The sequence below is a fragment of the Rattus rattus genome, chromosome 2 (genome assembly GCF_011064425.1).
Source record: "Rattus rattus isolate New Zealand chromosome 2, Rrattus_CSIRO_v1, whole genome shotgun sequence".
In the NCBI taxonomy this organism is placed as follows: domain Eukaryota; kingdom Metazoa; phylum Chordata; class Mammalia; order Rodentia; family Muridae; genus Rattus; species Rattus rattus.
Window position 1 is genome coordinate 101,812,164 of NC_046155.1, and position 144,179 is coordinate 101,956,342.

Consider the following 144,179-nt stretch of genomic DNA (forward strand, 5'->3'; position numbering starts at 1 on the left):
TTCTCCCCCAACAATAACGTTCACTAGATGTTCAGTCTTGGCAGGACCAAGGGCTTCCCCTTCCACTGGTGCTCTTACTAGGCGATTCATTGCTAGCCATGAGGTTGGAGCCCAGGGTCAGTCCATGTATATATAGTCTTTGGGTAGTGGTTTAGTCCCCGGAAGCTCTGGTTGGTTGGCATTGTTGTTCATATGGGGTCTCGAGCCCCTTCAAGCTCTTTCAGTCCTTTCTCTGATTCCTTCAATGGGGGTCCTGTTCTCAGTTCAGTGATTTTCTGCTGGCATTCGCCTATGTATTTGCTGTATTCTGGCTGTGTCTCTCGGGAGAGATCTACATCTGTTTCCTGTCAGCCTGCACTTCTTTGCTTCATCCATCTTATCTAATTGGGTGGCTGTATATGTATGGGCCACATGTGGGGCAGGCTCTGAATGGGTGTTCCTTCTGCCTCTTTTCTAAACTTTGCCTCAGATGTCCTTCAACAGAGGAACAGATACAGAGAGTATGGTACATTTATACAGTGGAATACTACTCAGCTATTGCAAATAATGACTACATGAAATTCTGAGGCAAATGGATGGAACTAGAAAGTATCCTCTTGAGTGAGGTAACCCAGTCAGAAAACAACACACTTGGTATGCACTCTCTTGGATATTAGCCTAAAAGCCTGGAATTCCCAAAAAATAATTACAGACTATATGAAGCTCAAGAAAAAGAAAGACCATAATGTGGATGCTTAAGTCCTTCTTAAAAGGGTGAACAAAATACCTAAAGGAGGAAATACAGGGACAAAGAGTGGAGCAGGAACTAAAAGAAAGGTCATCCTGTGACTGTCCTACCTGGAGATCCATCCCATATGCAGCCACCAAATCCAGCCACTATTGCTGATGCCAACAAGTGCTTGCTGACAGGAATCTGATATTGATTTCTCCTGAAAGGCTCTGCCAGAGTTTTATAGATGAGGACACTTGTAGCTAACCATCCAACTGAGCATGGGGACCCCATTGGAGGAGTTAGAGAAAGGTCTGAAGGAGCTGAAGGGGTTTTCAACCCCATAGGAAGAAGAGCAATTTGAATTATTCAGAATCCCTCAGGACTAAACCACCAACAAAAGAGTATATACATGGAGGGACCCATGCCTCCAGCTGCATATGCAGCAGAGGATGGTAGTGTCTGGCATCAATAGGAGAAGCTCTTGGTCCTGTGAAGACTGGTTTCCCCAGCATAGGAGAATGTTAGTGTATTAAGTTGGGAATGATTGGGTGGGAGTATCTTCCTAGAAGTAGGGGGAGGAGGGGAAAGGGAATAACATTTGAAATGTAAATACAGAAATTATTCAATAATAAATAAAAATAGTCAACAAATGAAATATTTAAGACCAGTTAAAGATGTTGATAACTGATATTATATTTTGTTTTTTGTAATTTTTTCATTGCTTACATTAACATTAAATGTTATAAAAATAATAATAAAAAAGAATAGAGAGAATAAGAATACCTAGATTTTAAGGCTCATTACTGGTGTCTTATGCAATTTCCCTTAGGTGAAAGCATTTATTTTTCTTAATAAATCTATCTTCAATATCCAGGAATGGGTTGATGTCAAATCTCTTCTTCATAGAGTCGGACAACTTTTATTCTCATGGAGTTACTAGAATTAACACAATAGGTAATATACCCTCAATTTCTTTTTCTTTCTATAACCATCCAGGTTATGCTCAATTCTGGAAACAAAATATACGTTCCAAGTTTTCTTTACTCTACTCTCTGTTACAGTAAGATTTTGAGATGATTACATTAATACGTGACCTTTATTTACAGAACGATCTGTGTAGGCACAGAATAAAATAACCCAAATATTATGAGATTGAGCCCTTGTCATAAGGCATAAAAATGCAACTCTACATGAACTAAAGACTTAGAGTAAAATGAGAAACTAGAAACCATAAAGAATAAAATGTAGGACCCATTAAAATAGTTCTGACCCAGGTATTTCATGTCCTCTTGAATGCAGCATCCAGTGCTCTAAAATCTATATACCATTGTTCTCAAAGCAGTGTCTTCCATTTAAAATTTTTATAACTGTCCCATAATTCCTATAAGTAGGACTTTTGCCTAGCTAGAAGGATAGGATGAGCAATCCCTTTTGCAGTAGGTAGAGCCCTTGCCTACTTTTTTCTTGGTTTGATGAACATTAGTAGTAGACACTGGTTCAAAGAGAGCTAGATGGTGGTGTACATCATTTCACAGTTGGACTCCTTGACTGAATCCTAATTATAATGTATTAGTTTTATTTTTCTCTGAAGCAGATGGAGCTGGTAGCTTTTCCCACATTGCTTCTAGGTCCTGGTGAAGTGGGGTGGGTTCTAGTCCAGTAATGCTCTCTGGATCTGTAAGAAGAACCAGAGGCCTGGATCAACTGGAGCTGGAGGTGTGGATGCAAATTCTCCCACACTCCTTTTCTAAGAAACAAAGACACTTTGCAGAATGTGTTTTTAAAAGTTATCTAGTAACTACACATCCAATAGTACTGAGAGTTCCAAAAATCCACAGGCTTTCAGGACAGAGACAGAGCTACTCCAGAATCATTTCAGGAAGCATAATCTTACATTCCTGAGCAAGGAAAATCTTCCTAAAAATCAGGCATGAAGTAAGAACCAGAAGTAGTCACTCTGGGCATCCACGATAGAGCCTAACATGACTGATAGAAGCTTCTTTAAAAAGTCAATGAAATGATTCCTGATGACATTCTCATATACTCATAGATTGGTGCCCAGTTCAGTCATCATGAGATTCATCATTCAACAACGGATAGGAGCAGATTCAGAGCCACAGTCAAAAACTAGGAAGAGCAACAGGATCCCCAAAGAAGAGGAAGAGGAGGAATTCTAGGAGGCAGAGGAGTTGAGGACTCGACCAGAACATGAATGACTAAACAAGTAAACAGGACTTATAGGGATAGGGAGAGAGACAGAGAGACAGAGACACACAGAGAGAAACAGAGACAGACAGATTAAGAGACAGAGATGGAGAGAGACAGAGAAGCAGAGACAGAGCAAGAGCTGAGCTAATCTACTGCTAAGAAGTGCTTGCTACTTCTCCTCATGGTTCAACACTTTCACATATCTCTCTCACACACATGAGTCATTCTCACCCTATGTCCCTCCCTCATCCTCTCATGCTGAAGCCTCCCTTCTGAGATCCTCCTCCTCCTTTCATGTCTTCTCTTTGTGTGAACCTCAGAGCTTATTTAAGGCTTCGTGGGGTTTTTAACATCAGAAAGGTAGTTTTTCTTAGCATGAAAAGTTGAGGACATTTTATGTTAGAGTTTTGAGGATGGAAGGTAAAATGAGACTGGGAGGGAATGAAGATGAAACGTGAATAATTTAACAGTAATGGCAAATATAGAGAAGGAGCAAATGGGACTAGGTAAGGAGTATCAAGCAAGTAAATGATTGTATGCAAACATAGTATACACATAGAAGCAGAATGAGTGACTGAATCAGTGAGGGTGAGGGAAGTGAGAAGAGAGAGAGAGAGAGAGAGAGAGAGAGAGAGAGAGAGAGAGAGAGAGAGAGAGAGAATATTCTTGAACACAGGAAACACACAGGGAGAAAGACATACAAGCTCCTCGCTACTGGATTTCCTTGTCAGTAGGAAAACCTTTCTTCTTGCCCTCCCTCTTTCTTTCTCTCTTTCTATTTTCCCTTCCTTTCTCTCTCTCTCCTTTTCTTCACCCTTTCTCTTTCACAAAACTTTCCATTTAAGTGACAGGAAGTCCTTCTGATGTTCCAGACATCTGCAGATGATGACAGACAGAAAAACAGAGCTGGACCATTCAATCTTTCCTTCCAGATAATGGGTTCTGTGAAAATTACTACTAATTTTGGGTACAGCTAGCTTCGAATTCATTTTTTTCTGCATTGAGAGTTCTTTGTTTCCATTTCTCCATCTCAAGAACTAAAAGAGAGGGAAATATCCAAGACATGATCAATTCAGCTGCATGGTACTTCCTCCAAATTACCTGATTAAATGAACAAATTATAGAAACAAGGAAACACATAAAACATACTTGAAATAAATGAATACATATTTATTTTCCTACCCAAAGATTTCTTCCAAAGACGAAGAAAACCAATAGAAGAATGATTATTTTGTCTTTTTCTTATGTTCTCTAATCTACATTAGTGGGGGGAGATCCTCTCATGCACTCAAACTAAAAACAAGAAAGAAACAACGCCCCCAAAAGCAAAACAAACAAAAAAATTCAGGCAAATTTTCTCATGTATAAAGGGCTTTAAATTTTCATTTTTATAGTAAACAATATCGAAGAGGTAATATCTAACAGACAAATTATGTTATTAATGCAAAAATTCATAAATACAATATTTAAAGATGTTTTAGAGACAGAGTTTGCTGCAAGGGTAAGAACACACACTATGCAGAGTGAGGACCTGGAACTCATATGCCTAAGCCTGTACCATAGCCACCCTGAGTAGGTATGGCTATCATCTCTGAAGCCTCACCCTGCAGAGGCACACCCTCACATTGGCCAATCTGCTCAAGCAGGACAGAGTGATGAGGAGGATCTGCATATAAAGCAGAACAGAACCAGTAGCTTCTTATAATTGCTTCTGACATAGTTGTATTGACTCGCAACCTCAGGAACAGACACCATGGTGCACCTAACTGATGCTGAGAAGGCTACTGTTAGTGGCCTGTGGGGAAAGGTGAACCCTGATAATGTTGGCGCTGAGGCCCTTGGCAGGTTGGTATCCAGGTTACAAGGTAGCTCCTAAGTAGAAGTTTGGTGCTTGGAGACAGAGGTCTGCATTCCAGCCGGCACTCACTTTTATTGTCTCCTGGCTATGTTTCCCTTTGTAGGCTGATGGTTGTCTACCCTTGGACCCAGAGGTACTTTGATAGCTTTGGGGACCTGTCCTCTGCCTCTGCTATCATGGGTAACCCCAAGGTGAAGGCCCATGGCAAGAAGGTTATAGATGCCTTCAATGATGGCCTGAAACACTTGGACAACCTCAAGGGCACCTTTGCTCATCTGAGTGAACTGCACTGTGACAAGCTGCATGTGGATCCTGAGAACTTCAGGGTGAGTCTGATGGGCTCCCCCCTGGGTGTCCTTCCTGTGGCTTTCCTGCTCACCTTCCTATCAGAAGGAAAGAGGAAGCAACTCTAGGGAGCAGTTTTAATGACGGTGTGTGGATATGCCCTGTGGAGTGTTGACAGGAGTCCAGTTATTTTATCCTCTCCTCACAATCACTTCTCCCTCTCACTCTGTTCTTCTATGTTGTCATTTCCTCTTTCTTTGGTAAACTGTTAATTTTCAGTTGCAGTTTTAAAGTACATCTTTTATGTACTTTCTCTTTTGTTTCAAGTGTTTCCTGCTACTTTACTCTGAGGACGTAAAGATAAATGATTCACTCATTCCACAGCTGTAAGGAATAGTAGAACAATAATTGGCTTTCAGGCTTAGATGATAGGGAAGAATATATTTTGCATATAAATTTTGTCTGCTAGAAGAATTCTTATCAAAATTGACCAGGAGAACTCAGTAGTCATTCTGCCTATCTTTTAAGATTATAACTGCAAACTCCATTTGAAATGGGCCTGCAGTGTCTGATATTGTTGTTCTACTTCATGTTGAAACATCTTCCCTCTTCCCACAGCTCCTGGGCAATATGATTGTGATTGTGCTGGGCCACCACCTGGGCAAGGAATTCACCCCCTGTGCACAGACTGCCTTCCAGAAGGTGGTAGCTGGAGTGGCCAGTGCCCTGGCTCACAAGTACCACTAAACCTCTTTTCCTGCTCTTGTCTTTGTGCAATGGTCAATTGTTCCCAAGAGAGCATCTGTCAGTTGTCAAAATGACAAAGACCTTTGAAAATCTGTCCTACTAATAAAAGGCATTTACTTTCACTGCAATGGTGTGTTAAATTAATTGTGTCTCATAGAAGGGTTCATGCTTAGGTTTCAAGATACAAAGTAGTGAGGGTTCAGTTCTGACCTTGGGGAAATAAATGATTTGTGCTTCATGATATATGCTGGGACAGTAAGCTGTAAGGCACAGCTCCTAATGCTCCCCTCTGAACACCTAAGAGAAAATTCAAGACATGGTTTCATTTACACACTAGATTTTGGTTACATTTTATGTAAATTACTTGTTTTCTCTAGTTTTCCTCATAAATGTTTCTTGTCTTTTCTCTTACCTACCCAGCACCTCACAGATTTCTAGCCAATAATTCTTCTTGCCTAAAATTACCACTTTTCTCTAAAGTTTTCCCTCCATGTTTACCTACCTACATTATTTTTCCTGAATCTGTTACCTTAGACATCTCCAATAGCAATAGAGGTAGGCTTAAAGAGAGAATAGAAGTGCTCTGTTTGTTACAACATGCCTCCACAGTCAATATTCACTATGAGTTTTCAAATGGTGCTTTCTCTGGGACCTTCACACATCACACCATGTTCTGGCCTGAGTTAGGAGTTAAGAATGAGAGAAATATAAGAAATGGCACCCTTCACAATAGTCACAAATAATGTAAAATACATCAGTGTGACTCTAACCAAGCAAGCGAAAGATTTGTATGACAAGAACTTCAAATCTCCAGAGAACCAAATAATTCTATTGAAAATGGGGTACATTTGCAACTAAGGAATATTGAATGACTGAGAAGCACCTAAAGAAAATGTTCAGCATCCTTATTCATCAGGGAAATGCAAATAAAAATAGCCCTGAGATTCACTCTTACACCAGTCAGAATGGCTAAGTTCAGAAACTCAGGAGACAGCAGATGCTGGTGGTTTGCAAGCTGGTACAACTCTGGAAATAAGTCTGGAGGTTCTTTAGAAAATTGGACATAATGCTACCTGAGGACCTGACTATATCACTCCTGGGCACACACTCAAAAGATGATCCAACATGTGACAAGGACACATGTTCCACTATGTTCATAACAGCCTTATTTATATTAGGCAGAAGCTGGAAAAAACTCAGATGTCCTTCAACAGAGGAACAGATACAGAGAGTATGGTACATTTATACAGTGGAATACTACTCAGCTATTGCAAATAATGACTACATGAAATTCTGAGGCAAATGGATGGAACTAGAAAGTATCCTCTTGAGTGAGGTAACCCAGTCAGAAAACAACACACTTGGTATGCACTCTCTTGGATATTAGCCTAAAAGCCTGGAATTCCCAAAAAATAATTACAGACTATATGAAGCTCAAGAAAAAGAAAGACCATAATGTGGATGCTTAAGTCCTTCTTAAAAGGGTGAACAAATAGTGATAAAAACTGCATGGTATTGGTACAGAGACAGACAGATAGACCAATGGAACAGAATTGAAGACCCAGAAATGAACCCACACACCTATGGGCACTTGATTTTTTGACAAAGGAGCCAAAACCATCCAATGGAAAAAAATAGCATTTTCAGCAAATGGTGCTGGTTCAACTGGAGGTCAACATGTAGAAGAATGCAGATCGATCCATGCTTATCACCCTGTACAAAGCTTAAGTCCAAGTGGATCAAGGACCTCCACATCAAACCAGATACACTCAAACTAATAGAAGAAAAACTAGGGAAGCATTTGGAACACATGGGCACTGGAAAAAATCTCCTGAACAAAACACCCATGGCTTATGCTCTAAGATCAAGAATCGACAAATGGGATCTCATAAAACTGCAAAGCTTCTGTAAGGCAAAGGACACTGTGGTTAGGACAAAACGGCAACCAACAGATTGGGAAAAGATCTTTACCAATCCTACAACAGATAGAGGGCTTATATCCAAAATATACAAAGAACTGAAGAAGTTAGACAGCAGGGAGGCAAATAACCCTATTAAAAAATGGGGTTCAGAGCTAAACAGAGAATTCACAGCTGAGGAATGCCGAATGGCTGAGAAACACCTAAAGAAATGTTCAACATCGTTAGTCATAAGGGAAATGCAAATCAAAACAACCCTGAGATTTCACCTCACACCAGTGAGAATGGCTAAGATCAAAAACTCAGGTGACAGCAAATGCTGGCGAGGATGTGGAGAAAGAGGAACACTCCTCCATTGTTGGTGGGGTTGCAGACTGGTACAACCATTCTGGAAATCAGTCTGGAGGTTTCTCAGAAAATTGGACATTGAACTGCCTGAGGATCCAGCTATACCTCTCTTGGGCATATACCCAAAAGATGCCCCAACATATACAAAAGACACGTGCTCCACTATGTTCATCGCAGCCTTATTTATAATAGCCAGAAGCTGGAAAGAACCCAGATGCCCTTCAACAGAGGAATGGATACAGAAAATGTGGTACATCTACACAATGGAATATTACTCAGCTATCAAAACCAATGACTTTATGAAATTTGTAGGCAAATGGTTGGAACTGGAAACTATCATCCTGAGTGAGCTAACCCAATCACAGAAAGACATACATGGTATGTACTCATTGATAAGTGGCTATTAGCCCAAATGCTTGAATTACCCTAGATGCCTAGAACAAATGAAACTCAAGACGGATGATCAAAATGTGAATGCAGATCGCTCCTGAGAGACACAGCCAGAATACAGCAAATACAGAGGCGTATGCCAGCAGGAAACCACTGAACTGAGAACAGGACCCCTGTTGAAGGAATCAGAGAAAGAACTGGAAGAGCTTGAAGGAACTCGAGACCCCATATGTACAGCAATGCCAACCAACCAGAGCTTCCAGGGACTAAGCCACTATCCAAAGACTATACATGGACTGACCCTGGACTCTGACCTCGTAGGGTTGCAATGAATATCCTAGTAAGAGCACCAGTGGAAGGGGAAGCCCTGGGTCCTGCTAAGACTGAACCCCTAGTGAACTAGACTGTTGGGGAGAGGGCAGCAATGGGGGAGGGTTGGGAGGGGAACACCCATAAGGAAGGGGAGGGGGAGGGGGATGTTTGCCCGGAAACGGAAAAAGGGAATAACACTCAAAATGTATATAATAAATACTCAAGTTAATAATAATAAAAAAAAAAAAAAAAAAAAGGGTGAACAAAATACCTAAAGGAGGAAATACAGGGACAAAGAGTGGAGCAGGAACTAAAAGAAAGGTCATCCTGTGACTGTCCTACCTGGAGATCCATCCCATATGCAGCCACCAAATCCAGCCACTATTGCTGATGCCAACAAGTGCTTGCTGACAGGAATCTGATATTGATTTCTCCTGAAAGGCTCTGCCAGAGTTTTATAGATGAGGACACTTGTAGCTAACCATCCAACTGAGCATGGGGACCCCATTGGAGGAGTTAGAGAAAGGTCTGAAGGAGCTGAAGGGGTTTTCAACCCCATAGGAAGAACAACAATATCAATTATTCAGAATCCCTCAGGACTAAACCACCAACAGAACAGTATATACATGGAGGGACCCATGCCTCCAGCTGCATATGCAGCAGAGGATGGTATTGTCTGGCATCAATAGGAGAAGCTCTTGGTCCTGTGAAGACTGGTTTTTCTTAGCATGAAAAGTTGAGGACATTTTATGTTAGAGTTTTGAGGATGGAGGTAAAATGAGACTGGGAGGGCATGAAGATGAAACTTGAATAATTTAACAGTAATGACAAATATAGAGAAGGAGCAAATGGGACTAGGTAAGGACTATCAAGCAAGAAAATGATTGTATGCAAACATAGTATACACATAGAAGCAGAATGAGTGACTGAATCAGTGAGGGTGAGGGAAGTGAGGAGAGAGAGAGAGAGAGAGAGAGAGAGAGAGAGAGAGAGAGAGAGAGAGAATATTCTTGAACATAGGAAAAACACAAGGAGAAAGTCATTCAAGCTCCTTGCTACTGGATTTCCTTGTCAGTAGGAAAACCTTTCTTCTTTCCCTCCCTCTTTCTTTCTCTCCTTCTATTTTCCCTTCCTTTCTCTCTCTCTCCTTTTCTTCACCCTTTCTCTTTCACAAAACTTTCCATTTAAGTGACAGGAAGTCCTTCTGATGTTCCAGACATCTGCAGATGATGACAGACAGAAAAACAGAGCTGGACCATTCAATCTTTCCTTCCAGATAATGGGTTCTGTGAAAATTACTACTAATCTTTGGGTACAGCTAGCTTCGAATTCATTTTTTTCTGCATTGAGAGTTCTTTGTTTCCATTTCTCCATCTCAAGAACTAAAAGAGAGAGAAATATCCAAGACATGATCAATTCAGCTGCATGCTACTTCCTCCAAATTACCTGATTAAATGAACAAATTATAGAAACAAGGAAACACATAAAACATACTTGAAATAAATGAATACATATTTATTTTCCTACCCAAAGATTTCTTCCAAAGACGAAGAAAACCAATAGAAGAATGATTATTTTGTCTTTTTCTTATGTTCTCTAATCTACATTAGTGGGGGGAGATCCTCTCATGCACTCAAACTAAAAACAAGAAAGAAACAACGCCCCCAAAAGCAAAACAAACAAAAAAATTCAGGCAAATTTTCTCATGTACAAAGGGTTTTAAATTTTCATTTTTATAGTAAACAATATCGAAGAGGTAATATCTAAGAGACAAATTATGTTATTAATGCAAAAATTCATAAATACAATATTTAAAGATGTTTTAGAGACAGAGTTTGCTGCAAGGGTAAGAACACACACTATTCAGAGTGAGGACCTGGAACTCATGTGCCTAAGCCTGTACCATAGCCACCCTGAGTAGGTATGGCTATCATCTCTGAAGCCTCACCCTGCAGAGGCACACCCTCACATTGGCCAATCTGCTCACACAGGACAGAGTTATCAGGAGGCAGAATTTGGCATATAAAGCAGAACAGAACCAGTCGCTTCTTATAATTGCTTCTGACATAGTTGTGTTGACTCGCAACCTCAGGAACAGACACCATGGTGCACCTAACTGATGCTGAGAAGGCTACTGTTAGTGGCCTGTGGGGAAAGGTGAACCCTGATAATGTTGGCGCTGAGGCCCTTGGCAGGTTGGTATCCAGGTTACAAGGTAGCTCCTAAGTAGAAGTTTGGTGCTTGGAGACAGAGGTCTGCATTCCAGCTGGCACTCACTTTTATTGTCTCCTGGCTATGTTTCCCTTTGTAGGCTGATGGTTGTCTACCCTTGGACCCAGAGGTACTTTGATAGCTTTGGGGACCTGTCCTCTGCCTCTGCTATCATGGGTAACCCCAAGGTGAAGGCCCATGGCAAGAAGGTGATAGACGCCTTCAATGATGGCCTGAAACACTTGGACAACCTCAAGGGCACCTTTGCTCATCTGAGTGAACTGCACTGTGACAAGCTGCATGTGGATCCTGAGAACTTCAGGGTGAGTCTGATGGGCTCCCCCTGGGTGTTCTTCCGGTGGCTTTCCTGCTCACCTTCCTATCAGAAGGAAAGAGGAAATCACTCTAGGGAGCACTTTTGATGATGATGTGTGGGTGTGCCCTGTGGAGTGTTGACAGGAGTCCAGTTATTTTATCCTCTACTCACAATCACTTTTCCCTCTCACTCTGTTCTTCTATGTTGTCATTTCCTCTTTCTTTGGTAAACTGTTAATTTTCAGTTGCAGTTTTAAAGTACATCTTTTATGTACTTTCTCTTTTGTTTCAAGTGTTTCCTGCTACTTTACTCTGAGGACGTAAAGATAAATGATTCACTCATTCCACAGCTGTAAGGAATAGTAGAACAATAATTGGCTTTCAGGCTTAGATGATAGGGAAGAATATATTTTGCATATAAATTTTGTCTGCTAGAAGAATTCTTATCAAAATTGACCAGGAGAACTCAGTAGTCATTCTGCCTATCTTTTAAGATTATAACTGCAAACTCCATTTGAAATGGGCCTGCAGTGTCTGATATTGTTGTTCTACTTCATGTTGAAACATCTTCCCTCTTCCCACAGCTCCTGGGCAATATGATTGTGATTGTGCTGGGCCACCACCTGGGCAAGGAATTCACCCCCTGTGCACAGACTGCCTTCCAGAAGGTGGTAGCTGGAGTGGCCAGTGCCCTGGCTCATAAGTACCACTAAACCTCTTTTCCTGCTCTTGTCTTTGTGCAATGGTCAATTGTTCCCAAGAGAGCATCTGTCAGTTGTCAAAATGACAAAGACCTTTGAAAATCTGTCCTACTAATAAAAGGCATTTACTTTCACTGCAATGGTGTGTTAAATTAATTGTGTCTCATAGAAGGGTTCATGCTTAGGTTTCAAGATACAAAGTAGTGAGGGTTCAGTTCTGACCTTGGGGAAATAAATGATTTGTGCTTCATGATATATGCTGGGACAGTAAGCTGTAAGGCACAGCTCCTAATGCTCCCCTCTGAACACCTAAGAAAAATTCAAGACATGGTTTCATTTACACACTAGATTTTGGTTACATTTTATGTAAATTACTTGTTTTCTCTAGTTTTCCTCATAAATGTTTCTTGTCTTTTCTCTTACCTACCCAGCACCTCACAGATTTCTAGCCAATAATTCTTCTTGCCTAAAATTACCACTTTTCTCTAAAGTTTTCCCTCCATGTTTACCTACCTACATTATTTTTCCTGAATCTGTTACCTTAGACATCTCCAATAGCAATAGAGGTAGGCTTAAAGAGAGAATAGAAGTGCTCTGTTTGTTACAACATGCCTCCACAGTCAATATTCACTATGAGTTTTCAAATGGTGCTTTCTCTGGGACCTTCACACATCACACCATGTTCTGGCCTGAGTTAGGAGTTAAGAATGAGAGAAATATAAGAAATGGCACCCTTCACAATAGTCACAAATAATGTAAAATACATCAGTGTGACTCTAACCAAGCAAGCGAAAGATTTGTATGACAAGAACTTCAAATCTCCAGAGAACCAAATAATTCTATTGAAAATGGGGTACATTTGCAACTAAGGAATATTGAATGACTGAGAAGCACCTAAAGAAAATGTTCAGCATCCTTATTCATCAGGGAAATGCAAATAAAAATAGCCCTGAGATTCACTCTTACACCAGTCAGAATGGCTAAGTTCAGAAACTCAGGAGACAGCAGATGCTGGTGGTTTGCAAGCTGGTACAACTCTGGAAATAAGTCTGGAGGTTCTTTAGAAAATTGGACATAATGCTACCTGAGGACCTGACTATATCACTCCTGGGCACACACTCAAAAGATGCTCCAACATGTAACAAGGACACATGTTCCACTATGTTCATAACAGCCTTATTTATATTAGGCAGAAGCTGGAAAGAACTCAGATGTCCTTCAACAGAGGAACAGATACAGAAAGTATGGTACATTTATACAGTGGAATACTACTCAGCTATTGCAAATAATGACTACATGAAATTCTGAGGCAAATGGATGGAACTAGAAAGTATCCTCTTGAGTGAGGTAACCCAGTCAGAAAACAACACACTTGGTATGCACTCACTGATAAGTGGATATTAGCCTAAAAGCCTGGAATTCCCAAAAAATAATTTAAAACCTGGAATTCCCAAAAAATAATTTAAAAGCCTGGAATTCCCAAAAAATAATTACAGACTATATGAAGCCCAAGAAAAAGAAAGACCATAATGTGGATGCTTAAGTCCTTCTTAAAAGGGTGAACAAAATACCTAAAGGAGGAAATACAGGGACAAAGAGTGGAGCAGGAACTAAAAGAAAGGTCATCCTGTGACTGTCCTACCTGGAGATCCATCCCATATGCAGCCACCAAATCCAGCCACTATTGCTGATGCCAACAAGTGCTTGCTGACAGGAATCTGTTATTGATTTCTCCTGGAAGGCTCTGCCAGAGTTTTATAGATGAGGACACTTGTAGCTAACCATCCAACTGAGCATGGGGACCCCATTGGAGGAGTTAGAGAAAGGTCTGAAGGAGCTGAAGGGGTTTTCAACCCCATAGGAAGAACAACAATATCAATTATTCAGAATCCCTCGGGACTAAACCACCAACAAAAGAGTATATACATGGAGGGACCCATGCCTTCAGCTGCATATGCAGCAGAGGATGGTAGTGTCTGGCATCAATAGGAGAAGCTCTTGATCCTGTGAAGACTGGTTTCCCCAGCATAGGAGAATGTTAGTGTATTAAGTTGGGAATGATTGGGTGGGAGTATCTTCCTAGAAGTAGGGGGAGGAGGGGAAAGGGAATAACATTTGAAATGTAAATACAGAAATTATTCAATAATAAATAAAAATAGTCAACAAATGAAATATTTAAGACCAGTTAAAGATGTTGATAACTGATATTATATTTTGTTTTTTGTAATTTTTTCATTGCTTACATTAACATTAAATGTTATAAAAATAATAATAAAAAAGACTAGAGAGAATAAGAAAACCTAGTTTTTAAGGCTCATTACTGGTGTCTTATGCAATATCCCTTAGATGAAAGCACTTATTTTTCTTAATAAATATATCTTCAATATCCAGGAATGGGCTGATGTCAAATTTCTTGTTAATAGAGTCAGACAACTTTTATTCTCATGGAGTTACTAGAATTAACACAATAGGTAATATACCCTCAATTTCTTTTTCTTTCTATAACCATCCAGGTTATGCTCAATTCTGGAAACAAAATATACGTTCCAAGTTTTCTTTACTCTACTCTCTGTTACAGTAAGATTTTGAGATGATTACATTAATACGTGACCTTTATTTACAGAACGATCTGTATAGGCACAGAATAAAATAACCCAAATATTATGAGATTGAGCCCTTGTCATAAGGCATAAAAATGCAACTCTACATGAACTAAAGACTTAGAGTAAAATGAGAAACTAGAAACCATAAAGAATAAAATGTAGGACCCATTAAAATAGTTCTGAGCCCAGGTATTTCATGTCCCTCTTGAATGCAGCATCCAGTGCTCTAAAATCTATATACCATTGTTCTCAAAGCAGTGTCTTCCATTTAAACTTTTTATAACTGTCCCATAATTCCTATAAGTAGGACTTTTGCCTAGCTAGAAGGGTAGGATGAGCAATCCCCTTTGCAGTAGGTAGAGCCCTTGCCTACTTTTTTCTTGGTTTGATGAACATTAGTAGTAGACACTGGTTCAAAGAGAGCTAGATGGTGGTGTACATCATTTCACAGTTGGACTCCTTGACTGAATCCTAATTATAATGTATTAGTTTCATTTTTCTCTGAAGCAGATGGAGCTGGTAGCTTTTCCCACATTGCTTCTAGGTCCTGGTGAAGTGGGGGTGGGTTCTAGTCCAGTAATACTCTCTGGATCTGTAAGAAGAACCAGAGGCCTGGTTGAATGTTACCCTCTGGATCAACTGGAGCTGGAGGTGTGGATGCAAATTCTCCCACACTCCTTTTCTAAGAAACAAAGACACTTTGCAGAATGTGTTTTTAAAAGTTATCTAGTAACTACACATCCAGTAGTACTGAGAGTTCCAAAAATTCACAGGCTTTCAGGACAGAGATAGAGCTACTCCAGAATCATTTCAGGAAGCATAATCTTACATTCCTGAGCAAGGAAAATCTTCCTAAAAATCAGGCATGAAGTAAGAACCAGAGGTAGTCAGTCTGGTCATCCAGGATAGAGCCTAACATGACTGACAGAAGCTTCTTAAAAAAGTCAATGAAATGATTCCTGATGACATTCTCATATACTCATAGATTGGTGCCCAGTTCAGTCATCATGAGAGTCATCATCCAACAACGGATAGGAGCAGATACAGAGCCACAGTCAAACACTAGGAAGAGCAACAGGATCCCCAAAGAAGAGGAAGAGGAAGAATTCTAGGAGGCAGAGGAGTTGAGGACTCGACCAGAACATGAATGACTAAACAAGTAAACAGGACTCATAGGGATAGGAAGAGAGAGAGAGAGAAAAACAGAGAGAGAGAGAGAGACAGAGAGAGAGAGAGAGAGAGAGAGACAGAGAGAGAGAGACAGAGAGAGACAGAGAGACAGAGAGACAGAGAGAAACAGAGACAGACAGATAGAGAGACAGAGATGGAGAGAGACAGAGAAGCAGAGACAGAGCAAGAGCTGAGCTAACCTACTGCTAAGAAGTGCTTGCTACTTCTCTTCATGGTTCAACACTTTCACATATCTCTCTCACACACATGAGTCATTCTCACCCTATGTCCCTCCCTCATCCTCTCATGCTGAAGCCTCCCTTCTGAGGTCCTCCTCCTCCTTTCATGTCTTCTCTTTGTGTGAACCTCAGAGCTTATTTAAGGCTTTGTGGGGTTTTTAACATCAGAAATTTAGCTTTTCGTAGCATGAAAAGTTGAGGACATTTTATGTTAGAGTTTTGAGGATGGAAGTAAAATGAGACTGGAAGGGCATGAAGATGAAACTTGAATAATTTAAGAGTAATGGCAAATATATAGAGAGAGCCAATTGGACTAGGTAAGGACTATCAAGCAAGAAAATGACTCTATGCAAACATAGTATACACATGGAAGCAGAATGAGTGACTGAATCAGTGAGGGTGAGGGAAGTGAGAAGAGAGAGAGAGAGAGAGAGAGAGAGAGAGAGAGAGAGAGAGAGAGAGAGAATCTTGAACACAGGAAAAACACAGGGAGAAAGTCATTCAAGCTCCTTGCTACTGGATTTCCTTGTCAGTAGGAAAACCTTTCTTCTTTCCCTCCCTCTTTCTTTGTCTCTTTCTATTTTCCCTTCTTTTCTCTCTCTCTCCTTTTCTTCACCCTTTCTCTTTCACGAAACTTTCCATTTAAGTGACAGGGAGTCCTTCTGATATTCCAGACATCTGCAGATGATGACAGAGAAAAACAGAGCTGGACCATTCAATCTTTCCTTCTAGATAATGGGTTCTGTGAAAATTACTACTAATCTTTGGGTACAGCTAGCTTTGAATTCATTTTTTTCTGCATTGAGAGTTCTTTGTTTCCGTTTCTCCATCTCAAGGTCTAAAAGAGAGAGAAATATCCAAGGCATGATCAATTCAGCTGCATGCTACTTCCTCCAAATTACCTGACTAAATGAACAACTTATAGAAACAAGGAAACACATAAAACATACTTGAAGTAAATGAATACATATTTATTTTCCTACCCAAAGATTTCTTCCAAAGATGGAGAAAACCAATAGAAGAATGATTATTTTGTCTTTTTCTTATGTTCTCTAATCTACATTAGTGGGGGGAGATCCTCTCATGCACTCAAACTAAAAACAAGAAAGAAACAACCCCCCCCAAAAGCAAAACAAAGAAAAAAATTCAGGCAAATTTTCTCATGTATAAATGGCTTTAAATTTTCATTTTTATAGTAAACAATATCGAAGAGGTAATATCTAAGAGACAAATTATGTTATTAATGCAAAAATTCATTAATACAAAATTTAAAGATGTTTTAGGGACAGAGTTTGCTGCAAGGGTAAGAACACACACTATTCAGAGTGAGGAACTGGAACTCATATGCCTAAGCCTGTACCATAGCCACCCTGAGTAGGTATGGCTATCATCTCTGAAGCCTCACCCTGCAGAGGCACACCCTCACATTGGCCAATCTGCTCACACAGGACAGAGTGATCAGGAGGATCTGCATATAAAGCAGAACAGAACCAGTAGCTTCTTATAATTGCTTCTGATACTGTTGTGTTGACTCGCAACCTCAGGAACAGACACCATGGTGCACCTAACTGATGCTGAGAAGGCTACTGTTAGTGGCCTGTGGGGAAAGGTGAACCCTGATAATGTTGGCGCTGAGGCCCTTGGCAGGTTGGTATCCAGGTTACAAGGTAGCTCCTAAGTAGAAGTTTGGTGCTTGGAGACAGAGGTCGGCTTTCCAGCAGGCACTAACTTTTATTGTCTCCTGGCTATGTTTCCCTTTGTAGGCTGATGGTTGTCTACCCTTGGACCCAGAGGTACTTTGATAGCTTTGGGGACCTGTCCTCTGCCTCTGCTATCATGGGTAACCCCAAGGTGAAGGCCCATGGCAAGAAGGTGATAGACGCCTTCAATGATGGCCTGAAACACTTGGACAACCTCAAGGGCACCTTTGCTCATCTGAGTGAACTGCACTGTGACAAGCTGCATGTGGATCCTGAGAACTTCAGGGTGAGTCTGATGGGCTCCCCCTGGGTGTTCTTCCTGTGGCTTTCCTGCTTACCTTCCTATCAGAAGGAAAGAGGAAATCACTCTAGGGAGCACTTTTGATGATGATGTGTGGGTGTGCCCTGTGGAGTGTTGACAGGAGTCCAGTTATTTTATCCTCTACTCACAATCACTTTTCCCTCTCACTCTGTTCTTCTATGTTGTCATTTCCTCTTTCTTTGGTAAACTGTTAATTTTCAGTTGCAGTTTTAAAGTACATCTTTTATGTACTTTCTCTTTTGTTTCAAGTGTTTCCTGCTACTTTACTCTGAGGACGTAAAGATAAATGATTCACTCATTCCACAGCTGTAAGGAATAGTAGAACAATAATTGGCTTTCAGGCTTAGATGGTAGGGAAGAATATATTTTGCATATAAATTTTGTCTGCTAGAAGAATTCTTATCAAAATTGACCAGGAGAACTCAGTAGTCATTCTGCCTATCTTTTAAGATTATAACTGCAAACTCCATTTGAAATGGGCCTGCAGTGTCTGATATTGTTGTTCTACTTCATGTTGAAACATCTTCCCTCTTCCCACAGCTCCTGGGCAATATGATTGTGATTGTGCTGGGCCACCACCTGGGCAAGGAATTCACCCCCTGTGCACAGACTGCCTTCCAGAAGGTGGTGGCTGGAGTGGCCAGTGCCCTGGCTCACAAGTACCACTAAGCCTCCTTTCTTGCTGTTGTCTATGCACAAAGGTTATGTGTCCCCCAGAGAACAACTGTCAACTGTGGGGGAAATGACGAAGGCCTTTGGGCATCTAGCTTCTGTCTAATAAATGATATTTACTTTCATCGCAATGGTGTGTTTTAATTACTTGTGTTTCTTGGAAGGATTAATGTGAAGCATTTATGATATAAAGCAGTTGGGACATGCTAGAGGGAGGGTGAAAGTCACGTCATTCTATTTCAATTAAAACTATTCAAGAACAAAATACCAAAGAAGTGAGAGTTCCAAAACAAGGTATTCAGTTGGACTTCGTGCTAATTGACTTCTGGTGCTTTGTGATAAGTGGTGAGACAGTAAGTGGCTACTCTGTGGACAACCTTCCCTGACACCCATTTCTTACCACTCAGAAAAGAAGTCAAATAAGGGTTTAATTTACAGCATAGATTTCCACTATGTTTTATAGTTTTTATATTGTTCTAATTTTTCTCACAGATGTCCCTATTTATTTCTCCCAGTACCTCAGAGACTTCAGTCTAATTTCTCCTGGCTCAAGTGTCTATTACTCTTAAAGCATATCTTCCTTGCTTGCTTTTCTATGAACATTTTTTCCTAACCTCTTTTATCTTAGAAAACCCCACTGTGTTACAAAGATATGCTTGAAGAGGAAACTCAGGAGCTCTTGAGCCCTTGTCCCCAGCCTCTCCCATCAATAATGATAATGAATCTTCACATACTCACAGCTTGCACTGGAAGGCAGGAGGCTTTAATAGGGGATAAACTCAGGGCTAGGGAGAATATGAGAAGAAACATTTTGTTCTTTGATAGTCTTTGCTGACTTAGGAAGTTTTCACTGGTTCACTGCAAACAGAAGTCCAATTTCCCTACTATGTCTGTGTTGAATATCCCCAAAGTGGATGGAAATTGGTCTCTCTCTGAACTGGTTTCTGGTGGTTTCTTTTTCTTTTCCTTTTTGTTTTTCTGGAGCTGGGGACCGAACCCAGAGCCTTGCGCTTGCTAGGCAAGCGCTCTACCACTGAGCCAAATCCCCAACCCCTGGTGGTTTCTTTTTTCTCCCAGTTTTGTAATTGTTTGTACTGCTCTTGGCAATACTTCATCTTTGCAGTTCCCCACTCTGTAAGCATTTAGTGCATGCTAAATTCTGGAGAGAGAATATGAGTTTCAAGTGTCCCTTATCCTGGACTACAAGGCAATGTTGTTAAAGTAATACATATGATACATGATGAATAATTAGAGACCAGTTATGAGATTACAAGATAAAGCCATCACAGCAAAATTAAATCGATCTGTTGCCTTAAACTCAAAAAAATGAAGCAAAGCTTTAAGATATAAAAGTGCAAAATAGCTAGACTAAAATGAAGGACACAGTTTATTAAGATTGGCTGTGAGCCAGGTTTGTAGTGCTTGCCTGTGATGCCAGCACTCAAGAACCCAAGGCACAACCATAATGGCAGCCTAGGATACATAGTGAGGGGTTTGTTTTAATAGACAACAGCAAAAGCCAGCTTTTTAAAAGAAAGATCTATCACCAAAAGCACAGACAAGGAGGACAAAAATGAACAAGTAAAATGGGGAATAATAAACTTTCTGCATGGGGGCTTGCAGCCCCATAAGAACAACAATACCAACCAATCAGAGCTTCCAGGGATTAAACCACTGCCTAAAGACTATACATGGACTGACCCATGGCTCCAGCTGCATATGTAGCAGAGGATGGCTTTGTTGGGCACCAATGGAAGGAGAAACCCTTGGTCCTGCCAAGGCTGGACCCACTCCCCCTCCCCATGTAGGGAATGTCAGGGCAGGGAGGAGGAAAGGGGGAACACCCTCACAGAAGAAGGGGGAGCAGGAGAGGACAGGGGGCTTGTGGACAGAAAAAACATTTGGAATGTAAATTAAAATCCAATAAAAAATCTTTAAGAAAAGGGAAAAAAGGAAAAAATTAAGGTTTCTGCATAGCATAGAGATAATCAAGAAAAGGATAGTTAATTTAAAATGAGAAAGTATTTAAAATGTGTGAGTATTTGTGAACTAATATTCAACAATGGATTTCTATGAAAAGTACATAAGGAACCCATGCAACCCACTGAGCTCTCAACCCACTTTGTCAGGGTTCAGAAGATCACCAACAGATACACCAGTAACAGAACATGAGATACAAAAAGGAGTGAAAAAGACATTCTTTAAAAGAAGTGACACAAATCCCTAACACGTTTATGAAAAGACACTCAATATTGTGGGAATGCAAATCGAAAAGCACCAAGAGAGATCACTGTATTCTTTTAGAATAGTTGCAATAACTATGATGAGACATTTTTGTTTGTTTCTGTTTTTTTGTGAGTTTTACTGGAAGTCACTTACATTGGTACAGACTATTACAATCTATTCAACTGTACGAAAACTGACCTGCTAAAGTATAATGTCTGTAGTAGAGAACTAAGTGCCTTTAATGGAAGCCCTCCCCCCCATTAAGAAGTGACCCTAAATACAAACGGGCAAACAAACTCTGCATGCTCTTTCTCATGTGGCAGAACATTTCTCTCACATCAGTTCAATGAAGGCTGGCACCAGCTAAACACTGGGTTAAAAAAATGCAAAGAGTTGTTCTACCAGGGTGGGTGGATACCAAGGGTGGCCTCCACCATCCAAGAAAAGAAGGGAAGGGGGAATGGGGGGAAGGGCTGTGTGAGGGGAGGACTGGGAGGGGTAATTGGGATACAAAGTGAATAAATAAATGAATTAATGGAAATAAAGGCATTCCTACTAGAGAGTCAAACTGCATGGGAACCTCCTGCAAAAGCCAGACTCAGTTTTTCTGGAGGCAGTGTCTTCTTGTTCCATATGGAACTGAAGATTTTCACAACCTTCCACTAACTGACACAAGTGGACTTTCTAACCCTCCAAGGAAATGGAATAAACAACCTCCACACAGCAGCTGAGCTCTCAACCCATTTTGTCAGGGTTCAGAAGACCACCCCACAGATACAAACTGGTAAGAGATGCTCAAGTCATTTAAAAGTTGTGCCTATAGACTCTCCTATTGTGTAATGTATTACCTTTGGTTTCTGTCAATTGATTTTTTTTAGTGCTTGGGTTGATTTAATCAGAAACTGCCCATACCAGTTTTGGAAATTGAACTTTTATTTAGCACCTAGAAATAGACATAGTTCCCTTACTTTGTGTATTGTTAGGAAAGTGAAAAGCATGCACACTAGGAGGAAAATAACAACAACAACCACACAAAACAACAACAACAACAACAACCATCACACAAAACAACTGCACCATTATGATTTTTACTGCACCAAGAATGTAACTGAGAGCAAGTTTCTTCCCCCCTCCCCCCACCTCTCTCCCCCTCTCCCTCTTCACCTCCTTCACAGTTATATATACTTCAAAACCCAAGAATGTAGGCAAGATGTATTTTTTAATTGAAGTAGCAACTTCACACCAAACAGCTAGTCTTCCTTATCAGCAAAAACCAGTCCTCAATGTGGTGATGTGTTGATATGAAAACACTACTCACTGCTACGTCTTCCTGACAGAATTTGTTGATTCAGTATCCTGAAGTGCTAGGGAGACTAAAGAGGAAAAACCTAAAACAGAAATACATAGAATGAGGGTTGGGGATCAGAAATGTTGGTAGCTCAGGGGATTGAAAGACTGGGTCACAAATAGAAATTAAATGTAAGACACATAATTTCACGATCCAAGGGCATTCCTTTTAGGCAAACTTTTATGTAAAACATTTTAAACCAAGGAGGAGTTTCTTATGGGGGGAAAACTGTATTTGGAATTGAACTTCAATTTCTCTTGGAATAACTCATGTTGTTTTTAGTATACAAATTTGTCATCTTTATGATTGACTTTATTTTTTGTGGTTTCATAAATAATGGGAAATTATTTAAAGAATAAAACAAAACTCAACTCGAGAGTTGATTTTGGTGGCAGCTACTCAGAAAGCTCAGATGGTCACAGTTAAATAGATGTATTATTCATGCATACTTTACCATGTTGCTATACATTATAAAATATAAAATAATATATTTAAAATATATTAAAATAGAAATAATATTAAACAGAAAATACTTTATATTTTAGTTAAGATTAGCAAATTCTTTATACATATCTTACAAAATATGCAGTGAACAAAGTAGTGGAGAAACTATGAGGGACTAAAGAGAACATGTATAAAATGAGTAGGCATAAAACCCATGTGCACTGATAGCAAGGTCTCTAAGTGTGTGGTTAACTGCGCTGTCTGGTATCAGCATATTTGGAACCTTTCAGTCCCCAGTTCTTGGGAAAACCTTATCTTATCTATGTTTTCAGCTATGCCAAAACCCTAGTTGACCTAACCACATTTAGAAGCAGACTTGCTTCATGAATCTTTGAAGAAATGGGGGATCAGTGGAACCCTTCTGCCCCCTATCGGTATGCAACAGGATCATTAGCGAAATTATCTTGAAAAGGTGGTGATACAGTGTATCCCGGTTAGCTTTAATTGACATCCTGAAGCAGCCTAGAATCAACCTAGAAGAAACTCTCAACTGAGGAATCACTAGATGAGATTGGCCTGTGGACAGAGCTCTGGAAGGTTGCCTTGATGGTTAACTGATGAAGAAAAGCCCTGCCCACCGAAGGCCCCCCTTGAAGCAGGTGGTCCTGGGCTTTATAAGAAAGCTAGGTAATTGTGCTAGAGAGGTGCCTGGGGTTCAGTTCCCAACATCCACATTAGCCATCTAATAGTAGCGCATAATGACCTTTACCTCCAAGTTCAGGGGATCCTGATAACTCTAGCCTTCATATAACCTATATTCACATACAGACACATACTTTACAAAAACAAAAAATTATCATCTTAATATCTTAAATAACTAATTATTAATTAAATAATGAGACATTAAAATAATAAATACCTCACTCTAAAGCCAAAAGAGATTCCTATGCCATCCTTTTGCATTTTTGGACCCCTCTGATCCTGAATAATTCTATCATGTAACCTAGGGAACCCTAGAATGAAAGACAAAGAGCCTTGAGATTTAAAGGAACATGTGATGAAAAAGAAATCATTCTAGTGGCTTCAAACATTCATTCAACACCTCTGCCCTAGGTATTTAGAGCGTTATTACAGTAGGTGTCTCTAGGGAACAGGGTATGATTGTGCTAGTACAAATCTCTGATATACAATGAAAACAGAAACATGGGTTAATTTAGTGCCTGGCAATGCTAATCAAAATAAATGTTTTTCAGACTGTGGAGGAGGATGAAAGTTTTCAAGAGAAGAATCAGTGCTGGGCATTCCTTCTACGGCAGGATACAAGTCAATGAATGCTCTTGGGTGAGAAGTCAAGGGCCCAAGAGATATCTAAAAAGAGGTATAAATAAATGCTCCAGATTTGCTGGTTAGGCTCTGGGAATCTCCTTGCTTTTGCTTTTTCTCCTGTTAAATATCTTCAGATTTCAAACAGAAACAAGTAAGTACACAGCTGTGCTCCAAGGAAGCTTGCAGCAGATGACAGGATAAACTTAAGTCATGTTTTCTGCAGTTCTGACCCATAGAGTACAACACTTAACTCTAGTCAAGTTGTTCTGCAATAGTGGTGTAGTTCTATTTTGCGTGGTTTAGTGAGCAGTCACAACTATTCCCTATTTGTATTGTATTTACATAGTAGCTTTTCATTTTTATCAGGATTTGAATATAGGCACAATAAATTTCTGGTGGTTTTCAATAAGACTCATTTAAAAATTTTAGTGAAGACAAATCTTATGTATTCAAGAACAAATGCATGAACATGTTCATAAAAGATACCAAACATTATATCAGGTACCAGTCCTGAGGCATATTAAAAAGCTGAGACTTGGAGATGTAAACTCTGAAAGTGATGAAGGTCTTTTACTGATAGAAACAGCAGTCTAATTTAAAGTAATGCCTCCGTCACTGGCTATTATAAAAACTACTGATGATTTTAGACTATAGATTGTTATAGACAGGGTAAGACAATGTATCTTGGTTTTGGGAGTATGTTATAAACAAATTCAATTTCATTTTAAGCCTAGAAAGTTAAATTTGTTTAAATTAACAATTATTTTTGTATTAATGCTGGTAATTTTACGAGTGCCCTAATGTCATTTGTTGTTGCAATAAATAGAAATTTATGTGATTTATGTAGCTATTATCCTGAGATGCTAACATGAGAATGGACTTACAATGGTGATACATTTTTAGGTGGTTTATCAGCAAGAGAACTAAAACTCAAGTAACAGTCTGTGCACACAGTGGAGTACATCTTAGCTGATGGTGTTCAATTGTGTGCAGTTTCAGCTAGACTATACAATCAATATAGTCATAGTGCATGTCACAAGGAGCACAGACCAACACTTTAAGTAATGACAGATCTTAATCCCACAGTGAAAGACAAATAAAATAAAACATTAGTGGTGGCTTAAGCTCATCACCAACAAGGAAAATCTCAAGGGTCTGTTTGCCTCCTTATTTCTTTACACTATGTTTCTTTTGTTCAGGGAGGTTGTTCTACTTCCGAGCTAAGTTCCATTCACTAGTTGGTTTATGTGATGGGAGCAGATTCATAAATGTCCATTATTTTTTAGAGAGCTTCATGTCAACTTCTGCTAAAGTCCTATAGGCAGATACTGCCTTATATATTTAAGTATAGTTAAATAAGCAGTGCCTAATATTTCAATCAGATAAAGGGGGCAATTTTGCACATAGTAACAAATAAAAGGTGGCGACAATACAGCACCTTGTTGCAGTTAGGATGCTCAATTGTAGTGAATAGGACCCAATTTTAGTGGAATCAAGGTACAAAGGGCATCTGCTCCTCTGTTAGCTGATGTTTTGGTTAAGCACACACAGATGTGTTTTTTGTAACTTATTTACCCAGCTATATCATTATATTTAGTTTTGACTATCTATATCATTGTATGTGGCTGCATCTATATCATTATACTTAGCATCCTCCCTCTCCTTCCTATCCCCTGCTTCCCCCGCATCCCATGTGGTCCGGCCCTTTTCTCTTACCAAAAGTTTCCACATATATTCATGTCATAGATATCCCACAACCTTTGCTGCTAACCATCTCTGCTATCTTTATATCACTTCTTCCTCTCATAATACTAACTCTATTTTGATGACCTACATATACATTTATGTGCTGTACTTGCTAATAGAAAGGCATATTGTCTAATTTCCAATAGTTACATAAGTTGACTCTAGTAAAAAATAATTGACTACATAGTAGGTTTGTCCATTTCAGAGCCCAGTAAAATCTGGTATTTCAAACCTTTAAGATCTTTAATCTAAAGATTTCATATCTTTAAAATCTCATACAGATTTTTGAGAGTTGAGTAGTAGGAAGACAGGGATACATTTACTTCATTTTTGTGATCTTAATGGCTAATACAATTAGCACCAATTCATTGCTCACTCAACATAGAAGAGGACACGTTATACTATAATGCTTTAAATCTTATCAAACTTTACTTTGTCAGTAACAAATCTCAATTTTGTATCTACTTTCTTCAGCTATATGATGAGGGATTGACTTGATGGTATGCATATTTTGTGTCTAGTTTTATTTTGGTATATAATGGTGGAGGATGACTAAGATTACAGCTAAGATCTTTTTTCTGCTTGAGTTTTTGATTCAATGAGTTCTATGGATAAAGATTCAAAGCTTATGGGTCCTTTCTTTTTTGTTCATGTGACTAATAGTGTGGATGTTATAGGTTGATACAGAAACCTAGTAAGTCATAATAAGAATTTTTATAAGCTTATATATGTAAGGTGATAAAGTACATAGTAAGTATTTATCAATTGATAACCACTTCTTTCAGGATGCAATCATTAATTGCTTGATTAGTGGTGTGCATGTTTAGGTTAGTTAATTCTCCTTAATGCTTCCATACAGATGCAAATATTGGGGAAGAATATGGTGAGATCTCATCCAGCCTCGGCTGTACTCCAATTTTTAACCCTGTAGTGCATGTTAAAAAGCCAGGGCTTGTGTATACAATGAAGGTGGTCTCTTTCTTTCACAATCACACCAATCCACAGGACGTGTGGTATGTTCTGATTGGAATCCCAGGACTGGAAGATCTACACACCTGGATAGCAATCCCCATCTGTTCTATGTACATTGTGGCTGTCATCGGCAATGCCCTCCTGATCTTCCTGATAATGACTGAACGTAGTCTCCATGAGCCCATGTATTTTTTTCTCTCCATGCTGGCATTAGCAGACCTTCTGCTCTCCACAGCTACAGCCCCCAAGATGCTGGCCATCTTCTGGTTCCATTCCAGGGGTATTTCCTTTGGTAGTTGTGTGACCCAAATGTTCTTCATACATTTTATCTTTGTGGCAGAATCTGCTATTCTTCTGGCCATGGCATTTGACCGCTATGTGGCCATCTGTTACCCACTGAGATACACCACCATCCTTACTTCTTCAGTCATTGGCAAGATTGGTACTGCAGCTGTGGCCAGAAGCTTTCTCATCTGTGGTCCATTCATCTTCCTTGTATATCGACTTCTCTATTGTGGGAGATACATAATTCCCCATTCATACTGTGAGCACATGGGCATTGCCAGATTGGCATGTGACAATATCACTGTCAACATCATATATGGGCTCACTATGGCCCTCCTGTCTACAGGACTGGATATAGTACTCATTATTATTTCCTACACCATGATCCTTCACACTGTTTTTCAAATCCCTTCTTGGGCTGCCAGATATAAGGCCCTGAACACATGTGGCTCCCACATCTGTGTTATTCTTTTGTTCTACACACCTGCATTCTTTTCCTTCTTTGCCCATCGCTTTGGAGGCAAAACCATTCCTCGCCACATCCACATCCTAGTGGCCAACCTCTATGTGGTGGTGCCCCCAATGCTTAATCCCATCATTTATGGGGTAAAGACCAAGCATATCCAAGATCGAGTGGTTTTCCTTTTCTCCTCAGTGAGTACATGCTAACATGAACACAGATTAAAGATAGCATATTCCCAAATAAAACTCCTTTTAAATGTCAGCTCTGTGAGAAATAGTAATGAATGAAATTTAGAGTGCTTCACTTTCAAAACAATAATATCCAGGCAAATTATCACTATATATTATCTAATACATCCAGAGAGTGTGGGAAAATATCTTAGGGACTTCCTATTAGTGTGGACTTCAAATTATTTTATATTTATATATAGATAACTATGAAAAATTTCTTATACAATTTCTTATGTAAAGAAAGTAAAACAGAAATCCATTGAATATCTTAAAACTAATTTTATTAATTCTCTGAGAATTATTACACTGTATTTTGATCATGTTTCACAGGATCTCACTTTCTGCCCATCAGCAGATATATGAGGCAATAGAATGAAGCCTTTATATTATAGTTATTTTTATAAATGTAATTCTTATGCCAAATTAGTAACTCTAAAATCATTTATTTTAAGATTCCCTGATTTTTTATGAGTTCTAGTTTTTTTCTTTTGAGACAAGGTTTCATGGAGATCTGCCTGCTCTTTGTAACTAATGTTACTGCCTGCAATTGTAACTATATATACTTTTGAGATAATTGTAACTATCTATCTATCTATCTATCTATCTATCTATCTATCTATCTATCTATCTATCTACAGATATATAATTAAAATTATTTAAAGTCACTTTTAAAGTATAAACTTATACAATAATGGATTAAACAGTTTGTTAATAATAAGTTAAACATATTTACTAAGATAAAGCTAGTTCTCAATATCACCCAAGGTTTCTAAAAGCTCTAACTTTCCACATATGTGTTGGGACTTTAGTTCAAAGATATTGGAGAGCATCCTGGTGTCAACAGACCTTCTGTAAGAATAGATGACTGGGAAATCCCATGCCCAATAGTTAAAAGTAAAATTCAGACGAAGTTTCATTGGAATATTAACAAACAAGCTTCCACTGAAATGATTTCATCAGACAAAACACATGTGTGTGAACATGTTAAATAAAAATCAAACTTGCAAAACTCCTTCCCATTTCTGTTGAAAACCGAAAGAATTAAAGAAAATGTAAAAAAAACTGTCCTGATGTATATAAAAAACAGACAATTCAGTAAATTTAGAAGTTGGAAGTGAGCTTCATAACTTTGTAGCCTCACCATATTTTGTTACTATTCCATTTATATGTGTGTGTACATTTTTTGTCCATATGTATGCACAAGAATTTTCATATATCTATACGAGACTCACATATGTCAAATGCTTTAAAAAGTTGATACTGAACCTTTATGTATTATTTGCCTCATAAGAAGGAAGAACACAAATAGCTCTAATCATAAAGCAATGTACTATGGGCCATTCTGCTGACGAATCTGAATGCCTCTTCCTGCAATGGCCATCACTTGCCAAAAGCTCCTCTCCTATCTGTATCCTATCAGACTCTTCACAGACTTATCTAATTCAACTTTTATTTTGCTGGGAAACTTTTCCTAATTGCCCAATATATGTATATATATATATATATATATATATATATATATATATATATATAATCATAAAAGGGTGAAGAATTTCGTGCAGCAGTGTATCTCTGATTTGTTAACAATGGGTATTAAATGAATTTATGTGTGAACATTAATCTATCTCTACATCCTATGTATAAATACTGCTTTATCACAGAGTGCTGTTCTCCTAATACATCTTTTCATTTTTATTGTATTTTGTTGAGGATATGGCTACATCTATATCCACAGTTGAGGCATAACTTTATTTTCTTGCAGTGTCTTTGTCTCTTTTGTCCTCAAAAATCAATTTGTTACATATATTTTCTACTTTTATCTTGTAAAGAGCTTGAGAAAAATTGGTATTTAAGAGTTTGATATAACACAGCATTGAAGTCAAGCCATCTAATCTCGACTTACTTTTTCTTTCTTTCTCCTCTTATTTTGTGTTGTTTTGCATGCTTGTTGAGACAAGATCTCATTCTATGATTCATGTGTTCCAGAAAGTCACGGCAATCTTCAACTCCAAGTGAATCACTATACCCAGTTCTTAACTATCTGTCCGTCTGTCTGTTTGGTGGGAGACTTTATATCTTTATGATACTGACTCAATATTTCTTTTTCTTGTTTGCTTGGATTTTATATTTCATTATTTAGCTTTGATAATTCAGGTTAAATCTGTCAAGGAAGCTATCCATTCATTTTTCTTCAAGTGGTTGATGTATAATTTTATTGTTATTATTATCCTTTATTTTTGTAGTAGCAATTGCAATAGCTTTTCAAAAGCCTAGGGGGTAAGGCAGCCCCCACACATAATATTGATTAACACTTTTGAAGACTGAAGACTGTAGTGTAATTGTGGTCTTAAGTGAAATTAAATAATTATTAATAAAATAATAATAATAAATATACATTTGATTTCAGGTAAATGTATTTGTCCGTGTAAACAATATCATTTGACAGAAAGCATGGGAGATGAGTTTCATCTGATAATATAAAAATCTTATATAACAGCGGCTTCTTATAGTAAACTAAAATTATGAAAATGTTTAATGCTAAATAACAATAAAATGTGTGCTTAAAATAAATGAAGTAATATTTTTCATTCTATTACAGTGTCAATTCTTTTAAAAATGTATAAAGTGTAATAAAAATTAAAACATTAAAATTATTTCTTTTATTTTAATGCATGTGTGAATATGTATGCACAAGCACATTTCTGGAGGTTATGAGGTAACTTGTGAGGATTCATTATCATTTTCTCCCATGGGTTCCAGAGACAGAAATAACTCATCAGACCTGGCAGCAACCATCTTTGTAGCTGAGCCATCTCTTTGGCCTTTAATTAAAACATTTTTGAAGTTTAAATTCAAAACAGTGGTCATCAGATGGCTTGTCATAAACTTGTTATATAATTAATCCACACTACCTACTGACATTGGAGTTTATGAGAATGCCATTGTCATACCTCCAAGAATATAAGGTTGCAATGTAGAGTCATATTTTCCTAGAGGAAGACATTTTAGAACAAGCGACTATTTACACCCATAAATACTTGAAGAGAAAGAAAGAAAGAAAGAAAGAAGTATGTGCACTACCCATTTACACAATGTTTCAACATGACTTATTTTATTTTTTAAAAATAAGAAATTTGGAAACTTTCTGCTGAACCCCTGAGTGTTAGATTGTTCTATATTTAGAATGAACGTCTCTCTCTTTTTGTGGAAGCATGCTGGGAACCTTGCAAGAGGAATGGCAAACAGCTTTAAAACCCCTAGAATTCAGCCCAAGGGTTAGCCCAACTACGATGGGTGTGCCTCAGAGAGGCAGAACACAGAGAACTTCAAGCTGAGGACTTCATGCTGTTAGGGAGTATTGCTCTGTTTGCTGCTTTCCCACTCACATCTTTCATAGTCTATGAGTTGTATGAAACTTCTAAGTGGGCTTCAAGGCCATCTCTGGGGAGTATCACTATTTACAGTAGTTGTGCTTGATCTTTTTCAAGCATCGCTGCTGGAACAGATTAATAATTTATCCACCATCCTAGGAAATAATTTAGAGATATACATTGTTAGCAATGACAACCAGCCTTAGAAAGAATTTGGAGAAGTAGATTGCTAGTAAAGTTAGGTTAAGATGGTTTTTCTAATTGATTTGTTGTAGAAAATCTTAGAGAACAATTTGAAGTTCAGAGAAGCACACTCATAATAACTAAATTAGGGATTTTTAAAGTCAGGGTACAAGAACAATGGAAGCCCAACTAGCATTGGCTGATGTGATTCTCACTGAAGTTGGGCTGGTGATCGAGGTGATGATTAATTTCTTGTATTCATTTTTGTATGAGGGTTCTTGGGAATAATTTAGTTTTTTTTCACTTGTGCATAAGATGTTTATTCATGTGAGGGCATTGGAGAACATTTTTTTCTTATACATACTTATCGTAGTCATGCAGTATAAGAAAAATAGTCACATTGTAAGTTCTATATTGCATAAAAGATTTTGCTGAGTTATGCAAGCTGTTGTGGTTGTAGTGGTTGGGGCTTTGCTCCATCCATCCCCAAAATATGTGAATGAATGTGTATGCGTATATGTACAGTTGTTGTAGCTTACTGAAGCTTCCTTAATCCACCCAGTGTGTGTGTGTGTGTGTGTGTGTGTGTGTGTGTGTGTGTGTGTGTGTGTGTGTGTGATATTTCCCCCTTTTTTGTTGGCCCCCAGGGAATTTCTTTTGCTGATCCCAGTGTACCAAGTGTTATTTCCTCAGAGAAAAATCTGCTGATGGGTCAATTGCCTATTCTATGCCCTGCCTCAGTTTACCCTGGATATTGAAGCTGGTCTTTGACAGAAACAAATTAGAAATTGTAACATAGTAAAGAATAAGTAGCAAATTGATGCTAGAGTAAAAATATGGGAAGACAAATATGTAGGCAAACATATCTGCAAACCTCACACATGAAGTACGTATATGGGAAGATAAATATGTAGCTGAACAGTGTCTCCAGACGTCACACATGAACTAGAAACATCTTCGTAACTCTGAAGTAAAGTGAAGTGATCCTGCCTTTTCAAGTGCATCAAGCATGAGCTAAGATTAGGGTGGGGAATGCTGACTCATTACTTGAAGCAGAGAAAGAAAATCTGCATCCAAAACTCTAGCAGTTGACAGCACAGAGGTGGCACATGGTCTGTGTCTATAAAGACCGACACTTTGGGATAGCTTGTGATAAAGGACCCTGGACAGAACGTCATCTGACATTACCGTGAGTCAGTCAAGTTGAAGGTGAAGGAACTAATGCATTCTTCTTTGTTGGTGACCTTTTCGTAAATTGTGAATTTTCCCAGAGGTCAACCTTGTTCCCAAATCAATTAAACTAAGTGTAAATCAGTATAATTATTTCCTATTGTGGTAAAAGTATGTCAGATTCCTGACCTCTCATCTCTTATCCACAAATAAATGCACGTGGAGTGGCTTTCCTTCTTTCTACTTTCCCTAAATTTACTAAGGTCTGAACATTATGTCAATTTCCTCACAGCTATAGACTGGACATTCTAGAAATGTTTTTGACAAAAATGTTCAAGGAAAAATATCTGACATTCTGACATAAGGTTTTAAAAAGATTTTATGATATTTCTTGTTCAATGATTTATTAATTTATAAATTTATAATATGATCAATGATTTAAGCATTGCTTCATTTCTTTTAAATACAGAAACTTTCTTTTTATTTTCATGGTTAAGTGATAGTCTTTTTAAAAATAGGACATCAAATGATTCTTAGGAGACAGATCACACTGCTTTTTGGAAGAAGAGAAGGAAGGAAAGGACGAGAGAGAGACAGACAGGCAGGAGGAAAGGGAAAGGGAGGACAGGCAGAGAGAGAGAGAGAGAGAGGGAGAGAGCAGAGAGAGAGAGAGAGAGAGAGAGAGATATTTTGAGTCCAAGTGCAGTAATTTGCTTAGAGTTCGGCATGGCAGGAATTAGACATGTCTGTACAATTGAATCCTTTGGAAATGATACCGAGTTTGTAAAATGTTGGGAGTATGAGACAGGAGCAAAACAAAGATTAATGTGAGAAATGGGTAATTATGGATACAGGATTTTTGTTTTTAAAAAGAGACAAATACTTTTGTCAGTAGAAGGAAGTGCCTGCATTTATAGAGCGTTAGATTTTATAAAGGAAAGTTATGCATCTAATAAAACATCATGTTCATCAGTACTGTTTTGTATTTAGGCTATTGGGAAAGATAAATGAAGATTAAAACAAAATGTACTAGTTTTCATAGTCTTTCGTAAAGATCTGGGAATCCTTCAGTCCATGTTTGTAACTCCTCCACTCCTCCTACCCCCCTCCTCCTCTTCCTCTCCCCTCCTTTTCCTCCTCCTCCTCTTCCTCTCCCCTCCTCCTTCTCCTCCTCTTCCTCCTCACACTCAGTTATAGGTCTAGGCAGAGACTTGTGGGAATGAAGTATCCTTTCTAAGTATTCCCCCAGGTTATGAACCATCCCAACAAGGTTTTGGGAGTAATTCCTGGCTTATGAAGGTACTGCTTCCAGAAGTCATCTGTACATTAGAATGAATGAGAGCTGAATTTATTTTCATGGTTAAGTGATAGTCCTTTTAAAAATAGAAATACTCGATTCTACTCTTGAATGTTACAGATATGTCTCTGATTAAGCCATACTTTTCTATGATTCCTCCTTTTTTATTTAGTCAATTGAGACAATTCTATAAATAATATGAAACACTCGTTTACTTATAGTTTCAGAGGGCTACCCCATGATCACCATGCTGGGAAGCATGGTGAGAGCATGGCAACACTTGTGATGCTGGTGTAGTAAATGAGGGCTACACATGAGAAATCTGGGCCTCACATGGGCTTTTGAAACCTCAAAGCCCACCCACTTCCCCCTTGGCAAACTTTTTCCAACAAGGCCACACATACTCCAACAAAGCCATAACTCCTAATTCTTCTAATGCTTCTCAAAGAGTGCCATTCCTTGATGACTAATAAGCATTTATATATAGAAACCTGTGGAGGCCATTTTTCCTTTTTTATTGGATATTTTATTTATTTACATTTCAAATGTTATCCCCTTTCCTGATTTCCCCTCTGGAAAACCCCTATCCCATCTTCCCTCCTCCTGCTTCTATGAGAGTGTTCCCAACCCACTCGCCCACTCCTGCCACCCTGCCCTGGCATTTCCCTACACTGGGGCATCAAGTCTCCACAGGAATAAAGGTCTCTCCTTCCATTGATGTCTGACAAGGTCATCCTCTGATACATATGCAGGTAGAGCCATGGGTCTGTCCATGTGTACTCTTTGGTCTGTGGTGTAGTCCCTGGAAGCTCTGGGGTGTCCAGTTTGTTGATATTGTTGTTCTTTCCATGGGGTTGCAAACCCCTTCAGCTCCTTCATTCTTTTCTCTAAATCCTCCATTGGGGTGCCCGTGCTTTTGGGAGACATTCCTATTAGGCTCCTGTCAGCAAGCACTTCTTGGCATTTGCAATAGTGTTTGGGGTGTCTGTATATGGGATGGATCCCCAGGTGGGGCAGTCTCTGGATGGCCTTTCCTTCAGTCTCTGCTCCATATGTTGTCTCCGTATTTCCTCCCTTGAGTATTTTGTTCCCCCTTATAAGAAAGAATGAAGCATCCTCACTTTGGTCTCCCTTCTTGAGCTTCATGTGGTCTGTGAATTGTATCTTGGGTGTTCCAAGTTTTGGGGCTAATATCCACTTATCGGTGAGCACATACCATGTGTGCTCTTTTGTGACTAGGTTACCTCACTCAGGATATTTTCTAATTTCATCCATTTGCCTAAGAATTTCAAGAAGTCATTGCTTTTAATAGCAGAGTAGTACTTCATCGTGTAAATGTACCACATTTTTCTGTATCCATTCCTCTGTTGAAGGACTAGTCTTCAGGGAAATGCAAATCAAAACAACCCTGAGATTCCACTTCACACCACTCAGTATGGTTAAGATCAAAAACAGCTGACAGCAGATATTGGCAAGAATGTGGAGAAAGAGGAACATTCCTCCACTGCTGGTGGGATTGCAAGATGGTAAAACCGCTCTGGAAATCAGTCTGGCATTTCCTTAGAAAATTGGACACAGTCCTGCCTGAGGACCCAGCTATACCACTCCTGGGCATATACCCAAAAGATGCTCCGATATATAACAAGGACACATGCTCTACTATGTTCATAGCAGTCTTATTTATAATAGCCAGAAGCTGAAAAGAACCCAGATGTCCTTCAACAGAGGAATGGAGGACATTCTTACTCAGACTCCAAGAGTGTTTCTCAATTGATATAATTTTATTGGAGGAGGCACATATCATATGGTCAAAAATTCTGTAAATGTAAATGAGTTCTTTTGAAGAAAGAAAAACTTGGTGAAATAAAGAAATTTGCTGGACTTTCACTGTTATGATCTCTAAAGAGCTGAGGGTCAGTAGTGTACTTTTGGCATAAGCAGGAAAAGGGAATCTTATTCACTTTATCTCTTGAAACCAAATGTTTGTGATTCTTTTTTAACACAAAAGATATGAAAACACATTTTTAAGCATACAGTTTATTTTGAACTATGTGTAAATACCTACACATTGAACATGTGTATATTATTTATAAAAATGCCTCAAAAATCTTGTTTCTTAGCAATTTAAAATCACAACAGCAAAAAATAAAATCAAAACATACTATTCTTATCTTTAGTCATCTTGAACTTATTGGACCTGCCAAATGAAAATTGTCTTTTGACATACATCTTCCCAATTTCTCTGTCTACCCAGCCTCTAGTAATCAATAATTTACTCTTGGCTTTAAAAATTCTACTTTTAAAGTCTTTTTGAATGCTCACACCATTCTTACTGTTAAGCAAATACCAGCTATGACATTCGTTCTGCATGTATTAATATTAGAGGTGCTCTGAAAGATTGATAAACGTGTCTAGTAGCAGTGAAAATATTTGAAGAGAGTGATAAAAGCTAGATTAAATACAGAAGGGCTTCCAGTCATCCATGTTCAGTGGAAGAGTTTCAGATGCTGAAAGTTGATAGAAAGTCTCAAGTACACTCACTCTCTAAAGGGATCCTCATTTCTGGATCTGAAAAAAAAATTGCTATTGCTTGCACCAGAGTCACATTTAGAAGTGTCCTGTTTCTTTCTCAGTGTAGTTGGCACTGGCTCATTTGTCCTCAAGCTCTTTCTCATATCTCCCCCTAGAGTGTGGACAAGCTTTACTTGCAAATCTCTCTCCACAACACATTTAGCAAAGACAAGCAGAAATTCTGCTGGCTTTGGGGCAGGTGAATATATAATTCAGTCCTTTGTAATTTAGGAAGGCGAAGGACCGCCATAAGGGACATAAGTCTTCCATCTCTGAAAACTGTTCAACATTGCTAAAGAGGACTCATTACATTTAAAGTCAAAGAAGTGGGATATACTCAAGGAGCTTTTATTTTCATGTTAAAGTTGTTATTTTAAAAATAAGTGCCTGTTCTTGTCATCAAGGGACTTCATCTTGTCATGCGCTTTCAAAGTAAAGTTGATTTTAGTTCTGTGATCCAAAGGGATAAAGAAGTTGAAAACAAATAATCTGATAATCAACACCTGTAAGTAAATTAACTACATAATTTATAAAAAAAATTCTGTTTTTCACTGTTGGAAATAAACCCATGGTTTCACAAATGATAGGCAACTCTCCTTCACCAAGCAACCTGGAGCCTCGCTCTGCTTCTTTCTTCACTTTTGTTGTAGAGTGGCCTTATGCACCAGGGACTAGAAAAACTCAATTCCACAGAGACACACTATCATATAAAACCACCGTCCATCACCGATTGAATTATCACAAAGATCCTACACTGTGAGCGCTGTGTGTCTCATCACATGGCTCCAGGTAAGTCTAGGAGCTAAGGTTCTGTATCATGGTGGGAAAATAGAAGAAGAAAAGCAGACTAGTAGCTTACCAATTTCCCTGTCTTCAGTATCCATCTCATTTATAACTTTATTCCTATTCACTAATAAACTAATTCATTCTATAAAATGTCTAAATCTACCTTGGAGTTTAACATGGTAAGTTTTCCACTATCCCTCTGTTTTGAGGAATTTAGAGAATTTAGAAAATCTCATAAATAATAGAAGTGTAATAGTCAAACCTATTATGAATTTTTCTCATACCATGTGAATGTGTTTGTTCTTCTTTGAACTTGATTAGCCATTAATTATTGAAAGTTTTCAGAGGATTGGCAGGATGTGTAAAATAAATGATTGGGTTTAGGAAACACCAAATTTTTAAAAGATGAATTTGAATGCAACTCTAGGGAGGCTTTTAATAGAGACCATGTGAGATGCCAGCAGTTGAGCTATAGACCTGAAAGATGTTCCAGAGAAAGCAAAACCAACTGTAGCCTTCTTTTGAGAGGACTGAGACTCCTTCTACTCCAATGTATTGTCTGCATCTAGTATAAATTCAGGTGAGATCACATAATATCCTCATCCTGTTAATTGCTCTTGGAAGTCCATAATGATGCATAAAAATACAAACAGATAATAAGCAAAAAGTATTGGGGGAGCAGTGTTTTTGGAGCAGAGAAAAGCCACCAAGCAATTTTGTCTTAACTAATTCAAAATGATTAAATAATGATAAATTTAGAACTTGCTGGCTAATTTTTAAACCCACTGGGAAAGTAAGACAAAATTAAGAGGAGCTGAGATAATAAAAAGAGGGTGGTATACTACTAACATACTTATACTATGTTTTGCTAATTAATTAATTTCTCTTATATTTAATGCATCCAGTCTTAGCATGGAGTAGAAGTGGAAGCAGCAATATTGTTACATGTTTCTACTAAGCTCACCATGATCAAGTTCAATGGCTCAGTCTTCATGCCTTCTGTACTAACATTAGTGGGGATCCCTGGCCTGGAGTCAGTGCAGTGCTGGATTGGGATTCCATTCTGTGTCATGTACATCATTGCTATGATTGGGAACGCTCTAATTTTAGTTATAATCAAAAGCGAAAAGAGCCTCCACATACCCATGTATATTTTCTTGGCCATTTTGGCAGTCACAGACATTGCCCTTAGCACGTGCATTCTTCCCAAAATGTTGGGCATCTTTTGGTTTCACATGCCACAAATTTTCTTTGATGCTTGCCTGCTGCAGATGGAACTCATCCACTCATTCCAGGCCACAGAATCAGGCATCCTCCTGGCCATGGCTCTGGATCGCTATGTGGCCATCTGCAACCCCCTGAGACATGCTACTATCTTCTCTCCACAACTCACAACTTGCCTTGGAGCTGGTGCATTACTCAGGGCTTTCATTCTTGTATCCCCATCCATAATACTCATCAAATGTCGCCTTAAATACTACAGAACTACCAATATCTCCCACTCTTACTGTGAACACATGGCTATTGTGAAATTGGCAGCTCAGGATATCAGAATCAACAAGATATGTGGCCTCCTTGTTGCCTTTGCTATCTTAGGGTTTGACATAGTCTTCATTACCTTCTCCTATGTGCGAATCTTCATCACCGTCTTCCAGCTGCCCCAGAAGGAGGCTCGATTGAAAGCCTTCAATACCTGCATTGCTCACATCTGTGTCTTCCTACAGTTCTACCTTCTGGCCTTCTTCTCTTTCTTCACACATAGGTTTGGGGCTCACATACCCTCCTATGTGCACATCCTCTTGTCAGATCTTTATCTGTTAGTGCCACCTTTTCTGAATCCCATTGTCTATGGTGTTAAAACTAAACAAATCCGTGACCAAGCCTTGAAAATGCTTTTCTCCAAGAAATACTAGTTACTCCCTCTGTTGAAAAGTTGCGTGATTTCTAATGAACAACTTTAATTACTTAAACTATTTATCTTTCTCAAGTAAGAATATATACTGTAGCATGTGAATTCCAGATATTGAATTTATAGAGGTCTGTATTAAATATAATACAATCTTTTAAAATAATATACAGTGGGATAATTTACTGACTTTGTGATTGAAATTTATTATGTGTCTTGTATTTTGAGACAATAATATAATTGCATCATTTTCCCCTTCATTTTCTCATTTTGAGCCCCCTTATATACTAACCCTTCTTGTTCACTTTCACATTCATAGCCTCTTTTCAAGTTTGAGTCTGTCCATTTAAATTCTCCTATTCTGGGAACATGTTGACTCTCTAACGGTAAACTGTGGTCACTGCACTTGCTTCGTGCAAACCACAAAGACAATCAATGTTTTACCCTTGAGTTTCCAATCCCCCAAGCACCTGCAGTTTGTGCTTTGCTCCATTTCCTAATGGTGTGGCCAATCTGTAGTGAGATCAGTTTAGGCTCCTGTATCTTTTTATGTATTTTATGTGAATGTTTATCAATGCTAAGATAATGCACAACCAATGTCGCATGCACACTTATTCATTTATATCCCTTAACTATAAAAGATACCATAATATTTGTATAGGAATAATGAGAAAAAAGATATTGAATTAAAGTGTCCTTAAAAACACTTCCATAAAAACAAAACCAAAATAGACTTATGTAAGGAATACTCTTGGAACCAGAAACATTAGTAAATTTTAATGAAATTTTAGTTTTAATATATTTCAGTGAAGTTTAGAGAAGAAAGAACAATTAAATATAGAGACTGTACTTAAAATTGCCTAATGATAGCATCTGATGACTGTGTGCTCCCTGTTCTTCTGTTTGAGAAGCATAGGGTTGCTCAGACACTGTTTAGAACACGTGAAATTTGTTTCTTGGCATTAGTCAGAGGTATTTCACTGAGAAGTATCAAATCAAATGATAATTAAACACTGAAATCATTAATATAGAGATGACTTTACTTCATTATTTTTATGGTAAAAGAAAAATGCAGACTTAAAAAAAATAGGAAACCAGGGTGGAGAGGAAGGCCAACACAGATAAAATATATACAAAAAGCCAGCTGGAAGGCTGCTGTTCCACCATCCAACAAAATAAAATAATTGGAGGATAAGGGAACAACTGGGAGCAAGCAGTGGTTTGAAGAGAAAGAATATGATCAAAATATACTGTATAAATTTCTCGAAAATAAATAGAATATTAAAATCACTGTATTTAATAATAGAATACCTTTTAAATAGAAGTAGTAAGAGTATATTCAAGATTAAGAGAGTAAACTGCTAAGACGTGGGGAAAGGGTAGTAAGAAGAAAATGTGCGGGTTATTGAAAACTAAGGACGTATGAGAAAAGACTTATGGAAAAACGCTTAATGACTAAGCTAACATTAGCTGGACTTTGACTATTTTGTGGGTTCTTTTTTCCCTTCTCCACTCCTTTTACACCCTTTGTCCCCCTAACACTAGGAGAAAAGAAAGGATAGAAAGGCAAGAGTGAAGTCATTAAACAACTAACTAGGGGCAGTGAGATCCTTGGTGCAAGTTTTACCTTCACCACCAGGGTATCTAATTTCTTCTTGTTTCTTTTTTGAGCACAAGTACTCAACAAACTGTGACCAAGCTCAAACAACATCAACCAGCCAACAACCCACAACCCACCCTATCTCCTGGAGCCTTAGAATCTATCTACCCTCTGAAAAGTCCCCAGAAGTCCAAACATCAAACAATGGCAGAAACTACCACAGCCCTGCTAGAGCATGAGGCAAATCTTTGAAGTAGTCCCATATCCCATACCTGGAATTAAAATGAAAACATAATCTTACAATATTTTTGTGTTTTTCAAAAAAACCTAAGTTCCAAAAATGTCACTACATTTCCCCCTTCTGTTTTAAGCCATTAATTGTGTTGTATGTAGTGAGAAATTATAAACAGAGGCTTTTTTTTTCATGAAATAAGTGCTTTTTGAATCAGTGGCCAAGGTTTTCAGACTTCTGTTCAATTCTAATCTTTTTCTATTTTGATGGTAAACACAGGTTTTCATTTCATTTGGAAATATAAACAAATCCTTTTCTCCAACATAAAACTTTTGTTGGCTTCCATTCTGATTAATTTCTACAGTTTTTTCTATAACCTAGTGTTTCTATGTTGCTGAATGTTGAGGTTTTTAGGTCTGCATATTACTCCTTGGCTGAAATGACTCATAATTTTTGCTGAGAGGCCTGAGTCAGCCCACCAGGGCTGTTTCCCAACAGTAAGAAGTTACCTCGAATTATCTCTTTTGGACCTATACTCATTGGTCCAATGATGATGCTTGCTACATTTCCTGTACACACTGGGAAGCTTAGGCCTTCTGTCTGGTTTACATTTAGAAAAATCATTGCACTTTGAGATGCCTTGTGCTTTTTTTGTTTGTTTCTTTGTTTTGGTTTTGGTTTTTGGTTTGTTTTAGTTTCGAAACAAAAATTCTAACTATGCAAATGTCCGAACACAATTTCAAAAGTAACATGGAATTGAAATTTATTGCACCAAAACCTAAATGTTGTAGTACCTACCTGCTGACAAAATATGTCCATTGGTTCAGTAGTTACATAACTATGCTAGTGTATATAATGGCTTATGATTGAATCTGAGACCTCTCCATGGGAAAGAATTTTATGTTGGTACTTTAATCAAAGCCCATGACTGAAGAGGGCATAGGTCCATAGAACCTGCTATTATATTGTTATGTGGTCATTGAATCAAAGTGTCTTCTAAATATTTGTATTTCGACTCACAGACCTAGGCTATTCTGTCTTAGCCAGAGCTTTGTAAGGCCAGGGGCAGCAATTGGTTGACAGATGAACATTTGGGAAAAGTGATGAGAATGGGAGACTAAAGAGATATCAACCTAAACCAGGCAACTGTATCATCTCCACAACATCCATGCATCAAGGCTCAGGGTAGAACAGGGCAGAGGATGAAGAAGGAATATAAAGAGCTGGAGAATGGTTAGGTGTCCTATGAAATGTTTCCACCTAGACATGACATGACTATATCCTTACACTCAAGAACTCACAACAGTCATAGTTTCTTATAAAAGACCTGGCAAAAACTTATTCAGCCAAAATTCTTGCATTATAAAGCAGATGATCTCCAGCTCCCAGCTTGATGGGGGTTGGGGAGCAATCATTCTTCTTGAGGATTTGACCACTGGTAGGTTTCGCATGAGCCACTGGTGTCACCCCCACACCCAAACCCATACTCATACACTATAGACATTACCTGGACTTAGTTGGTGATCAAAAGGGGGAGCACGAATTTGAGAGTGGAACTTTTCAGGAGAAAATGGTGAATAGGGAAGTTGGAGGAAGTGAGTTTGAAGGAGTTCATTGTATATATTCCCGAAGTTCTCAAAATAAGAAAAATTTAAAACAAAAACATATTCTCCATTCCTGAGGTCCAACATGAATCTAGCACAATTGACTATGTGTTATTCTCCAATCACAAGGTCTCCGCAGACCACCAGAGACCACCAGGAGTCTAACTCATATGCAAAAGTAAAGCCTTTATTCAAGCTTAAGTTTGGACTCTGCAACTTCTCCTGCACAGTTGGTGTGGATGGTGCTGACCTGGTAACGGCATTTTTCATGGTGGCAGGGTGAGGGACTTTCCAACTTAGCAGATACATGATTGATTGACCTTTCTTTGGCACACTTCTACTGGTTAGTAATGATTTCAACTTGGTATGAACAATGGTTGTTCGCTTAATCAATTTACTTTAGACATTAGGTAACTTTCTCCGTAAGAACTGATTGATTATTGTTAGGAGTGGAGTGCATATCTGACCAAGGGAAATGTGACTGTTACCAGGGTGACATGGCTCCTGGAACAAGTTGGTGTTTTTCCAGTAGCTAAGTTCATTCAGGGGGCAAGTTGATCATAAAATGGAGTCTGAAAGCAAAATGGAGTTTGTAAAGTTAAACTGGGCTCTTTGCTATGAGCAGGGCATCTGGATCTGTCTTCACATTGTTTCTTTCTCATTGCCTACATTATTAATTTCCCTGTCATGATGTACCTTCAGACATCATGTTTAAATTTTCTTCAATAAAGAATAAATGCAAAATATTAAGCACACAGATATTAAACATTGTAGATGGGGAAGTCATCTGAATTCCATATTTTGGATAAATAAATCTTCAAATAAATAATTAATGAATTGAAGAATTTCTCTTTATCTTTCTGTCTCTCTCTTACACACACACATACGCACACACACACATACACACACACACACAGAGAGAGAGAGAGAGAGAGAGAGAGAGAGAGAGAGATGAGACAATATTATTCAATAGAAAGGTGCAGACTTTAATTAAACAAAGAATTTTTGAATGCTGAAAAATACCCAAACATGTTATAAAAATAAGATTTCTTGGTGCTAGAGGAATGGATCAGATATTAAGAGTTTGCTGCACAAACATGAAAACTTGGGATTGTTCTAAAGCATCTATTTACATGCTCGGTTGGCACAGTGTTCTGTCTACAGTTTTAGCCTTGAAAGAAAGGTATGGAAAATCCCCAATTCAAGCTAAAGAGCAAAACTAGACATATCCCTGAGTTAGTGGTTTGATTGAGAAGGAAAGCTTTAATATGAACAAAATAGAAGAATAATAGATGATGATGACTGAAATCAATTTCACACTTCGACATGCAATGCACCTATGTGTATACAGATTCACAAAATTTTTCACACAAGAAAATGGATACACATATATGTAAAGCACATACATTAGTAATAGAAAAATAATAAAATAAAATTTAGTACCTATGAACTATATTAATTATACTTATATATTTATATATAAATATAATATGCATAAATATATAATTATATGCCATTATATTATAATGATAATGAACTATAAAAATAACATGTTGATGTCATTAAAAAAGACATCATAGAAAGATGCATAGAAATTAATAACTTATAATTTAGATTGATTATGCATTGCAGAATCATATATACCATTATTTGACACACACATACTATCAATGAATACTCAATTAGAAATCAACACCTTAAAAGAAATAACAATTGCCAATATAGAACTTCCTATATAAATACTTAAAAGTTAATGAACAAGTAGTACAGAAGATATTGTTGAATAAGACAGCAAAACCAATAGAAAGTAAAAACCACCATTATTCATGGGTGAGCTTAATTCAAAGTAGTAGTTATAAAAATGTAACAAGTACATAAATCAACTTTGACTAAATTCAGTTAATAATATAATAAACTGGAAGGCAAAACTTTCTTCTGAATGTATCAGCAAAAGTATATAGCATGTATCTTTGTCTTTATGAAATTATGGATTCATTATCCTCTGCAAATGAAGGATGACAAAAATAAAATTAAAATGAATATAAGATTAAGAACTGTGTGTTGTAAATGAATTTTGACAGTAGAAGTCTGTTGGCTATCCAGCCATTTATGGGTATATTTAATTAAGGACAATTAAGGAGTAGTAGTTTAACAAATATTTTTTCTGTATGAGATAGATTAGACAAAGATGAACTAGTAAACAGACCAGACAGTTCAGAGAAAATTACACTGAGATAGTCCTCTTACCTTACCTATGTATAGGAAGCTGCAGTTCAGTCTGTGACTCAAAAGATAAGAAATACAGCCACTGTTGTATGTACATTAATTTTTATTTCAGATATGGAATTCATAAACAGGAGAGGTTATTAAACTAAGTTATTCTAAAAGAAATAATCATTAGTGAGTAGCTAACAAATGAAAACGTTACTGACTACTCACAGTCACACAGCTCTGCACTTAGTATCATGGTGTCTCATTTCCTCCAATGGTAAGCTTCACTGAAATATTTAATAAAGTTCTTTCTTGTGCTTTTTTAAAAATGGTCTATGGTGTCCGTCATCAGATTAAATGAAATAACTTCATTTAAATGAAAAATATGTATGACTTATATATACATATGTATGTATATTCTATTTTAGGTAAGTATAAAATAATAATTTCCTATTCCCTTTTCAAACATTCTTAGTGTTACTTATTCCTGTTGTATTTATTTTCTTCTGTATTAAGCCCTCTTCCAACTCTTGTTAAGTGCCTCCATCTTCCTATTTCTTTTTCACAGCATGTGTATTCTATTATCCCTGTTTCTAAAGTACCATTCCACTCATGCCCCTTTTCAGTTTCCCAGTTTTTACAGTTACTCCAGGATATAGACTCATATAATGATTTAGAATGAGGATCCACAAACAAGAGAGAAGATGTAGCATTATGGGAGGGTGTCTGAGTTACCTCATTCATTATATTTTCTGGTTTCACTGATTTACATACAAATGTCATGATTTTATTTTTCCTTACAGATAAGTAGAACTACATTGTATACGTATATCATACTCATTATCCAGTCATCAGTTAGAGACCATTTATATTGTTGCCATTTTCTTGCTGTCATCGATAGAGCATCAATAAACATAACCACACAGATGTGTGTGGTGTAGGAGGTCAAGTCCTTTGGGCACCTGCCAAAGAGTTGGCCAATATAACTGGTTCACATAAAAGATCTACTTGAAGCATTTTGGAAAATCTTTACACAGGTTCCTGTAATGGTTCCACCAGTTTACAATCATTCCAGCAGCCAGTGGGGATTCCTTTTTACAGCATCATCACCACCATTTGTTGTTATTTATTTTCTTGCGGATAATTATTCTGACAGGTAAAATGGTATCTCAAAGTGGTTTTAATTTGCATTTTCATAATTGCTAAGAATGCTGAATACCTTAAAAGATATTATTCACTTGTATTTCTTCTTTTGAGAATTCTTAGTTTAAATTCATAGGCCATTTTAAAATGGGTTTCTTGTTTTCTTGATGCTTTCCTTTTTGAGTTCTTTACATATTTGTAGATGTTACTCATTCATCAGACGAAAAGCTGGATAAGACACTCTTCCACCCTGTGAGTTTCCTTTTCATTCAATTGACCATTTGCTTTCTTTTTTTGTACAGAAGCTTTTGAGCTTAATGAGGTCATTTTCAGCTGTTGCCCCTCCTTCCTGAATAGAAGGAATCATTTTAAGACAGTTTTTTCTATACCTGCATCTTATGTGATCCTTTCTATGGTTTCTTCTAGTAGTTACCATATTTGTTCCTCATTGAGGTCTTTGGTTCATTTGAACTTGACTTTTTTCCCCACAAGTACCAACAATTTTATTTTTTCTAGTCTTTTTAGACAATCTAAGACAAAAATTCTCAATGCAAGAAAAAGATTATCTCATAGTCATAAGTTACATATTCTCCAAAAACAATCACCACATTGACATATTCTTCAAGAACAGATTAAAATCATTACACAAAACGATATTACAACAGGATGATTGATTATGTCTTTTTCTTTTTAAACTTATTCCTAACTAAACATTTTCCATTTATCTTTCTCTCCATAAGTTCATTTTAATGCCAAAGCAATAACTCTTTTTGTCAATGATTAACAATGTTTAAGCAGCTCAAGTCTGTAGTAGAATGTTGTTGCCTATGTTTATCTGACAACAATTTGTATGTACTAAGAAATATCATCATCTATTTTGTGTCTTATTTTTGAAATCTTGTTGATCTAAACTGGCTAAAGACCTATTCTCTCTTCTTATACTCATAATAGAATTATTTATGCTTTATTCATAACTTGTCTTTTCATGGTGCACATAGAAACGTGTGACCACATCTTGAGACCACAAGATCAAGCAACTCAGAACCAATATAAAATGAATCTTTTCTTTGATCATTAACTTGTTCTAAACCTATTTTTTTCTCTTCCAAGTACAATTTCAGCTTGAAACACATAAAACCTCACTGTACTCTAGTCCTAACTTATGTATCCCTCAGTATTCAACAACGGAGAGGATATATTCTACTCAGTTCCAACATTGTTATATTTTCTGGCAAAACAACTATCTCCTTAAACTTTCTATCTACTACTCTAACTTCCTAAAACTATTTAAATCAAATCATGAATTCTGTAAAATCATGTTCAGTACCATAATCCTAGCTAACTTCTTTGGTTGAAGAGGCCATGGAACCTAAAAAGAACCTACTGTTTGTCTCTTTCACATGCCAGCATAATTTCTTGCTGAATGATAAATACTTATCATACCTACAGAGAAGTGTAGCTCTCATCCTTCATGAAAAATGTTTCTTTTTGCAAGAGGTAGAGACCATTACAGAAAACCACACTGGTCAAACTCTAGAGAAATAACTTTAGGTCACCCATCCCTAGTCTACAATACAACCCCTACCCTTAAAGCCTGGAGAATATCATAGACAAGGGTATAGAAATCTTAAAAGAGGAGAGACACATCATTTACTGTGAGATTATGACATTTATATATGAAAGGAAAATTACATCCATGAAATCTCATGTATGGTTGTCTAAAGAAGACCCAAACAGTGACAACATCAGTTGACCTGAAAATACTGATAAAGATATCACTATCTACCACACTTGACTCCTATAAAAGGGAGAATCAGTCTTTCTCAGGGACAAGGTCCTTAATTGATTGTCTAGTACCGCATTGTTAACCATACAACAGATACATACAAGAAATACTAACATAGTAGTTAAATGTAAGTGCTATTCTATTTTTTAAATTTATTTAAATTTATTTTTTTTACTTAATTCACTTTACATTTTGCTTACTGACCCCCTCCTGATCACTCCCTCCCACAATCCTTCTCCCATACCCCCCTTCCCCTATCCTCTGTGTGGGTGGGGCTCTCCTACAGTAAGTGCTATTCTTGCTAAAGCTGCAAGTTTAGTTCCAGCCCACTTTGGGTGGCATACAAGCAATTGTATCTCTAATTCCAGGTGATCCAACACCAACACCTGGCCTAGGAGGTCTCTGTACTCTGTCAGTGTCCGACCTCCACACATGATCAGAGTTTTCAATTGGAAGCAGGGATATCTGGAAGGTGTATAATAAATATATGCAGACTATTGTTTGGGTACAAACTGACAGGCAATTTTCAAGACTTAAAGTTGCTCTCTTCTCCTCTCTTCTCTCTTCTCTCTTCTCTCTTCTCTCTCTCTCTCTCTCTGTCTGTCTCTCTCTCTCTCTCTCTCTCTCTCTCTCTCTCTCTCTCTCTCTCTCTCTCTCTCTCTCTCTCTCCTCCCAGTTTGAGGCTGCACATACTCTACATTCTCTTGCACACTCTCAAATTCCAGCTAAAAATTTTCTTAATTCTCTATCAGCTGTGTTGACACCAATTAGTAGGAGTTCATGAAAGTGTTTTTATTTGCATTTCTATGTGATTATTTTGGGGTAAGAAGTGTATTTGATTTTGCCATCTTGGGACCCTGTCTTCTCACTAACCTTAATCACTAGAGTTCTTTTGTTTCTAACTTCCAAAGGCACAGCAGAGTTAGATAAAGAAAATAACTTGATCTAGACTCGTTTTTAGGCAACTAATTGCCTAAGTACTCAGCAATGCTCTTTCCTACTTTCTATTTTACTTTTTAAAATTTATTTTAATTTTACAGCCCAGTCATTGCCTTCCTCCCAGTCTGCCCTCCAATAGTTCCTCAGCCCATTCTCTCTCCACTCTGTCTCCAAGAGGATGTTCTTCTCACAACACTTGCCCAAGTCTCCGCACTCCTTGGGGTTACAAGCCTCTCAAGGGTTAGGAACCCCTTCTCCTCCTACTGAGGCCAAACTAGGCAGTCCTTTGCTGGTCCAGGCAGGGGCTTCAGATCAGCTAGTGTATTCTGTCTGATTGGTAGCTCAGAGTCTGATGGATCTCAGGGGTTTGGGTTCATTGAGATTGCTGGCCTTAATATGGGGTCTCCCTCTTCCTCAGCTTCTTCCAGCCTTTCTTAATTCAACTACAGGGGTCTCTGACTTCAGCCCAATAGTTGGGTGTAAGTATCTACATATGTCAGCTGTTTGTGGGGCCTCTAAGAGGAGAGACATGCTAGCTCCTGTCTGTAAGCCCATTATAGCCTCAGTAATAATGTCAGGCCTTGGAGCTTCCCCTTGAGATAGATCCCAAGTTGGGCCTGTCACTGGACTACCTTTCCCTCAGTCTCTTCTCTCTATTTTTGTCCCTGCAGTTCTTTCAGACAGGAACAATTCTGGGTCAGAGTTTTTGACTGTGGGATGGCAACCCCATCTCTCCACTTGAAGCCCTGTCTTTCTACTGGAGGTAGACTCTAGTGGAGTTCCCTTTCCTCATTGCTGGAAATTTCATGTGAAGTCCCTCCTTTTGGGTCCTGAGAGTCTCTCACCTCCCAGGTCTCTGATACTTTCTTATGGGTCCTTCCACCTCTCACCACCCCCAAGATTGTATATTTGCATTCGTTCTGATGACCCTCAGGGCTTCTCTCCTGTCTCTTCTCCCATGCCTGATCATGTTCCTCTTTTCTCTCCCCCTCCCCTTTCCCACCCAGGTCCCCCCTCCCTCTGCCTCCAGTGATTGTTTTCTTCTCCCTCCCAAGTGGGATTTAATCTCCTTCACTTGGGCCCTTCTTGTTAACCTTCTTGAGTTCTGTGTATTGTATCATAGATATTCTGTACAATTTTGTCTAATACCCACTTATTAGTGAGTACATAACTGCATGTCCTTTTGGGTCTGAGTTACCTCACTCAGTATGATATTTTCTAGTTCCATTCATTTCCTGCAAAACTCATAATGTCCTCATTTTTAATAGCTAAGTAGTATTCCATTGTGTAAGTGGGCCACATTTTCTATATCCATTCTTTTGTTGTGGTACATCTGACTTGTTTCTAGCTTCTGGCTATCACAGATAAGGCTGTTATGAGCATAGTGACTTCACAAATAATACACAGGTCTCCCCCACGGAGCCACCTGCCAGCTGTGCTATACTCTCTTTGCACTCTTCAGATTCTGCAGGGATTAAGAAATTCATTTCCACAGAGACACATTATGGTATAAAACACTAGTCTTCCCAGGCTGAATTACCACAAACATCCTATCCCTGAGTTCTGTGTCCATCTCATTACATGGCTGCAGGTAAGTCTATGGGCTTAGGATTTTGTACTGCCAGTTGGAGGAGCAGGGTTGTATCACAGAAACATGCATTTAATACCCTGGGATGGTAGTGGATCAAATGCAGTTGATCATTCCAGCTTTAGAAATATTTTCAGTCATAGGATTCTGTGTGCCTTGGAATCTTTCAGAAACTGTTTATAAAGCATGAGATAACAAAATTAAAGCAGTATTTTGCCAACCAGAGGAGCCTGAGAGAGCACAACTATGTGGATAAAAGAGCTTTATCATGTTTAGACCTGAGAAGAATTGTGAGAAGTTACAGGGTCACCAGGAGCACTACTTCTGCAAATATCTGCTATTTACTGATGCAGCAATGTGTTTTAAAATCATTACTAAGTATATTTGTGACCTTTGTTCAATGTGTTTGTGGATACTATTGATATTTTGCCTGCTTTGCAAATGAATAATTTATTAACTAGATCCAGAATTTGAAGAATAATTTAGATGGTCTGGTCCAGCTACAGATTTTAAGCAGTTCACTCTTTGCCTTACGGGAAATGTCTGTGATGGGAATGTGGATTTACAATGTTTGTGAGGAATAAAGAGGACATAATTTGAAGCTAATTATAAAGGGTAGTCACGTGACTTGAGTGTGGTCTTGCAATGAGGAAGATTGCACCAGAAAATAACAAAGGTTTACTGAGGTTGGCAGATATTGCATGGTGAATATCAAAGGGGTAGGTTTAGGGCAAAGAGATCCTTGAGGTAGTATGGAATGAAAATTAAGCTTCATAGGAGTTTGAATTTTGATTCTTAAATTTTTATAACCTTGGGCACTGGAAAAATACAGATTTAAGACAGGAGCTCTAAGGAACACTGTGTTTTAGTATATTTCTACAATAAAGAGCCAAATTGTACTGCGTATACAGGTTCAGGTGTATCAATGTGTATCATTCAAAGAAAGGCTTTTCTTTCTTCTTTTTAAATGTGTGTAATTTGTCACCACACAGTTATTTTCTAGATTGCCCCTTTTCACCTTGTCCCGTTACTCTTAACCAGAGACCATCTCTTCTCTTCATCTTTCTGTTTCCCCTGCAGTATTCTGCAGCTCTCACTGACTTGTTTCCCATCTATCATCCAATCCTTTTGCATTATTCCATCACATCCTCTGTGCAGTAAACAACTGTCAAGTGTTATTTCCATTGGTACCACATTGTAGCTATGTATATTGGCCCACCTCTAGGCTAGCACTTGACAGGGACAGGAGGGTTAATACAATTTCTAATTAGTCTTATTTACATAGCAAGTTTAGACCAAACATAGCTATAAAGCTAGAAACTGTGACTTGCCCCTCACTCTCCTCACCCTCACATTTCAGAGGAAATTGGTACTAATACCACAATCTGAATAAAGAAAGCAATTTAAAACATACACCATCTATGCAGAGTAATAATATTTAAAATATCTTTATTGAGTTGTATATGATATTGTATGAATTCCAAACAACAAACCTAACATTGATCTTTTTAAAGATAGAATAAATGAACTCTTTTTTTCAAACATTTCAAAGAATATTTGGATTTTATGGAGAATGCCTGTTAATAAAATGTATTAGTAGTATATACAATTACAACTTAAGTGTATTGACACTGCCTTCTACAGTTTAAAATATTGAATAAAGAAAACATTCTGCGTAAGAAGATTCAGAAGGAAGAGTCTCTGTGAGAGTTAGATAAGCATGAAAGAAAGGGATGCAGTCTGTTTTCTTTCGGATGATCTGAGAAGGAGGCCACCTTTCTTTATAACGTAAGAAAAGAGCAACAGCTAACATATTTGCAGAATGGAAGGTAGAGTGCATTTACCTGATGTGTCTTCTTATTGATTTGCTGTATTAGTCCATCCTCATAGCATTTAATACTTAAAACCATCTCAGGAAACAAGTGTGTGAATTACTGAAAAGGAAATAAACATCCTTTCTAAATCATTTAATACATTACATCTTGTAAAGTGGAAGTATTTCTTGCAGATATTATAAATACAGGATTGAAGTAACCGTGAGGTAAGACACCCACACCACTGGGTACATGGCAGATAAAGGCCTTCTGCACAGAATTATGTCTTTAAGCCGACATAGTGTCCTAAGTGAGAATTATTAAAGTAAAGGAGGAGAATAAGGGCCAGAAAACTAGTATGAAAATTGTTGGGGGGAGGGCGGCAATGGGGGGAGGATGGGGAGGGGAACACCCATAAAGAAGGGGAGGGGGAGGGATTAGGGGGATGTTTGCTCGGAAACCGGGAAAGGGAATAACACTCGAAATGTAAATAAGAAATATTCAAGTTGTCTCCCAGGAAAGAATGGAAAGGCAAAAAAACCTCACTCCATAGAAATATTTTCCCCTGTAGACAAAGGATATATTAAAACTTTAGAAATTCCTCTACATAGAGCTTTTAGTATTAGTCAAACACCTAGGCAAAAATGTATGGTAGCCTTAGGTAGGTGAATTAGTGACTGAAAAACAAGATGGATAGCAGAGATTGCAGGTGGGGATTTGTTAAATATAAATGATGGGCAAATGCAGAAGACAAAAGATGAGTACCACCTGTGGCCAAAATAGAAAAGACAGATGAGAACACCAATGGCTCATGCTCTAAGATTAACAATCTACAAATGGGACCTCAAAATTACAAAGTTTCTATAAGGCAAAGGACACTGTCAATAGGACAGTGGAAACATCATCCAACAGACTGGGAAAAGATCTTCACCAATCCTACATCCAATAGAGAACTAATATTCAAAATAGACAAAAAACTCAAGAAGTTAGACTCCAGAGAATCAAATAACCCTATTAAAAATGAGGTACAAAGCTAAACAAAGAATTCTCAATTGAGGAATATCAAATGGCTGAGAATCACCTAAAGAAATGTTTAACACCTGTAGTCATCAGGGAAATGCAAATCAAAACAACCATGAGATTCCACCTCACAATAATCAGAATGGTTAAGATCAAAAACTCAGGTGCCAGCAGATGATGGTGAGGAGGTGGAAAAGAGGAACACTCCTCCAGTGTTGGTGGTTTGTAAGTTGGTACAACCACTGTGGAAATCAGTCTGACTGTTCCTCAGAAAATTGGACCTAATACTACCAGAGGACACAGCTATACCACTCCTGGGCATATACCCAAAAGAAGCTCCAACATATAATAAGGACACATGCTCCACTATGTTCATAGTAGCCAGAAGCTGGAAAGAGTGGATACAGAAAATATGGTACAATTACACAATGGAGTACTATTCAGCTATTAAAAACAATGACTTCATGAAATTCATAGGCAAATGGATGGAACTAGAAAATATCATCCTGAGTGAGGTAACCCAGTCACAAAAGAACACACATGGTATGGACGTACTGGTAAGTGGATATTAGCCCAAAAGCTCGGAATACTCAGGATACAATTTACATACCATATGAGGCTCAAGAAGAAGAAAGACTAAAGTGCAAATGCTTCAGTCCTTCTTAGAAGGGGGAACAAAATACAGGAAGAAGTAAGAAGACAAAATGTAGAGCAAAGACTGTAGGAAAGGATCCAGAGACTGCCCAACCTGGGGATCCATCCCATATACAGTCACTAAACCCAGACACTTTTGCAGATGCCAAGAAGTGCTTGCTGACAGGACCCTGATCTAGCTGTCTCCTGAGAGGCTCTGACAGATCCTGACAAATACAGAAGTGGAGGCTCCAAACCACCCATTGGACTGAGAATGGAGTCCCCAATGGAAGAATTAGAGAAAGGACTGAAGGAGCTAAAGGGGTTTGCAACCCCAGAGGAAGAACAACAATATCAACCACACAGACACCCCAGAGCTCACAGGGAACAAACCACCAAACAAAGAGTTGACATATGGGGGGACCCACGGCTTCAGCCACATATATAGCAAAGGATAGCCTTATCAGGCATCAGTGGGAGGCGAGACCCTTGGTCCTGTGATAATTTGATGCCCCAGTGTAGAGGAATGGCAGGATGGGGAGGCAGGAGGGAGTGGGTGGGTGGTCAAGCATCCTCATAGAAGCAGGGGAGAGAGGATGGGATAGAGGGTTTCAGAAGGGGAAATGGGAAAGGGGGATTACATTTGAAATGTAAATTTAAAAAATAAAAAATATAATAAAATAACTTCCCACTCTGGTGGATTATTCATGTCCAGATATTGATAAGTTCAAGATCTTATACTATCTTCATTCTGTGAATTCCAATTGCAGAAACACAAGAGCACATAGAGGACCAGTATCAAGCAAAATGCTTTTTTGATCAAAGACTTTTGGTTCTGGAGCAGAATTAAGATATCTACTGAACTTAACTTTCAGAGATGATCTAGGTAAGGAAAAAGTGTTATTAATATTTAATTCCCTTTGGGGAAAAGAATGGTTGGGGGTGAAGAAAAGATGATATGCTCCTAAGCTACATAGAGTTTATTTTGCTAATGAATTAATTTCTCTTATATTTAATGCATCTAGTTTTAGTATGGAACTGAATTTGAAGCAGCAATATCGCTACAACTTTCTACTGGCAGGTTCACCATGATCAAGTTCAATGGCTCAGTCTTCATGCCTTCTGTACTGACATTAGTGGGGATCCCTGGCCTGGAGTCAGTACAGTGCTGGATTGGGATTCCATTCTGTGTCATGTACATCATTGCTATGATTGGGAACGCTCTAATTTTAGTTATAATCAAAAGTGAAAAGAGCCTCCACATACCCATGTATATTTTCTTGGCCATTTTGGCAGTCACGGATATTGTCCTTAGCACGTGCATTCTTCCCAAAATGTTGGGCATCTTTTGGTTTCACATGCCACAGATATCCTTTGATGCTTGCCTGCTGCAGATGGAACTCATCCACTCATTCCAGGCCACAGAATCAGGCATCCTCCTGGCCATGGCTCTGGATCGCTATGTGGCCATCTGCAACCCCCTGAGACATGCTACTATTTTCTCTCCACAACTCATGACTTGCCTTGGAGCTGGTGTCCTACTCAGGTCTCTCATTCTCACATTCCCAATGATATTGCTCATCAAATGTCGCCTTGAATACTACAGAACTACCGTTATTTCCCACTCTTACTGTGAACACATGGCTATTGTGAAATTGGCAGCTCAAGATATCAGAATCAACAAGATATGTGGCCTCCTTGTTGCCTTTGCTATCTTGGGGCTTGACATAGTCTTCATTACCTTCTCCTATGTGCGAATCTTCATCACCGTCTTCCAGCTGCCCCAGAAGGAGGCTCGATTGAAAGCCTTCAATACCTGCATTGCTCATATCTGTGTCTTCCTACAGTTCTACCTTCTGGGTTTCTTCTCTTTCTTCACACACAGATTTGGGGCTCACATACCCTCCTATGTGCATATCCTCCTGTCAGATCTTTACCTACTAGTGCCACCTTTTCTGAATCCCATTGTTTATGGTGTTAAAACTAAACAAATCCGTGACCAAGTCTTTAAAATGCTTTTCTCCAAGAAACCTCTGTGAACATTAGTGACTCCTTATGCTTCAGTGTTGTGTTGTTTCTAATTAGAACTTGAATAAGTTAAACTCTAAGTCTTCTACAGATAGGAAAGTGTGTGCAAGCATGTGAATTTCACATACTGTAAATTTAAGGAAGTATGAGTTAAATAGAACAGCCTTGTTTATCTCTGTTTAATTTCAAATGTTTAATGCACTTTTCTGGTTGAAACTATGCATATAGTCCTGTGTGTTCTTTCCTCATACTATGTAATCATATTTAAAAACAGGATTCAAAGTTAGCATTTTCTTCAGGTAAATTTCAGAGTAAGTGCTATAAATCACCATTCTGAAACTTCTTACCCAACAAAGACTCATAACTTTGGGTATGTTTTCCTTTTTGGTATTTCCTTTTAAATTGTAGATTGCAATGGCTAATCAATTATAAGTACTTTCTATGAGTAACAATGTAGTGATAATATATAATAAAGAATTGATAAAAAGTTATTCAGTGAAATTCAAAATCTACTAAAGATACCAAGAAACACGAATAAAGAAATTCCAAAAATGAATAATTAGCATATTCTCAAATGAACTTTTAGAAAACTGAAGCAATGATATAATCGTATATATTTATTAAACCCTCATATGTAATTATTGCAATGTACATTTGACTTTTACTTGTTCTTCACTAAAATTTAGAGGTTAAAGAGTAATAGAATATTGAGTTAAAAGTGCTGTATTTAAAAATTGCCTACTGCCAGCATCATCAGAAATTTGTCCTACCCACCTTTGTGTCACAAATTTTAGAACACACTGCCTGGATCTTATTAGAATACAAATAAATTTGCATGTATGATGTTAATATAATATGCAAATCAACAATACACAAATATCTATGCATTCAGGAGTTTATTCTACTGCTATTAAGACAATGGAAGCACTCAGATCTGAAAGGATAATTCTATTATTCTGAGATTTATAAGATCTACACTGGCTATGAGCAAGGACTCTGCACTTATCTTTACAGTGTTCACATCCTCTTTATATCTTCATGTAAAAGTAACTTTTATTCTCCTGATGTAATTGTTGTCTCTGAGGGTTACTACTGAATACGCTCACCCTTCCTAGTTGTTTTTCAGTTCTGGCTGGCTGATTCAACTGAGCTGTTCAGGCTCAAATGCCTCTCTAAACTGACTGATTTAATCTGACTTCTTTCAGCTTCTCATTGAGTTGCTCTGCTTGGCCTCAAACTAATTCTGGAAATTTGATTTAATCGTCTAGCACCTGTTTATTCTCTACCTTCGACTTCCTTTGCTGACCTGCAATGAACTGTGTGAATTCACAAATGAACTAAACTCTGCTGCACTGCACTCACTACACGGAGTCCCAAGTCACTGCCTCTCTCTCACTGTGCTATTCTTCAAAAGCTTTTCACTCCTGTGCTGTTCTTGTGAGACTATCTCTGATGATCTTGTGAGACTTGTGAGACTATCTCTGACTGATGCTGTCAAATCTTTCTCTGACTTGTCATTTTCTTTACTCTTACATTAGACATCACTCTCAAATATGGCTGCTTCCTTCTATAAACTAATTTTACATTAAAGGCTTGTTCTAAAATGTGTCTGTATTCCAAAAAGAGGGGTTAAAGACATGTGGCATGTCTATATTCTGGCCAGATCACACAGACCTAGGTCCTTGGCTATGATCCCTAGTCAGAGCAACCATGTATCTGGATTAAAATTCCTTAAAATTTCTCTATGTCATCAATTTATTATTTTGATGTATCTATGGATATCATGTCTAAATTTTATTCAACAAAAGAACAAATCTTAGAATTAATTAGTTGATTATAAGCACACACTAAAAGGAGGATTGTGGAATGGGAAGTCTCATGGATTTCTTAATTTGGAGAAACAAGTGTTTTAATAGATAGGAGAGAAAGACAGAGAAAGCTACAGAAAAAGACAGAGACAGAAAGACATATGCAATCACACAGAGATTGTTAGACACAAACAGACATATATGGAGGAAATCATTCAATAGGTAGATTAAACATCAATTTTTGAGAATTTTTCTTTTTTAAAATTTAATTTATTTTTTTTATTTATTCACTTTATATACCACTCACAGTTCACATCTTGTTCCTCCCATAATCCTTCCCTCATCTCCCCTTCCCTTCTTCTCTGTGTAGGTGGGGCTCCCCCTGAGCATTCCCCCTTCCCTAGCAGTTCAAGTCTTGATGAGGCTAGGTGCTTTCTCTCTCACTGAGGCCAGATAAGGCAGCCCAGCTAGAAGAACATACCCCAACTACAGGCAACAGCACAGCTGCTACATATGTGTGGGGAAGCCTAGGTCCAGTGTGTGTATGTTCTTTGTTTGGTGGTTCAGACTCTGGGAGCCCCAAGAGTCTAGGGTAGTTTAGTTGATCTTCCTGTGGAGTTCTAATCTCCTTCTGGTCCTGTAATTCTTCCTCCTATTCTCACATAAGAGTTCCCAAGCTTATTCACTGTTTGGTTGTGTGTATCTGTACCTGTCTGTTAGTGGCTGGGTGAAACCTCTCGGAGGACAACATGCCTTGTCTACAAACATAAGAAAGAATCATTAATAGAGTTAGGGGTTGGTGCTTGCCCATGGGATGGATTCGGGATCAGGTGTGGGGAAGGACAGGAGGAATGGCTAGATGATCATGAAAATGAAGGATTTTTCACAGAAACAAATAGAAACAAATTATTAAGAGATTTTAAAATAAAATTTCATAGGTCGGAAGAAATGACTCAATAGTTTAGCCTTTGCTATTCAAGTCCAGAATTCAGATTTCCAGAAACCCATATAAAATGCCAAGTGGTCATGACAGACTGCGTGTAATTTTCACTTGAGGAAGATGACAACAGGACTTCCCAGAACATGTTGGCTAAGAAAGATAAGCCACTTAGGCAAGCTCTGGTTGTGGTGGACCTATCCTGTTTCAGTGAGTAAGATGGCAGAGGAACTAAAAGTGATTTTTGTTCTCAAAGTCAGGCCTTCATCTTGCATATGCACATGTGCATATGATGCACATCAGCTCATTTAAGATCTTGTAAATGCACACTCATGCATCCACCATACACATGAAATATGAAAAAATAGTAAACATGAAATCTATTTATTATGTAATAACTTAAGCAGTGATAAAGTCAGAAAACAGTGTTTTAGTTTTGATAGACAATGCAAAAAAGGTGTTAAATAAGATAATAGAAGTGACTATTTTAATCCTGAATTGGAGACATGTTTGTGACAGGTACTTCAGAGCAATTAAGCAATATGAAATTCACTTAAAACAAATACAATGAAGGCAGAAATTCCATTAGAGTTATAAATTAACAAATATATAGTATAGATTATGTATTCCTAAATACAGAACCAAAATCTAATAAGACATGAATTAAGTAACTTAAAATTTAGGTAGTAGATATAAAAATGTACTACAACTGAATTACACAAATGTACACAAACTGAATTAGACTAGCATTTGTTGTTAACATAAGCAAATGAAAAGGGAAAAACATAGCCTAATTGTTCCAGGAAAAAGTTAATGTCATTTCTCTTTATGATATTATGGATTCACTAATTATAATCCAAAGAATAATAAACAATAAAAACATTATAGTACACACCAAAAACAATTTTTAGTTGTATTTTGATAGTCAGGATCAAGCCCTTTGTGGGTATAATTCAGCACAATTGCAGGGGGTAGTTTAGTAAGAATTTCCTGTGTATAAAGTGGGTTTGGCAAAGGAAAATTATTAAGGGAGCAAACAGTTCAGAGGGCATAGTCCTCTTACATGACTTGTGTGAGTTTAGTCTTTGATGATGGTGATCTGAAACAGGCAAGGAGTAATACAGTCTTTCATCATTATTTCATATATATAATTCACAATAGGGAAGCGGTCAGAAAGCCCACTAGCTAGAGAAATGAGCCACTCCTGACTCCCCAGAGTTCCTGTAAGGCTCCAGTTATTACCATGCATGTCTCCTTTTCCCCATGGAAAACCTCACTGAAACATTTACTATAATTGCCTGCATTTTTTCTTTTCCTCTTTATCTACAGTACGTGCAAAGTGTTAGCTCTACATTGCTCTTTTGATTGCTTAACATTTTGTGCAAATTGCATCACATAATATATAATTTATATAGTGGACAAAAGTGGATTTTCCCCAGGTTGTTTATTGTGAATCTCTTCTAATTTTCTCTCTTGAATAAGATACATAGCACAATTTGCTTACTATCCTATGTTGATGTGCTCTAAAAGTAGTGAATTTCATATGATCAATGCTTCTACACATGTATTCATGTACTCAGAATATTGATGTCCATGTATAAGAATCAAATTATTAATTCATGGGACACTAAAATTCTTCAACATTGGTAGATGTTTTAAGAATTTGATATGCACTTCTATCAACTAAAATCATCAGCAAGACACAAAGTGCTTCCATTGGTTGATACCTTTACTAATGCTTGAAGGCACAAATTGTTATTTTGATCATGTGGTTCATAAATAGTGTGGGAACTCTGCTATCTTATTCATCATTTCAATGAAATCAGAAATACTTGATTCTATGTATATATTCTAATTGGCTAGTATTTTTTGCAATTAAAGACTATTCTTCACTGGTCACTTAGTCATCTGTACGAGTTTCTACTAACATGTATATTAAATGTGATCCTTTCTTATGTTGTACATATTGTGGATGTATTCAGCTTTTCAGAAATATGCTGGTGCATGTTATAACAACAAATACCTTTATTTTGAAAGACCCAGTATTATCTAACTCTAAATAGAGCCTCACATTTTCATACCTATCCAAAATTGCCTAATGTGTATTTATTAATATATTTCCCATGAGTATTGTTTTTTCCTATACCCATTGAGAATTAGAGCAGGAAAGTGAGCATAGATAAGTCTGTATGTCTTCTAGTTGTATGTAGAACCAGAAAAATATGATACTTCATGGATTCAAGAGTTTCAGCTTCCAACAAACAAACACTACACCATCTTGGGTGACAGACAGCCCATAATTCTTGGCCCAAGGTAGTCAGAATTTACCTGGTCTACATCATATACATTGCCTTGTTGCTCCCCTTTCTAGTGCCCACTCTACTTCTCCCCTAAACACAAACATTACAATACAGAGAAAACATTGTGTATTTTATTTTGTGAAGGGGCTATCAAGTCATTGCATATCTAGGGCTGATTCTTTCCTAGTGGGCATAGAATCTGTGGCCTATGAACAAGAATTCAGGTTATGTCTTTTTAAAAATTTATTTATTTTCTTTCTTTAATCCCATTTTATAATCCAGACCTCATCCCCCTCCAGGTCAGGCTCCCTGACTGCTCCCCATTCCATACCCTCCTCCCACCCTGTCTCTAAGAGGATGTCCTCATATCTCCACCCCCTGAACCCCCATCAGGCCTCTGCACTCCTTGAGGCCTCAAGCATTTTTTGGTGCATTTTCTCTCACTGAGGCCAGACCAGGCAGTCCTCTGCTATATATGTGTCAGGGCCTCATGTGTATGCTGCCATGTGTACTCTTTGGAAGGTGGTTTAGTCCTTGGGAGTTTCAGGGAGGGTCTGGTAGGTTGATATTGTTTTCCTTCCTATGGGGTACAAACCCCTTCAGCTCTGTCAGTCCTTCCCCCAACTCCTCCATTGGGGTCCCTGTTCTCTGTCTGATAGCTGCAAGCATCTACATCTAACTTGAACATGGTAAATAAACTATTAACATATGGAGTGTGAAAAGCAAAATACTTTCAAGCGATAGCCATTAATACGAGGTGTAAAATACAAAGAGATGTAAAGTTGGAGATAAAAAATTAAAAATGTGTGGGGAAACTGAAGACAAGTCAAGATTTTACTGAATTTTCAAAAATGTATTTTGAGTTTCTTTGCTAAATTGCTATTATTTCAAAACACCTTGTTATCATCTAAAAGTATTATTATTTTCAGTCTTCATGATTAATCAAAAAATAAATCCATAAAAGATGTAATAAAATATTATCAAAAGCACCATAAACACACTATTAGAATAAAACTTTAAACCAGAAAAATAAAGATTGAATTAAAATTCCTAGTTAAAAGATACAGTAATGAAATAGATTTAAAAGAAGAAAGCCACATACTGATTATGAGAAACAATTTTATTCCGAAGGGCACGTATATATTGAACATGACTAAGATGAAGTAAGATATTCCCAGAAAATGGGATCTAGCACAAAGCAGAAATAACTACATATTTATGAGAAAAATAATGTGTAAATAAAAAGCAGTAAAAAGAGACAAGAATTTCACTATATAATGATAAGGAGATTATACAGAAGGCTAAATTTAAATGTGTATACACTCAATATCATAGCACAATATATATATAATGAACATTAAGAGACCTAAAGTGACTGACAAAATACAAAGTAGTAGTTAATAGAAGACATCAATACCTTCCTTTTGAAATAATAATATCATAATATCAGAATGATGTCAGTCAGTTAAGCACTCAACAACAAAATGGAGTTAACACTTCACTTTGGACCAGTGGTACCCGATAGGCATGTGAAAGACTATATTCAGCAACTTCAGAACACATATTCTTAACAGCAATATGAAAAAGATTCTGCAGGATGGATCATGTGGTAGATTCAAAACAAGTCATAGCGTATTTTTAAAAATATTAAATTATGTCAAGCAGCATGTCTGATTAGAATTCCATAAAACCCCAAATTAAGAACAAGGATAAAACACTCAGAACTATACAGAGATGCAAAACAAATGAGTGACCACACAAACAAGGAATATGTATGTATATATCTATATCTATATCTATCTATAATATATACATATATTTAAATGGCAATGGATAAAGTACATAACCAATACATTCTTATGGAACTACATCACACACAATTCTAAGAGGCTAAGAGAGAAGATTATAAAATCAATGGTCACATTAAAATAAACAAAATTCTATTAAAGAGCCAACATATTATCTATCTTAAGAAGCTAGATTAGAAGGACTAACCAAACTCCAAATTAATAGAAGGTAAAAAAACTGCATATTGTTTATTTTAAATCAAATAGAGAATAGAAAGTAAAAGTATCAGGTATTGCCCAATTGAAGTATTTGATGTAAGGATCAGAGCAAGTTGTGTGTGTGTGCATGTGTGTGTGCGCGTGTGAATGTGTGTGTGTATGTCTCTGTGTATACACACATATTTTTATGTACATATAATATGTGCATATTTATATACACATATATTTGTATACAAATTTTTATATGTATTTGATAGTCTGGACAGAGAGGATAAATAACTGTTATTTTTTTTTTGTAATAGAGTCATAAATGAGTTATTCATTGAGCAAGTGTGTTATATATTGTTAGAATAAAACACAATCTATTTTCTTGGGTAGAAATATATATTTATATATATTTATATACATTTGCCTGCTTATCAGACATATACACAAACACACATATATATGTAGATCTATCATATATCTATTTAGCTATCTATCTAGCCATCTATTTTTAGATGAAAACTTAATTGCAATTGCTTGTCTTGATGGATGTTAGCAACAGTAAGACTATACAAGAGGTCTGAAAGACTCCATGTGGAGAAGGTTACATAATAGATCCATTCCCTTTTTTGGAGGGAAATGAAGACACCATGAGCTAAAGTGTGGAGTGGATGGCATCTCAGGACATTAAGTACTTCAAAATTAGTTTTTCTGTGCTCTCTTTGTTTTCCATCATTGACCTTCTCAGGCCAAACCCTAGAGATCAACATATTCCATTATGGTCAGTTATACAGTGATGAATTTCAGAGCTGAATCAATCCTGCTGTTCACATGTGTATGCCCTTTTATTCGGTGTGGTCTAGTTACTATCCTACTATACTACTGTAAGTAGACACTACTATATTCAACCACCTAGCGGGACATTCAAAGCTGAGCTTATGGGCTGAGATTACCAGACAATTTGGCAGAGATAGGATAAAGAACTGTTATTTCTTTTTTGTAATATTCATGGATGAGTTATTCATTGAGTGAATGTATTGTGTAATGTTAGATTAAATAGACTCCATCTATTTTCTTGGTTGGAGATAAGTGGAATATTAAGAAAAGTGGTACTTTGAAAAATCAGATTTCAGGCATGAAATTGGGTTTATTGCTAAATGATTTTGAAGAAGGAATTCCAAATAACTGAATCATATTATACCTGTTATCACATAGAACTTAATTTAGGAAGCTTTAGCTCTCAGATATAGGCTCTGTGCTTTTCCACAACCTAGACCACATCTAAAACGTTTCACTGTTCTCATGTTCTTGGGGTAAACCCATATCTCATTACAGGTTGCATCACATCAGCTTTTCCAGACACAGAGACAACACATATTAAAAAATCTCGAGAGAATTCATTATCCATTACACTTAAATTGTAACATCCTGCCACAATCCTGATCTGGTTGGTAGTGGTACAAAAAATTGAAATGTAGGCACTGATAGGGTTACAGCCTCTCTCCTGCATGTATGCTGAATCCTCTGTAAGGACTACAGGGGGCCTTATTAATTCATTCTGCTTTCTTTCAGAGGTAGAATGGTCCTTCACAGGGAGAAGAACTCTTCTACAAAGTATGTGAGGTTGGGAGACCTATAAATGGGAGGATACAAGAAAACACAGAAAGGGTGCTGAAAAACAGAAGGGAGGAGGGAAGGTGTCAGAAAGGAAGAGTGCCAAGAGGAAATATTAGATAATTTTAGTGATTTATTCTCTCTCTCTCTCTCTCTCTCTCTCTCTCTCTCTCTCTCTCTCTCTCTCTCTCCCCCTCTGTGTGTGTGTGTGTGTGTGTATGTACTATGCAAAGTGATTAATTTCATCAAGGAATCTTCATACTTATGAATCATTAAACTTTTCTGTCATTCACTTTCCTTCTCAGTGGCTTTCCTCCAGTCAGTATCCAAGCTCATTCACATTCTTCCTCAGTTAATACCAACATCTACTGTCATATTGTTGTACTCTGCTGTTTTTTAAGGTTCCCTCTTCTCTCACCCTCAAGATCAGAGGGTCTTTAATGGGCTTGCATTTGGGAAGCTGAGTAGAAGGAAGGCCTTGATGGCAGCAGATATTTTACTTTGATGTTAACTAACAATGAAATAAAGATGATGAAGTAGAAATGAAGAATGGACTGAGGAGTAAGTATATATAAGCACTGAAGTCTTTTTAAAATTATTGCTCTTCTCACTGGCTGTCCTCTCCCTTTACTCCCTGACACAGATCTTGACCTTGTCAAGGCCTCCCACATTAGAGAATAGCCGTGGAATTGGATTGTGCTCTAACAATCAGCCCAATGGCAACCTCAAACTCCAGCACAATTGTGTCCTCTACATTCTACCTCACAGGCATCCCTGGCTATGAGGAATTTCACCACTGGATTTCCATTCCATTTTGCTTTCTTTACCTTATCGGAATAACAGGCAACTGTATGATTCTGCACATTGTGCGCACAGATGCCAGGCTCCACGAGCCCATGTATTACTTCCTCGCTATGCTTTCACTCACTGACATGGCCATGTCCCTGCCCACGATGATTTCACTTTTTAGGGTCTTGTGGTCTATTTCCCGAGAGATCCAGTTTAATATTTGTGTGGTCCAAATGTTTCTGATTCATACTTTTTCCTTCACCGAATCCTCTGTGCTCTTAGCCATGGCCCTTGACCGTTATGTGGCTATCTGCCATCCCCTGCGATATGCTACCATTCTCACGCCGAAACTTATCGCCAAGATTGGAACTGCTGCTCTGCTCAGAAGTTCTATTTTGATAATTCCACTTGTGGCCCGTCTCGCCTTCTTTCCCTTCTGTGGCTCCCATGTCCTTTCTCATTCCTATTGTTTGCATCAGGACATGATCCGCCTGGCTTGTGCTGACATCAGATTTAATGTTATATATGGACTAGTACTCATCACATTGCTGTGGGGCATGGACTCCCTGGGCATTTTTGTATCTTACGTTTTAATCCTTCACTCAGTGTTAAAAATTGCATCCCGTGAGGGTAGACTTAAGGCCCTCAACACATGTGCATCCCATATTTGTGCTGTGCTCATTCTATATGTGCCCATGATAGGATTATCTATTGTTCATCGTTTTGCCAAACATTCCTCTCCCCTCATTCACATCTTCATGGCTCATATCTACTTATTGGTGCCACCAGTGCTCAACCCAATCATCTATAGTGTGAAGACCAAACAGATCCGACAAGGAATCCTCCATTTGATTTGTTCTCCCAAAATCAACTCTATTACAATGTAAGCAAGTCATCAAGACAAGACAGGCATCAGCACTTGCGATGTGAATCATGGTAAGTTGTTTGTTCCAGCTATATTGCATATAGAGATGTCAACAAAAGCAGAAACAAGTCAACAAATCATCACAACAAGGTTCTGGAGGAACATGCTCTGTCTACTGTGTTTGGAAAGCCTGTTTCTACATATGCTTCATAAATCTCCCTCAGTTATGAATATCTTAGAGGGCAAGTGTGCTGGTAACCAGTGCCAATTATCCTCTCCCACTTCCATGCTCAAACTTTGTTCCAGATGATTTATCTATGAACATCATGACTTGATATTCCTTTGCCTCTTGATACAATATCTTCTACAATTATTATGTATGTAAATATGTCTATAATGAATTGTTATCTAGAATGAGCATCACAGTAGCTTAGAGTAGGCATTAATCAATACTCATGGAATTAATATATATATATATATATATATATATATATATATATATATGTCTCTTCCCTATCTGACTTTCAGTTTCTTAAGGAATATACAGGGCAGCCTCAAATTTTCATCATTTAACCTTTGTTTTCTTTCTTTCTTTCTTCTTTCTTTCTTTTTTCTTTTCTTCTTCTTCTTTCTTTTTTTTTTTTTTTTTTTTTGTTGTTTGAGACCAAGCCTAGGTCCTGGTACATGCAAAGAAACACTATTAACAGTAACCTAAATTGCTACCCAGTAAGTTCAATTTTAAAGAAAGCCGAGAGTGATTTTTGACAATTTTCAAGTTGTCATGTGACTATGTGAAGTGAATATTGTAGTCCATTGAATTAAATATGTCTTAATAATAATTTAGAGTAACTATTAAAACATATGTAAGCTCTTACAAGGTTTTCTTAAAACAGGAAACAGATAGCATGGGTCTTTAAATATTCATCTAGACCTCTCTGCAATGTTCAAAGCCATTACTTTTTATAATTTTGAAGTTGTTTAGTCTGTGTTGATGTATAGATTAGGATAATAGCACTTTCAAAGTTTATTTGGGATTTCTTAGGTCATTACCCTAACAAAAAAGAGGCATGCAAGCAAGCAAACAAGACAGAAAGGTAAGTTAAAACTCAAGTCCTATGAATCAGAATTCATAATGTGACAATGTATTTTCATATACATTTTCTAGCTATTAAATAGGAATCGTTGCAATTGGACTATGCTTGTTAACGAGGACTTAAAGTTACTGTATGTAAAATATTGTGAAATAAATTAGTACTTGAAAAAATACTCGTTTGTATATTCATTTTATTATCTATAGTTGTCAAGTAGCCACATTTTATATAATAAAATCTACTTTAATAATTTAAAACTAAAATCTTCAAATTTAAGCACCTGATGTTACCCTGAAATACCCAAAAATTTTGTTTTCACCTTAATTTTGGTGTGTTTGCATCTGTTTACCCATTTGTTCTTATCTTAGTCTTGCTTACTAGCCCATCCTAAAAATATTGATCTTGACAGTTGGAATATAAAATGAAGCAAGAGATACAAATTTCAAAATGTAATGATTCACTTTGTAATCTGATACATCTTTAAAATCAAATTGACTTCATGAAGACATTTTTAAAATTCTATTTAGTTTTATTTGATGTGTATGAATGCTTGCTTGCCTGCATGAATATACATCACACAAGAGGCTTGTGCCCACTGAGGCCAAAAGAGGATATAGATTTCTCTGGAACTGTATTTACAGATAGTCATGAGCCACCATCTGCAGTCAGGGAATCAAACCTTGGTCCTCTGCAGAAAAGTTAGCATTCTTAACTGCCGTGCTTTCTCTCCAGCTCCTTAAAGAATATTATTTACAATGAATATGAGCATTATATATGGGATCAATAATATTTTATAATAGTCATGACAAAAGTAATGCCTTCAAAGGCAAATTTTATTTTTAAATTGTGTATGTTGAACAGGTAGAATAGAGGGAGAAGAAGCAATATATGACCGTACACATTGAAATTACTTCATGTAGTATGCTATAAGGCCAAAGTAACAATAAATACAAACATTAAAATACTCTGAGCTTCATAACCTTGGTGAAATTATTTTCTTTCATGGACATCAGAACTAAATGTTGCTGACCCTGTATAAAATCTGGGATATCCTGTAAATTTTAGGATGTATATTTCTACCAAATTTATCTGTTAGCATCCATATAACATTGTATATAGTTTTAGTCTTTAATTTATACTCCACTACCATTGAGCAGCATGGTACTCTCTCTAGAGAGTGAGCATGCATTGTGAAATGGAAGCAGATTAGTTCAATTTTCATACCAGCATTGGGGAATCTATAGGGCCACATGCATGCTTTTATATCCAGATGTTTGCACATAACTGCAACTGTTTTTTTATCTCCATGTGTTTAGACATGGAATCTCTGTGTCTTCCAAAGAGCAGTAACACAACTACCCATCAGTTTAACTAACTGTGGAGCTACCATGACCACCAACTTTTCTACCGAGGACTTGGTGTTCCAAAGCCACAGTTCTTGTATATTTCAACCATTCCTAGGCCAATGACTTTGTGTCAACACTATAGCAATCCTTTAAAGATTTATGTGGAATACAATTTATTTTAGTTACTATGCATTATGTATGACAACATAGTTGAAAGACAAATGAGAAGAACATTTGTAGATAAATATCACAACTATGTGCTTTAAAAGTATTTAGTGTTCATCAGATTTAAGAAACTAATTTAATAAAGTTGTTCATTAATCCTCTGTGGTAGAGCTCCATATCTGTATTTAGCACTATAGGATTTATTAAAATTATGGAGACTCTTAGCACTAGCTAAAAGCCGGTATTTGAAAACTATCACTTACAATAGTAGCAAACCCTGTCTAGGTGCTTACTTCCTGCTATATGCCCCACAAAACATTTTGTAGCAAGAAACTCTGTAGGTGTTTGAAAAAAGTATTTTTTGAGGTTTCCTCATTTTTTTTATTATCTTTAATCTTTCCTCACAGTCCAGTTAATATGAACCTTTTGTTCTGACCTCCAACAGTTCCTTATCTCATTCCTCCCTGCCCCGCAGCACCTTCCCACTGTCTCCAAGATGTCCTCATAACCCCATTCATTCTGCTGACCCTTGAAACTTCACAGCTGATCCCCCCAATAACTGATCATGTTCCCTTTTGCTCCTTCCCCTTCCCCTCCCCTTTCCACTCAGTTCCCTCCCTACCTCTGCCCTCTGGTTTCTTCTCCTTCCTAAGTGGAATGGAAGTAATGGACGTATCCTCACTTGGGCCCTTTGGCTTGTTAACCTTCTCGAGTTCTGTGGATTTAGTCCTGAGTATTCTGTACTTTTGGAGCTAATACACTTTTACTGAGTACATACTATGTTTCTTCTTTAAAGTTTGAGTTACCTCACTCAGGATATTTCCTAATTCAATCCATTTGCCTGCAAAATTCATGATGTCCTTGTTCTTAACAGCTGAATAGTATTCCGTTGTGTAAATGAACTACATTTTCTGTATCCATTCTTCTGTCGTGGGACATCTGGGTTGATTCCAGCTTCTGGCTATCACAAATAAGGCTGCTGTGAACATAATGGTGCATGCGCTCTTGTGGCATGGTGAGGCATATTTTCGAATATTTGCCCAGGAATTGTATAGCTGGGTCTATAGGTAGATCTGTTTCCAACTTTCAGAGGAACCTCCAGATTGATTTCCAGAGTGGTTGTACCAGTTTGTAATCCCATCGGCAATGGAGGAGTGCTCCTCTTTCTCCATGTCCTCACCAACATGTGCTGTCACCTGAGTTTTTGACCTTGGCTATTCTGATTGGAGTAAGGTGGAGTCTTAGGGTCTTCTTGATTTGCATTTCCCTAATCACTACGGAGTTCCAACACTTCTTTAAGTGCTTCTCAGATCTTCGCCATTCCTCTGTTGTGAATTCTCAGTTTAATTCTATACCCCAGTTTTGATTGGGTTGTTTGTTCGTTAGTTTGTTTGTTTTGGTGGTTAGCTTCCTGAGTTCTTTATATATTTTGGATATTTGCCCTCAATCAGATGTGGAGTTAGTGAGGATTTTTTTTCCAAATCTTTCCATTTTCTGAGGTCTTCTATTTTTTCTTCTGAGACTTGAAGTTCTTGTCATACAGGTCTTTCACTTGCTTAGTTAGAGTTACCCCAAGATATTTTATATTTGTGACTATTGTGAATCGTGTTATTTCCCTATTTTTGTTCTCAGCCTGTTTATCATTTGTATAATGGAAGGCTACTGATTTATTTGAGCTCATTTTCTATCCAGCCACTTTGCTGAAGTTGTTTAACAGCTATAGAAATTCTCTCATTGAATTTTGCTTATGTATAATATCATATCATCTGCTAAGAGTGATTCCTTGAGTTCTTTGTCAATTTGTATCTCCTTGATCTCCTTTTGTTGTCTCTTGCTCTAGCTAGAACTCTCAGTACTATATTGAATAGATAAGGGGGGGGTAAAGCCTTGTCATGTCCCTGAAGTTTTTAAATGTAAAATGTTGTTCTCTGCTATTTTGTTTTTTAAATTTAATTAAATAATTATCATTACATCTCAACCACATTTTCTCTCCCTCTGTTTCTTCCAGTCTTTCCCTCTGCCTTCCCTCCCCCCATGTACTTCTTCTCCCTTTCTCTTCAGAAAAGGGCAGGCCTCCCACAGCATATCAAGTTGCAGTAAGACTAGGCACACCCTCTTATTGAGGCAGCACAGTAGGAGGAAAGGGTCCCAAAGGCACACAACAGAGTCAGAGAAGACTCCTGCTCTGACTGTTAGGAGTCCTACTTGAAGACCAAGAGACACAACATAACATATGTGCAGAAGGCCTAGGTAAAACTCATACTCTGTTATTCTAATGTTGGTGAATTTTTATTCATTACATTTGGTAGCCATCGATAAAAGCAAATCTTGAAGCAATGATTTCAGTTCCCTTAGGTATTTGTACATGCAGGTTTACATGCGCATGCACATGTGCGTGCATGCACACGCAGACGCACACGCATACACACACACACACACACACAGACACAGACAGACACAGAGACACGGACAAACAGAGAGACACATACACACACAGACACAGAGACACACACACACACACACACACACACACACACACACACACAGACACAGATACAGACACAGACACAGACACACACACACACAGACACAGATACAGACACAGACACACACACAGACACACACACACACAGAGACACAGACACAGACACAGACACACAGACACACAGACACACACACACACACACACACACACACACACACCATAATTTTAAAAGTCCCTAAAAATAAAAAATAAAAAAAGCAAGAGATAAGTATGAAACAATGACCAGAGTGCAAACCTCAAAGTTTGGTGGCACACATCAACTGCAAGGCTCCAGTTCTGTAGCCCCTCCGAACAGTGACAGTCTCGGAGTAATCTCTCAGACAAGGCAGCGGGTGACATATTGCATCCAAATCATAATATACTTATAAAGGCAAAATTAAACAAAAAGTTTATAATTTATAGGATTAAAGAAACATGAATGAATCTGAATTGTCATAAAAACAATTTTTTTTTTTTTTTTTTTTTTTTTTTCTTTTTTTTTTTTTTTTTTGTATTTTTTTATTAACTTGAGTATTTCTTATGTACATTTGGCAAACATCCCCTTCCTCCCCCCTTCCTTATGGGTGTTCCCCTCCCACCCTCCCCCCATTGCCGCCTCCCCCGACAGTCCTAGTTCACTGGGGTTCAGTCTTAACAGGACCAGGGCTTCTCCTTCCACTGGTGCTCTTACTAGGATATTCATTGCTACCTATGAGGTCAGAGTCCAGGGTCAGTCCATGTATAGTCTTTAGGTAGTGGCTTGGTCCTGGAAGCTCTGGTTTGCTTGGCATTGTTGTACATATGGGTCTCAAGCCCCTTCAAACTCTTCAGTTCATTCTCTGATTCCTTCAGCAGGGGTCCCGTTCTCAGTTCAGTGGTTTGCTGCTGGCATTCGCCTCTGTATTTGCTGTATTCTGGCTGTGTCTCTCAGGTTCGATCTACATCCGGCTCCTGTCGGTCTGCACTTCTTTGCTTCATCCATCTTGTCTAATTGGGTGGCTCTATATGTATGGGCCACATGTGGGGCAGGCTCTGAATGGGTGTTCCTTCAGTCTCTGTTTTAATCTTTGCCTCTCTCTTCCCTGCCAAGGGTATTCTTGTTCCCCTTTTAAAGAAGGGAAACCTTCATTTTGATCATCCGTCTTGAGTTTCATTTGTTCTAGGCCACTAGGGTAATTCAAGCATTTGGGCTAATAGCCACTTATCAGTGAGTGCATACCATGTATGTCTTTCTGTGATTGGGTTAGCTCACTCAGAATGATATTTTCCAGTTCCAACCATTTGCCTACGAATTTCATAAAGTCGTTGTTTTTGATAGCTGAGTAATATTCCATTGTGTAGATGTACCACATTTTCTGTATCCATTCCTCTGTTGAAGGGCATCTGGGTTCTTTCCACCTTCTGGCTATTATAAATAAGGCTGCGATGAACATAGTGGAGCACGTGTCTTTTTTATATGTTGGGGCATCTTTTGGGTATATGCCCAAGAGAGGTATAGCTGGATCCTCAGGCAGTTCAATGTCCAATTTTCTGAGAAACCTCCAGACTGATTTCCAGAATGGTTGTACCAGTCTGCAATCCCACCAACAATGGAGGAGTGTTCCTCTTTCTCCACATCCTCGCCAGCATTTGCTGTCACCTGAGTTTTTGATCTTAGCCATTCTCACTGGTGTGAGGTGAAATCTCAGGGTTGTTTTGATTTGCATTTCCCTGATGACTAAAGATGTTGAACATTTCTTTGGGTGTTTCTCAGCCATTCGGCATTCCTCAGCTGTAATTCTTTGTTTAGCTCTGAACCCCATTTTTTTAATAGGTTATTTGTCTCCCCTCTTGGTCTAACTTTTGAGTTCTTTGTATATTTTGGATATAAGGCCTCTATCTGTTGTGGGATTGGTAAAGATCTTTTCCCAATCTGTTGGTTTTGCCGTTTGTCCTGACCACAGTGTCCTTTGCCTTACAGAAGCTTTGTAGTTTTTATGAGATCCCATTTGTCGATTCTTGATCTTAGAGCATAAGCCATTGGTGTTTTGTTCAGGAAATTTTTTCCAGTGCCCATGTGTTCCAGATGCTTCCTAGTTTTTCTTCTATTAGTTTGAGTGTGTCTGGTTTGATGTGGAGGTCCTTGATCCACTTGGACTTAAGCTTTGTACAGGGTGATAAGCATGGATCGATCTGCATTCTTCTACATGTTGACCTCCAGTTGAACCAGCACCATTTGCTGAAAATGCTATCTTTTTTCCATTGGATGGATTTGGCTCCTTTGTCAAAAATCAAGTGCCCATAGGTGTGTGGGTTCATTTCTGGGTCTTCAATTCTGTTCCATTGGTCTATCTGTCTGTCTCTGTACCAATACCATGCAGTTTTTATCACTATTGCTCTGTAATACTGCTTGAGTTCAGGGATAGTGATTCCCCCCACTAGTCCTTTTATTGTTGAGGATAGTTTTAGCTATCCTGGGTTTTTGTTATTACAGATGAATTTGCAAATTGTTCTGTCTAACTCTTTGAAGAATTGGATTGGTATTTTGATTGGGATTGCATTGAATCTGTAGATCGCTTTTGGCAGAATGGCCATTTTTACTATATTAATCCTGCCAATCCATGAGCATGGGAGATCTTTCCATCTTCTGAGGTCTTCTTCAATTTCTTTCTTCAGAGTCTTGAAGTTCTTATTGTACAGATCTTTTTCTTGCTTGGTTAAAGTCACACCGAGGTACTTTATATTATTTGGGTCTATTATGAAGGGTGTCGTTTCCTAATTTCTTTCTCGGCTTGTTTCTCTTTTGTGTAGAGGAAGGCTACTGATTTATTTGAGTTAATTTTATACCCAGCCACTTTGCTGAAGTTGTTTATCAGCTTTAGTAGTTCTCTGGTGGAACTTTTGGGATCACTTAAATATACTATCATATCATCTGCAAATAGTGATATTTTGACTTCTTCTTTTCCGATCTGTATCCCCTTGACCTCCTTTTTGTTGTCTGATTGCTCTGGCTAGAACTTCCAAGAACTATATTGAATAAGTGGGAGAGAGTGGGCAGCCTTGTCTAGTCCCTGATTTTAGTGGGATTGCTTCAAGTTTCTCTCCATTTAGTTTTAATGTTAGCCACTGGTTTGCTGTATATGGCTTTTACTATGTTTAGGTATGGGCCTTGGATTCCTATTCTTTCCAGGACTTTTATCATGAAGGGGTGTTGAATTTGTCAAATGCTTTCTCAGCATCTAATGAAATGATCATGTGGTTTTGTTCTTTCAGTTTGTTTATATAATGGATCACGTTGATGGTTTTCCGTATATTAAACCATCCTGCATGCCTGGGATGAACCTACTTGATCATGGTGGATGATTGTTTGATGTGCTCTTGGATTCGGTTTGCCAGAATTTTGTTGAGTATTTTTTTGTCGATGTTCATAAGGGAAATTGGTCTGAAGTTCTCTTTCTTTGTTGGGTCTTTTGTGTGGTTTAGGTATAAGAAATTGTGGCTTCATAGAAGGAGTTCGGTAGTGCTCCATCTGTTTCAATTTTGTGGAATAGTTTGGATAATATTGGTATGAGGTCTTCTATGAAGGTCTGATAGAATTCTGCACTAAACCCGTCTGGACCTGGGCTCTTTTTGGTTGGGAGAACTTTAATGACTGCTTCTATTTCCTTAGGAGTTATGGGGTTGTTTAACTGGTTTATCTGTTCCTGATTTAACTTCGGTACCTGGTATCTGTCTAGGAAATTGTCCATTTCCTGCAGATTTTCAAGTTTTGTTGAGTATAGGCTTTTATAGTAAGATCTGATGATATTTTTAATTTCCTCTGAATCTGTAGTTATGTCTCCCTTTTCATTTCTGATTTTGTTAATTTGGACACACTCTCTGTGTCCTCTCGTTAATCTGGCTAAGGGTTTATCTATCTTGTTGATTTTCTCAAAGAACCAACTTTTGGTTCTGTTGATTCTTTCTATGGTCCTTTTTGTTTCTACTTGGTTGATTTCAGCTCTGAGTTTGATTATTTCCTGCCTTCTACTCCTCCTGGGTGTATTTGCTTCTTTTTGTTCTAGAGCTTTTAGGTGTGCTGTCAAGCTGCTGACATATGCTCTTTCCTGTTTCTTTCTGCAGGCACTCAGCGCTATGAGTTTTCCTCTTAGCACAGCTTTCGCCGTGTCCCATAAGTTTGGGTATGTTGTTTTCATTTCATTAAATTCTAAAAAGTTTTTAATTTCTTTCTTTATTTCTTCCTTGACCAGGTTATCATTGAGTAGAGCATTGTTCAATTTCCACGTATATGTGGGCATTCTTCCCTTATTGTTATTGAAGACCAGCTTTAAGCCGTGGTGGTCCGATAGCACGCATGGGATTATTTCTATCTTTCTGTACCTGTTGAGGCCCGTTTTTTGACCAATTATATGGTCAATTTTGGAGAAAGTACCATGAGGAGCTGAGAAGAAGGTATATCCTTTTGCATTAGGGTAGAACGTTCTATAAATATCCGTTAAGTCCATTTGGCTCATGACTTCTCTTAGTCTGTCTACGTCTCTGTTTAATTTCTGTTTCCATGATCTGTCCATTGATGAGAGGGGTGTTGAAGTCTCCTACTATTATTGTGTGAGGTGCAATGTGTGTTTTTGAGCTTTAGTAAGGTTTCTTTTACGTATGTAGGTGCCCTTGTATTTGGGGCATAGATATTTAGGATTGAGAGTTCATCTTGGTGGATTTTTCCTTTGATAAATATAAAGTGTCCTTCCTTATCTTTTTTGATGACTTTTAGTTGAAAATTGACTTTATTTGATATTAGAATGGCTACTCCAGCTTGCTTCTTCCGACCATTTGCCTGGAAAGTTGTTTTCCAGCCTTTCACTCTGAGGTAGTGTCTGTCTTTGTCTCTGAGGTGTGTTTCCTGTAGGCAGCAGAATGTAGGGTCCTCGTTGCGTATCCAGTTTGTTAATCTATGTCTTTTTATTGGGGAGTTGAGGCCATTGATGTTGAGAGATATTAAGGAATAGTGATTATTGCTTCCTGTTATATTCATACGTGGATGTGTTATGTTTGTGTGCTTTTCTTCTCTTTGTTTTGTTGCCAAAACGATTAGTTTCTTGCCTCTTCTTGGGTATAGCTTGCCTCCTTATGTTGGGCTTTACCATTTATTATCCTTTGTAGTGCTGGATTTGTAGAAAGATATTGTAAATTTGGTTTTGTCATGGAATATCTTGGTTTCTCCATCTATGTTAATTGAGAGTTTTAGGATACAGTAGCCTGGGCTGGCATTTGTGTTCTCTTAGGGTCTGTATGACATCAGTCCAGGATCTTCTGGCCTTCATAGTTTCTGGCGAAAAGTCTGGTGTGATTCTGATAGGTCTGCCTTTATATGTTACTTGACCTTTTCCTTACTGCTTTTAATATTCTTTCCTTATTTTGTGCGTTTGGTGTTTTGACTATTATGTGACGGGATGTGTTTCTTTTCTGGTCCAATCTATTTGGAATTCTGTAGGCTTCTTGTATGCCTATGGGTATCTCTTTTTTTAGGTTAGGGAAGTTTTTTTCTATGATTTTGTTGAAGATATTTACTGGTCCTTTGAGCTGGGAGTCTTCACTCTCTTCTATACCTATTATCCTTAGGTTTGATCTTCTCATTGAGTCCTGGAGTTTCTGTATGTTTTGGACCAGTAGCTTATAAAAACAATTTTTTAAAATAAAAACTATAATGAATAAACAAAACAATTAGCATGATATTGTGATGATTATGGTATAAAATGGATATAGAAAATTCACACACCAAATCTTTAATCTCCACTTTTATGATGTTTACTCATGTATTTGAGTGTATGCCACACGTATGCAGTGCTTTTACAGGCCAGAAGAGGGTATTGGATTCCTTAGTTCTGGAGTTATAGATGGTCGTGAGCCTCTCTATGTGAATGCTGGGAATCAAATATCAAGTATTCTGGAATAGCAGTAAGAGCTCTTAACTTTTTGAGAATTTTCCAGGCTTCAGATTATATTTAGTAAAAATGAATGCATAAAGAGTGAAGAAATAAACTAAAAGTTGAGGTTTGGGGGCTTGAATTTAAAGACTGCAGAGGTATCTGGTACATAAAGCAATTATTGAGTCTCATTATAGATTTATTCAGATTATTGTTCAGCCTCATTGACTGAACAACCTCTTAAACCTATGGTCTCTAAATAAAAAGGACATAAACATCCCCATTCCCCCCATCAGAGTTCTGAGGAGATTACAAAGTTATTATAGCTATGCCTAAAGATGGCCTCTACCTATGTCACCTCTGTCCCAGGTATCCATTTCTTTGGTCCCAGAACACGCAAGAGAAAGAGCAGCTGAAAAGGCCAACAAAAGAGCCAACATATATAACCATATTCATGGCATAGTCAACACTTCTACATCTTGTGACAACCTAGGATAATCACCATCTTTTTCCTTCTAAACTGAAACTGCTGGCTTGGTTCCTCTACTTGATGTATGTACCTTTTCTTCCCAAGACTTTCTATTCTGTTCCACTTAACTCAGTCTCACCATATCTGTCTTTCATTAGTTGCTTACAGGTAGTATAAGAATGAAAGTAAACTATGAATAGAATTAAAATTTTATTTTTATTATTTAATCCTGTTTTATAGTCCAGACTGCACCTACCTCCTGGTCTACCTCCCGACTACTCCCCATCCCATAAGTCACCACCCCTCCAAGAGGGTGTTCCCACTCCCAACCCCTACACTACCAGGCCTCCCTACACCCTAGGGCTTCAAGTCTCTTGGGAGTTAGGTGCATCTTCTCTTACAGTCCTCTGCTGTCTGTATCAAGGGCCTCATATGCTGGTGTATGCTACCTGGTTGGGAACTCAGTGTCTGAGGGCTCAGGGATCGAGGTCAGCTGAGAATGCTAGTCTTCTCATGGGGCCGCCCTTCTCCTTAGCTTCTTCCAGCCTTTTTCCAGTTCAATCACATGGGTATCCAGCTTCTGTCCATCGGTTGGGTGCTACTATCTCCCTCTGACTCTTTCCGATGTGTGTTAGGCTTCTCATAGGGCAGCCATGGTAGACTCCTGTCTGCAAGCACACTACAGCATCAGTAATAGTGTCAGGACCTGGGGCCTCCTTTTGAGCTGGATCCCAATTTCGGTCTGTCATTGGACCTTCTTTCTTTCATACTTTTCTCTATTAATGTCACTGCAGTTCCTTCAGACGGGAACAATTCTGGATCAGAGTTTTAACTGTGGGAAGAATGTCCTTTCCCTCCACTGGAGGTGGAATTTACAAGTTCCCCCTCCCCACTGTAGAGTACTCCATCCAATGTACCTCCCTTTGAATACTGGTAATTTCTCACCTCCCAGGTCTCCAGGACATTCTAGAAGGTCCCCCCACCTCCTACCTCCCTAGGTTGCCTGTTTCCATTCTTTTTGCTGGCCATCAGGGATTCAGTAGTCTTTGCCCCAATACCTGAGTATTTTCCCTCTTCTCCTCCCTGTCCTCTCTCCCACACAGTTCCTTTTCTCCCTCTGTTTCCCGTGACTGTTTCTTCTCCCTCCCAGGTAGGATTGAGACATCCCCACTTGGGTCATTCAGGCTTGTTAACCTTGAGTTTTGTGAATTGTGTCCTGGGTATTCTGCACTTTTATCGCTAAAATCCACTTATTAGTGAGTACATATCATGTATGGCCTTCTGGGTGTGAATTATATCACTAAGGATGATATTTTCTGATTCCATCAATTTGCTTGCAAAACTCATGGTATATTCCTTCTTAATAGCTAAATAGTATTCCATTGCGTAAATGAACCACATTTTCTATATCCAGTCTTCCTTTGTGGGACATCTGGGTTGTTTCCAGCTTCTGGCTACCACAAATAAGGCAGCTATGAACATAGTCAAGCATGTGCCCTTGTGGTATGGTGTGTCATCTTTTGGATATATGCCTGATTTCTATAGCTGGGTCTTCAAGTAGATCCATTTCCAATTTTCTGAGGAACCTCCAGATTGATTTCCAGAGTGGCCATACCAGTTTGCAATGCCACTGGCAATGGAGAAGTGTTCCTCTTTCTCTACATCCTTGCCAACTTGGGCTGTTACCTGAATTTTTGATCTTAGCCATTCTGAATGGTATAAGGTAGAATCTCAGAGTTGTTTTAATTTGCATTTCCCTAATCACTAAGTAGTTTGAACAATTGTTTAAGTGCTTCTCAGCCCTTTGAGATTCCACTATTGTGAATTCTCAGTTTAATTTTATACCCCATTTTTTAAAAAACAAAACAAAACAAAACTGGGTTATTTGGTTTTTTGGAAGTTAGCTTCTGTATGATAGACCTCTGCTGGATGTAGGGTTAGTGGAGATTTTCTCCCAATCCATTGGTTGCCAACATGTCCTATTGAATATCCCCTTTGCCTTACAGAAGCTTTCCAGTTTTGTGAGGTCCCATTTAACACTTCTTGATCTCAAAGCGTGAGCCATTGGAGTTCTGTTTAGGAAATGTCCCCGCTGTGCCAATGAGTTCCAGGCCCTTTAATACTTCCTCTTCTATTAGAGTCAGTGTATCTGGCTTTATGTTGAGATCCTTGATCCACTTGGAATTGAGCTTTGGGCAAGGTGACAAATATGGATCTATTTTCATTCTGCTACATACAGACAGTCAAGCCAGCACCATTTATTGAAAATTTGCTCTTTTTTCCATTGTATATTTTTGACTTCTTTGTCAAAGATCAAGTGTTTGTAAGTGTGTAGTTTTATTTCTCTGTCTTCAATTCTATTCCATTGATCAACCTGTCTGTCTCTGTGTCAATATCATGCAGTTTTTATCACTATTGTTCTGTAGTAGAACTTGAGGTCAGGGATGGTGGATCCCCTAGGAATTCTTTCATTGTTAAGAATTGTTTACACTATTCTGGGGATTTTGTTTTTCCAGATATATTTGAGAATTGCTCTTTCCATATTTTTGAAGAATTGTGTTGGGATTTTGATGTGGATTGTGTTGAATCTGTAGATTGCTTTTTTGTATTATGATAATTCTATCCATGCACAAACATGGGAGATCTCTTGATTTACCGAGGTCTTTTTCAATTTCTTTCTTGAGAGACTTGAAGTTCTTATCATACAGATATTTCATTTGTTTGGTTAGAGTTTCCTCAAGTTATTTTATATTATATATTTATATTATCAATTGTTGTGAAGGGTAATGCTTCTCTAATTTCTTTCTCAGCCCATTTACCTTTTGTATAAATGAAGGCTACTGATTTATTTGAGTTAATTTTATATCCAGCCACCTTGCTAAAGTTGTTTATCAGCTGTAGAAGTCCTCTGACAGAATTTTAAGCTGCTTATGTATACTATCATTTATACTTTAACTTCTTTGTCAATTCATATCCCTTTGATCTCCTTTTGTTGTCTTATTACTTTGGTGAGAACTTATGAGTACTATATTGAATAGATATGGGGAAAGTGAACATCCTTGTCTTGTCCCTGATTTTATTGGGGTTGCTTCAAGTATCTCTCCATTTACTTTGATATTGGTTATTGGTTTGCTATGTATTGCTTTTATTATGTTTAGGTATTGGCTTTTATTTCCTGCTCTCTCCAATACTTTTAAAATGGAGGGGTGTTGTTTATTGTCTAATGATTTTTCAGCATTTATTGATCATGTAATTTTTTCCTTTGAGTTTGTTTATATAGTGGATTACGTTAATGGATTTTTCAAATGTTGAACCAACCTTGAATCCCTGGAATAAAGCTTACTTGGTTGTAGTGAATGATAGTTTTGATGTGTTCTTGGATTCTGTTTGCCAAAAATTGAGTATTTTTGTATTAATATTCATGTATATAATTGGCCTGAAGCTTTCTTTCCTTTTTTCTTTTCTGTTGTGTCCTTGTGTGATTTAGGTATGAAAGTAATCGTGGCTTCATAGAATGAATTAGGTAGTGTTCCTTAGGTTCCGTTTCTCTTTTATGGAATAGTTTGAGGAATATTGGTATTAGGTCTTTTTTGAAGGCCTGGTAGAATTCTGCACTAAAGCTATCTGGCCTTGGGCTGTTTTTGATTGGGAGTGGGGGTTTAATGACTTCTATTTCCTTAAGGGTTATGGGCTGGTTTAGAAAGTTTACCTTCTCTTGATTTAATTTTGGTACATGGCATCTGTCCAAAAAACCATTTATATCATCTAGATTTTTCCAGTTTTGTTGATTTAGGCTTCTGTAGTAGCATCTAATAATTTTTTTAATTTCCTCTGTTACTGTTTTATTATTTATCTTTTCCAAACTAATACTTTGTGTATCAATATTAGAGATATGAACTTCAATGAGTCAGTAGCCCTTCCTCATTTACAACTTCCAAGGCGTGATATTATAGATATTATCATGAATAAACTTTATGATCTTCCCTAAACCAAATCTTCCTTAAAAATTCATATCTCAATAATATAACATAAGTAAAAAAATAAGTGAGTTACAAGAAACCGAGATGAATAAAGGGTGTAAATACCAGATTATAGTTTACTAAATAATTAAAGTGCAGTTTAAAATTTAAAATGATACATTTTCCTATAGTGTAGCTTTAAATGTATCCACTTTTAGTAAAAATTATGTCTATATTATGTATATGATGGTTTTACCTGCCAGTATATAGACATGCTGCATTCATGCCAGAGGCCCAAAGAAACCTGAAGGAGTGCCATATCTCTGAAACTAGAGACACTGATGGCTGTGAGTCTCCATGTGGGTGCTGTGAACTGAACCCAGGACCGCTGCCAGCCATTGCTGTTAGGTGTTGAGCATCTCTCCAGATCCTGAATGTATAAAACTGAAAGAAGCAGCCACAGTCCTAGAGTAATCTCATCCCTGTGTCTGGGGGAAGTGGCACAAAACTCTAAGTCCAATTTTAGGGAATGATGTTCATTAATTATCTATAAGCTTTGTGGACTTCACAGGGTTAACATGGTGGTGCAGAGGGACATTGTGCTTTTCCATGTTTTCTTCTGTTCATTCTGGTTTCTTTGATCTTTTGTCTCTAAAGACCATCAGTTCTCCAAATCCAAGGAGCCTCCTGGGAAGTGGACTACTATATTACAAAGCAACTATAGCCATCAACCTGACTCAGAGTCTGCACTGTATGTTGAAACAGTTCTTTGTAAATAATCTCTGCATCATAGATATTAAAGCAGTGTTCAAGATGAAGAAAAGTCAAATAGAAAAGAAAGAACTACATATATATGAATGGTAGTACAGTGTTTAATAATTTGACTTGGCAGAGAAGTAGAGTATTACTTAATATATTATTATTAACAGAAGGACCTTCTTAATTTGTCACAAGACTCTTTCAGTTCATTAATTTATGATAGAAATGATTTGGAAAAACATATTCCAAGAAGATTATTGAATGGTGTTTAGACAATAACTGGATGAATGAGTCATTTATAGAGAAGCAGAACCTTTAAATAGAAGGTAAAATGTCCAAGAAATTATTATCCAAGTATATAGGATGCAGAGAATCCTAGGAATTTATTGTGACTTTGTTAGATTTCTGTAAATCTTTTTGGTGTATAAATCTTAGGAATGAGACTGAAAGCAGATTAAATCAAAAGGTAAGAGCCAACCAAAAAATTGGAGGGATACATGGTTCCAGATTCATATTTAGCAGATAATGACCTTAACTGGTATCAGTGGGAGGGGAGGCCCTTAGTCCTGTGGAGGTTTGATGCCCCAGTGCAGGAGGATGCTAGAGCAATAAGGTGGGGGTGGGTGAGTTGGTGGAGAAGCATCCTCATAGAGGCAAAGGGAAAGGTTATGAGGGAGATGGGATGGGGTAGTGAAGGGATAACTGAGGAGGGGGATATTATTTGAAATGTAAATGAATAAAATGATTTTTTGAAAAAAAATTCTAGCAGAAATAGAGTTAGCAGTTGCTGAGGGGAAACTGGCGTCAAGTAAAGCCAGAGATAAGTTTCTGAGTAGCTTGTTTTCCCACAGAAGAAAATGTAATGTGGTGTTAGGAATGTGAGATTTATGGAACTCAGTAAGGGTTATGCATGTTTTTATAATAATTAAGGTAAAATTTATATTAGTTTAAAAATATACTTTTGTCTTTTAATTGACTCTTAAAGAAGGAGTTCCAGGTAAGGAATTTGATTCAGTGACTGAGAAAGTACAAATGTGGGTGCTGGGAACTTGGTATGAAAGTAATTCTTGTGTTCGTGTTCTAAGAAAGAGAGAAAGTGTGTATATTTGGATGAGTGCACAGTGGGTGGAATAGGGTAAAGGGAAACTCACCAAAATATATCGTAAAAAAAGTTTATTTTCAATAAAATAAAGATTGTAGAAGATGGGAAGTAGTTGAATAATTGTGTGAGCAGAAATTTAGAGGTGAGTGCAGTTCATGTACCACCCTTTCTACTGCTACTGCTGCTGCTGCTGCTGCTGCTGCTGCTGCTGCTGCTGCTGCTGCTGCTGCTGCTGCTGCTGCTGCTGCTGCTGGTGATGGTGATGGTGGTGGTGATGGTGATGGTGATGGTGATGGTGATGGTGATGGTGATCCTCCCACAGTAAATGACTGTCTCCAGATTCCATTGGAAGGGAGCTTGGGTGACAAAGATGATCTTCTTAGGACATTGATGGTCAAAGCAGACCATAACTAGGTCTGCAAAGACACTTATCCCTGTGGAAATCACTTTTATTTTTTTAAATAGATTGCGCATATTGTCTTCATGCAGGTAAAGTTATCAGAAAGAAAATACCTTTTTAATTGCAACAACATGTATTTGCCAAAGATAAATATACTTATTTACATTTTAGCAATGTTTCCTTTCTATGTTGTATGGCTATATTTCTAGGTGAGCTAATCTTCTTCTCACCATCACAAAACACCATGCATCAGCTTATGTTCCTTGAGTTACCATTAACTTCATGTGTGTTTGATTCTTTCAGGGACAAAGTGCAGAGTTGATAACAACTCACTCAAAGGACTAGGTCATACACAGGCTTACAAATTAGAAATTGTTTAGTAAAAGATGTAGTAAAACATATTATAACTTGCTAAAGACTGCTATAGACATGTTTTTGCATTAACTTTTTCTATTTATGTATTGTTGTAAGCTTCATCTGCTGTGTGGTAGTGTAAAAAACTATGTTTTCTTATTATGATGAAAATATTTTCTAAGGTTTTTGATGTATTTGATAAGTCCCTGATAATTTTTCAACTCCTCCCCCAAAATCCTCAAAAAATAATTTGTATTGGTCCTGGGGAGCAAATGATTAAGCACACATACAGACATAAATACTTCCCATTGAAAATATTTGAAAAGATGTGTTAAGAAGACTTCTAGTTAATATTGCAGTTTGACTGGTAGGTGGAAATTAGAACCCAAGAATGACAGACAACTATGCTAGACACTTCAGAATATAGTCAGGAAAAGAGTCCTAAACAGTTAGTACTGTTCCAGAAAGTAACACTGAATTGCTGAGTCTTTGTTCCCCACTCTCACTACAAAAGTTGCATTCCAGAGCTAGAGGAAGGGCCTGTACCTAGCAAGGAAGATGATTATATTATTTTTGGCTAACTTATGTGCTTATAAACAATAATTCGAGACTATCTCACTGCACAAAAATAATTAATTGTTATATTATTTTTATATTTTCTTTTATAAATAATTTTATATTTTTATAGTAACTTGTCCATCAGGAAATCCTCCCATGGAGTTAATACTGTTAAGGAAAAATTTTATCAGGTTACAATTTGAAACCAAGATCTTCTTGTGCTCCAATCCTAGATCTCTTATGATAAACTTCTGAGTCATCAAAATGAATGCAAGACTAGGTCGATATCTGACCTTCAAGAAATAAGCACTAGTTAGAAGGCTCAGTGGGGAAAGGTGCCTACTCTTTATATTACATCTCATTACAAAAGAAATGTGGTGACTTAATGCCAACTAATAAGTGATCTGTCTTCCTGTCTTCATCTTCTTTTTAAAAATTGAGTATTTTATATATTTACATTTCCCCTTTCCTTGTTTCTCCTCTGAAACTCCCCCATCCCATCTCTCCTCCCCCTGCTTCTATAAGGGTGTTCCCCAGCCACCCAACTACTTCCACCTCCCCACCCTAGAATTCCCCTACACTGGGGCATTGAGCCTTCATAGGACCAAGGGCTTCTCCTATTGATGCCAGACAATGTCAGACTCCATTACATCTTCTAAAAAAAATAGTACTGAAATAACCAATCAAACTCTTTTTTTGTTTTTCTTCATCCTTTCTTGGCATAGGATGAGCCTCCTCTGTTGATGAGATATTCATTCTCTTTATACCATGAAGCATCACCAGCCCTGAAGTGGAAGATGAAATAAAGAAGATCCTTTAAATCTTCACAGTGGTCACTTTTGACCTAAAATACATCTAAACTTACCTCTGATGGGTTACGAAGCACTTATTTCTATAATTGAATTCTTACATCTGATGGGTTACGAAGCACTTGTTTCTGTAATTGGATTTTTTTTAATTCTAATTAGACCTTTTTGAGTTTCAACAACTGAGCTAGGTTTCCTAAGGATAAAAGTCTCCTACAATAAGTGACTTCTTGAAATGTTTGCCAATTGTTGGTGTGTATACATTCTATGTTTATGCTTATAACTCTTCTATTAACTGTCAATGTAACAGCAAATGGAATATTCGTAATAAGATTAAATTACATGGCAATATCAGGAAACGAAATAAGTAAATACAACATTTTCCTTTGTGAACGCAGATCCTGTGCCTCCGAATGTAGATCCTGTGCCACTAAAGGTTGAACTTTTTTCCTGAGGGTTTACAAAGGTTTTGAGAACAGTGTGAGTTTCATAGTGAGTTATATAAAGTGATTATGATAGATTGCCCAAGGAAGGCATTTATAATTAACCTAGCACTCATATTTTCTGCCTGTTGGGCATTTTCCTGGTTACTACATTATTAAGCTTGCACTTACAACATCCCTCGTTCTTCTTTTTTTTAAACATCCCTAATTTAACATGGCAGGCAATGCTTCACATCAAATTGCATCTTTCTTCCTGGTCGGTATTCCTGGTCTGGAAAACTTTCACTGTTGGATTGGCATCCCTGTTTGTCTCCTGTTTGTCCTGACACTGCTGGGGAACAGCATAGTCATTGCTACTGTCAAGCTGGAGTCAAGTCTCCACCAGCCTATGTATTTCTTCCTTTGCATCCTGGCAATGAATGACATGTGTCTTACCTGTTCTACAGCTCTGAAGATGCTCAACATCTTCTGGTTTGATGCACATTGGATTGATTTCGATGCCTGTCTAACACAAATGTTTTTTATACACACATTGTGTATCATGGAGTCAGCCATCCTAGTTGCCATGGCATTCGATCGCTTTGTGGCCATCTGCATTCCACTGCGTTATGCATCAATCCTGACAACACCCATGGTGATTAAAATCGGTCTAGTTGGCCTAAGCAGAGCTATTCTTTTGATTATGCCATGTCCGCTTCTCGTTAAAAGGCTGCTGTACTATACTAAATATGTCATCCATCATGCGTATTGTGAGCACATGGCTGTGGTGAAAATGGCTAGTGGTAACACTCAGGTGAACAGAATATATGGAATCTTGGTGGCCCTTTCAGTGACAGTATTTGACCTTGGACTTATAGCCACATCCTACATAAAAATTCTCCAGGCAGTATTTCAGCTCTCTTCCCAGAGTGCCCGCTCTAAAGCCTTGGGCACTTGTGTTGCCCATATGTGCACCATTCTTGCCTTCTACACACCTGCATTGTTCAGTTTCTTAACTCATCGCTTTGGCAAGAATGTGCCTCCAAGTATCCATATAATTTTTGCAATCCTTTACCTGCTAGTGTCCCCCACAGTCAATCCCTTGGTGTATGGTGTTAAGACCAAACAGATTCGTGACCGAGTGGTAAGTCTTTTCTTTTTTTCTCAAAAACAAAAATTTTGAATACTAAAACATTTTTGATGCAACTTTTGTTGGAGGAATGTTGTTTTCATAGTAGTGGTGAACTAGTCTTATTTGCCACTTTCCCCTCAAAATGCTATTTAGTAGAAGATATATTACACATGTATCATATTTCTGTGTTTATCTTCGATATTTAATTTTATCAAAATCACTGATAAAATTATTTGATATTTCATTGGTAATTTTCAAATTTCACTGTTCTGGTTTCCTTTGAGACAGGGTCTTGCTATGTAGACATGAGTGTCATTTGACTTGCAGAGATCCAATTGCCTCTGCTTCCCAAGTTTTGGGACCCAAGGTGTGAGATAGTATGCCTAGCTACATTTTTCCATTGCTATCTATCTTCTTGTCTATATTGCTATGTCTATAAATATAGATGAATGATCAGCATATTTTAAAGTAAAATAAACATGGTGATGATGATTTTATTGTAGTAAATCTGTAAAATACTATCAATAACTTTATGAAAGTATAAAAAAACCTAAAATTCAGCAACCTTCTCCGTTCATCAAAGAAATGAAGTTACATGGGAAGTTGCTGCTCCAAAATATAGGGATGATCCTATGGATTTCATTTTGTATCTCCTGATACTTCCCTTTTGAACTTTATGTTATTAACTTGTAGTTTATCTGTTTAAAGTTACTTTTGCTAAGTGATTTTTAGTTCTTTCTTTACAATTAACATACTATTTGTTTTATTAATTCTTAGCATCATTCTCTTAATGTACAATTCATTAATTTCTATTATGTTTTTATTTTCATTAATCTATTTATTCACGGATTGTACCCTCCTCCCTTCTATCTTCCTAGTCCCACACTCCTACCTGCTTTCCTGTTTCCCTCTTCCCTTCTCAGAGTACCAACCCAGACTGTCACATAAAGTCATAAAGTTGCATCAGGGCTAAGCACATCCTCTCCTACTGAAGCTAGGCAAGGCAACCAGTTACAGAAAGGGGCTCCAAAGGCAGGCAACAGAGTACCTGAGATGGCTCCTTCTCCAATTGTTAGGGTACCCACACGAAGATCGAACTGGATATCTGCGACATATATGTAGAATGCTTAGGTCCAGATCATGTATACTCTTTGGTTAGTCGGTCAGTCTCTATGAGCCCCCATGGGTTCAAGTTTGTTGGCTCTGTAGGTCTTTTTGTCGTGTCCTTTAACCTTCCTGTTTTCTTAATTTGTCTGTTGACTCTTCCACAAGACTACTTGAACTCTGCCTAATGTTTGGCTGTGGGTCTCTGCATTTGTTTTCGTCAACTCCTAGATAAATCCTGTCAGAGGACAGTTATGATAGTCTCCATCTACAGGCATAGCAGAATATCATTAATAGTGTCAGGGGTCGGCTCTCTCCCATGGGATGGGTCTCAAGTTGGGCCAGTGATTGGTTGGCCATTTCCTCAAAGTCTGCCCCATTGTTATCCATGCACATCTTATTGGCAGGACATATTTTCGGTTGAAGGTTTTCTGGGTAGGTTGGTGTCCCTCTCCTAATGGAAGTCCTGCCTTTCTATCTAGGAGGAGGTCACTTCAGACTTCATAGCACCTGCTGCTAAGAGTTTCACTAGGGTCACATCCATATCCTCTCAGGAGCCTCTGCCATGCCAGGTCTCCAGCTGGTCCCAGATATTCTTCCCCACGTTTCCCTTCTCTCTCCCTGTTATTAGTCTTCTCATCCCAACCCCCTTTCACCTCGTCATCTCCTCTCCCATCTAGTACCCTCTTTCCATCCACTTCCAAGGTCTACTTAATTTTCCCTTCTAAGTTCAATTTAAACATCCTCCCTTGAGTCATCCTCATAACTTAGCTTCTTGATCTGTGTATTGTATTGTCGCGTGCCCAACGTCTCGCCAGCAAGAACGACGCGCAGACACCAGGATCCTTCTGCAGCAAAGCGTTTATTGCATCTTGAAGAGGAGAGAGCGAGCCCCAGAATGGCGCTGCTTATATACACCCTAATGTGGCGTGTCCACACCTGATTGGTTGCTTACCCATGATCTCATAGGCACGCCCCGGAGTGGGCAAAGACCTGGCACGAAGGCACTCTTGCACATGCGCACACAGTTAACTTCCTGAAAGGAAGTCAGCTGGCGCAGCGAAGGCTGACGCCATCTTGTAATGGCGGAGGCTATCCTGGCCTTCCACGTGGGGTGCAGTGGAAGCCAGGGCCATCTAGCGGTGGCGAATGTTATTGCGGCCCTCTACATTGTATCACGGTCATTTGTACTTTATGGCTAATTTTCACTTAAAGTAGGTACATACCCTCTGTGTCTTTCTGGCTCTAGGTACCTTACTCAGGATGATATCTTTTCAGTTCCCTTGATTTACCTACAAAATTATGTCTTTGTTTTTAGAGGTATAGTATTTGATTCTTTAATTTACCCCATTTTTTATCCATTATTTTCTTTTTTTTAATTTTTTTTTTATTAACTTGAGTGTTTCTTATTTACATTTCGAGTGTTATTCCCTTTCCTGGTTTCCGGGCCAACATCCCCCTAGCCTTTCCCCCTCCCCTTCTTTATGGGTGTTCCCCTCCCCATCCTCCCCCCATTGCCGCCCTCCCCCCAACAATCACGTTCACTGGGGGTTCAGTCTTGGCAGGACCAAGGGCTTCCCCTTCCACTAGTGATCTTAGTAGAATATTCATTGCTACCTATGAGGTCAGAGTCCAGGGTCAGTCCATGTATAGTCTTTAGGTAGTGGCTTAGTCCCTGGAAGCTCTGGTTGTTTGGCATTGTTGTTCATAAGGGGTCTCGAGCCCCTTCAAGCTCTTCCAGTTCTTTGATTCCTTCAACGGGGGTCCTGTTCTCAGTTCAGTGGTTTGCTGCTGGCATTTGCCTCTGTATTTGCTGTATTCTGGTTGTGTCTCTCAGGAGCAATCTACATCCGGCTCCTGTCGGCCTGCACTTCTTTGCTTCATCCATCTTGTCTAATTGGGTGGCTGTGTATGTATGGGCCACATGTGGGGCAGGCTCTGAATGGGTGTTCCTTCTGTGTCTGTTTTAATCTTTGCCTCTCTCTTCCCTGCCAAGGGTATTCTTGTTCCCCTTTTAAAGAAGGAATGAAGCATTCACATTTTGATCATCCGTCTTGAGTTTCATGTGTTTTATGCATCTAGGGTAATTCAAGCATTTGGGCTAATAGCCACTTATCAATGAGTGCATACCATGTGTGTTGCATTCTGTGATTGGGTTACCTCACTCAGGATGATATTTTCCAGTTCCAACCATTTGCCTATGAATTTCATAAAGTCGTTGTTTTTGATAGCTGAGTAATATTCCATTGTGTAGATGTACCACATTTTCTGTATCCATTCCTCTGTTGAAGGGCATCTGGGTTCTTTCCATCTTCTGGCTATTATAAATAAGGCTGCTATGAACATAGTGGAGCACGTGTCTTTTTTATATGTTGGGGCATCTTTTGAGTATATGCCCAAGAGAGGTATTGCTGTTATCCATTATTTTCAATTGAGGGATAGCTGAGTTGTTTCCAGTTTCTGGCTATTGCAAATAAAGCTGCTATGGAGATAGTTGAGCAAGTGTCCTTGTGGTACAGTGGAACATCATTTGGGTATATGTTCAGGAGTGGTATACATGAGTCTTGAGGTAGAACTATTCCTAATTTTCTGAGAAAGCACCACATTAATTTCCAAAGTAGTTGTACAAGTTTTTACTCCAAGCAGCAATGAAGGAGCATTCCCCTTCCTCCACATCCTTGCCTGCATGTGCTGTCACTTGAAATTTTGGTCTTGTCCATTCTGACAGATATTAAGACAGAATCTCAGAGCCATTTATTTTGCATTTCCCTGATGACTAAGGACTTGAACATTTCTTTTTTTTTTCATTTTCTTTCATCTTTATTAACTTGAGTATTTCTTATTTACGTTTCAACTGTTATTCACCTTCCTGGTTTCTGGGCCAAGATCCTCCAACCTCTCCCCCTCCCCTTCTCTATGGGTGTTCCCCTCCCCATCCTTCCCCCATTACCGCCCTCCCCCAACAATCATGTTCACTGGGGGTCCAGTCTTGGCAGGACCAAGGACTTCCCCTTCCACTGGTGCTCTTACTAGGCTATTCATTGCTACCTATGAGGTTGGATCCCAGGGTTAGTCCATGTATAGTCTAAGACTTTCTCTTGATATCGTCATAGGGTAAACACAGCCAAAGCCTGTTCTGACTTCTGTGTGGCAAAACAAAGTTCCTCTCAGTCTGCTGCAGACTTTCTCTGGAACTACTTTAGGGGATTCCCTGACCCCTAACCTGGGGCATTTTGACCACAGGGGCAGGAACTGACTGCTGTGCGGATAGTACTAAGGATATCATTAATAAGAGACCAATAACTTAAGGCAGCAACTGGAATTTTTTCAGGGCCAAAAGTCTTAGAATCATCTTTAAAACAATCACTAACTCTGCACTATCTTTTTGTGTCAATTGTTCCCTCCTGGGGGATTGATGGACAAATATTTCCTACAAAATCTAAGAATTTCCCTAAACCATTTTTCTTAACCCTATTCCTCATGTCTTGAACGACTCCTTTGTGTCCTATCACAAAAGGTGACTGTAGAATGCTTGTCCCATCACTCACCACTGAGATCTGCATCGAATGGGAGAAACTCACCAAGTGGCTGAACCAAGGACACAAAGAGAAGATTTTGATTGTAGATATGAGGGATTGGACAGCCAGAAGCATCTGGAAAGTACAGATATGGCCAGCAGAATAGACCAGGCTGTAAGAGGAGAAGAAGAGGAGGGAAGGGCAGGAGCAGAAGAGAAGGAGGGAGGTAAAAAAGAGAAAAGAGAGTCCGTGGTTGGAATAACTGGATTATATAGGGAAGATCAGCGGGGGGAAGGGAGTGAAGCTCAGGAGCTACAGAAGTCTGAAGTAGGGTCCTGAAAGAGATGTACTGAGAAGAGCCAGGATGCTCTGAGGGTACTTGCAATGCTGGGAGGTGCTGGAAGAAACAACCAGTCAGGCAGCATCCCCTTTGATATGTTAATAGGTCTCTCAGTTAGCCATTTGTCCTGGATTCCTTCAGGACCCAACATCATAAGATACATGAATTCCAGCCTGATTTCCATACTCTAGTCTTTCTGTTTTTTTTTTTTTCAACTCTCAAGTGGATATGCAGAGAATTCTATTTTTTTAAATATTCATTTCATCATCATCAGAGGTTGGTTTTTATTTATGCATCCCACCCAAAAAAATCATTTTTATCTTTTTTAAATTTCTTATTTCTGTGATTACCAACTAAGAACACTGAAGCAAACACGAGAGACCGTAAGACATTACTTATTAAGTGACACTTATATGGAAAAAAGGGTTTGACACTAAGTTACAATATTTTAGATACTTGGAGATCTATTCAAATTACAAACCTGCACACAGATATTATTATAACATAGTTTGACTGCAGTATGGAAGACAATGGATGTTGAAGAACAAAGCAAAGCTCAAAAGGAAACATCTTGGGAGAAATGACAACAATAATAATAATACAGGTGGCTGAAGATAGGACCTAGTGGTTAAGAGCACTGGCTGCTCTTGTAGAGGCCTTGTGCTCAAATTGCTGCACAGGTATCGTGGCTATCAGCAGTTTGTAAATTTGGTTTCAGAAGCTCTGACTTTTGCTTCTGATTTCTGTGGCCACCAGGTATGCATCTTCCAACACACACACACACACACACAAAGAAAGAAAAAAACACAATGACTTCATGAAATTCTTAGACAAATGGATGGAACTAGAAAATATCATTATTGAGTGTGGTAACCTAGTCACAAAAGAACTCACATGGTATGCACTCACTGATAAGTGGATGTTAGTCCAAAAGCGCAGAATACCCAAGAAACAATTTACAGACCACATGAAGCTCAAGAAGAAGAAAGACCAAAGTGTGGATGATTCAGTTCTTCTTAGAAGGGAGAACAAAATACAGGAGGAAGTAAGAAAATAAAGTGTGGAGGAGAGACTGAAGGAAAGACCATCGAGAGGCTGCACCACCTTGGGATCCATCCCATATAGTCATGGAATCCAGACATTATTGCAGATACCAAGAAGTTCATGCTGACCAGAGCCTGATATAGCTGTCTCCTGAAAGACTCTGACAGATTCTGACAAATGCAAGGCAGATGCTAGCAGCCAACTATTGGACTTAGAACAGGATCCCCAATGAAGGATTTAGAAAAAGGACTAAAGGAGCTAAAGAGGTTTGCAACCCCATAGGAAGAACAACAATATCAACAACCAGATACCCCAGAGCTCCCAGGGGCTAAACCACCAACCAAAGAGTACATATGGAGTGACCCATGGCACCAGTCACATATGTAGCAGAGACATCATGGGAGGAGAGGTCCTTGGTCCTGTGAAGGCTAGATTCCCCAGTGTAGGGGAATGCCAGGGTAGGAAGACTGGAGTAGGTGTGTGGGCCAGGGAGCAATCTCATAGAAGCAGGGGAAGGTGGGAATGGTATGGGGATTTGTAGAGGAGAAACTAGGAAAGGGGGTAACATTTGAAATGTAAATAAAGAAAATATCCAATAAAAAATAATAATACCTCCCCACCCCCAAACACACACAAAAGGAACCAATAAAGAAACTAAACCTCCAGTCTTAGAGAAGAAGTTAATTTCACCAATACCACACCAAGGCAAGGAGTTCCTGGCAGAGCACTCACCACATGAGAGTGCGTGGAAGATGAGCATCTGAAAACGCTTTCTGAAGAGAACAACACTTTCAAATGACGCCCAAGAAGAAACAGCTTTTTAGCCCTATTGAGGCCACTGGATTTTATTTGATTTAAAGAAAGTTTCATTTATGGTAATTTTGAAACAAAAAATAGGGAGGACACATGTTCATAAATGCACATAGCAAAAATAGTCCTCAGGGATGAAGAGATGGTTAAGCGGTTAAGAGTACTTTCTATTCTAGAGGACCTGTTTGTCAGGCTGTGTTCTTGCCTATCAGCTGGGAGTGCCACTAGTGGGCCCCTCAGGGGAGACAGGACACAATCTGAGGATCAGGATCAGTTGGTAAAGTACAAACATTACAGTTCTGCAAGGGGCAGGCAGCTACTGTTGCAGCCACGAGTTGCCACAGCTGGCCAGACGCTGCAGCAGGAGCGGCTGAGTGGCAGGATGTGGCTGTGAATGGCAGCCAGTCGCCACAGTGGCAAGCAGCTGCAGCAGCAGTGTGATCTGGGCTGCTGGGTGGAGCTGAAGTCCAGGGATGGATGCTTCAGGAGAGAAAACTCTTCCCTTTGGTGTTACCACTCAATAAAGCAGACACCCTCAGATGATTGTCGCTGAAATGGCTCGTGCACTTCATTCCATGTAGATAGGGACCTTAGCAATATTTAGGGAGTAAGGTGGGATACAGGGGCAGATGCTTCCCATTGATTCAGTCTGAGATGTTAGGGATGCTTTATTTGCATGGGGAAGCACTTCCGGGTGTTATCCCTACATGACTGTTGGTCCTCTCAATGGGGTGTCATGGTTACATGATACAGGACAGGAAGAGCCTGATCTGGAGCTGGTTCCAATGCCTTTTGTTCTCAGTTACAAGATTTACTGGTTTTTATTTTGTTTTGTTTTATTTTTGTTTTTTAACTTGTTTCAACCTTACCAATTGGTCTGGCTGGTAACATGGTCCATTTGCCCCAAGTGTGTTCAAATCCCAGCACCCAAATGATGGCTCAAAACTCTCTGTAACTCCAGATCTAGGGGATCTGATGCCTTATATTGATTTCTATGGGGCACCAAATACTCATGTAGTACACAAACATACATGTAAGCAAAGCAGTCACATGCATAAAGTAGATATGTAAATCCTTTTTAAAGAATGAAATAAATAGAATTTACAAAAATAAAAATCAAAACTCATAATTTCCTACACCATGAAAACCTTACTTTGTACAGAGGTGTCTGGAAGCACATAAGTTTCATCAATAATTTTGAATGCAAACATGACAAGGTAAGATCAAAAGCATAATCTGAACATGTAATAAGGAAGTAAAAAACAGAATGAGGGCTGCTGTTGTCCACATATTAAGTACCCCCGTGCTCCAGTTTGCTACTACATGGCTATATAATTAAACCATCATCTTTGATCTGTCTGTCATATTATAAATTTAAACCAGTTATTTAGAGTATTGTCAAAGCATACCATAGTATCGTGTGCAAAAATATTTTCAGCAAACCTCACTTTAAGAAACAATAATAAACTAACAAGACACACATACCCCCTACACATTTATGCAAGTGTGGTAGTTATTTCAGATATAAGATCTACAGAAATGTGAAACAATGAAATCATAAACATGGAAGTATTTGAATTTGAGGACCCCCTATTTTATCTGTGAACTAATAATGTAATGTTTGCTTTCATTCTTATTTATTCTACCTTTATATGAAATCTTTGTGCAAAACTAGCCTGTTGACTGCTGATCAGATTTACTCACATTGTGCCTTACCCTAAACACCTAAAAAGGTCTAATTATATATTAATAATTTTTGTAATATGAAGGTCTGCCATAAGCTACATCACATATGATCTTGAAAAGAGAAGAGTACAATTAAATATAAATGCATATTTTCAAAAATTATCATCAAATTAATTAATACTCATTTGTTGCGTATAGTTTTAGAAACATGCTACTGCTGTGCCTGGGAGCTGCTGTGCTACCCGCTCACTCCTAGTTCCCTTTTGTTCCACCTGGCTGTCAGCATGGACCATGCTTCTCTAACCTAACTGCTTTGATCCTGCTTGGCTCCCACATCTGCTGCTGACCCTAGATTAAACAGGCAAAGGACACACAGACAGCTTTATTATTTTAGAACTTGCCAGCTAGGCACAATTGCTGGGTGCAGAATCTCCTGCCTGGAGATTATCATCATCTCTCTTTCTCCTCCTGCGCTAAACTTAGTTGCCTGAATCAGCTAGCCCTCATGAACCTCCTTGGCAGGCCCTAGCTGGCTCAAGACCTTACACAAATGCTGCTTTCTACTGGTCCCTCTCTCTTTCCTGCATCTTCTTTTCTTCTTGGGACCCAGAAGTTCCACCTCTACCTTCTGTCCGGTAATTGCTCCTGGTCTTCTTTATGGACAAACCTAAGAAACAATTAAGGAGCTAGACCTTAGCATAAGCACCTCCCCGTACACTCATTTCACAAGAATACAACTAATGAGCTACATTTAATCCTAATAGTGATTCTGAGTGTGATTAAAAAATTGAAACCAAGAGATAAGTACATTCCAGTGAACTACATGCACAGTGTTATCAATACCATTTTATACTTTTTAGAAGAACTTAAAATGTTTAACATGTATAGTTACTATTTTGGAAAGTGTTCATTATTAAGAGTTTAATTTGTAAATAAACATAACTGTCTTTTATGATAAATTAAGATTGAACATGATTAGATTTGTTTCAACTACACCTATAACAGAAATAGATTGAGTTAACTAGGATGTAGTCAAAGTTTTACCATGCTGTGAGAACAAATTTGAACTAAAATTTGGTTATCTGTTCAGAGGCAACTAAATTACACACTCATTAGGAGCAAGAGTTTGGAGTTGTGAAGGGAGCTCAGTTAAATGCTTACTGCTCAAACAGGAATTCAATAAGTAGAAAAGTTGGACATGATGGCATGTATTTTAGACAAGAAAGGTAAGTGAAGACGTCCCTGCAAGGGCAAGCTGATTGTGAATCCCGAGCCATAAGAGGCCAGTCTCAAAAAAATGTATAATACCAGCAACAACCAAGGTAACAAGGTGAACTGTATCTTGACCTGATTTTTACATGTTCTTACACACACACACACACACACACACACACACACGCACGCACGCGCGCACACACACACAGAGAGAGAGAGAGAGAGAGAGAGAGAGAGAGACAGAGGCAGAGACAGAGACAGAGACAGAGACAGACAGAGAGAAAGACAGAGACACAGAGACACAGAGAGTGAGAGTGCAAAATCAAAGAGGTTTGAGTGAGATTTGCTGTTTGAAATGAAAGTAAACAAATAAAAATATCAAGAAGAATAATTACAATACAAAATTTTGGACACTTGGTCACGAATTTGTTTGGTCTTCACACCATAAACAATAGGATTCAGCAAAGGTGGGACAAGTAGGTAAAGGTTGGACAGGAGAATGTGAATGTAGGATGGAATGTGAAAGCCAAACCTATGTGTAAAGAAAGAGAAGAAGGCCAGAAGGTAAAACTCCAAGAAGACACAAATGTGAGCGACACACGTGTTAAAGGCTTTGAGTCTTGCTTCCTTTTGAGGGAGCCTGAAGACAGTTATAAATATTCTAATGTAGGAGAGTGTGATGAAAATGATGTCCAGTCCAAGTATACTGAAGGCCACAAAGAGACCATAGATCTTGTTGACACGGACATCTTCTGCTGCCAGCTTCACAATGGCCATGTGCTCACAGTATGAGTGGGACACAACAGTGGTCCAGTAGAGTCTCAACCTGCATTTGATGAGAATGAGACATGGAGCTACAAACAGGGCTGCTCTGAGTGTGACTCCAACTGCTATCTGAGTGAGGAGTCTCTGGGTAAAGATGGATGCATGTCTTAGAGGATCACAGATGGCCACATAGCGGTCCATGGCCATGGCAAACAAGATACCTGACTCAATAGCCTGGAATGTGTGTATCAGCCACATCTGTAAGAGGCAGGCATCAAAGTATATGGTTGGAAGGTGAAACCAGAATATCCCTAGCATTTTCGGTAAGATGCACGTACTGAGAGCAATGTCTGTTGCTCCAAGCATTGCTAGGAAGAGGTACATGGGCTCATGGAGGCTTCGCTCAACTTTGATGACAACTAGAAGCAGAGAATTCCCCAAAAGTGCAATGATGTACATGACACAGAAGGGAATCCCAAACCAGAACTGCATAGACTCCAGGCCGGGGATCCCAGTCAGAGTCAGCACTGAAGGCCTGAAGATGGTGTTGTTGGGATGAGGCATGCTGCCTCAGCCTGCAGGCATATGGCTTCTCAACTAGACTGGAGCTGGTGCTGGGGATGCTCCTTCTGTGCTCTGCTCTCACCTAAATTCACACAATCAGAGACGGAATGGGATTTCATATGGCATTTTTCAGATACAGAATTTTACTGATAAGACTCTTTTATGTAGAACTGAGAATGTCTATATATCTTTTCTATGTGTGAATATTTTATTTCTTCTCTTTCTGTGTCTATCTCAATCTATCTCATCACAGACATACACCATAAATATACACAGCAGACAGAAAAACTTTCCAAATAAAAAAGCTTTTACATATAATTTATAAAGAAGACATATTTCTGAATACTTTTGAGAATTATTCAGTTGAAAGTGCGATTTTTTTCTTAGGATAGTTTATGTATGTGTCTGTATACATTCTTTGTTTTATTTACATATGCACATGTTCTTTTTAAGTACTTGTCAGGAAATATTTATGTACTTACTAAAGGTGTCAGAAAATGAGCAATGAAGTATGTGTTTACTATTCCAATAATATATATATATATATATATATATATATACACACACACACATACATATATACTGAATGAGATACACTTATGTGATGAAAGTATACATTTTCATAGGTTTCCTATTAATGCAATAGTTATGTTCAACCTCCAATCTAATATGCTTTTCAATATAGTGAGGGAAATTGTCTTTAAATTCTAACCTAGTTCAACTTGAAAAACCATGTAGGGTAATATCTTTTTGGATGAAATGATATCATAATCGAGTAAGAGAAGGAAGAAATGTAATTAAAATTCAATATCAAAACAAACAAAATTTTAATTTTAAAATATTAATATTACAGGTGTTATTACTTCTATCAAGGTTACATAATTTTAGAGTTTGGAGAATTTATCTTTTAATTCTATACCATATTCAAAATAAAACATGTATTCTGACTCTTGTGCATTCCTTTTGTATTTTACCTAACATATTAGTTTCTTATTTAAGTCCCAGCTCAAATGTCTTTGTGAATTCATCTAGTTTTCAATCAGAAGTTAAACTTTGTCTTATCTAAATTCCAGGTAAAATCTCTATGAATTCTTCTACTTTTAATTAGAAGTTAAATTATTAAGAAGTTAGTATTCCTCTGTTTTCTCATTGAGGGAATATTTAATGATTCTAATCTTTTAGAAACCTCTAAATAAATTGAAATATACTTTTCCCTCAATTGGTTAAGTTTTGGAATAATGTTAATTTTTGTACACATCACATTATTGCCAGTTGAGCACATGCAGGGAGGACTGGAGGCTAGGATTAGGAAAAGGAAAGAAACAGTCTCAAAAGTGCTAAAATTCTTGGTTTCCTTTTGTGTAAGCATTATGGGTTTTTACTACCCCTTGCTGCTCCTTTAATGACCAAAAGTGAATTACATACCTGTATCCGTAATGTGTACAAGAAAAGATGGGAGAAATATTTTCTAGACCGAGAAAAATCAGCAATTCCTGTTAATACTCTGCACATCTATGGGAAAATGGTATGGAAATCTTTCCTTCCTTTACATAATGTCTAGTGTGAGCTGAACTATAATTAGAAGTCACCTCATATGTGCTGGTGCAATTCCCATAGTGTCTTCACACATTACCATAATGTTTCTTTTGGAAGTTCAGACGTTCACGTGGGAACACAACCATGTTTAATTTTCCAATCTCTTTATATGAGTTCACATATTAAAGACATTGTAGCTTTTCACAGGCAATGAAAGGACATGATACATTTTTAGTATCCACTCAAAGAGTATGGTGCAATTCTCATGGGATGGATGAGTGACCAAATAATCTTTTCTATAACCTCCAATTTTACTGGATCTCTTTCTTAGTACTTACACAGGTCTTACACATGTGAAGTGATACAGTGGTTTATAGGTACTCTTCTCTCAATCCTGGTGATGCCTGTAATGTCCATATCAATTTTAAAGAGTAAACTTCAGACTCAACAAATGAGTGAAAAAAAGAAGTTGTAGAGATGACATTTAAAACCAAAACAGAAGAGAAAGAGGGGGAGGGAGGGAGTACTTTTGTAGTTTAAATGAATCTTACTGATTAATGCATAAGTACCAGGGACAGCCAGGCCCAACTCTAATACCACAGTGCCAATGCACTCAGGAAATCTCAATTTAACTTTACAAAGCAGAGAATGGCTTTAACAACAGCTGTCTAAATATCACTGAGACAGAGCAAGCCCTTTTACTTTTCTCAAACTTACTACCAATCACTTCTAGAAAACATCTCTAGCAGTTGTGGGCTTTCGCTGACAGACTGGCAACCCCACTCAATGATCTTTTCCATATGGTCTGGCTCATGTCATAGAGTCATTTTTCACTGCATAAGTAATCAGTACGTGTCATTTTCACAATAGCTTTTTCTTGAATTTCAATCCTCATATTTTTTCACCAAAACTATGTTATGATATTCTGAGGTATAAAACATGGGGTAATACAAAGACTATACATGGACTGACCCTGGACTCCAACCTCATAGGTAGCAATGAATAGCCTAGTAAGGGTACCAGTGGAAGGGGAAGCCCTTGGTCCTGCCAAAACTGAACCCCCAGTGAACATGATTGTTGCAGGGAGGGCGGTAATGGGGGGAGGATGGGGAGGGGAACACCCATAGAGAAGGGGAGGAGGAGGGGTTGGGGGATGTTGGCCTGGAAACCAGGAAGGGGAATAGCAATTGAAATGCAAGTAAGAAATACTCAAGTTAATAAAGATGGAAAAAAAATGGGGTAATAAACCATGTAATGTTCTACATTAGAAAAGGGTTTTAATATATAAATAGTTCATTCTAATTTCTAAAGGAATATTTTTCACAAATTGAATTATTATTGTCACTTATTTAAAACTAACAAACTAAGAAAAAAGCTAATGGACTATGAAGACAAATCTCTATACCCATCACAATGTTTTTAAAGGCAAAGCCTTAACGAATATATAATTAACATATATTTATTTTTTCTTTATTTATGATAGCCAAAGGGATCTTGTCAACTCTATACATTCAGAAACAAATATACACCTTATTATCCATTCTTTGGTCTTGTTTTCTTATAAAATGACAATAAACTTCCTGAGTTTGGAACTCATGGATAGTGCAACTTTCCAAAGCTTTCCCATGACTGTGGATGAAAGTCTTCACTAAGCCCTCTAAACAAGAAATTAACAGAATATGTGAAGCTGCTCAACTGTTGAAAGAAAAAGTGGCTAAATGGGGGAAGAATCTGTAATGTTTTCCATTCTTGTTAATTTTAAATACAATTTTATTGTTCAGTATAATTACTGATACCAACTGAAGAAAGAAGCCGCTGATATCTTTAGATTGAGATTTTGGGTGGAATGAGAACACTGTAATAAAGGGGGAACAGCTTTAAAATTAAAGAATGAATGCAATCATAAAAGTTGAAGATTGGCTTTCCTCCATTTTGATAAATAATTGTATTCCTTAAAGGTACAACGTATCAAATAGAAAATGTAATTGTTCTTTTTTTTTAATATTTTTGTTAATTTTTGAGACTCTCATACATTGTATTTTGGTCATATATATTCACCTCTTCCATCCTCTCCAGTTAGATATATCACCATTATTTCATACCCATTCAACTTTGTGCCTTCGTTTTTTTCATCTTTAAAAAGTCATCTATTCCCTTTAGTTCTGACCATTTCTCATAGGTGGGTGGCCATCCATGCGATGAGAAACATCAACAAAACAAACAAACAAACAAAAACAACATTCTCCTTTTTTCAGTATTATTTTTTCTTACTTACTTTATTCATTTACGTTATATCCAGACTTCAGCTTTACCTCCCTTCACTTCTCCAGGTCCCACACTCTTCCCTCCCATCTCCTATATTCTCTTTCCTTTCTGTTCAGAGAAGAGGGGGCCTCCCATGATTATCAAACTTTTTGGGAATATTAAGTTGCAGTAGACTAGACTGATCTTCTCTTATTGAGGCTCCACCAGGCAGGCCAATTAGGGAAAAGGCACTGAAAGGCAGGCAGTAGAGTCAGAGACAGCCTTTGCTCTTGCTGACCCACATAAAGATCAAGGTGAACAATTATTGTATAGTTTAGGGTACCTAGCTCTATACTATGAATATTTACTGGTTGGTGGTTCAATTTCTGTGAGTCAGTGTAGGCCCGGGTTAGTTAATTCTGTAGGTTTTCTTGCGATGCTCTTGACCTCTGGCTCCTTCAATCATCTTCCTTATCCCTCCTTCTAAAGATTCCCTGAGCTTCACCTAATTTTTGTCTGTGGGTCTCTGCATCTCTTTCTCACTGTTGATCAAGTTCTCTCAGGTGACAGTTATGGTATAATTCTGTCTACAATATAGTACAATAGTGTTAAAAGTGTCAGGCCTTGTTTCTTTCTCATGGCATGGATTGGGCCATTCATTGGCTGGTCATTGCCTCAATTTCTTGCACAACTTGGATGTAGGACAATTGTGAGTTGAAGGTTTTGTGGCTTGTTTGGAAGTTTTTCCTGGTTATAGGAGGTGGCCATTTCATATTCCATGTCCCCTATTGTAAGTAGTCTTAGATACTGTCATCCTCATAGATCCTTGGGAGTTTCCATTGTCCTACATCTCTGGAACATCCCAGATGACCCTACCCCATTGATTTCAGTTTTCTCTCCCAGTTCCTTCTCTTTCTCCATCCTTCCAAGACTTGAATCCTCCTGCTCCCTCCCCATGCTCTCTCCAACACTTTCCCTCCTTTCGTCTACCCCCAATGTCTATTTTATTTCCCCTTCTAACAGAGACTTAAACATCCTGTCTTGAGCCCTCAATGTTACTTAGCTTCTTTGGGTCTGTGCATTGCAATATGGCTGTCCTGTACTTTATGGCTAATATCCACTTATAAGTACTCAACATAAGTACATATCATGTTTGCTTTCCTGATCTGTATTACCTCACTCAAGATGATTTTTATCTATCACTCTATTAAAAACTCAAGTCCCTGTGGACCAAAGACCTCAACATAAAACCAGCACATTAAATTGGATACAACAGAAAGTGCAGAATAGCTTTGACTTCATTGGTACAGGGGACAATGTCCTACACTAACAGCTCAGATACTAAGATCAACAATTAATAAATGGGAACACACAAAACTGAAAAAATTTTGTAAGGCAAAGGACACCATCAATAGCACAAAACTGCAGTCTACAAAATTGGAAAAAATCTTTACCAATACTACATCTGACAGAGGGCTACTATCCAAAAATATATAAAGAACAAAGAAATTAAACACCAGCAAACCACATAAGCCAATTCAAAATGAGGTTACGCTGAAGTGACCCCAAAAGTTCCACCACAGAACTACTAAGCCTGATAAACAACTTCAGCAATGTGACTGGATATAAAATTAACTCACGCAAATCAGTAGTCTTCCTCTACTCAAAGGATAAACAGGCTGAGAAAGAAATTAGGGAAGTGACACCCTTCACAACAGTCCCAAATAATATAAAATACTTCAGTGTGACTCTAACCAAGCAACTGAAATATCTGTATAAAAAAAATTAAGTCCCTGGCGAAAGAAATTGAAGAAGATCTCAGAAGTTGGAAAGACCTCAATGATCATGGATTGGCAGGATTAATATAGTAAAATGGCCATTTTGCCAAAAGCAATCTACAGATTCAATGCAATCTCCATCAAAATTCAAACTCAATTCTTCATAGAGTTAGAAAGAGCAATTTGCAAATTCATTTGTGAAAACAAAAACACAGCATAGTGAAAAATATCCTCAACAATAAAAGTACTTCTAGGGGAATCACCATCCCTGACCTCAAGCAGTATTACAGAGCAATAGTGATAAAACAGTATGATATTGGCACAGAGACATGCAGGTAGATAAGTGGAATAGAATTGAAGACCCAGAAATGAACCTACACAACTGTCATCACTTGATCTTTGACAAAGGAGCTAAAACCATCCAATGGAGTAAAGATAGTAGTTTCAACAAATTGTTCTGGTTCAACTGGAGGTCAGAGTGTAGAAGAATGCAAATTGATCCATTCTCATTGCCCTGTATAAAGGTTAAGTCCAAGTGGATCAAGGACCTCCACATCAAACCAGATACACTCAAAGTAATAGAAGAAAAAGTGGGGAAGAGTCTCAATCACATGGGCACTGGGGAAAATTTCCTGGACAAAACATGAATGGCTTATGCTCCTTGATCAAGAATTGACAAATGAGATCTCATGAAACTGCAATGCTTCTGTAAGGCAAAGAACAATGTCATTAGGACAAAATGGCAACCAACAGATTGGGCAAAGATCTTTACCAATCCCATATCTGATAGAGGGCTAATTTTCAAAATATAAAAAGAACTCAAGAAGTTAAACTCCAAAGAGCCAAATAACCCTATTAAAAAAGGAGGTACAGAACTGAAGAATGAATTCTCAGCTGAGGAATATTGAATGGCTGAGAAGCACCTAAAGAAATACTCAACATCTTTAGTCATCAGGGAAATGCAAATCAAAACAACCTTGAGATTCCACCTCACACCAGTCAGAACATTGTACTACCTGCGGACTCAGCTATACCTCTCCTGGGCATATACCCAAATGATGCTCCAACATACAACAAAGACACATGCTATACTATGCTGATAACAGCCTCATTTATAATAGGCAGAAGCTGGAAAGAACCCAGATGCCCTTCACCAGAGGAATGGATATAGAAATGTAGTACATCTACACAATGGAGTACTACTCAGCTTTCAAAAGCAGTGATGTCATGAAATCCATAGGCAAATGCATTAAACTAAAAATATCATCCTGAGTGAGGTAACCCAGTCATGGATAAACATACATGGTATGCACTCACTGATTAGTGGACATTAGACTAAAAGCTCAAATTACCCTAGATATAGTCTAGAGACCACATGAAGCTCAAGAAGAAGGATGACCAAAGTGCAGATGCTTCACTCCTTCTGAAAATGGGGAACAAAATATTCATAGGAGGGGATATAGAGGTAGAGTTTGGAGCAGCAACTGAAGGAACAGTTATTCAGAGCCTGCCCCACAAGTGGCCCATATATATACACACACATACAGTCACTGTGGAAAGCCGCAATAACATTCGCCACCACAAGATGGCGCTGGCTTCCACTGTGCCCCACGTAGAAAGCCGGGATAGCATTTGTCATTACAAGATGGAGCTGGCTTCCGCCGCGCCAGCCTGCCTTCCTTTCAGGAAGTTAACTGTGTGCGCATGTGCAAGAGTGTCTTCGTGCCAGGTCTTTGCCCACTCCGGGGTGTGCCTATGAGATCATGGGTAAGCGACCAATCAGGTGTGGATGTGCCGCGCTAGGGTGTATATAAGCCACGCCATGTTGGCGCCCCGGCTCTCCTCTTCAAGATGTAATAAACGCTTTGCTGCAGAAGGATTCGTGTGTCCGCGCGTGCGTTCCTGCTGGCGAGACGTTGGGCGTGCTGAAACCGACATCTGGTGCTGAAACCCGGGAGAAACGCCACACCATCTCCAGGTGCCGAGGGGGCCCTCCGTCCACAGAGAGAATCTAAAGCTGCAGGACGCGGGTAAGCTCTGAGAGATATGTTTGGTCTTGACCTCTTTCACTTCTCTCCCCCACTAGAAGATGCGGCGGAGGCTTTTGTTATCGTTTTAGCAGCCTTTATTCTTTCTCTTTTGGTTTTTGATTTTGTGGCTGCTGCTAGGCACCGTCAGAGGTCGTGCCTAGAAGATGGGAAATGCCGCCCAACTGTGATAGCGGGACAGAGAGTGCTAGGGGAGTTACAAGACAGCATGTCAGAAACAGAGCGGCATAAAAGATTAAAGAGCTCAAAGAGAAAAGATACACGTAAGAAAACAGACCCTCCCAAAGACTTTAGATATGAGGGAGCGAGAGATTGGGGAAAGAACGCCCCGGGAGAGAAACAGAGAAAGGAGAAGAAAGCTTTGAAAAGGAAAAGCCTTTATCTGGTAAAGGAGTTAGAGGCTTTGGAGCTTGATAGTTCAGAAACAGACAAGCTTAGCCCCTCTGAGGAAGAGGATTTAAAAGATGAGGCAGCTTGTTATGAAGAAGAAAGATATGGGCCTAGGTGGAGAGCCACTGTGAAGAAACTGAAAGTTATGGATCCTTTGTGGGCAAGGCTGGTAATTTTGTTTAAACTTCACAGAGTCATACTGATCAGATTTGATAGAGGTAGACCGCCTGAAATTTATTCAGGAGAATCAAACAAAAGGATATGTTGTGGTTTGCCTTGCCAAGATGTGGTGTGGATAACATGGTTGGTGAACAGAGTTGGTGGACTGGGTGATCAGCATATTGTTGGTTTTGTAAATTGCAGAATGGTAATAATACTTGGTTCACCTATGTATAGGGAAAAGGTTTTTTAACTGGACAAAAAGGGAAAAACACCCTGAGGGAAAACATTCACCGTTTTTGTTTTTACTTTTTTATTTTTATTTATTTACAACAACATATGGCGCCCAACTAATCCATTAGAAATCAACTAACCTGAGATAATAGTTAGACAAACTACTTCTTAATTACAGGTATTCATGATGGGTGTGACTTTGAGTTTTATAATTATATTATTACTCTGGGAGAGAGTGCAAGATACAAGCTTTTCTGGTTTCAGACTAAGGAACACAGTATTTTGGGAGAAAGATTTTGTCTTTGTGCTTTTAAAAGATGTGATTAGGCTTTGGAAACCTCAAAGAGTCATAATGATCAGATTTGACAGAGGTAGACCACCTGAAAAATTTATTCAGGAGAATCAAACAAAAAGATATCTCGATTCTAAACTTTTTCTTGAGAGTTGTATTTTACAGAGCGTGCCTACCTACTTGGAATCCTGGTCTCAAGGACTTTCAGCTGATCCAGTCAGGACACATCAGCTACAGCATTTGCTTCATTCTTCCAACCCCCTACCCCCAAGGATATCTCAACACCCATGTACAGCTTGAAGAAGCTAAGGAGGAGTCATCGCCCCAATTCCCTGGACTTTGGGGGGACTGAAAATGGTTATTCTAAATTTGTAATTTAACAGGGAGGAATTAGCTAGATTGAATTGTAAAGTCATAATCTCATTTGGTAACTAAGCTGAAATCATATCTTTGCTTTGGTATAGAATTTATTTGTCAAAAGAGTTTAAAAGTACCAGGTTTAGAGCCAGTCCTTCTATTGTTGTCGTTACAAACTTCTGAGTTGATTACACCTGTGAGTTAAGATCCGAATAGCAAAGTAATGGCTCTGATTTTTTGAAAGAACTTTCAAGATTTTATTAAGATATAAAGACAACAGAACAGATTGTCTTATATAGATAGGTGGTTTTCAAAAACGTCAGAAATCCACAAAATTTGAGATCTAAAGTTATTTATCTTTTGTTGAGACACATCTGCTCCTAACAGTTACCCTTTGGTGGATTTAATGAAGAATGTGAACATCTCTACCTCCAGGTGAGGCAATACTTCGTGGCTAGGAAGCTACTGAACAAAACTGCCTGTTTCATCTGCAGACTAATACTGTCCAGAAAAGGACAAATTATGCAGAATAGTTGACTGATAAACCCTGCCAAGACAGGTGATCAGCCCTTCAAAATCTGCATTTCAAGAGTCTGTCAGTTGATTTTGGGCCAGAAGGCTGAAGACTTGTGCTCACATGTTGCTAACAGGGGACTGTGCTAGTGGAGGTTTGTCTCTACAACCTCTCAGTTCTGGAAGCCGTGTTAGGCTTCCTATATGTATAGATATTTGGTCATTCCCAGATTTCTGACGGGGTTGAAGACTGATTATAGTCTCATAACCTATCAGGCTGTATAAATCTGAATATACATATTTTATTGGATAGTTATCAGATAGTATACAAGCTAGCCAAGATATAAAATAGATAACATGATTAATGAACAGAATTGATGGACTGGGTGATCAGCGTATTGTTGGTTTTACAAATTGCAGAATGGTAATAATGATGCTTAGTTCACCTATGTATAGGGAAAAGGTTTTTTAACTGGACAAAAAGGGGGAAATGTTGTGGTTTGCCTTGCCAAGATGTGGTGTGGATAACATGGTTGGTGAACAGAGTTGGTGGACTGGGTGATCAGCATATTGTTGGTTTTGTAAATTGCAGAATGGTAATAATACTTGGTTCACCTATGTATAGGGAAAAGGTTTTTTAACTGGACAAAAAGGGGGAAATGTTGTGGTTTGCCTTGGAGTTTTCTCTGAATTTGTGGAATAAAGGCAAGAGCACTAGATTTGGGCAGAGGAAGGAGTCAGGAGCAGGAGGGGATTAGATTCAGAGTTAGGTTGAGAGGGACAGTTGGAGACAGTTGAGCGAATGGAACCTGAGCAGGTGGGGGAGGATGGTACAGTTAAAAAGAGTGAGCAGAAGAGAAGGAAGAGGGAGAAAGAAGGGAGCGGTTTAGAGACAAGATGGGGGAACTGAGAAGGGTTAGAAGAGACAAGAGATGGAGAGAGAGGAGAAGCTAGGAGTCGTGAGAAAGAAAACTAAAGCATAAAAGAGTTGATATATTTGGGAGAGTGAGGAAAGAAAATAGGTTGAGAAACGATGGGGAACTGAGAAGGGTTAGAAGAGACAGGAGATGGAGAGAGAGGAGAAGCTAGGAGTCGTTGTAAGAGAAGGAGAAACTAAAGCATAAAAGAGTTGATATATTTGGGAGAGTGAGTAAAGAAAAGAGAGAGAGAGAGGAGAAGCAAGGAGTCGTTGTGGGAGAAGGAGAAGCTGGAGACCTGGCAAATAAAAGGTGCAAGGGATAGATGGTACCGGGCTTTGTATGTTTAACTGAGCAATTATATCCTACCAATTGGACCAAAGATTATTGTGTGGTGTGTTCCTTTGTGTAGGAGTCTCAGTATAAGAAAGTGTGTGGCTGGGCTATGTTTCTGCCCAAGATATCCAGCAGATATCTGGGGCAGTGAGGTGTGGAACCCTAGCAGGGTAAAAACACCAGTTGTATGCTCTTTTATGTAAGAGTCTCAGTATAAGAAAGTGTGTGGCTGGGCTGAGTTTATGCCAAGATATCCAGCAGATATCTGGGGCAGTGAGGTGTGGAACCCTAGCAGGGAAAAACACCCTGAGGGAAAACATTCTCCGTTTTTGTTTTTACTTTTTTGTTTTTATTTATTTACAACAACAAGGATATCTCAATTCTAAACTTTTGTCTTCAGAGTTGTAGTGTTTCACTTCCATACCATTTGTGAATGTCAGTCGTGCTGCTCAGATATCCCGTAATATATCTCAGTATCTTACAGGAATTTGGTTTCAACACGTTGATGGACTAGTCCAGGAATTGAGACAATCCATCGTCCATATCAACTCCACTCGAGTAGATGGTCACTGTAGAAGTGGTGGGAAAGGGGAAATCCTATCTCTCTGCTGACTCCTATTGGAATCTGGGTCCCTTTGGCGGGACACCATCTAGTTTTCCCCCTTTGTCTATTGTCTGTCCTTGATGCACCCAGCTGTCCATATATGTCAGTTTATGTCTGTGGTTTTTGTTTCTTGTTGCTTAAATGTTTTATGTTTCATGTTCAAAAGAGAAAATGGTAAAAACTTTATCTGCCAGTCGTTCACACCTTGATTTGGTTTTAACTCGTTTCAAAAAAGGAACAAATGAATAAAAAGCAGTTTCAATCAGTCCTTGGAGCCCTGTACCTGTAGTCAGGTGTCTAGGTCAGCTGGAGAAGCTGCCCAGGGGTGAGCGTCTGCATGAGCTGATTATTAGACATAGCAGGTGACAAGGTGCTTCTCTTAAAATCACAGCTAGAAAAGTCAAAATGGTGCTTGGTCTAAATATTAAAGATATGTGTAGCCACTTCAATTTTGTTTCTCATTGGTTTTAAATGTATAAATATGCTCTACATGCCTTGGTTATGGACTATTGGCTTTTAAGTTATTGGATATGGTTAAAAAGGTATAATATTGGTAACAGAAAGTTGACATAAAGCTGGCAATTTAGATGAAGTCATTCTAGACAACATGTGACATGGGCCAACCTAGGAAAAAAGTCTAAATTGAGATAATATTTTTATAGAACTCTTATCCTAGAAACCAGGCTTCTAAAAGAATTTAGGACAATGTCTCTTCGTTGAGGTATTGGAGACCGCACCGTTGTGTGTTCATATGTAAGAATTGACAGACGAAACTTATATAGACTCTGTGTTTTGGAGACTGGATTTTGGAGACTAGATTGTTGGAGGTTGAGTTTTGCTTTCCAAAGTTGTGGTTTGCCCTAAAGTTACTGTATTTTGATGCTAATTCCACTGCCCCAAGAACAACTGCCTAGTCACATACTCAGAACTCAGGTGACTTTCCAAAGTTGTGGTTGTGCTCTGGTGTTACAAGGAGAACTTAAGGATTGTGATTAAGGATTGCCAGTGCTACATTGACTAACTCAAACTTATTTTTAATTAAGAAAAAAATCAAACAGGTAGAGATTGTTACAGGATTTATGAAGAATTGATGAGGTTTTGAAACTTGTGAGAGCATTACAGCCAGTTTGTTTACTCCAACTGCCATTTCAAGATAGATTTAGAGGATTGATTTTGAGTTTTCATTTCGTGAGCTTGCTTATAATTTTAGAGAGCCCATAAAGTGATATCATTAAAAATTTTACAAAGGAATGGCTAATAGCCTTATATTATGTAATTTTGTTGCTTCTTCAATGTAAGAAGTTAGAACTTAAATCTAAGTGTATATGGAAATTTTTACTACAAACTTTTGCTCTCAAAATAATGAGCTTTAATATTTGGGGAGTAGCTGTTACACTACTCCAGAAAAGAATATTTGAAACTAATTTTAAGCTACTAAGGATATGTTAATTGGCTAAGTACCTCACCTTACCAGAGGACTTAGGTCTTTCTTTGTTATCCACATTGGAGATAAAGCATCAGTTGTGTTAATACAGAATTGTAGGCTAGAGTCATGGAAGTATTTTAAAAAGAAACTGTATATTTGTGCATGCAACCCATAGGAAATGCGCTTACTGTATTTATAGGTGGTTTCATCACTTGTTTATTCTCTTGAGTTTCTGTTGCTTCAGCACAGATTATTAAATTCCGTGCTTTAGCCACTGTTTTTAAAATGTTAAAAAAATCAAGCTTTCAATTCATATACTGATAGCCAATGTGTGGCTTGTGGTTTACAATTGATTTCAATTACTTAATGCTTTACTAGAGACAAGTTTTCTACATGTCCGTGTGAATTGTCTGAGAACTCACTGTCCTTTCAGTGCTCTGGCTCAGACAACTAAACAAAACCATAGACCCAGCTCTTTAAAATGGAGTTTTTTAATGGCGTTGATATGAAAAGAGGAAGACTCCTTTTGCTTACTTTCAATGCCCAACCTCGCCCTGCCAGTTCAGGGATTTCTAGTACGACTGAATCTGGACAATATTTACAGGATTTGACATTTCTAATTAATGCTTATGTTTAGGTAAATAAAGTTTGTGAGGTGCTAGAGAGATGGCTTAGTGGTTAAGAACACTAAATACTGTTACTTTATAGGACATTTAAGAACCCAAAATTTTGATAGTACCATACACAGCCATTCAGGTTCAAACATTAGCTGCTACCTCAAATGCTTGGGCAGTGTTAGTTACTTCTTTTGCTGGACAGATTGATAATCATTATCCAAAACACCCGATCCTACAATTTGCTTTAAGCCAAGCCATTGTGTTCCCACACATGATGTCTCAGGAACCACTTGTTGATGGGGTTGTAGTGTATACAGATGGGTCAAAAACTGGTGTAGGTGCTTATGTGGTCAATAATAAGGTAGTATCTAAGCAGTATAATGAAACCTCACCTCAAGTTGTGGAATGTTTAGTGGTGCTGGAGGTCCTCGAGACCTTCCCAGGCCCGCTTAACATTGTGTCAGATTCCTCCTATGTGGTTAATGCAGTTAAGGTTCTTGAGGTGGCTGGATTATCAGGCCTTCCAGCAAACTTGCTCAAATTTTCAACAAATTCAATCTACCCTTCTCGGCAGGAGATCCCCTGTATTTATAACATATATTAGAGCTCACTCGGGCCTTCCTGGTCCAATGTCCCGTGGAAATGACCTAGCAGACCAAGATACAAGAGTGATTGCGGTTGCCTTGTCCCCCCAATTAGATGTAGCAAAAGAATTTCACAGACAATTTCATGTGACAGCTGAAACTTTACACCGCCGATTTGCTTTGACTAGAAAAGAAGCTAGGGAGATAGTTACCCAATGTCAAAATTGTTGTCAATTCCTGCCTGTACCCCATGTGGGAGTTAATCCTCGAGGAATCCGACCACTACAGGTCTGACAAATGGATGTTACTCATATCCCTTCTTTTGGAAGACTTCAGTATCTGCATGTTTCTATTGACACATGCTCTGGCATCATGTTTGCTACACCTCTAACAGGGGAAAAGGCCTCGCATGTAATTCAACATTGCCTCGAGGCGTGGAGTGCTTGGGGTAAACCCAAACTCCTTAAGACAGACAATGGACCAGCTTATACTTCTCAAAAATTTCAACAATTCTGCCACCAGATGGATGTGACTCATCTGACTGGTCTCCCGTATAATCCTCAGGGACATGGCATTGTAGAACGTGCCCATCGCACTCTCAAATCCTATATAATTAAACAAAAAGGGGGAGTCGAGGAGGCTCTACCCTCAGTACCAAGAGTAGCTGTTTCCATGGCACTCTTCACCCTTAATTTTTTAAATCTTGATGCCCAAGGCCATACTGCGGCCGAACGTCACTATTCAGAGCCTGATAGACCAAAAGAGATGGTAAAATGGAAAGATGCTTTGACTGGTCTATGGAAAGGCTCGGATCCTGTTTTAATAAGATCCAGGGGAGCTGTTCGTGTTTTCCCGCAGGAAGAAGACAACCCATTCTGGCTACCGGAGCGACTGACATGGAGAATTCTGACGCCTAGAAATGACTCCCGGATGGATCCCTCGGAAACTACCTCTAGCCCTCGAACTGCCTCTTTGGATTTGGATTCCTAGTACTTCAAAGAATGGGTGGGGGTGGCTCTGTTTGGTGCAGCCCTATGCTGTGGATTAGTGTTCATGCTATGGTTGGTTTACAAACTCAGATCACAACTGAAACGTGACAAGGTTGTTATCACTCAAGCACTTGTGGCCATTATACAAGGGGCCTCCCCTGGAATTTGGTTATCTATGCTCAGGAATTAGTGGATATCTGAGTTCTCTCCTCTTGCACCCCATGGATTTGTGGATCCATTGCACTGGGATGAGAAAGACTCAATGATTCTTTGATCAGCCCTTCTACATCACTGAGGTTTCCTCATTGCACGCGATAGGGTGATCATGATTTCCCCACTAACTCATTTTCTGGCTGGCCTCTTTTATAGAGTTCGCCCTAGGTCGTTTAGCAGTTACTGTCACACAGCACTGCGGTATCCAGAGACGGGCAACTTTCCTCATGCACAGACCAATCTAAGACACGGGGCCTGGTGGCGATAGGGGTACCCTACGACGGATAAGGCTGTGACATAGAGGAACGACCTGAGACAGGAGCCACAGCAGATGGACGTAACTGCAGGGACCTAGACCAGCCTCATACTAGTAAAACAATAAGGGGGAGATGTGGAAAGCCGCAATAACATTCGCCACCACAAGATGGCGCTGGCTTCCAATGCGCCCCACGTGGAAAGCCGGGATAGCATTTGCCATTACAGATGGCGCTGGCTTCCGCCGCGCCATCCCGACTTCCTTTCAGGAAGTTAACTGTGTGTGCATGTGCAAGAGTGACTTCGTGCCAGGTCTTTGCCCACTCCGGGGCGTGCCTATGAGATCATGGGTAAGCGACCAATCAGGTGTGGATGCGCCGCGCTAGGGTGTATATAAGCCGCGCCACGCTGGCGCCCCAGGCCCCCTCTTTAAGATACAATAAACACTTTGCTGCAGAAGGATTCGTGTGTCCACGCGTGTGTTCTTGCTGGCGAGACGATAGCGCGGGACAAGTCACCAAGGATAGATAAGATTGATGAAGCTAAGAATGGCATGCTGATAGGAACCAGATATAGATGTCTCCTGGGAGAAACAGCCAGAGCAGGTCAAATACAGAGGCGATCCTATCAGCAAACCATTGAACTGACAATGGGACCCAAGCTGGAGGAATTGGAGAAAAGATTGAAAGAGCTGAAGGGGCTTGCAACCCCATAAGAACAACAATGCCAAACAACTAGAGCTTCCAGGGGCTAAACCACTATCCAATGTGGGCTGAGCCATGGCTCCAGCTGCATGTGTAGTAGAGGATGGCCTTTTTGAACACCAATGGATGGAGAAGACCTTGGTCCTGCCAAGGTTGGACATCTAGTGTAAGGGAATGTGTGTTTGTGGGGGGGGGCTTAGAAGGGGGGTGTATGGGAGGGGAACACTCTTATAGAAGAAGGGGAGGTGGAGGGGATAGGGGACTTATGGACAGGAAACTAGAAAAGGAAATAAGATTTGAAATGTAAATAAAAAATATTCAATAAAAAAAACTAAAAAAAAATGAGGTACAAATCTAATCAAAGAATTCTCAATAGAGGAATCTCTAATAGCTGGGTGGCTCTCAAATAAATGGTCAGCAGCCTTTCTTTTTCCTCCAGTGTTTGGCATTCTTTCTCTCCTTTTTTTCAGCCTTTTTAAAGAAAAATTATTATATATTTCTTTACTTACATTTCAGAGGTAATTCCTCTTCCTGGTTTTCTGTCCACAAGCCCTCATTTCCTTCCCTCCCCTTCCCCCATACAGGTATTCCCCTATACCTCCCCTTTATTGCGCTCCCCCATATTCACCTACACTGGCAGTTTGTTGGTTACAAAGCAACGCCCCCAAATACAAGGAAATTGACATAACTATGAGACCACTATCGATTAAACCTGAACTTAACAACAATAGAAGCAACAGAAAGTCTACACACTTCTGGAAAGTGATCAACTCTCAGTGATCACTGGATTAGGGAAGAAATAAAGAAAAATGAAAGAATTTAATGAAAATGAAGGCATAACATAACCAATTTATGGAACTCAGTGAAAGCAGTACTAAGAGGAAAATTCATAGTACTCAGAGCCTTCATAAATGAATTAGAGTTTTTATACTACCAAATTTAAAAGTACACCTGAAATTTCAAAGGAAAAAAAAAAAGAAGTGTGTGTGTGTGGGGGGGAGATAGGTGGACTTTCAGAAGTGCAGAAAATTCTGAGACCTCAGTGGAGATGACCACTTCTGCTCACATTCCTGGCCCAAGAAGAACCTGCCTAGTGTTCTCTGGATACAGGAACATAGGAGCAGTCAGCATCCTTCCAGTTTCTGCCTGTCCCTGGATCTGAACTGAACCAGTACCACAGTTCTCTGTACTCAAATCCTGTGGGGAAGAAAGCTTGATGCTCAGAAGTGTGGACAATCCTGAGAGCTCAAGGAAGACTGCCACTTCTCACATTCCTGGCCCAAGAGGAACGTGCCCAGTGCCCTCTTGATACAGGAATATAGGAGCAGTCATTTGCAGGACCCATTCGAGTTCTGTCTGTGCCAAGAACTGAAAGCCAGCCAGCAGGAGGGCCTACATACCTGAATGCAGAGGCAAGACCAACTTTTCTGCTCCAAGCAACCCACCTGGTGTCCTCAGGACACATAAAGGCAGAAGTGATCTGGAATAGGACACTTCTGGTTTCTGCCTGTGCCTGGAACTGAGCTGAACTCCTCCCACATCTTTCTGTACCCAAATTCCAGAGGGGAGAGAACTGAACTCTCAGAAGTGCAGACAGTCCTGAGAGCTCAGGGGAGACTGACACTTCTACTCACATTCCTGGCCCAAGAGGAACCTTCCTAGTGCCCTCTGGATACAGGAACCTAGGAGCAGTCAACGACAGGAATCTTCTGGTTTCTGCCTGCACCAAGAGCTGACAGCCAGTCACCTGGAGCTCTGACACACATGCGAGCAGAGGTGACACACATGCGAGCAGAGGTAAGACCAATTCTTCTGCTCCAGGTGACCTGCTGACTTCAGGTGACACCAACCAAGGAGCATCTCTCTGTTCCCAGATCCAGCTAAAAGAAAACAGCTCTACAAAAGTGCTGACAAACAGGCTTATAGGAGAGTCAAGCCACTCTCAAGACAAGCTAACACCAGAGATAACCTGATGGTGAGAGGCAATGACAGGAACCTAAGCAACAGAATCCAAGACTACTTGGAATCATCAGAGCACAGTTCTCCCGCCAAAGCAATACTGGATATCGAAACACACTGGAGAACAAGATTTGGATTTTAAATCACATCTCATGGTGATGATAGAGAACTTTAGAAGGACATAAATACCTCCATTAAAGAAATACAGGACAACACAGGTAAACAAGTATAAGTCCTTGAAGAGGAAACACATAAATCCCTTAACAAATTGTAGGAAAACAGGAGCAAACAGGTGAAGGAATTGAACAAAACCATCCAGGATGTGAAAATGGAAATAGAAACAGTAAAGGAAGCACAAAGGGAGACAACCCTGGAGATAGAAAACCCAGGGAAGACATTACAAGTCATAGATGCAAGCATCACCAACGGAATACAGGAGATAGAGGAGAGAATTTCAAGGGCAGAAAATATTATAGAATACATCGACACAACCATCAAAGATAATGTAAAACGCCAAAAGATCCTAGACCAAAACATCCAGGAAATCCAGGACACAATGAGAAGATCAAACTTAAGGATAATAGCTATAGAAGAGAGCAAAGACTCCCAACTAAAAGAGCCAGTAAATATCTTCAACAAAATTACAGAAGAAAACTTCACTAACCTAAAGAAAGACATGCCCATAAACATATAAGAAGCCTACAGAACTCCAAATAGATTGGACCAAAAAAAAAATTCCTCCTATCACATTGCAGTGAAAACACCAAATCCATAAAATGAAGAAAGAATGTAAAAAGCAGTAAGGGAAAAAGGTCAAGTAACATAAAGGCATACTTCTCAACAGAGACTATGAATGCCAGGAGATCCTGGGAAGATGTCATACAGACCTTAATAAAACAGAAATGTCAGTCCAGGCTACTATATCCAGCAAAAATCTCAGTTAACATAAATAGAGAAATCGAGATATTCCATGATAAAATGAAATTTACACAAAATTTACATCTTTCTACAAATCCAGCCCTACAAAGGATAATAGATGGAAAACTCCAAAACATGGAGAGAAACTACACCTTAGAAAAAGCAAGAAAGTAATCTTCTTACAACAAATCTAAAAGAAGAGAGCGACACAAACATAATTCTACCACTAACAACAAAAGTAACATGAAACAACAATCACTATTCCTTAATGTCTTAACATCAATGTACTCGATTTCCCAATAAAAAGATATATACTAACAGACAGGATATGTAAACTGGACCCAGCATTTTGCTGCATACAAGAAACACCCCTCAGTGACAAAGACATACACTACCTCAGAGGGAAAGGCTGGGAGACAATTTTCCAAGCACATGGTCTGAAGAAACAAGATGGAATAGCCATTCTAACATCAAATAAAATTGACTTTAAACCAAAAGTCATCAAAAAAGAAAATAATCAAAATTAGGACTAAGGGTTTTGCAACCCCATGAAAAGATCAACAATATATACCAAGAAGATACCCCAGAGCTTCCAGTGACTAAACCACCAACCAAAGAGTACACATAGAGCAACCCATGGCTCCAGTCATATATGTAACAGAGGATGTCCTTGTTGGGCATCAATGGGAGGCTCTTGATCCTGTGCAGGCTTGATGCCCCAGTGTAGGGGAATGTCAGGATGGGGAGGTGGGTGAGAGTGGGTAGGTTGTTGAGGTAGCAGCCTCATAGAAGCAGGGGGTTGAAGAGGGGAGAGCAGATTTCTTGAGGGGAAACCTGGAAAGGAGATAACATTTAAATATAAATTAAAAAGTATCTAATAAAAGAAAAAATGAAGCAAAGAGAACTATACAAAGAATTAACAAAGGCAAGTTATTTGTGAAAATGAACAAAATAGACTAATTCTTAGTCAAACTTAGTAAAATGCAGGGAGACAGTATCCAAATTAGGAAAACCAGAAAGAAAACAACTGAAACTGAGGAAAAAAAATTTTTCCCATCTTTATTAACTTGAGTATTTCTTATTTACATTTCAATTGTTTTCCCCTTCCCCGTTTCCAGGCAAACATCTCCTTAACCCCTCCCGCACCCTTTCTGTATGGGTGTTCCCCTCCCCACCTTCCCCCCATTACCACCCTCCCCCCCAACAATCACGTTCACTGGGGGTTCAATCTTGGCAGGACCAAGGGCTTCCCCTTCCACTGGTGCTCTTACTAGGTTACTCATTGCTACCTATACAGTTGGAGCTCAGGGTCAGTCCATTTAAAGTCTTTGGGTAGTGGCTTAGTCCCTGGAAGCTCTGGTTGCTTGGCATTGTTTTCATATGAGGTTTCAAGCCCCTTCAAGCTCTTTCAGTCCTTTCTAAAATTCCTTCAACGGCGGTCCCGGTCTCAGTTCAGTGGTTTGCTGCTGGCATTCGCCTATGTATTTGCTATATTCTGGGTGTGTCTCTCAGGAGAGATCTACATCCGGTTCCCGTCAGCCTGTACTTCTTTGCTTCATCCATCTTATCAGTTTGATGGCTGTATATGTATGGGCCACATGTGGGCAGGCTCTGAATGTGTGTTCCTTCTGCCTCTGTTCTAAACTTTGCCTCCCTATTCCCTCCCAAGGGTATTCTTGTTCCCCTTTTAAAGAAGGAGTGAAGCATTCGCATTTTGGTCATCCTTCTTGAGTTTCATGTGTTCTGAGCATCTAGGGTAATTCAAGCATTTGGGCTAATAGCCACTTATCAATGAGGGCATACCATGTGTGTTTTTCTGTGATTGGGTTACCTCACTCAGGATGATATTTTCCAGTTCCATCCATTTGCCTATGAATTTCATAAAGTCATTGTTTTTGATAGCTGAATAATATCCCATTGTGTAGATGTACCACATTTTCTGTATCCATTCCTCTGTTGAAGGGCATCTGGGTTCTTTCCAGCTTCTGGCTACTATAATTAAGGCTGCTATGAACATAGTGGAGCACGTGTCTTTTTTATATGTTGGGGGCATCTTTTGGGTATATGCCCAAGAGAGGTATAGCTGGGTCCTCAGGTAGTTCAATATCCAATTTTCAGAGGAACCTTATGACTGATTTCCAGAATGTTTGTACTAGTCTGCAATCCCACCAACAATGGGGTAGTGTTCCTCTTTCTCCACATCCTTGCCAGCATTTGCTGTCACCTGAGTTTATGATCTTAGCCATTCTCACTGGGGTGAGATGAAATTTCAGCGTTTTTTTGATTTGCATTTCCCTTATGACTAAAGGTGTTCAACATTTCTTTAGGTGTTTCTCAGCCATTCAGCATTCCTCAGCTGTGAATTCTTTGTTTAGCTCTGAACCCCATCTTTTAATAGTGTTATTTGTCTCCCTGCAGTCTAACTTCTTGAGTTCTTTGTATATTTTGGATATAAGCCCCCTATCTGTTGTAGGATTGGTAAAGATCTTTTCTCAATCTGTTGGTTGCCGTTTTGTCCTAACAACAGTGTCCTTTGCCTTATAGAAGCTTTGCAGTTTTATGAGATCCCACTTGTCGATTCTTGATCTTAGAGCATAAGCCACTGGTGTTTTGTTCAGGAAATTTTCTCCAGTGCCCATGTGTTCGAGATTCTCCCCCACTTTTTCTTCTGTTAGGTTGAGTGTATCTGGTTTGATGTGGAGATCCTTGGTACAGGGTGATAAGCATGGTTCGATCTGCATTCTTCTACATGCTGTCCTCTAGTTGAACCAGCACCATTTTCTCCATCGGATGGTTTTGGCTCCTTTGTCAAAAATCAAGTGCCCATAGCTGTGTGGGTTCATTTCTGGGTCTTAAATTCTATTCCACTGGTCTATCAGTCTGTCTCTGTACCAATACCATGCAGTTTTTATCACTATTGCTCTGTAATACTGCTTGAGTTCAGGGATAGTGATTCCCCCTGAAGTCCTTTTATTGTTGAGGATAGTTGTAGCTATCCTGGGTTTTTTGTTATTCCAGATGAATTTGCAAATTTTCTGTCCAACTCTCTGAAGAATTGGATTGGTATTTTGATGGGGATTGCATTGAATCTGTAGATTGCTTTTGGTAAAATGCACATTTTTTACTATATTAATCCTGCCAATCCATGAGCATGGGAGATCTTTCCATCCTCTGAGGTCTTCCTCAATTTCTTTCTTCAGAGGCTTGAAGTTCTTATCATACAGATCTTTTCCTTGCTTGGTTAGAGTCACACGGAGGTATTTTATATTATTTGGGAATATTATGAAGGGTGTCGTTTCCCTAATTTCTTTCTCTGTTTGTTTCTCTTTTGTGTAGAGGAAGGTTACTGATTTATTTGAGTTAATTTTATACCCAGCCACTTTGCTGAAGTTGTTTATCAGGTTTAGTAGTTCTCTGGTGAAACTTTTAGGATCACTTAAATATACTATTATATCATCTGCAAATAGTGATATTTTGACTTCTTCTTTTCCGATATGTATCCCCTTGATCTCCTTTTGTTATCTAATTGCTCTGGCTAGAACTTCAAGAACTATATTGAGTAAGTAGGGAGAGAATGGGCAGCCTTGTCTAGTCCCTGATTTTAGTGGGATTGCTTCAAGTTTTTCTCCATTTAGTTTAATGTTAGCGACTGTTTTGCTGTGTATGGCTTTTACTATTTTTACGTATGGGCCTTGAATTCCTGTTCTTTCCAGGACTTTTATCATGAAGGGGTGTTGAATTTTGTCAAATGCTTTCTCAGCATCTAATGAAATGATCATATGGTTTTGTTCTTTCAGTTGGTTTATATAATGGATTACGTTGATGATTTTCCATATATTAAACCATCCCTGCATGCCTGGGATAAAGCCTACTTGATCATGGTCATGATTTTTTTGATTTGCTCTTGGATTCGGTTTGCCAGAATTTTATTGAGTATTTTTGTGTCGATATTCATAAGGGAAATTGGTCTGAAGTTCTCCTTCTTTGTTGGGTCTTTGTGTGGTTTAGGTATAAGAGTAATTTTGGCTTCATAGAAGGAATTCAGTAGTGCTCCATCTGTTTCAATTTTGTGGAATAGTTTGGATATTATTGGTATGAGGTCTTCTATGAAGGTCTGATAGAATTCTGCACTGAACCCATCTGGACCTGGGATCTTTTTGGTTGGGAGATCTTTAATGACTGCTTCTATTTCTTTAGGAGTTATGGGGTTGTTTAAATGGTTTATCTGTTCCTGATTTAACTTTGGTACCTTGTATCTGTCTAGGAAATTGTCCATTTCCTGCAGATTTTCAAGTTTTGCTGAATATAGGCTTTTGTAGTAAGATCTGACGATTTTTTGAATTTCCTCTGATTCTGTAGTTATGTCTCCTTTTTCATTTCTCATTTTGTTAATTTGGACACACTCTCTTTGTCCTCTCATTAGTCTGGCTAAGGGTTTATCTATCTTGTTGATTTTCTCAAAGAACCAACTTTTGTTTCTGTTTATTCTTTGTATAGTTCTTTTTGTTTCTACCTGGTTGATTTCAGCTCTGAGTTTGATTATTTCCTGCCTTCTACTCCTCCTGGGTGTATTTACTTCTTTTTGTTCTAGAGCTTTTAGGTGTGCTGTAAAGCTGCTGACATATGCTCCGTCCTGTTTCTTTCTGCAGGCACTCAGAGCTATGAGTTTTCCTCTTAGCACAGTTTTCATTGTGTCCCATATGTTTGGGTATGTTGTACCTTCATTTTCATTAAATTCTAAGAAGTCTTTAATTCCTTTCTTTATTTCTTCTTGACAAGGTTATCATTGAGTAGAGCATTGTTCAACTTCCATGTATATGTGGACATTCTTCCCTTATTGGTATAGGAGACCAGCTTTAGCCCATGGTGGTCTGATAGGACACATGGGATTATTTCTCTCTTTCTGTATCTGTTGAGGCCTGTTTTATGACCAATTATATGGTCAATTTTGGAGAAAGTACCATGAGGTGGTGAGAAGAAGGTATATCCTTTAGGATAGAATGTTTTAGGATAAAATGTTCTATAAATATCTGTTAATTCCATTTGGTTCATGACTTCTCTTAGTCTGTCTATGTCTCTGTTTAATTTCTGTTTCCATGATCTGTCCATTGATGAGAGTGGGGTGTTGAAATCTCCTACTATTATTGTGTGAGGTGCAATGTGTGCTTTGAGCTTATTAAGGTTTCTTTTATGTATGTATTTGCCCTTGTATTTGGAGCATAGATATTTAGAATTGAGAGTTCATCTTGGTGAAATTTTCCTTTGATGAATATGAAGGGTCCTTCCTTATCTTTTTTGATGACTTTTAGTTGAAAATCGATTTTATTTGATATTAGAATGGCTACTCCAGCTTGCTTCTTCAGACCATTTGCTTGGAAATTTTTTTCCAGCTTTTCACTCTGAGGTAGTGTCTGTCTTTGTCACTGAGGTGTGTTTCCTGTAGGCAGCAGAATGCAGGGTCCTCGTTGCGTATCCAGTGTGTTAATCTATGTCATTTTATTGGGGAGTTGAGACCATTGATGATGAGAGATATTAAGGAATAGAGATTATTGCTTCCTGTTATATTCATATTTAGATGTGAGATTATGTTTGTGTGCTTTTCTTCTCTTTGTTTTGTTGCCAGGACAATTAGTTTCTTGCTTTTTTAGGGCGTAGCTTGCCTCCTTATTTTGGACTTTACCATTTATTATCCTGTATAGCACTGGATTTGTAGAAAGATATTGTGTAAATTTGGTTTTGTCATGGAATATCTTGGTTTCTCCATCTATGTTAATTGAGAATTTTGCTGAATACAGTAACCTGGGCTGGAATTTGTGTTCTCTTAGGGTCTGTATGACATCTGTCCAGGATCTTCTGACTTTCATAGTCTCTGGAGGGAAGTATGGTGTGATTCAGATAGGTCTCCCTTTATATGTTATTTGACCTTTTTCCTTTACTGTTTTTAATATTCTTTCTTTGTTTTTGCATTTGGTGTTTATTATGTGATGGAAGGAGTTTCTTTTCTGGTCCAATCTATTTGGAGTTCTGTAGGCTTCTTGTATGTTTATGGACATCTCTTTCTTTAGGTTAGGGAGGTTTTCTTCTATGATTTTGTTGAAGATATTTACTGGTCCTTTGAGCTGGGAGTCTTCACTCTCTTCCATACCTATTATATTTAGGTTTGATCTTCTCATTGAGTCCTGGATTTCCTGTATGTTTTGGACCAGGAGCTTTTTCCGTTTTACATTATCTTTGACAGTTGTGTCGATGATTTCTATGGAATCTTCTGCTCCTGAGATTCTCTCTTCCATCTCTTGTATTCTGTTGGTGATGCTTTTATCTGCGGCTCCTTGTCTCTTCCTTTGGTTTTCTATGTCCAGGTTTGTTTCTCTTTGTGCTTTCTTCATTGCTTCTATTTCCATTTTTAATTCCTTCACCTGTTTGATTGTGTTTTCCTGGAATTCTTTCAGGGATTTTTGTGATTCCTCTCTATAGGCTTCTACTTGCTTATTTATGTTTTCCTGCATTTCTCTGAGGGAGTTCTTCATGTCTTCCTTGAAGTCCTCCAGCATCATGATCAAATGTGATTTTAAATCTAGATCTTGCTTTTCTGGTGTGTTTGGATATTCAGTGTTTGCTTTGGTGGGAGAATTGGGCTCCGATGATGCCATGTAGTCTTGGTTTCTGTTGCTTGGTTTTCTGTGCTTGCCTCTCGCCATCAGGTTGTCTCTGGTGTTACCTTGTTCTGCTATTTCTGACAGTGGCTAGACAGTCCTATAGGCCTGTGTGTCAGGAGTGCTATAGACCTGTTTTCCTGTTTTCTTTCAGCCAGTTATGGGAGCAGAGTGTTCTGCTTTCGGGCGTGTAGTCTTTCCTGTCTACTGGTCTTCAGCTGTTCCTGTGGGCCTGTGTCCTGAGTCCACCAGGCAGGTAGCTTGGAGCAGAAAATATGGTCTTACCTGTGGTCCAGTGGCTCAATTTGTTCACGGTGGGCTGCTGTTGAGCTCTCCATGAGGGCAGTAACAAGGAGGGACTGCACTGCCTTTTCCTGGGGCCCCCGTGTACCGGGGTCTCAATGGTATTAAGTGTTTTCCTCTGGAGTCAGAAATGTGGGCAGAGTGTAGTCTCTTCTGGCTTCCCAGGCGTGCTGCCTCTCTGAATGTTTAGCTCTCCCTCCCATGGGATTTGGGTGCAGCGAACTGTTGATCTGGTCCCTTCAGGTCCAGGTGGTATCTGGAGCTGCAGCGGACCTGCTGCTCCAGTGCCCCTATCTTCCGGTTCCCAGAGGCCCTATACAGTTTCCTCTTGGGCCAGGAATGTGGGCAGGGGTGGGCAGTATTGGTGGTCTCTCCCGCTCTGCAGTCTTAGGAGTGCCCACCTGTCTGGGCGGTGAGCTCTCTCTCCCAAGGTTATTTGGGAGCAGTGAGCTGTGGGCCAGGATCAGGGAGGTTGGGGCTCCAGCTAGAAACCGGAAGTGTCCTGTCCCAGAGGAATTTGCCTCTGTGTGTCCTGAGTCCACCAGGCAGATCGCTTGGAGCAGAAAAGTTGGTCTTGCCTGTGGTCCAGCGGCTCAAAACTGAGGAAATTTAAGGAATTATTTGGTCTTTCTTCAAAAGCTTGCACTTCACAAAATAGAAAAATCTAAATGAATGTGATGATTTTCTAGACAAATACCACTTACCAAAATTAAATCAAGATCAGGTAAAGAGCCTTAGTCTCCAATAACTAGTAAACTTGTATGAATCCAGAAAACTGTGTTAAAATAAAATTTTTCATGATTTATTAAACTAATGTTTGCTTAGTAAACTTATAGATACCTATGTGAAGGTAGACAGAAGGTACTTGAGAGAAAAAGATTAACAAATACAAAATATTAGGAAGTACTGATATAGGAGATAAATATAACTAAATACAGTCTGTTGGGATATGCTCAAAATTCAAATGAAGAACTTAGTGCAGTTTTTATGGTAGCCCATGAGCCCTGTGACATGACTTGAAAATCTGAACCAGTTGAAGGCAGTAGAGTTATTTAACACCTTGTGCTGTAGTGTTGACAGTGTAAGTCAGCAAAGCTCATGCATGGGACACTGAGGACTGGAATTACACAGATTTAGCAGATCTTACCCCATCCTAGAGACAGTTCCTAATTAGAGAAGAATAATAAAGACATTAAAGTGTACATAATATGAACACTTTACATCTAAAATTGAAAGTAACCTATATAGTACATTCAAAGTCACTGGAGTGGACTTTGAGAAGAGGATTCAGAGTTCAGGCTTCTTCTTCCCAGTGATGTTGACTATATGGCAGAGGTGGAAGGGGCATCTTATTTGTGAAGCTGTAAAAGTATCCCTGGACATAAAGGATCATAAGCCTGGGAGTCCACAATTCCACAGCCATTCATCACGCAGTATTGCCCACCATACATATAGCATAACTGGATTTGTTTTCCTAGATGTTAATTAATTCTCAAAACCTTGAGTATCCATTGCTCTTTTTGGATGCTAATCCCCAGCTCCAGGTTTTGTCCTATTTGAGGTCTTGCCTTCTATTATGAAGATGAAGATGATTTGGAATACCTGGATTCTATTGGGAAGGGCAGCTGGGGGAAGGGAGTGAAGCTCAGCAGCTGGACAAGTCTGAGGGAAGGTGCTGGGAAGAGAAGTGCTGAGATATCCAGGATGCTTGGACAGGTACTTGCAATGCTGGGAGATGCTGGGAGAAGCTAGCAGTCAGCCAGCATACCCTTGGGTACGTTAATAGGTCCCTCATTTAGACATTAGTCCTGGATTTCCACAGGATCTAAGACCCTAAGGTAGTGATAAATTGCTACCTGATTCCCTTTACTCATTTTACAACTGTCAAGCAGATATGCAAGCATTCTATTTTCTTCAATATTCTATTTATCAGCAACACAGGTAGATTTTAATCTATGCACATCCCCTAAAAGATGTCCTGCTTTAAATTTCTTTTCTCAGTGATGGCTATGTAGAGAACAACTAAAACGAGCATGAAAGAGTTAATCCAATGCATTATTTATTAAGTGACACTCATGAAATAAAAAGTGGGTGGCAATAAATTACAATAGTTTATGTACTTGGATTTCTTCGGATTAAAAAATTGCTCATAATTTTGATATAACATAGGTTGGCCCCAGTATGGAAGACAGTAGATCTTGAAGAAGAAAAAAAAAAAACAGAGCCCCAAAAGAAACATCCTAGGAGAAATGACAACATAAATAAAAATATATGTGACCTGAGATATCCTCTCTTTGTTAAGAGCACTGGCCGCTCCTGCAGAGGACTTTTGTTCATATCCTAGCACAGGTATTGTGGTTATCAACAGTCCATAATTCTGGTTCCAGGGACTCTGACTCCTGCCTCTGATTTCTGTGGCACCAGGTGTGTATTTGGTGCACAGACATGAATGCACGCTAACCATGCACCCAAATAAAGTAACTTAAAAAAAGATAATTTAAAGAAACTAAACATCTAGTCTTAGAGAATAACCTCATTTCACCAGTATCACACCAGAGCGAGGAATTCCTGGCAGAGGACATACCAAGTGAGAGTGAGTGGAAGATGAGCATCTGAAAACACTTCCTTAAGAGAACAACACTTTCAAGTGATGCCCAAGTACAAAACAGCTTTTAAGCCCCACTGAAGCCACTGGATTTTATTGTAATTCTGAAACAAAAAATAAATTAGGGAGGTCAGATTATCATGACTGCACACAAGAACAATAGTTCTCAGGACTGAAGAGATTAAAAGTACTTTACTGTTCTTCTGGAGGACCCAGTTTCAATTTCTAGCACCTAATGATGGCTCAAAACTGTCTTAAACTGACCTCTATGTGGCACAAGGTATTAATAAGTTCCACAAACATACATGCATGCAAAACTCTCACATACATAAAATAAATAATTTTATAAAAATTAAAATAAAATAACAAGTGAAATGCATGCATTTTGTATGGAGTCATCTGGAATCACGTAATTAGTATCAAATACTTTGAATATGAACATGGCAAGGGAATACCAAAAGCATAACATAAACACATCATAACAAGGAAACAAAGTACAGAATGAGGCCTTCTCTAGTCTACATATTAAATACCACATGTGCCCAAATTTGCTACTATTTGCCTGTCTAATTAGATAGCTCATCATCTTTGACTCTGTCTGCCGATATCTTTTTCATTTAAGCCAGGTATTTAGAGCATATCCAAAATCCATTGTTCTATCCAGTGCAAAACTCTTTATAACAAATCTTACTCTAAGGAAAAAAGTGATCTAACAAACACACATGCTTCCTACTCATTATGCAAGTGTGGTAGTTATTCCAGATATTAGATCTATAGAAATGTAAAACAATGAAGAAATTATAAACACAAAAATAAAAACTATCTGATTTTTGAGGACCTCTTATTTTATCTGTGAACTATCGGCATAATGTTTAATTTTATTTTATAATTTGTTATATGTGTGTCTGACATAAGCTATACCAGATATGATGTTGAAAAGAAGAAACTACAATTAAATGTTAACTGATACTTAAATTTTCATTGCCTAATTAGTCCTCAATTCACAAGGATACAAATAATGACTTATATTTAATCATCCGTACAGTGGTGCTGAATGTGATTAAATATTATAAAACAAATGACTACCTCCAATTGTAAAATGATTTATGTGCATTTACATGAAGTTCATACGTAATGGTGTCAGTTTCCCTTCATTCTTTTACCTAGGATTTCAAGTGTTTAGCTTGTAGAGTTACCTTTTGAAAAGCTTTCATTATTAAAACTTTAATTTGTACAGAAATAGGAGTCTTTTATATCAAATTATGATCAAATCTAATTAGAATTGTATTAATTACATCTATAACAGATAGCGAATTAATTAAGAAGCAGTCAAAGTTTTACCATGTGTGAGAGGAAATTTAAACTAAGACTTAGTCCCTGTTCCAAGGGAGCCAGATTAAACATTTATCAGGAGGTTTAGGTTGCCATAGCTCAGTTGGTTAAGTGCTTGTTGCACAAATATGAATTCAACCCTTTAGAATCTATGTGAAAAACTTAGTGTAATGGCACATGTTTTAGCTCGAGGGCTGGAAAGGTGAATGAAGACTTACTTGCCACAACAATCTAATTGTGAGCACCAGGCCATAAGAAACCACACTCAAATAAACAAAGAAAAACAAAACCTAAGTTAAAAAGTAAAATAAATCTTGACCTCTGGCTTTCACATGCAATTGCAAACAAAAACATACACATCCTCTCTCTGTCTCTGTCTGTCTCTCTCTCTCACGCACACGTGCATACGCACATGCGCGCGCGCACTTATAAACACACACACACACACACACAGAGAGAGAGAGAGCGAGAGAGAGGGAGAGGGAGAGAGAGAGAGAGAGAGAGAGAGAGAGAGAGAGAGAGAGAGAGAACCTGCAAAGCAAAAAATCAAAGGGTGTTGAGGAGATTAGCTATTTGAAACAAAAGTAAAGAAATGAAAAATCAAGAAGAATAATTACAATACAAAATTTTGGACACTTGATCACGAATTTGTTTGGTCTTCACACCATAAACAATAGGATTCAGCAAAGGTGGGACAAGTAGGTAAAGGTTGGACAGGAGAATGTGAATGTAGGATGGAATGTGAAAGCCAAACCTATGTGTAAAGAAAGAGAAGAAGGCCAGAAGGTAAAACTCCAAGAAGACACAAATGTGGGCAATGCATGTGTTAAAGGCTTTGAGTCTTGCTTCCTTTTGAGGGAGCCTGAAGACAGTTATAAATATTCTAATGTAGGAGAGTGTGATGAAAATGATGTCCAGTCCAAGTATACTGAAGGCCACAAAGAGACCATAGATCTTGTTGACACGGACATCTTCTGCTGCCAGCTTCACAATGGCCATGTGCTCGCAGTATGAGTGGGACACAACAGTGGTCCAGTAGAGTCTCAACCTGCATTTGATGAGAATGAGACATGGAGCTACAAACAGGGCTGCTCTGAGTGTGACTCCAACTGCTATCTGAGTGAGGAGTCTCTGGGTAAAGATGGATGCATGTCTTAGAGGATCACAGATGGCCACATAGCGGTCCATGGCCATGGCAAACAAGATGCCGGACTCAATACATTGGAATGTGTGTATCAGCCACATCTGTAAGAGGCAGGCATCAAAGTATATGGTTGGAAGGTGAAACCAGAATATCCCTAGCATTTTCGGTAAGATGCACGTACTGAGAGCAATGTCTGTTGCTCCAAGCATTGCTAGGAAGAGGTACATGGGCTCATGGAGGCTTCGCTCAACTTTGATGACAACTAGAAGCAGAGAATTCCCCAAAAGTGCAATGATGTACATGACACAGAAAGGAATCCCAATCCAGAACTGCACAGACTCCAAGCCTGGGATCCCAGTCAGAGTCAGCACTGAAGGCCTGAAGATGGTGTTGTTGGGATGAGGCATGCTGCCTCAGCCTGCAGGCATATGGCTTCTCAACTAGACTGGAGCTGGTGCTGGGGATGCTCCTTCTGTGCTCTGCCCTCACCTAAATTCACACAATCAGAGATGAAATGGGATTTCATATGGCATTTTTCAGATACAGAATCTTACTGATAAGACTCTTTTATGTAGAACTGAGAATGTCTATATATCTTTTCTATGTGTGAATATTTTATTTCTTCTCTTTCTGTGTCTATCTCAATCTATCTCATCACAGACATACACCATAAATATACACAGCAGACGAAAAACTTTCCAAATAAAAACCATTTTACATATATTATATAACGAAGACATATTACTGTGTGCTTATGAAAAATATTCAATTGAAAGTGAGAAATGTTTGCCGGATATCTATATCTATGTCTATGTCTGTGTCTGTGTCTATGTCTATGTCTATGTCTATGTCTATATCTATACACATACACACTCTTTTTATATACATATGTACATATATATGTATATCTATGTATGTAAATATTTGTTTTTATGTCCTGGACAAGATGCATTTCTCCATTTACAAAAGGTGTGAGAAAAAAGTGCCATGAAATGTACAACCACTCTTTCCATAGTATCAATAAGCACTGAGTAACTAATGAATAGTGAATAAGTTACTGTACCTTAGTATTTCATAACATGAATATTCTCCTGTTTCTTCTGTCCCTTCTCTAAGTGTCTTCTTTTTCCTAACCTTCTTCTGCATATTCATGTATATATAAATATATATGAACATATTATATATGTATATTCTCAATGATATATGCTTTTTATTAATGATTGTGATTTTTATACTGCACTCCCATTTATTTGTTTCAATATGATAAATAAATTGTCTTTAAATTTTAGTATAGTTCTACATAAAAAAGTAGGATAAAAATTTTTTTCTTAAAATGATAACTGTATTGAGGAAATATAAGTGGGGAATGTGTTAATTAAGATTCAACAACTTAAATAAACTAAACTACTAATAAAGGTAATATTAGTATTACATATGTCATTACTTCAATTATTCTTACATACTTTTAGTGTTTGGGGATTTTATTTTTTAATTTTTCTTCATATACAAAATAAAACATTTATTGATATTTTCTTGCATTTCTCTTATAGTTTTCCTAACATATTTGTTTATTATTTAGCCCACAGCTCAATCATCTTCTCTATTAATTCTCTTTTTCTTTAATCAAAAGTTAAATTGTTTAGTGTTTCTACAATTGCTCATTAAGGGAATATTTAATGATTCTAATCTTTTAAAAAATACTAGGTTAATTGTAGTTTATTTTTCCATCAGTTGGTTAAGTTTTGGAAATGTTTGTGTGTGTACATATATATATTATATATATATACATATATATACATATATATGTATGTTAATGTAGCTCAACTTCCTTATACGTTGTGCACATGCAGGGAGGACTGGAGGCTAGGATTAGGAAAAGGAAACAACCAATCTCAAAAGTGCTAAAGTTCTTGGTTTCCTTTTGTGTAAGCATTGTGGGTTTTTACTACCACTTGCTGCTCTTCTAATGACCAAAAGTGACTTACATACCTGTTTCCATAATGCCTACAAGAAAAGATAGGAGAAATATCTTCTAGACTGAGAAAAATCAGCATTTCCTGTTAACACTCTGCACATCTCTGGAAAATGCTATGGAAATCTTTCCTTCCTTTACATACTGTCTAGTGTGAGCTGAACTATAATTAGAAGTCACGTCATATGTGCTGGTGCAATTCCCACAGCGTCTTCACACATTACCTTAATGTTTCTTTGGGAAGTTCAGATGCTCACATGGGAACACAACCATGTTTAATTTTCCAACCTCTTTGTACGAATTCACATATTAATGACATCGTAGGCAACTAAAGAACATGATTCATTTTTAGCATCCAAGCAAAGAGTATGGTACAATCTCCTGGGATGGATGAGTGGCCTGTCTTAGTACTTATACTGATCTTACACTTCTGAAGTGCTACAGTGATTTTTACAGGTACTCTTCACTCAATCCTTGGTGATTCCTGTAGTGTCCTTATCAGTTTTCAAAAGTAAACTTCAGTCTTAGCAAAATTGGGCAAAACTTTCTACAGATAACATTAAAAAGCCACAAAATAATTTTTGTATTCAAAAGGACTTGTAAGATTTAATACATCAACACCAGGAGTAATCTGGTCTATTTCTAATACCACAATGCCTATACATTCAGGAATTCTCAATTTAACTTTACAAAGCTGAGAATGACTTTGACAACAGCTGTCTAAATATTACTGAGACAGAGTTAAGTCTTTTTGCTTGTGCAAAACGTACTCCCAATCACTTCTAGTAAACATCTCTGGTGGTCATGTGTATTGACTGACGTGTAACAAATTAACTTTTCCAAATGTGCTGGCTCATGTTATACAGGCATTTACACTGCATAAACAATCAATAAGTGAAAATTTTCACAACAGCATCTCCCTGAATTGCAATCCTCTTATATTCTTCAATATGCATATTTAAAGCTATGTTTATTATGATGTTCTGAAGCATAAAAGTTTGGGGAATATAGCAGTTAACATCATACATAGAAAAGGTTTTCAAAATATGAATAGTTCATTCTAATTTCTGAAGGAACATTTCCACAAAATGAATAGTTATTATCACCTGTTTAAAATTAATACTGTGAATATGGATCTCTAAACTCATTGTAATTTTCTTAAAAGCCAAGTCCTAATGAACAGGTAATTATCACGTATCTATTTTTCTGTATTTCTGATAACCAAAGTGATCTTGACAACTGTAAACATTCAGAGAAAAATATAGACATTATCCATTCTTTAGGTCTTGTTTTGCTAATAAAATGAGAATACGTTCTTGAATTTGAAACTTTTTATTACTGTAACTTTCGAATCTGCCTCAGAATATCATAAGGAACTTAGCTTTAAAGATGCAGATTGGTGAATATAAAAGGTCTACAATTCAGGGAAATGCTGTTGTGCAAAATAACCCAGCCTTGACATGACTATGGATGAAAGTCTTCCCTAAACCCTGTAAGACAGGAGTGTAGCAATGTATAAAGGTGCTCAACTGTGAAGGAAGTGCAGCAGAACAGGCCTGATTCCAGAGTGCTTTTCATTCCCATTAATTTTAAATACTTTTTTTCATGCTAACCATAATTACTGATACCAACTGAAAAAAGAAATGACTGATATTCTTAGATTGAGATTCTCTATGGAGTTTGAGCATTAGTTTTAAAGGGGAAACAGTGCTAGAATTAAAGAATGAATGCAATTGTAGAAGTTTGAAGACTGACTTTCCTCCATTTTGATAAACTATTGTATTTCTTAAGGAGTCAAAGCATCTAATAGAAAGTGTGATTGTTCTTTAATTTTAAAAGTACTTTTATTAATTTTTTGAGGGTCTGATATATTGTATTTTGGTCTTATTTATTTACCTCCTCCATCCTCTCCAGATAGATACGCCACCATTATTCTATACCCATCCAACTTTGTGTTTTTATCTTTAAAAGCTCATCTAATCCCTTTAGTTCTTACCATTACCTTTAGGTATGTGGCTCCTCTCTCTCTCTCTGTCTGTCTGTCTCTCTCTCTTTTTATTTTATTTTGTTCTATTAATTTGTTTCATTTTAATTTATTTACATAACACTCCAATCCCATCTACTTCCTTTCCTCCCAGTCTTTTTCTCTTAATTCTTGTCCCTCTACTCTACTTAACCTTCCTCCTTAGAGAGGGGGAGATTTCCCATGGATATCAACTTGCCTTGTCACATCGATTTTCCCTAGCACCAGGCATATCTGCTAATCAGGCTAGACAAGGCATCCCAGTTAGGGGAAAGAGATACAAATGTAGGTAGCAGTCAGAAATACCTCCTACCCCTGAAGTCAGGGGACCTGCTAGAGGCCAGAACCAGCATTCTGGCTCTCTCTGGAAGGTAGCAAAGGGGAAAGAGCTTGTTCCTTTGAGATATAATGTTTGCTTTTAATATTATAATAATAACATTTACCTAGCTTGATTCCACATTACTTTGCAGTGGTAGCTGGTCCACCTCACATCTTCTGAGGCCAGAAACCATAGTCTCTGGCATTTAGCACCTCTTGGTAAAACAGCAGGGAATTAAGTAAAATAGCCTTTTTTCTTATTGTCACATGAACTTCATGGCTGGGCTGGGAGTTTATACAACTCCCAGTTTGCAAGAGAAAGTTGGAGGAAGAAAATAGAGGAACAATTTGAAAAGCGATTTTTATCTTTATTTCCAGGTTCCTTTTTATAATTTCTCTTCAAAAAATTCTCTCTCCTTCTCCTCCTATTCTTGCTTTCTCACCCTGCTTTGATGTAATAATGTCATCATTGTAATAATACTAGTTTTTCATACCTTTTCTAGGAAATAAGATCGTATGGTTTTTTCCAAGCATTTTTTATTGGATATTTTATTAAATATCCAATTTTACTAAATTTTATTATTTTTTTAATTGGATAACTTTTTATTTACATTTCAAATGTCATACCTTTTCCATGTCTTCCATCCATAAACCCCCTATCCCACATCTCCTCCTTCTTCTTCTATGAGGGTGTTCCCCCTCCCTAACAATCCACCCCACCCCATATCATTGCCCTGACATTCCCATTCCCCTACACGGGGGTAGGGGTGGGGATCCAGCCTGACAGTACCAAGGGCTCCTCCCATTGGTACCCAACAAGGCCACCCTCTGAGATACATGCAGCTGGAGCCATGGTCCATGTGTATGTACTCTTTGGGTAGTGGTTCAGTCCCTGTAAGCTCTGATTTGTTGGTATTGTTGTCCTCGTGGGCTTGTAAGCCCCTTCAGCTCCTTCAGTCCTTTCTCTAACTCTTCAAATGGGACGCCATTCTCAATTCAATGGTTTGCTGAGAGCATTCGCCTCTGTATTTGTCAGGCTCTGGCAGAGCCTCTCAGGAGACAGCTTTATCAGGCTACTGTCAGCATGCACTTCTTGGCATCAGTAATATTGTCTGGGTTTGGTGGCTGTATGTATATGGGTTGGATCCCCAGGTGGGGCAGGCTCTGAATGACCATTTCTACAGTCTCTGCTCCAAACTTTGTCTCCATATCACCTCCTATGAATATTTTTGTTCTACCTTTTAAGATGGATTGAAGTGTCTGCACTTTGGTCGTCCTTCTTCTTAAGCTTCCTGTGGTCTGTAGATTGTACCTTGGGTAATCTGAACTTTTGTGATTGGGTTACCTCACCCAGGATGATATTTTCTGGTTTCATCGATTTGCCTATGGATTTCAAGAAGTCATTTTTTTTGACAGCTGAGTAGTACTCCATTGTGTAGATATAGTGTATTTTCTGTATCCATTCCTCTGTTGAAGGACATCTGGGTTCTTTTCAGATTCTGGCTCTTATAAATAAGGCTGCTATGAACATAGTCTAGCATATATTCTTTTTATATGTTCAAGCATCTTTTGAGTATATGCCTAGGAATAGTATAGCTGGGTCCTCAGGTTGTACTATGTTCAATTTTCTGAGGAACCTCCAGACTGATTTCCAGAATGGTTGTACCAACTTGCAATCCCAACAAAAATGGAGGAGCGTTTCTGTTTCTCCATATCCTCGCCAGCATCTGTTGTTACCTGAGTTTTGATCTTAGCCATTCTGACTGGTCTGAGGTGGAATCTCAGGGTTGTTTTGATTTGCATTTTCCAGATGACTAAGGATGTTGAACATTTCTTTAGGTACTTCTCAACCATTTGATATTTCTCAGCTGAGAATTCTTCTTTTAGCTCTGTACCCCAATTTTCAAAAGAGTTTTTTGACTCTCTGGAGTCTAACTTTTTGAGTTGCTTGTATATATTGGATATTAATCCTCTATCAAATGTAGGATTGGTAAAGATATTTTCCCAATCTGTTGGTTGCCATTTTGTCATAATCACAGCGTCCTTTGCCTTACAGAAGCTTTCCAATTATATGAAGTCCTATTTGTTGATTCTTGATCTTAGAGCATAAGCCATTGCTGTTCTGTTCAGGAAATTTTTCCCAGTGCCCATGTGTTCAATGCTCTTCCCCACTTTTTCTTCTATTAGTTTGAATGTATTTGGTTTTTGTGGAGGTCCTTGATACACTTGGACTTATACTTTTTACAGGACAACAAGAATGGATCGATTTGCATTCTTCTACATGCTGACCTCTAGTTGAACCAGCACCATTTGTTGAAAATGCTTTCTTTTTTTTCCGTTAGATGATTTTAGTTTCTTTGCCAAAAATCAAGTGACCAGAGAAGTGTGGGTACATTTCTGGATCTTCAATTCTATTCCACCGATCTACCTGCCTGTCTTTGTTCCAACCCTGTACAGTTTTTTATCATTATTGCTCTGAAATACAGTTTGAGGTCAGGGATGGTGATTCCCCCAGAAGTTCTTTTATTGTTGAGAATAGTTTTCGCTATCTTGGGTTTTTTGGTTTTACAAATGAATCTGCAAATTGCACTTTCCCATTCTATGAAGAATTGAGTTGGGATATTGATGGGGATTTTACTGAATTTGTAGATTGATTTTGTCAAAATGGCCATTTTTTACTATATTAATCCTGCAATCCATGAACATGGAAGATCTTTCCATCTTCTGAGATCTTCTTCAATTTTTTTCTTCAGAGACTTGACGTTCTTGTCATACAAATTTTTTACTTGCTTGGTTAGAGTCACACTGGGGTATTTTATGTTACTTCTAACTATTGTGAAGTGTGTCCTTTTCCTAATTTCTTTATCAACTTCTTTATTCTTTGAGTAGAGGAAGGCTACTGATTTGTTTGAATAATTTTATATCCAGCCACTTTGCTGAAGTTGTTTATCAGGCTTGGTAGTACTCTGGTGGAAATTGTGGAGTCACTAAAGTATACTATTATTTCATCTGCAAATAGTGATGTTTTGACTTCTTCCTTTCCAGTTTGTATCCCTTTGACATACGTTTGTTGTCTGATTGCTCTGGCTAGGACTTTGAGTCTATATTGAATACTTAGGAAGAGAGTGGGCAACCTTGTCTAGTCCCCTGATTTTAGTTGGATTGCCAAGCATTTTTTAAAACAAAGGCTCACTAAAGGTCAGTCATAAGTTGAATAAGAAGTTTACAACAAAATATTTACATGTTTCCATTAAGATTAGTTATATAGCTAGAACTCCATTATCTGTCATTAGTTCTACAAGTCATTTAAAGTTAAAATTTATTATTTTTGTGACTAAGTTATCATCGAAGTTTTGCATAGATAAACCCAGTCAATATTTTATCTTTTGTCCTTGCTCCCACAATAAATCATGTTTTTCTGTATGGCCTTTGGTTAATTGTTTTACAACCTTTCAGCATGTGTTCTACATTTTATATGCCTGATTTCTATCTCAGAAACAATTAACTTATAACCCTTGAGGAATGGCTGAGTTCTCATTGCAGTTTTCCCATCAAAGAAGGCTGATTCCAGTGACCAGCCTATCTATTTTTATGGCAATTTGTATTTTATTGCTATTGCTCTGTAATATAGCTTTAAATCAGGGATGGGGATGCTGCCAGAAATTCTTATATTGTATATGATTGTTTTTTGTTTTTTGTTTTTGTTTTGTTTTGTTTTAGATATTCTGTTTGCTTGTTTATTTGTTTTTGTTTTTTCTAATGAAACTTAGTCTTTTTCTTACAAAGTCTGTAAAAATTTATGTTGGAATTTTGATAGAAATTGTGTTTAATATTTAGATTGCTTTCACGTGATGGCCATTGTCTATGTGTTAATCCTACTGATTCAAGAGCATAGGAGATTTTTCATCTTATGATTTATTTTTTCAAAGATTTGAAGTCCTTGTAATACAGGTTTTTCATTTTTTTTTTTTGCAGTACATGTCAATTACTATAGAGACCATGAATGGTCAAGAGATAGAGAATAAAGAAATCATGGACTGTGGACTTCTCAGCATTAAATGGGACATCTATATTGCACTCCTTCACCAAGGCTCAGGCATGGTCATGAAAGAGGAGGAGGAAATATTGCAAGGTACTGGTCATGAGCAGTAAAACTGTATTTGTTAGGCATGACAGGACCACTCCAGTATGAACTCACAATGGTTGAGACTACTTTTGTAAGACCTGCACAAAATAAAGCCACTGAGATTTCAAACATGTCTAAGTGGGAGTCAATTTCTTTCAGAGATGTGATATGAGAGGCCATGTTCTAAAAGATTGTCTTACATCAATACACACACAGATAGCACTAAATAAAATCCACTGATTTAAAAACTGAGCCTATGAGTTGATAAGGGAAGGAATGCTATATGGGGAGAACTGAGGGAGAGAAGATAAAGACATAAATTTTATTAGAACAACTTATACGTAAAAATTCCCAAACAGAATAAAATATATAATAAAAAATTCCAGAACCAACTTGGCTTATTCTTAGTCTTTTCACAGACTTGCCCAGAGACCACATTTCAGTTATGTGATTTGTCTCAATAGACAGTAAAGTTTGTGCTCAGGAGAATGCAAACTATACCATATCTGTGAAGTGTGCAGGGTTAACATGGCTGTGCTGAGGGACATTGCATTGCTGTGTGCTTCGGGCTGTCCAAATCCTCTTTACCTTAATATTACATCTCCCAAGAGGCTCATTTACCTCTGAATCTGGTGGATCCCCTGAGCATCGAGCTCACACATTAGCAGCATTGCCAGCAGCATGATAATGTGATCTCACCTGCAAGAAATAACCTGGTCTCATAGAATAGAGGACAATATTAGAGATAAGGAGATAAAAATCAAATAGGGAAAGGAAAATCCATATAGATTCTAGTTGAACTACATATCTAGATGAAGCAAATAAGAATTTAATTAAATTGATTTGGTAGTGAAGACACAATTATGGAATAATTTTGCTCAAGGAAGAATATTGGCCATTTTGTGCAGGAACATATCTACTGTGCAAATAATTGTAGAAATAATTTGTACCAAAATCAAGTCCATTGAGGAAATTGAAATGAATGGATATTTAAACATCTTTGAGTAGATCATCATCTGTGGAAAGACAAGTGGTTTAGGCACAAGGTGGAAAAATATCTCAAATGCTTATGAGACTGAAGAACATGTCAGAACTTCTTATGTGTAAGAAATTATTTTCTCTTTATTGGAATTATATAGATGTTCTTTGTACCTAATTCTTTAATCTCTAATGAATGAGACTAACACCAGAAACAAAGTTGAGAACACTTGCAGAATCACAAAAAGAGTATGATTGGTGAAATGTTGGCGTTAAGTCAAATTTGGAGTATCTGAATGTGTGTTTTCATAACAAATAAGATAAAATAGGCAGTATTTAAAAGAAAGCTGCATCAAAGTTCCACAGTCTTTCATGTGAGTCATCTGCTCTCAAGGTATGAGTTCTAAGCAACGGACTGTGCCCAAGGCTTCAAAAACAAGTCATTCTACTGCTCAGGTGCTCTGAAATAACTCAGTATTTTCTGAGTCTATAAAGATGATAATTCTGTCACCAGTAGTTAGATGTTAGAGTAGTCCTGAAAACTGCCTGTCTGCTAAAGATTATCCTGCAGGGAATTTTACTCCATGTGAGCCTGGGAGAGAGATGCCATCTATGGGCTACAGGGATAAGTAGTTCTCAGTCCTAATTTTGTAGGCAATTTCATGCTTTCTATGAAGTTTTTTGTAGAGGCACTAAATTTTCTTTTCTTTCTTTTTTTTTAGGCAGTCTTAATGAAAGTAAACTTACCTAAAACAAAAGCAGTAAGATTTTAATAGCTAGAAAGAATTTTATTTATACCCTTTAGAAAAAAACCCTTGCTAAATTCAAAGTAATCTTAGAGTTATAACTTTCTGATTAACATGATTTCTTGTAAAGGTTCATTCTTTGATACTTAGATAACTAAAGTAAAACTTTGCTTAATGCCTTTTCCAAGATAAGTCATTTCGAGGCTTACAAATAACAGATATTTGTATAATATATAAAACTCTTCTGGAATTGAAAGTTTAGTGCTTACATTTTCACCTTAACTTATTATTCCTAAGGCTGTAATTTTTATTGGTACATGGTAATTTCAGCTCTACATTACAGCTGAATTAATAAATTCTTACAAGTAGGTAAGAATATAAGCTGTGATTTTTGCCCAATACCAGAAAAAATGTGGTTTATGATTAAGAACATTTTAGAAATACATTTGCATCACTTCACAATAGCAGTTTTAAAAGATAAGTAATATAAAATATTTTGTCACTTCAGAAGTCTGACTTAAAGACTTAGGAAGAGAGACTTAGCAAAGGAATATGTGAATAAAACTATGCTATGAAAGGTGTGGATAATAGTCCAAATTTTGTTGCTAGGTTGAAACTAGACTCCAAGAAGAATGATTCAGGATAATTGTTAAACCTGAAGGTTATAGTGAGAGGAGAAATACCAAGAAACCAGGCTTGGTGTTGATATGAAAACCCTGAATTGCTGAGTCTTTCATCCTTCCCCTCACACTAGGCAGGGTGGGACCCTGGATTAGAGGAAAGGTTAAGTCTACAGAGCTATGGCTCTCTAAGTAGAATGGATGTATTTCCATAACATAGGCTTACAAGTAACACGTTGAAATAGTTAACTGTGTATTCTATTTCGTCATTTTTGTCATTTTCTGTGTATTCCCCTGTCCATCAAGCCATTCTTTTAAGGACTTAAATTTGGCAAAAGAAATGATAGGGCAGCATTGTTAACAAATATCTATAAAATTTCCCAAATAGGACAGTTTCAAGTGCCAGAGTCTTTATATAAGTAAGGTTGTGTGTAACTGATTTTAGGTGTACAGCAATTATTCCATTAAGCTATCTCTCTTTTGCAACCTTCCAGGAAAAATCAACTTTGAAATGACCAACCTGACTTGGTTTTCCTCATTTGTGTTAGAAGCCCCTTTCCATCAACCTCTTTTGTTCCAAGATTTTTTTTTCTATTTATGTATTAAAGAATCCGAGATTTTGAAGTGGGAAAAAATGTATTATTTTCCTGTTGTCAATATGAAATATGCATGCTTTTATTTTTTAAATATTGATAGAGGATTTATGTTTAAAATGTATGTTCTTTGTTCTTATTAGATCATATTGGAATGTCTATGTATTTAGTTATATTAAAAATAAAATTATAATTTTACAGTGACAAAATATTTTAGCATCTGCTAAATAAAGTGTATTTTGAGTATTTTCATATCAATTTCTGTTTTGTTTCATATCTTGAGAAGAAAATGGCCATTGCCAATGAAAATATACACTATTTTATTACAGATATACTACTGCAGAAGGAAAATGACTAAAATTGAAGTAAGCTTTCAACCTTAGAAAAAGTAATGAATAAATGTATTTTCTTTTCAGAATGAAATGCTGACTCTTAAAGCCAAAGACATTTATTTTAGTATTTTCAGAGGTTTGGTAGAGTCAGAATTTCAGTGAAAGTATTTTCAAGTTATCCTAGACCATGGAAGAATTTATAATGTTATTTTCTATTTATAGAATATTACCCTTGGTATTTTCTACTAAACATACAGCATATTGGGTTTTAAAATGGCAGGAAATGCTACGTGTCAACACATTGCATCTTTCTTCCTGGTTGGTATACCTGGACTGGAAAATTTTCACTGCTGGATTGGCATCCTTGTTTGTCTCCTATTTGTCCTGACTCTGCTGGGGAACAGCATAATCATTGCTACTATCAAGTTAGAGCCAAGTCTCCACCAGCCCATGTATTTCTTCCTTTGCATGCTGGCAATGAATGACATGTGTCTTTCCTCTTCTGCAGCTCTGAAGATGCTTGGCATCTTCTGGTTTGATGCACATTGGATCAACTTTGATGCCTGTCTAACTCAAATGTATTTTATCCACACTCTGTGCATCATGGAATCAGCCATCCTAGTTGCCATGGCATTTGATCGCTTTGTGGCCATTTGTGTCCCTCTTCATTATGCATCAATCCTGACAACATCTATGGTGACTAAACTAGGTCTTGTTTGCCTAATCAGAGGTGTGCTATTGATTTTGCCATGTCCTTTTCTCATTAAGAGGCTGCCTTACTATACAAAATATGTCATCCCTCATGCCTACTGTGAACACATGGCTGTGGTGAAATTGGCAAGTGGCAACACTCTCATTAACAGAGCATATGGAATCTCTGTGGCCCTTTCAGTTATTATAGTGGATATAGGACTGATAGGGACATCCTATGTAAAAATCCTCCAGTCAGTGTTTTGGCTCTCTTCCCAGAATGCTCGCTCTAAAGCCCTGGGTACATGTGCTGCACATGTCTGCACTATCCTTGTTTCCTATACACCTGCACTGTTTAGCTTCCTAACTCACCGCATTGGCAAGAATGTACCTCCAAGTGTTCACATCAGTATTGCCAGTGTGTACCTTTTAGTACCTTCCGCAGTTAATCCGGTAGTGTATGGTGTCAAGACCAAACAGATTCGTGATAGAGTGATAGATCTTTTCTTTACACACAAGAAGTTCCCTGAAAAGTAAAACATTTCCACAGAACTAGTTTTAGCAGATTCTGTTCTATGCAGTCAGGGCACATTAAAAACAGGCAACTTCTGCTTTTAAAACTTTATTGTTTTAACTAATATTTCTGTAGGACATATCTTATGCTACAATGCACTGGTGTATTTACTCAATTTTATTTTATTCAAAATACTTATAGAAGTATATCACTTACATAAATAATGTAACAGGTTTTAAAATTTTAGCTCAAATTTATTTAAAACTAAACTTTGCAGACTACCTTTATATCTGACCATCTCTATAGTAACAATCAGCTCTCTATGAGAGCTTTCCTGACAAAATACGTGCAGTATTTCATTTTTTATTTCCATTATATAATATGTATTTTAATCATTACTCCTATCCTTAAAGCCCAAAAATCCAGTTAGAAAAATATCTAAAGCTAATTATGTTCCTTAAATTTAGCAGAAAAAAATATATTATAAAGTTGGAATGACTTGAGACAGTCCTGAAGGTGAATATTTTGTTGAATAATTGTTACAAGTGGGTTTCTGATGTAAGGAAATGTAGGCTCCAAAAATGTGGATCTGTGTTTTGTTATAAATAAAATCAAAATAGTCTAATAGTTGTGAAATGCTTAATTTTCCTTATTTTTATTTAGATTAAAACATCATTCAGAGCATTCTACAGTCACAAGACTGTAGGTAATGGGAAAGCGATATGAAGAATGGACTTCGTAAAGGGTGAAAGGAGGGTCTCCATCATATGGTACCTCCTCTCCCTGTGCTATAGTGTACTGGTATTTGACAGTGGACTTCACGATTTTTATCTGAATGATAATAATTCCAGGGCAGCCATTATATAATTTAAAAGTAAAATGGAAAACAAATGCTAAAATATTTCAAAATATATAAGAAAAAATCTAGAAAACACTATAGAGGATGGGGAAAGTAATAAATTGGAATGTAGAGTCTTGTTTCAAAAAGGCTAATAGTTATCTAAAGGAAAATCGCAGTAAAAAGTGAATTGTCTAAATATACCTGAAACCACTTGCATATTTTCAGAGTGCATAAAGTACAATACAAGTTGTGTAGTCTGTAGGAAAAACCCACTTTGTTTTTGAAACCTCCAGTTTTACTTTTAAATATTTTTATGGAACTATTCTGAAATATAAAACGAACAGTACATGTGTCCTGGTAGAGAAGGATATGCATTCTGTGCATTTATCATTAAACTCAACTCTCTCTGCCTTAAACATTTGCCATTTTTGAAATCAAATCAACATGGCAAAAAAATTGAGCAATGAAAGAAATTCTTCTTTCCCTAAATAACAATTTATTAGTATTTATGACAGATGTGATATAGATGAATGCTCTAAGATTTTTCATTATAGTAATTAATTCAATTAAAATGCTAATATGAAAATTCCAGAATAAATTTTTAAAGAATATATGATAAATGTAGCATAAAATAACGTATGGAACTGGGACATATCATGCAGTTTTTTGGGAGTAGGTGATAAGAGGATCACAAGTTAAAGATCTACTTAGATTACCATGTGTTCAAGGCCAGCCTGGGCAAATGAGTGAAATTTTGACTCAATAAACAGTTGAAAAAGTGTCAGGACTGTTGACATAGCAGTTCAGAGCACTTGTTCATCTAGTAGAGGATCTAGGTTGGGTTCTCAACATCCACACAGTTGGGATAGCCATTAATACTTCTAGTACCATTTTATCTGATACTCTCTTTGAACTTTTGAGGTCATCAAGCACATATAGTGCATATACAAATATGCAGGCAATATAATCAGACATAAAATAAAATGAATACACTTAAATTTTTAAGTAAAAGAGGTCATCTCTACTTAAGAGTTATTATTTTAAAAAGTTCATTAATTATTAGCTAATGAGACATTGGCAGTCAAGAGCTTTGAGGGAAGAAAAGCTAGTCTTCATAAAGGTGTAGTCCTTGGCAGGTTGACCACTTTCTGGTGGAAGGCCACATATCCAAGGGCATATGCATGGCAGACATTGTAGTTGATAGGTTCAAAATGAAAAGAGATTAATGTTAAGTTTGTATGGATCTTCAAGGTGTTGAAATAAGGAAATGAACATGATAAAAATACATTGTATGAGTACTAAAAGTACTAAAAATAACAGTAGAAGGGTTGGTTATATGGCT

The 144,179-nt window shown here is 38.2% G+C and overlaps 11 protein-coding genes across 11 annotated transcripts; 9 read left to right on the forward strand and 2 right to left on the reverse strand.

Moving 5' to 3' along the window:
* Positions 1 to 4,651: 4,651 nt before the first annotated feature.
* On the forward strand, positions 4,652 to 5,938 carry LOC116891797 (hemoglobin subunit beta-2). The gene is made up of 3 exons (XM_032893151.1): positions 4,652 to 4,777; positions 4,882 to 5,104; positions 5,682 to 5,938. Exons 1-3 carry the CDS (start codon positions 4,674 to 4,676, stop codon positions 5,808 to 5,810), a joined length of 456 nt encoding a protein of 151 aa, XP_032749042.1. The 5' UTR covers positions 4,652 to 4,673; the 3' UTR covers positions 5,811 to 5,938.
* A 4,910-nt stretch (positions 5,939 to 10,848) lies between these two features.
* LOC116891798 (hemoglobin subunit beta-2) lies at positions 10,849 to 12,146 on the forward strand. The gene is made up of 3 exons (XM_032893152.1): positions 10,849 to 10,986; positions 11,091 to 11,313; positions 11,890 to 12,146. Exons 1-3 carry the CDS (start codon positions 10,883 to 10,885, stop codon positions 12,016 to 12,018), a joined length of 456 nt encoding a protein of 151 aa, XP_032749043.1. The 5' UTR covers positions 10,849 to 10,882; the 3' UTR covers positions 12,019 to 12,146.
* A 5,369-nt stretch (positions 12,147 to 17,515) lies between these two features.
* Positions 17,516 to 18,843, forward strand: LOC116891799 (hemoglobin subunit beta-2). The gene is made up of 3 exons (XM_032893153.1): positions 17,516 to 17,677; positions 17,782 to 18,004; positions 18,581 to 18,843. The coding sequence occupies exons 1-3, from the start codon at positions 17,574 to 17,576 to the stop codon at positions 18,707 to 18,709; spliced, it is 456 nt and encodes a 151-aa protein (XP_032749044.1). The 5' UTR covers positions 17,516 to 17,573; the 3' UTR covers positions 18,710 to 18,843.
* A 7,922-nt stretch (positions 18,844 to 26,765) lies between these two features.
* LOC116894014 (olfactory receptor 52Z1) lies at positions 26,766 to 27,728 on the forward strand. Its single transcript, XM_032895729.1, has one exon. The coding sequence runs from the start codon at positions 26,766 to 26,768 to the stop codon at positions 27,726 to 27,728; it is 963 nt and encodes a 320-aa protein (XP_032751620.1).
* A 10,367-nt stretch (positions 27,729 to 38,095) lies between these two features.
* LOC116894015 (olfactory receptor 52A5-like) lies at positions 38,096 to 39,043 on the forward strand. Its single transcript, XM_032895730.1, has one exon. The coding sequence runs from the start codon at positions 38,096 to 38,098 to the stop codon at positions 39,041 to 39,043; it is 948 nt and encodes a 315-aa protein (XP_032751621.1).
* A 15,651-nt stretch (positions 39,044 to 54,694) lies between these two features.
* On the forward strand, positions 54,695 to 55,645 carry LOC116894016 (olfactory receptor 52A5-like). The gene has a single exon (XM_032895731.1). It carries the CDS (start codon positions 54,695 to 54,697, stop codon positions 55,643 to 55,645), a length of 951 nt encoding a protein of 316 aa, XP_032751622.1.
* Positions 55,646 to 65,000: 9,355 nt separating this feature from the next.
* On the forward strand, positions 65,001 to 65,960 carry LOC116894017 (olfactory receptor 51G2-like). The gene has a single exon (XM_032895732.1). The coding sequence runs from the start codon at positions 65,001 to 65,003 to the stop codon at positions 65,958 to 65,960; it is 960 nt and encodes a 319-aa protein (XP_032751623.1).
* Positions 65,961 to 86,031: 20,071 nt separating this feature from the next.
* Positions 86,032 to 86,979, forward strand: LOC116894018 (putative olfactory receptor 52P1). Its single transcript, XM_032895733.1, has one exon. It carries the CDS (start codon positions 86,032 to 86,034, stop codon positions 86,977 to 86,979), a length of 948 nt encoding a protein of 315 aa, XP_032751624.1.
* Positions 86,980 to 97,023: 10,044 nt separating this feature from the next.
* LOC116894019 (olfactory receptor 52A5-like) lies at positions 97,024 to 97,974 on the reverse strand. The gene has a single exon (XM_032895734.1). The coding sequence runs from the start codon at positions 97,972 to 97,974 to the stop codon at positions 97,024 to 97,026; it is 951 nt and encodes a 316-aa protein (XP_032751625.1).
* A 30,566-nt stretch (positions 97,975 to 128,540) lies between these two features.
* On the reverse strand, positions 128,541 to 129,491 carry LOC116894020 (olfactory receptor 52A5-like). Its single transcript, XM_032895736.1, has one exon. The coding sequence runs from the start codon at positions 129,489 to 129,491 to the stop codon at positions 128,541 to 128,543; it is 951 nt and encodes a 316-aa protein (XP_032751627.1).
* Positions 129,492 to 141,065: 11,574 nt separating this feature from the next.
* On the forward strand, positions 141,066 to 142,019 carry LOC116894021 (putative olfactory receptor 52P1). Its single transcript, XM_032895737.1, has one exon. The coding sequence runs from the start codon at positions 141,066 to 141,068 to the stop codon at positions 142,017 to 142,019; it is 954 nt and encodes a 317-aa protein (XP_032751628.1).
* The last annotated feature ends 2,160 nt before the right edge of the window (positions 142,020 to 144,179 follow it).

What these genes read in the sequence shown, in the direction of transcription:
- LOC116894020 (XM_032895736.1), bottom strand. Translation starts at nt 129,491, where the DNA reads ATGCCTCATCCCAACAACACCATCTTCAGGCCTTCAGTGCTGACTCTG.
- LOC116894019 (XM_032895734.1), bottom strand. Translation starts at nt 97,974, where the DNA reads ATGCCTCATCCCAACAACACCATCTTCAGGCCTTCAGTGCTGACTCTG.
- LOC116894015 (XM_032895730.1), top strand. Translation starts at nt 38,096, where the DNA reads ATGATCAAGTTCAATGGCTCAGTCTTCATGCCTTCTGTACTAACATTA.
- LOC116894017 (XM_032895732.1), top strand. Translation starts at nt 65,001, where the DNA reads ATGGCAACCTCAAACTCCAGCACAATTGTGTCCTCTACATTCTACCTC.
- LOC116891797 (XM_032893151.1), top strand. Translation starts at nt 4,674, where the DNA reads ATGGTGCACCTAACTGATGCTGAGAAGGCTACTGTTAGTGGCCTGTGG. An exon ending in CTTGGCAGGTTGGTATCCAG is followed by an intron (nt 4,778 to 4,881) that starts GTTACAAGGTAG and finishes TTCCCTTTGTAG; the next exon opens with GCTGATGGTTGTCTACCCTT. An exon ending in TGGATCCTGAGAACTTCAGG is followed by an intron (nt 5,105 to 5,681) that starts GTGAGTCTGATG and finishes CTCTTCCCACAG; the next exon opens with CTCCTGGGCAATATGATTGT.
- LOC116894016 (XM_032895731.1), top strand. Translation starts at nt 54,695, where the DNA reads ATGATCAAGTTCAATGGCTCAGTCTTCATGCCTTCTGTACTGACATTA.
- LOC116891798 (XM_032893152.1), top strand. Translation starts at nt 10,883, where the DNA reads ATGGTGCACCTAACTGATGCTGAGAAGGCTACTGTTAGTGGCCTGTGG. An exon ending in CTTGGCAGGTTGGTATCCAG is followed by an intron (nt 10,987 to 11,090) that starts GTTACAAGGTAG and finishes TTCCCTTTGTAG; the next exon opens with GCTGATGGTTGTCTACCCTT. An exon ending in TGGATCCTGAGAACTTCAGG is followed by an intron (nt 11,314 to 11,889) that starts GTGAGTCTGATG and finishes CTCTTCCCACAG; the next exon opens with CTCCTGGGCAATATGATTGT.
- LOC116894014 (XM_032895729.1), top strand. Translation starts at nt 26,766, where the DNA reads ATGAAGGTGGTCTCTTTCTTTCACAATCACACCAATCCACAGGACGTG.
- LOC116894021 (XM_032895737.1), top strand. Translation starts at nt 141,066, where the DNA reads ATGGCAGGAAATGCTACGTGTCAACACATTGCATCTTTCTTCCTGGTT.
- LOC116894018 (XM_032895733.1), top strand. Translation starts at nt 86,032, where the DNA reads ATGGCAGGCAATGCTTCACATCAAATTGCATCTTTCTTCCTGGTCGGT.
- LOC116891799 (XM_032893153.1), top strand. Translation starts at nt 17,574, where the DNA reads ATGGTGCACCTAACTGATGCTGAGAAGGCTACTGTTAGTGGCCTGTGG. An exon ending in CTTGGCAGGTTGGTATCCAG is followed by an intron (nt 17,678 to 17,781) that starts GTTACAAGGTAG and finishes TTCCCTTTGTAG; the next exon opens with GCTGATGGTTGTCTACCCTT. An exon ending in TGGATCCTGAGAACTTCAGG is followed by an intron (nt 18,005 to 18,580) that starts GTGAGTCTGATG and finishes CTCTTCCCACAG; the next exon opens with CTCCTGGGCAATATGATTGT.